This window comes from Schistocerca serialis, chromosome 10 (assembly GCF_023864345.2).
Source record: "Schistocerca serialis cubense isolate TAMUIC-IGC-003099 chromosome 10, iqSchSeri2.2, whole genome shotgun sequence".
Classification (NCBI taxonomy): Eukaryota; Metazoa; Arthropoda; class Insecta; order Orthoptera; family Acrididae; genus Schistocerca; species Schistocerca serialis.
The window spans coordinates 91,913,409-92,057,587 of record NC_064647.1 but is presented as its reverse complement, the minus strand read 5'-3'; the positions used below and the strand labels follow the sequence as shown (position 1 = coordinate 92,057,587).

Below are 144,179 nucleotides of genomic sequence, written 5' to 3'. Positions count from 1 at the left end.
CGAAAAGCCTTCCAGGAAAAAATAAGGGCGTTGCATACGGAAGACGCGTTGAGCGGCTTGTTTGACGTCAGAATTGCTGCCAAAACGCCTTCCGCCGAGAGTCTTCTTCAAAGCAGGAAACAGATGGAAGTCACTTGGTGCGAGATCCGGACTGCAAGGCGGATGGTGAAGGCGCTCCCAACCAAGACTTGCAATATAGTTTTGCGTTGCCGTCGCCGTGTGTGGTCTAGCATTGTGATCCAACAGCAGAACGCCAGATCTGAAGAGGCCCGGCCGCTTCTTCCGAATAACCTCTTTCAGTTTCGACAGAGGGACACAGTACTGCGCAGCACTCATAGTTGCATCCTGCAGAAAGTCCAGCAGCAAAACTCCTTTCGCGTCCCAGAAAACGGAGTGCTTTTGAACTTCTTTCGGACAGGTGATGACGGGTGTTTCCACTCCATGGGTGCGGCCTTCGATTCGGGTGTGTAATGGTGGACCCACGTTTCATCCCCCGTCGCAATCCGAAACAGATGGTCATTGCCAGATTCGTGGTAACGCACGAACTGTTCCAGGCTGAACACCATGCGTTGTTCCATGTGTGTCGGAGTCAGTTGGCGGGGCATCCATCGTGCCGACACCTTCCTGTATCGAAGAATTTCGTGGATGATCTTGTGAGCTCGCTCATGTCCGATTCCAAGTTCTGCCGCCACTCCATCGATGATGATACGCCGGTTCGCTTTAATGATGTCATCCACATTCCTGACATTTGCTTTTGTAGTGACTGTGCGCGTCCGTCCCAGTGTGTCCTGCACTTGCTGACGTCCATCACTGAATCGCTGGCACCATCTCTGCACCATTTGCCTCGACATCACACTTGACCCATACACCTCAACAAGGCGGTGATGAATTTCTGAGCCTGATACTCCAAGTGCCCATTCATAACGGATAACAGCTCTCACTTCCCCTTTTGACCACGACTCCAACGCACCTTCTCTCCATAGCTCCGGGAAAAAGCTGAGCGACTGGTCTCCGCTTTGCGAACGCCCTCTGCTTGATCGCGGTCGACCTGTACCCAATGGTGTACCGGTGTCTTGTACGTGCGCGTTCACCTGCCGTGACGTCTTTCGCCCATATCACACAACTCTGCCCACAGTCGACAGGGGAAACTTATTTTCCAACTCCCCCTCATACCATCGATCAAGTGTAGGATGCAGTGACCAGACGTATTGCACCACGTCTGCATACCGACGACCATCCAGCAGTCACCAGTCAGGCTGGTGGAGGGATGGAAGGACGTGTTACCAGGTACTTGCCGCCGACACGGGAGCACGCTGCAGAGCGTGCACTGCTCTACTCGGTGATCGTGTACGTTGCTAAAAACCATGTCCCTTGTTTTGTTATGTCCAGAGGACCATCTGAATCGCGGTGATGTCAGTATAATTACTGTCTTTGAATAAAAATATTATTTTTTTTCCAGAATGAGATTTTCGCTTTGCAGCGGAGTGTGCGCTGATATGAAACTTCCTGGCAGATTAAAACTGTGTGCCCGACCGAGACTCGAACTCGGGACCTTTGCCTTTCGCGGGCAAGTGCACTTGCCCGCGAAAGGCAAAGGTCCCGAGTTCGAGTTTCGGTCGGGCACACAGTTTTAATCTGCCAGGAAGTTTCATTATTTTTTTTCTTCTCATTCCTTATTTCTAACAGTTACACTCTGTACTCCAGCATTTCCGATACAAGTTTTATTGAGCTATGTTACTTGGGAGTGTCACATGATGCGAAAGTTACTTTCGTCCTTACGTTTTTCACATCAGTGTACGTAGGAGGAATAAATGTGTTTACTGACTTCCGGCAACGCACTCTATGGAAAATTCAACAATAAATTTCTCCGTGATACACATCGCCACTCATGTAGCGTTTACCAATACAGTTGAATATGCATCTCTTTTCGGCTTGCTAAACTAACCAGTGGCGAAACTCGCTGCTCATCTTTGTTTATTCTATATTTCCTCTATCAATACTCTCCAGTACTGATTGTACACCGACCAAAATGTTTGAAATATCAGCAGAACGAGACTCTTCCCTGAGAACGCTTGTAACTGTTTTTGTTTTATTATTGTTTCAGGTTGTTGTTGTGTGTGTAAAATGGTTTTCTGTTCTCATACTTTCGTTTATGTCTGTGTTGTAATGTGAACCTGAAAAAATGCAAGTGAAGTGTTTACACAAACTGTATCTGATAAAAAGAGTCTCCAATACCATTTGGAACAGTATAGCTGTATTGCGATTAACTTTTACCAGAAATAATTAGAATAGGTACAACCGTGCACTAAATAAGCTGTCCTTTGTAATTCAGCATTGCGCAGTGCAGCGAAAAATACTTCAACGTATGACGTCACAGTGCTTGTCTCACAGTTCCAACAGGAACCAACAGAACACGAATTACGAGTAGTATAAGTTAATTGACGTTTTCAGCAACTCTGATGAATGTCTTATTAAGAACAGACGCGATTCGCTTTATTTTAAAGCATGCTCAACGGTCACTGTAATAATATCATTTTTCTTTTACAGTTTTGTTTGTTTTGATCATTAACAGTTCACGTGCTTTACTCATTACTATGAACAGTTTTTATTATTTTCGTTACTCACTGATTTTTTGTTATTTATTCCATTCTTCTTCGTCTTCCGCGTGTATGCGTTGAGTATTTGCGTTTGCGCAATGAAATGAAAAGAATAAAAACTGTCTGTAGTAATAAGTAAAGCATGCGAATTGTTAATGATCGAAACAAACGAAAGTGTATGAGAAAAAAAACCATATCGTTACAGTGACCACTGAAAGTGCTTTAAAATAAAGCGAAACGTTTCTGGTCTTAATAAGCCTTTTATTACACTTGATGAAGGTTGCAGTTAACCTATAAAGCTTGTATATGTGCAACAGCGGAATAAAAGAGGCCAAGGAACAAAGAACACAATATGAACAAAAATTCTACATCGAATTACAAATCGAGTTTTGAAAAAAGTCCAACATGCTTTTATTAGAATTTTACGCATGCAAACTGACTAAATAAAATTCCATACATTAGGTGATGCACACGTGAATACGTAACACTATACTGTAAGAATAAGACTGTCTCACAAAGATATGAAATAGAAACTCAACTTCACCTGAAGTGACACTGATGATAATTTTAAAATGCAATGCTTAACTGTAAATCATCTTACTGTGTCCTTCTGTGTAACGTTAAACTGCCCCCTAGCATATTTTCATTACTTACCTTCTGCTACAGAAGAATGCTGAAGATTAGATGGGTAGATCACATAACTATGAAGGAAGTATTGAATAGGATTGGGGAGAAGAGAAGTATGTGGCACAACTTGACTAGAAGAAGGGATCGGTTGGTAGGACATGTTCTGAGGCATCAAGTGATAACCAATTTAGTATTGGAGGGCAGCGGTGAGGGTAAAAATCGTAGAGGGAGACCAAGAGATGAATACAATAAGCAGATTCAAAAGGATATAGGTTGCAGTAGGTACTGGCAGATGAAGAAGCTTGCACAGGATAGAGTAGCATGGAGAGCTGCATCAAACCAGTCTCAGGACTGAAGACCACAACAAACCTTCTGGTAACGGAAAGTCGGCGCTGCCCGGAAGTGGTGAAAATTAAAAACAGCGCAGCAGCAAACCATCCAAGGGAAAACCTTTCAAGTGGAATGGAAGGGAAAGAAGCTATAATACTAACGTCACGTTTTATGTTTTGAGCAACTGTGTTCCGCAAAGTGTAATGCGGCGACACACAATTAGAGAATTATACTCTCATGTTGGAAGAAACTGGACTTAGTAAACGATTGAAAAGAGACTAGCATTTAAAACTGTACTAAGAAACTCATTCCTTAGCAACTACAGACATCTTTACAATAATAACTTCTTATCAAAAATATGACTGACATGAAATTAGTTAACAAAGTGGTAAAGTTTTGGTGAATATAAATTTGAGTCCAAGTGATATGAGCAGATAACTTTATTTAATAATGTCTCGAAAATGAAAGTGACTGATCCTTTATCAAGCTTGTGATAAATTACGCTCCAACAAGCCATATAGCGACAGGAACACCGGAATATCTTCACATTTTTCGAATCAGTCTTTACAAAGTCATATTCCCATAAAGCAACAAACACCCTCTGCATTTGCGTCTCTTATTCCCAGACCGCTCCGCAGCGTGACCAATAACCGACTTACTCCCTTCCTTCTCAGTGAATGCCAAAATGGCAACGACAATGCTGGTGACAATCAAAATCCAAACTGCTTGTTCTCAGGACCTCTGTGGCATAACTCGTTGAATACTGAAGACATCCGTTTGAAAAAAATCCGGTTTAAGGATATGAAGTATGACACACCAGATAAAAAGAGAACTCACACCACTTTCATTGGATACTAAAAATAAGCTAGAAACCTTACACTCTTCATATGAATGTACGGTTACCTTCGGTTATTTTCAATTTTAAGCGCTCCGTAATCTTAGTCCTTCATGTTTAATGGATGTGACTGTTTCCATCGATTGTTCAGGAATCGCATGATCATACAATAACGGATCTTTTCTCTTATTTAAGCGCAATATATTTTGTGTCTAGGGTCAACTGGCATTTCGCGCACCTTGCGGGTCTTCCCGTATTTCGCTCCATTTAGTTACCTTTGGTGTTCCTTTACTTACAACAGCATCGTTCGCCAAGAACCAGTTTGAGTTTCTGTAATTGTCCACAAGGTTACAATGTGTCAACGCTGTCTGTTTCCTATATCGTCTACTATCAATAAAACGGCATAAAAATGTTTATCTCGCTGGCCTCATGGGGAGTCGTTCGCAAAACCGAAGGGTGCTCTGTCTTTTTCGTTTTGTCCTTTATATTTTTCTCTGTGTCTTTCCCTCTTTAAACGTGTTTCACTCTCTGTTTCTAACTAAATCCATGGAAGTCCGGTCAAAGTTGGCATCTGCGCGTGAAAAATGTAATTTTCTCGCTGCTCCTTGCTAGTCGTCGCGTTATAGGATAATTCGCTTACTCTTCAAAACAGGCTGCGACTTATGGCCAATAAAATAGCGTTTGCGTAACCACTCTACTTCATAAAGCTCCAGCTAGCGACTTGAGAGCATTTTCACGCCAAAGTAGCCTTCAGTGATCCGTCTAATATAGCCACGGAGGAGCGTGGAATTTTAGCCGTCCTATATCCGCACCGCTTTATTTTTGGCGACTCCACAGGTGGCTGTGTGTGCAGTACACAAAGAAACAGGGCCCCTCTTTAGTTATTTATGTGCCCTACAGGTCACCTTTACGAAATGTTGTAACACAGGGAATGAATGACTATATAATATACGTATATTCAGAAAGGTATAATACGAAAATAAATAAGGATAAAACGAAAAGCTGTGTATTTATGTGGTGAGGTTCCAGTAGCAACAAGTATACATCTTGTTGCATAGAATATGAAGCAAGTCACCAGAAACCTCGAAAATATTACTTTGACCACGTGGAAACAGTATGTAAAATCTTTCATTTAGAGTGTTACCCCATTTGGCTGAGAGACAAGCACAGTAGGGAAGCCGAAATGGAAAAGAATACAGGCTTTTGAAGCATGGCGACTCCCAAAGATTTCATGGACAGAGGGCCATAGGAGATGAAAGATAGTTACGGCGAACAGTGAAGGAACGGAGGAACCTACTATGTTGGACTCCTGTACTGACATTGCCCCGTCATTGACAAATCTCCCAGGCGTGCAGGGTCACCTGTGTACGTCTCTAACGACTAGCACCCAATAGACCCACAAAAAAAAAAAAATGGTTCAAATGGCTCTGATCACTATGAGAGTCAATTGCTGTGGTCATAAGTCCCCTAGAACTTAGAACTACTTAAACCTAACTAACCTAAGGACATCACACACACCCATGCCCGAGGCAGGATTCGAACCTGCGACCGTAGCGGTCGTGCGGTTCCAGCCTGTAGCGCCTTTAACCGCTCGGCCACTCCGGCCGGCATAGGCCCACAACCATTCGTTGTGAAATCTCAAAAACATTACGTCGTTCTCCCCTGTTGCGAGATGGTTGTAGATACCAGTAGCTTTGTTCCTTCAGTTTGTGGTGGTTTTCAGCTGGTTACTAGCTAATGTCAAAAACTAATTATATGAGAAAAAGAAAGCAATCGCTTGAATCTGAACGTTACATGTCTCACAGAGAAATAAAAATAAAGTAATTTGGCGATCATGCCCTATGTCACATTCCATAAGATGTCTTGAGGAGTATAGACGGAGATATGCAGGGGTTGAGCAAAAATATGAAAATACCATAAACACATTACCATGTTTAATACGGTTTAGACAACCCATTGTCATTCAAAACAACCCCCCCCTCGTCTCAGAATAGGTAGACACAGGTCCTGTATGGTTTTCCGGCGAACCCGATATTATTCTCCCTGGAAAATAGTGGCAAGACCAGGTAACGATGATGGGCATGCATGCCATCAGGTAGACTGCCCTCCAAAGCAGACCAGAAGGGCTCAATGATACAGAGATTTGGTGACTACGATGACCACGGGAGAAGTTACGCATCATCCCATCGTGGGCGATGTTCCTGGGGCCACTCTGTAGCAATTATGAACGTGTGGAGTGTTGCTTTGTCATGCTGGAATTGCCCAAGTCCGTTGGAATGCACAAGGGACATGAATGGATGCGGGTGAACAGACAGAATGCTTACATACGTGTCATCTGTCAGTCGTATGTAGACGTGTACGGGATGCCATATCACTTCAACTGCACACACCAGCTTGAACAGTCAGCTGCTGCCTTGCAGGGTCCATGGATTCATGTACGTATTCATCCGCTCGATACAATTTCAAACGAGACTCGTCGGACCAGGCAACATGTTTCCAGTCATCAACAATCCATTTGTCAGTGCCGACAAGCCCAGGCGAGGCATAAAGCTTCGTGTAGTCATCAAGAGTACAAGAGTGGGCTCTTGGCTCCGGAAGTCCATGTCGATGATATTTCATTGGATGTTCGCACGTTGACACTTGTTGATGACTCAGCATTGAAATCTGCAGATATTTGCGGGAGGGTTCCACTTCTGTTACGTTGTTCCCGTTCTTGCAGGATCTTTTTCCGGCCTCAGCGATGTAGGAGTTTGATGTTTTACCGGATTCCTGATATTCACGGAACACTCGTGAAATGGTCATAAGGGGAAATCCCAACTTCATAGCTACCTCGGAGATGCTGTGTCCCATCGCTCGTGCGCCAACTATAATACCATATTCAAACTCACGTAAATCTTGATAACCTGCTATTGTGGCAGCAGTGACCAATCTAACAACTGCGCCAGACGCTTGTTGTGTTATATAGACGTTGCCGACCGCAGCGCCGTATTATGCTTGTTTACATATCTCTGTATTTGAATACACATGCCTGTACCAGTTTCTTTGACGCTTCAGTGCACATCACCTGTTAAGCTGGTTGTGCGATAGTTTTTGCATTTGTCTGCCCGTGCTACCTTCGGTGTACTGTGGATGACATTTATGATTCTCCCAATGTCTGATGGTACGTCGAGAGTCTCATCTATGCCTTCTGCATTATTTGATCTTAACTCTTCCTGAGATCTTGTTAATTCTGACTTTAATACTAGATTTCGTACCTTTTTGCTGTTAACTCCTGTTTGTCCCTCTATCGCTTCATCAGACAAGTCTTCTCCCCCATAGTCCTTCAATGTGCCCTTCGCACCCATCTGATCTTTCTTGTGCATTCTACAGTGGAGTTTCCATTGCTATTAATGTTACCACTCTTGCTTTTAATTTAACCGATGGCTGTTTTGACTTTTCTAAATGCTGAAGCAGCCCTCTGGACGATCACTCTTTCTTTTATTTTTTCACATATTTTTAGCAGCCATTTCGCCTTTTCTGCTTTGCATCTGCTATTTGTTTTATTTCTAAGGAATTTATATTGCTGTATTCCTATCTTTCCTCGAATATTTTTGTACTTCCTTATTTCGTCGATCAATTGAAGTATTTCATTTGATACCCAAGGTTTTCTCGCTGTTACCCTCTTGTACCTATGTTGGTCTGTTCAATATCTGAGACTGCCTTTTTTTGGCACGTCTTCTTCAACTGATATGCCTTGTCTCCTATACCTTATCACAGTATTTACATCGTTAGCGAATTTCAAATGCATCCCAACATTCCTTAGCAGTTCAGTATCCCACTTCCTTCCACATTGATTCTTCCATAGTCCAAGTTTTAGGATTTCAGCACCACGTTTTCCTGTTAAGGGCATTTGTACCACTGGTGAATGGTTTTGGAATTCCAGCTCGCCCTGAAATTCTCTGCTTCTGGATCCCTCTTCTTATTGCTTAGGTGCTGACAGAGCTCGCGAGTGCGACATTCAGTTCTGCAGTGACTTTTGCTGCTTAGTTTTCGTCACAGTCTTCTTCAATGAGCTCCCGTCACGATCACTCAACACACACTTTCGTCCGCTTTTTGACTCAGCTTTGTGTCATACCGGATGATGGTTTTCCTCTTTTCTGTATGTGGTATAAATTCTCGTTAAGGTGCCTCTTCAAACAACAAATACTTCGGCTACCTTGGCTACGCAAACAATCACCGTACTGCCACCAATAATCTGCCCAAATTCAATTAGCTCCAGTATAATGCCCTTAAAAATACACAAACACCGATCTGGCTACGACTGACACTTGCAACGTATTCCGGGCACTGAGCAGGTGGGGTTCGTAATCCAGTAAAACACTGCAACCGGCAGGCTTGGCTAGCCTATGCATTTACGTTCAAGCATTCATTTCTCGCGGTGTTTCCATGTATTTGCTCAACCCCTATAGACGTATATGTAGATGTTCACTCAAGGGGGAAGAAAGAGAGGACAACCGACGCATCACAAAAGAATTATCCAAAACTCGTAAATCAGTATCTGTGATGTACATGTACAGACAAAATAATGATTATAATTTATGAAAAATTGGATGATTTATTCAAGAGAAGAGCTTCACCAATTCAGCGAGGCAATAACGCGTTGGTCTGCGAGGAGTTATTCGGCTTGCCATTGATTCATAGAGTTGTAAAATTTGAAATTTTCCCGGCGAATCAACTGGTCAAAAAGATTTCGGGTTTGCAGCCGGTCGTCGTAAACTTCATTGCACGATATTTCGGCTGGACAACTGCCAGCCAGCAATGAAGTTTACGACGACCAGCTGCAAACCCGAAATCTTTTTGACCGATTCATAGAGTTGTTGTATGTCCTCCTGAGTGATATCGTGCCACATCCTGCCCAATTGGAGCCCTAGGTCGTCAAAACCACAATCTGGAACGAGGACCCTACACATAATTGTCCAAATGATCTCTCCTGGTATGAAATGACATAGCAGACCATCACTCCTGGTTGTCGGGCTGTATGGTGGGCGACAGTGGGATTGTTATCCCACTGCTGTCTGGGGTGTCTCGGCCTGGAATCTCACTGACAGAAGGACAATTGTCTTCAGTGATAAGTTCGTCTCGAATTTACACCCGATGACTACATCATACGTGTGTGGATTCGCCCTGGAGTGTGTGGGGATACCAGCCTGCCTGTTACTCGTCATATGGCCCGAAAGGCAGGAGTGATGGTCAGGGGTTCCATTTCATTTCATCACAACGATATGTTGCCTTTCATGACAAGCCACCCTGGGCTTACATTTCGGCAAGGTATTGCCCGTCCGCAGAGTTTCTACTGCTTGTCTTGGTGCGTGCCGAACCCCACCTTGGTTATCAAGATCGCCAATTCTCTCTCCATCTGAGAAGGTTGAGAGCGTTATGGGCAGGGCCCCGTCATCCAACTCGGTATTTTGACAATCTAACGCGCTAATTGGACAGAATTTCTTGAGGAGGACGTTCAACAGCTCTGTGAATCAATACCAAACCTAATAAGTGCTTGCATAAGAGCCAGCAGTGGACCAACGCGTTATTGACTTTCTCAGTTAGCGAAGCTGTTTCTTAAATAATTCATCCATTTTTTTCCGAAATTGCAATCATTTGTTTGTCTGTACATTTTCTGCATGTACACCACATCTACCGATTTCAGCCCCATTCAGACAATTGCTTTCTGGTGACTCGTTTTAGTCGTCTTACATTGTATATACAGATGTGTGGAAGACGATGACACGGTGGTATCACGTGGACATCTGTCTTCTTTCGCATGCCACAAGACGACGTCGACGAGGTATTGGGTAAACACTCCGCTCCCCCCCCCCCCCCCCCCCCACACACACCCGTCTTCCCTCCTGCCTGCTTCCAAGGTCTTGGAACCACTATTTCTTACTCATGTTGCTCGTGAACTGCCATCTCGAGTCTGAATACTCCTTGTCCTTACCCGAAGGGGAAAAAAAAAATGTGAAGTACCTGAGATTGGGAAGGCAGACACTCAGACCACTAAGGTGTGGGGGCGACCTGATGTTCGTGGTGTTTGAAAAGTTGCTATGATATTACAGCATATATTGGAAATAATGTAAATATTGTTCACAAGTTTGAACACACAATTTTGTTCAAAAACAGTTTCTGCTGATTTGACTGTGATAGGTTTTCACGTACACAGTTATTTCAGTTTTTAAGCCACAATGCGCGCATGGCAACTGCAGTACACTAAACATTTTTTGGTGCCCCAAGGAAACAAATCTGGTCGAGTACGTCCCTGTGAGCGTGGGGGCCGTAGGTTTCTTTTTTAGATGATACTTCTCCCAATAACTTCTTCCGAAAGAAGCGTATTGTTGTTAGCTATGTACGCAGTAACGCCATCTTGTTTAAATTGTGAGCAGTTAATTTTGTTTTCCTTCAACTGGCCAAAGAATCATTGGATCATTAAACAATGGCGTTCTCTTTTGAGTGTTTCTTCAAAAAAATGATGTAGGGTTCTTTGTGGCCCACTCTCACTTTGCCACTGTGTCAGTGGCGAACGGCCGGCTGTTGGTAGAGCCGCTGCAAGAGCCTGAAACTCTCCAATTTTACCGGCGTGAGATACATGTGGAAGGAAGCAGTACATTGGTTTATTTTGCTAGGACGGTACACTTTCGGGATTTCAACAGTAAACCACACTGTGATGCAGAACAGCTCTCTTGCATCGTTTGCCACTGGAGATGACTGAGCATGTCCATGACGTTTTCGTGCCTAGTTAACGAACCTGTAACTAAATGTGCTGCCCTTCTTTGGATTTTCTGTATTTCCTTTATCAGTTCAACTGTTGGTCGACGTGGGTTTTGAAAACAGCTTGATTTGTAGGTGACTGAGGACTCTTCAAATGAATCTCCGTATGGTACCTCTCTTACTAGTGATTAGTTTTACGTCGTTGACCCATTTTACATTGCTCGGTATACACACTCTTACATAAATTGAGGTGGCAAAGGTCATGAGATGGGGATATGCGCGTGGTGTTATCGCGTACAAAAGGTACAAAAGGGCAGTGCACTTTCGGAGTCGTCATTTGTTCTCAGGTGATTCATGCGAAAAGGCTTCCGACTGATTATGGCCGCACAACTTGTGTTAACAGACTTTGAACGCAAAATGGTAGTTGGAGTTAGAGGCATGGAACATTACATTTGGAAAAGCGTTAGGGAATTCAGTATCCTGATACCCACAGTGTAGAAAGTGTGCCAACAACACAATATTTCAGGCATTGCCTCTCACCACGGTCGACGCAGTGGCGAACGGTCTCCACTTAGTGACCGCTACGAGCGCTGTTTGCGTCCAGTTGTTAGTGTTAACGGACGAGCGACAATGCGTGAAATAACCACAGAAATTAATATGCGACGTATGATAAACGTGTCCGCTAGCAAAGCGCGGCGAAATTTGGCATTACTGTGCTGTGACAGCAGACTACCGACGCGACTGCCTTTGCCAACAACATCGCCAGCAGTGCCTCTCCTGGGGTAGTGACCATGTCGGTTCGACGCTAGACGATTGGAAAAGCGAGGCGTCAGATGAGTTCCGATTTCAGTTGGTAAGAGCTGACAGTAGTGTTAGTGTGTGGCCCAGACCCCACGAAGCCAGGGACACAAGTTATCAACAAGGCAATGGGCAAGCCGGAGATGGCTCCATAATGGTGTGGGCTGTGTTTACATGGAATGAACTGTGTCCTCTGCTCCAACTGAACCTATCATTGACAAGATTATGACTGGAAACTATTTGCCGCCTTTCGTGAACTTCATGTTCCCAAACAACGATGGGGTTTTTATGGATGACAATGCGCCATGTCACCGGGCCACAATTGTTCACAGTTGGTTTGAGAAACATTATGGACGATTCTAGCAAATAGTTTGGTCATCCAGATCGTCCATCATGAATCTCATGCAATATTTATGAGACGTAATGGAGAGGTCAGTTGGTGCACAAAATCCTGCACCGGCAATACTTTCTCAAATATGGATGGCTATAGAGGCAGCGAAGATCAAATGGCAGACACGATACTGCGTGAAGAGTTTGACAGAGGCCCTTGGAGTAGACAACATCCCATTAGAACTACTGACGGCCTTGGGAGAGCCAGTCCTGACAAAACTCTACCATCTGGTGAGCAAGATGTATAGACAGGCGAAATATCCTTTGACTTCAAGGAGAATATAGTAATTCCAATCTCAAAGATAGCAGGTGTTGACAGATGTGAAAATTACCGAACTATCAGTTTAATAAGTCACAAGTGCAAAATACTAACGCGAATTCTTTACAGACGAATGGAGAAACTGGTAGAAGCCGACCTCGGGGAAGATCAATTTAGATTCCGTAGAAATAGTGGAACACGTGAGGCAATACTGACCTTACGTCTTATCTTAGAAGAAAGATCAAGGAAAGGCAAACCTACATTTCTAGCATTTGTAGACTTAGAGAAAGCTTTTGACAATGTTGACTGGAATACTGTCTTTCAAATTCTAAAGGTGGCAGGGGTAAAATACATGGAGCGAAAGGCTATTTACAATTTGTACAGAAACCAGATGGCAGTTATAAGACTCGAGGGGCATCAAAGGGAAGCAGTGGTTGGGAAGGGAGTGAGACAGAGTTGTAGCCTCTCCCCGATGCTCTTCAATCTGTATACTGAGCAAGCAGTAAAGGACACAAAAGAAAAATTCGGAGTAGGTATTAAAATCCATGGAGAAGAATTAAAAACTTTCTGAAAGTATTTGTATGGAGGGTAGCCATGTATGGAAGTGAAACATGGACGATAAATAGTTTGGACGAGAAAAGAATAGAAGCTTTCGAAATGTGGTGCTACAGAAGAATGCTGAAGATTAAATGGATAGATCACATAACTAATGAGGAGGTATTGAATAGAATTTGGGAGAGAGGAGTTTGTGGCACAACTTGACAAGAAGAAGGGATCGGTTGGTAGGACATGTTCTGAGGCATCAAGGGATCACAAATTTAGCATTGGAGGGCAGCGTGGAGGGTAAAAATCGTAGAGGGCGGCCAAGAGGTGAATAAACTAAGCAGATTCGGAAGGATGTAGGTTGCAGTAAGTACTGGGAGATGAAGAAGCTTGCACAGGATAGAGAAGCATGGAGAGCTGCATCAAACCAGTCCCAGGACTGAAGACAACAACAACAACAACAACAACAACAACATAGAGGCAGCATGGCTCACTATTTCTACAGGGGACTTCCAACGAGTTTTTGAGTCCACGCCACGTACAGCTGCTGCTCTACTCCTGGGGAAAGGAAATCTGACAGGGTATTACAAGGTATTCCATTAATTTGGTCACCTCCGTGTATTTTATGGATGTGACTACTTCCGGTGAGAGTTGTGCAATCATGTAGTAATACAATAATTGTTCTTTCTGCATATTTATGCTCAGTGTGTTACATTCGACGAGAGTCAATTGCAAATCTGTCCATCAAGCGTCGATCCTCTATACATGTTCCTCCTTGTCTTCTTAAGATATTGCATCACTTCCAGGGATCACACACAATGGATTTAATGGGGGAGCTTGAAATTTTCGTACAGTAGAAACACCAAGGAGAGAAAATTCTCAGTGACAGACTAGATAGTGAATGGATCAATTTCTTCAAATGTTTTTCTTTTGTATAATAACTACAGTAAATCCGTAAATACGTTCATCACTTCATACATTCCATTTGGTATTTGGTACAATAGCATGATAAAATAAAAAATAAAACACATAAAATCTTTAATCACATAAGCTTTTGTATAAAAATGTTATTCTTAACACCACATCGACTCACAACACACCCTTCAACAAGTGCTAAAATCGTGTCAATAAGACAAAGAAATCAACGATCTATTTTTCAGTACAAAGATGTTTGAAATCGATCTACTGCGACAGCCAAAAACAATTTTTCAAGAAACTTATAAGTTGGATAATTGATATTATAAATGCTCAAAATTTTTTAGAAATATTATTATTAATAATAATAATAATAATAATAATAATAATAATAATAATAATAATAATAATGATAATAATCATGTGAATGTTTTTCCTAGCTGTACGTGGACGCCTGTACCACAGAGTGTCTGGCCTTGTGCTAAATGTTTGTGACATTATATCTCCGGAACTATGTGCCATGCAATGATATAACGTGGCACTGACATTGCATGGTATACGTGCATACTATCTGTAAAAGTGTCTCGAATGCAATCAGTAGTAAAGAAGTAATAAATTATAATGTCATATAGTACTTTTACTGCGTGAACAGCAGAAAACTAGTAAGCGATAAGCTTCTTTCCTTTCATAATTTTGCAGGGGTTGTCAGTAAGAAAAAAATTTTGAAAGGTTGCATATTAGGAGTAAAGTTTTTTGGTAGACGCTAAGAGCTCTTATTCTCAGATACTGGATGAATAAAGTTTGGAAATTCACGAGTCGCGGACTACACCTCTGTTTCACACCCAATAAAAAAAAAAAAATGGTTCAAATGGCTCTGAGCACTATGGGACTCAACTGCTGTGGTCATAAGTCCCCTAGAACTTAGAACTACTTAAACCTAACTAACCTAAGGACAGCACACAACACCCAGCCATCACGAGGCAGAGAAAATCCCTGACCCCGCCGGGAATCGAACCCGGGAACCCGGGCGTGGGAAGCGAGAACGCTACCGCACGACCACGAGATGCGGGCCACACCCAATCCGCGCCTCTTTGATAGGTAGATACTTCGTACCCCCCGCCCACCTACAGTGGTTGTTGCTTGCCCGTGAGAGAGATGTGTACGTGATTTGGTTGGAGTGGGTCAAGTGATTTAGAAGGAGATGTGAAACACACACACACACACACACACACACACACACACACAACTAGAAACGTACATACATGTCGTACCCTGCCCACTCGTCTAATATAGGGTGCCTAGGAAGCTGTTTTCTCGGATAGCTAGACAACAATTCAAGCAAATCTTATTACTGGAGTTTATTACAGTAAGTCAAATTGACAACAGGTAACTTTTGCGTATGTATAAAGATGGGTCGCAAGCAAATAGCGAAGTGGAAAAAATCAATGTCCTTCGATATATACAATTTCTATGCAAGTAAATTCTACAGTTCACGAGTCACGGCTAAAGCGCTGGGATGACGGCTCGTCTTCTAGTGCGACGGTGGCTACGCGGAGCGGCGCTTCTGTTCTCTTCGTATAGGGGCGGCTCCTGTCATGGTGTCGTACTAGTCAGCATACTATTGGCTGACATCGTCTCACAGCCCTCTCTCCAGTAATGTCCCAGGACGTCGTGCTGGCGCTCGATGTCACGCCGGAACAATACATATTTATAATATATATGGATATTCGATAAATATTTTAGTACCACAATCTTGTATTTGAAAAATTATCCTTCATGTGGTTTTTGGCTTTAGATATCAACAAATTATACTGTTTGAACGTCTTACCGTCAATGCGTGAAAAACCCAGGTACTCGCGTTTACTCTCCCTGAGTTCAATGTCTCTATCCTAAACACAGCGTTGAAGCAGGCTGAGTACTTTCCACATCTTGAAAGCATCTTGTCTAAACGGTGCACCTGGGAACAAGACGATAAAAGAATTGGGGCTGTCCATACAGCAGTTGGACTGCTACTACACTGAGGCTTCATGAATAAAGACGTAAGGCTGCACGCCGGACTCATGATGTATAGGTCTGTCGTCATTTCTACATTCCTGTGTAGCTGTGAAACTTGCACACTTTCTCGCTGTGATGTCAAGAAACCTGAATGCTTCCACCAAGAAAAAGTCAGCGACATTTTCAACATTGAGTTGGAGGACCATGTGACTCACACTGTTGGTTCTCGAGGAAGCACATCTAAACAGGATTGAGGCAACCATCATCGCTCATCAACTGAGATGGTTAGCCCATGTTCATCGCATAAGTGGTACAAGGCTTCCCCACCAAATCCTTTGTGGTGAATTCTGGCCTGGCAGTAGACCTCACGGAGGCCCTCTCAAGCGCTTCAAGGGTCAGATAAAACACATCATGAAGACGACTGACATAACCAGACAAACATGGGAAGAATGTGCTGTGAACCGTCCACTGTGGAGGAACACTGCATCCTCCGCTGTCATCTTCTTAGAAGGAGAAGCCGCACACACGAAGATGCCAAGCGACAAGCAGGGAGGCTCCGTCCGTTACAACCCCGCTCTCCTCCAACCATTCTGTGTGTTTGTGTGCGCTCATGTTTGACGGCAGGATTCATCTGTTCATCCAGCGAAAACCACTTCCGGAAGTCGAGTTGAAATGCTAATTCTATCCAGGAAGAAGCTGTGCATACTCGGAATCAAGTTGCAGCCGACGACGAGCATAAATGGAAATCGAAATATTAGTGTCTTCAGAAAAATGTCATTGGATCGAGTGGTGACTTTACTGTATGTATCCTGTTGTACATAGATCAAAGAAAGTTTTGCATCACCTCGGTTCCGAGGGTTCCGGAACCTATACAGAAAATGGGGAATAGAGATCAACATAAACATCATTTCCGCCCTTTTTATTGCTCATGAAAACCACACTTTGCATGTTGTACTACCATACAGCGAGACCTTCAGAGGTGGTGGTCCACATTGGTGTACACACCGGTACCTCTAATACACAGTAGCACGTCCTCTTGCATTAATGCATGCCTGTATTCGTCGTGGCATACGATCCAATGTTGGTATAGGTTGTCCCACTCCTCAGTGGCGATTCAGAGTGGTAGGGGGGTCACATCGTCCATAAACAGCTCTTTTCAGTCTATCCCAGACATGGCGATAGGGTTCGTATCTGGAGAACATGCTGGCCACTCTAGTCAAGCGACGTCTTCATCGCGAAGGAAGTCATTCACAAGATTTGAACGATGGGGGCGCGAATTGTCATCCATGAAGACGAATGCCTCGCCAATACGATGCCGATGTGGTTGCACTATCGGTGGCAGGATGGTATTCACGTATATACAGCCGTTACGGGGCCTTCCATGACCACCAGCGGCGTACGTCGGCCCCACATAATGCCACCCCAAAACAGCAGGGAACCTCCACCTTGCTGCACTCGCTGGACAGTGTGGTTGAAGGTATATGCGACACTCACCGGTGAAGAGACCGTGATGCCAGTCCTGAGCGGTCCATTCGGCATCATGCTGTTGGGTCCATCTGTACCGCACTGCATGGTGTCATGGTTGCAAAGATGGACCTCTCGCCATGGACTTCGGGAGTGAAGCTGCGCAGCATGCAGCCTATTGCGCTCAGTTTAAGTCGGAACACGACGTCCTGTGTCTGCACAAAAAGCATTATTCAACCTGGTGGCGTTGCTGTCAGGGTTCCTCCGAGCCATAATGCCTAGGTAGTGGTCATCCACTGCAGTAGAAGCCCTCCATGTCCGAACAACATCGCTTTGGTTCACTCTGAGACGCCTGGACACGTGTAAGCCATGCGTGGCTCATGATCCCGCCATAATGTATTTTACACCCTTTTCTTAACGTACTTCCACCTCACTACGTTAATTTAAATTACTGGTCTCACTGATTTGCTGCTTTGCCTGACCATGAGCGGTGCTAGCAGCGCGTATCAATATGTCCCCTCTCGTAGTATCTTTGCTCGACTGATATTACTTCAAGATCGTTGTCTGTCGTAAGGCAGTTCGGGTCTCGAGTTCGGGCTGCTAGTCAGCTGGAACGCGTATGGAGCGCTGTCCGGACCTGCCAGTCGGGGAGTGGTAGTGCGGCACAAGTGCAGTCGGGTTGGAGCTGTGAGGTCAGCGTCGACATGGCTCGCCCGACCATTGCCGCCACGCATCACTTGAGCCAGGCCACGGTCTTGGTGAGTCGTCGGTCGGTCGTCCTACCAGACGACGCGTTTTGGCTCGCCGATCGTTCATGAGTCGGCTGTGTGTGTGTGTGCATCGACTCCCGATTTGTCACTCTGCGTGCTTAGTTACTATTGGGTATCGTTCAGGCCTTCGTGCAAGTGTTTGTCAGGTCGTGTGTGTAGTTGGCGTTATTACCAATGACGACTATTTTAGATGTCGTCGGCATTCTGAGGGCAGTCGGTCGGTTGGTGTGGACCAGGAAGGATATCTCTGTGTGGCACAGTGGGCTGGGTCTGCTGGCGGTCCCCTTGTTAAGAGCCCTTCCTGGCAGAAAGTAACAATGCGGACGCTATCGAACCGCGGTATTGACCGTCTAGGCGTGGTTGAAGTACAGGCAACACGAGCCGTGTACCTTCTTCCTAGAGTGGAACTGATCGTCTAATATTCTGTGTGGTGTCTGTTTGTTCTAAGTCGTGTCTCCCTACCACTTTCGCGGAACGACGCTCTGAGCGTGTTTTTTAGGGAATGGACTAGTTTGAGCCTGGGACCTGTTGGAGACGCCAGACCACACATGACATGCAGAGTTTAGAAGAGTTCAGTGAGACTAGCTCCACTGCACACCCTGTGAAAGAATCTTAATACTAACTAAATTTAGTGGAAGGGGTTCAACGCTTTCCTGTTTTTAGTTAGCTGGTAAAATAACGTCGAAAAAGCAGTTAAGTTTGCCATTGGAATTTTTATTCTACTCACAAATCATTGTTTATAAATTGCGCTATTAAATTGTGCTATTGATGAGAGGAAATATTTTATTACAGGATGATAAAAACCAACTACGTTCAAAAAAAAAAAAAGTGAACGAATATTCCCTGAATGGGAAGTTCTACAATGAATCGAAGGATGACCTATGCCGTATGACATCTATAATCTAGGTTTAAATTAAGTATCATAAAAGAGAAAACTATGATCTACAGTGACCCTCAATTATCTTTAATTACTTATTTAACTTGTCGTAAATTACAGTGGCTGATGTGGCTTCTCAATAATTATACGAGGGGCGTTCAGAAAGTAAGCTCCGATCGGTCGCGAAATGGAAACGACTATGAAAATCCGATAAAGCTTTGCACAGATGTGTTGGGTAGTGTCTCTAGTATAACCCCAGTTAGCATCACGTCGCTCTTCTCATTTCTGAGCTCGCAGTGAGTGCGTAAAGATGTCTAGAAAATAGTGTCTGCCGCCAAGTACGAGGGCCTGGTGAGCAATTTCGCCTGAAGCTATGCAGCTAACATTACATAACTGTCGTGCTGTTTCGTTTTCACGACAATTCTCAGCCGCATTCTGCAGGGGCAATGAAGATGCTCCTGCATCGTTTTCAAATGGAAATGTGAGATTACCCACAATACAGTCAGCAGTTGTCTCCCCCTGAGTTTCATCTCTGGTCACATGAACCGCTGTCTTTGAAGACAACATTTTGACACAGACAACGAGGTGTAGGCCAGCGTGGAAAATTGGCGGAAAGCACTGGCGGCTGCCTTCTATGATGAGGCTATTGAAAAGTTGGTACAACGCTATGACAAAAGTCTAAGTCCGAACGGCGACTACGTAGAGAAGTAGCTGAAAGGTGTAGCTAATTGTTACAAGTAAAACATTTCTGATGTTCACTGTGGTTTCAATTTGGCAATCAATCGGAGCTTACTTTCTGAACAGGCCTCGTATAACAGAAAAATCATCGCGTTTCAGATTTTAACTTCAAGTAGCAAATCTAAATACCATGAGCTTTAACTGACGATCGACACTAGTATTACGCAAAAAGGGGATGTAACAGATGAGACATCTGCAGTTCTGAGTGAAGCCTTATGCGCTCTTATGCGGCATCGCATGTGTTCATTACCTTTTTGGTGGTTAGGCAGCGTCAGGGGGCGGCGGGCGGCACAGCTCTACACACCTCGCCGTCTCGGAAGCAACTCCTTCTAACTTCTCCTTACTACGATTTACCGAAGTTGGTTTAAGAAAAGCTATCTAGCTGTGTTTTCAACTGACCAATCAGGGTGTCAATGTTAACCTTAAGCTCCGCCTACAAAAATTCTGTCTATCCAATGAGAAAAGTTATACTTTTCCGTGGTGGGGCAATGTTTTTAATGTTTGCAACGTAACAGAGACGCGTATAGTCTCACGCTAAAACTTTCAGCTGGTGTGGCCCTTTTAGTGTTATCGTAAGATCTATACTGTTCTTCTGGAGAGCTCTATCTTTTGACATTGGCTGGGGGGTGGTCCTGGCGGTCGGCGGGAGATGTGGGTGTCCCTTATCGTAGGGCCTCCTAGCTTACACGACTCTGCTCTAGGCTTCTGTTCTCGTTTCTCCCTTCGGAACTGCGTCTCTTTCACGGTGGGAAGGTATGACATGCATTTAGGCGTTCTTGTGTTAGTCTGTGGTATTCCATTTGCTCACTCGTTGGTCGTATTACTTTGGTTAATTTAATGTCAGGATTTATTCGGAGCTATGTGACATACTGCCGGATTTGCTATTATGTCAGGGTTTTCATGGAAGGTGTTGGATTTCCCTGACACCTTACAATCTGCTGTCGGACCCCCTCCGTCTAATAGGCGCTGCTCATGCATAGTTGTTTACATCTTTGGTCGGGTTTAGTGACATCTCTGAACAGTCAAAGGGACTGTGTCTGTGATACAATATCCACAGTCAACATCTATCTTCAGGAGTTATGGGAACTAGGGTGATGCGAAACTTTTCTTGATGTGTGTATATTAAACTAAACGTGTGTCACTGAACAATTACATTATAATCGGACGAACTTTTACTTCAGAGCGCTCTAGTATTGATGGGAAATCGCTAGCAGTTACTTTCAGGACTTCCTTAGTAAAACAGAAGAAAACAGAAAATAAAAAGCTTCCAGGCTTCAGTTGGCGACGTGGGAAGAAGAGAGGAAGATGCCGAGTGCTGCGGCGGAGGACCCCGACTGCCGACAGGAGCCGCAGCGAGGCGCGCCCACCCCGAGATAAATCTGCAGATAACGGCGGCACAACATCGGGCCCGCACAAAGGAGCGACAATTTAATCAGCGGAGCGCGCGCGCCCCGTACCGGCAGCAAGACGCAGCGCCGCGGCCGGGACCTCTTTCGCTAATTAAAGAGAAGCGAGCCCTTTATTTTCCTGTCTGTATTATTTACTTACGGCCGCACAGTGACGAATGGAGGAGCCTTTCTTTCCACTGCTCTGCCCTTCTCTTCTCGCAGGCGCGCTGTAATTGGAAACACTCGCCCACACAAGGTACGGAAAAATTATAGCGGCCGTATGGAGTGTTCTCAGCTGCGGAACGGATAATACCATCCCGCGCATAGGCGCTTCCTTGGAAAGACCGTCGAGAAATAAAGCGTGTCCGCAAATAACAATAGTAAAGAAAGCTCCAGGCCTCGTTGGTGACCCTGTCAGATTCTCTACACAATTTGCAATTTAGTTAGCCCCTCTTTTAAACACAATACACCGTAGATCCCTCAAATAAAATCTTGTGCACAGTAGTTCGAGTCCCACCCGTTTACAAGAAGGGTAGCGGAAATGATCCATATCACCTTCATCGCATTCTTTTTTTTTTTTATTTTTTATTTTATAGGCTCATCAGTCTTCTGACTGGTTTGATGGGCGCCGCCACGAATTTCTCTCCTCTGTCAACCTCATCTCAGAGCAGCACTTGCAACCTACCTCCGTCCTCAATTATTTGCTGGAAGTATTCCAATGTGTGTCTTCCTCTGCAGTTTTTGCTCTCTGCAGCTCTCTCTACTACCATGGAGGTCATTCCTTCATGTCTTAACAGATATCATATCATCCTTCTCCTTATCAGTGTTTTCCATATATTCATTTCCTCTCCGATTCTGCGCAGAACCTTCTCATCTTATCAGTCCATCTAAGCCGGCCGTTGTGGGCGAGCGGTTCTAGGCCCTTCAGTCTGGAACCGCGCTGCTGCTGCGGTCGCAAGTTCGAATCCTGCCACGGGCATGGATGTGGTCTAAGTAGGCTGTTTAGGTTTTTATGTTCGTAACGTCACTTAGCGCTCTGTATGAAAATCACTGACTGTGCTGTGTGCAGTCTGTGGCTGGTTTGCATTGTTGGAATTTGCTATTGTAGTGTTGGGCAGTTGGCTATTAACAGCGCGTAGCGTTGCGCAGTTGGAGGTGAGCTGCCAGCAGCGGTGGATGTGGGGAGAGAGATGGCGGAATTTTGAGAGCGGATGATCTGGACGTGTGTCCATCAGAGAGAGACTGGATGTCATGAACTGATATATATATAGGTAAGTGATTCATGAAAGGTATAGGTTATTGTTAGTCAGGGCCATGCTTTTGTAGAGATTATTGAAAGTCGGATTGCGTTGCGCTAAAAATATTGTCTGTCAGTTGAGTGATGATCAGAGTAAGTATAGATAGAAATGCCTGAGTACGTTCAGTTTTGCTCAGCTGTTTGAAAATAAAATAACGTAAGGGGTTTACCAGCACAGTAATTCACTAATTTTTCTAAGGGGGCGTTTCAGTGTGTGCTGTCCTTGGGTTAGTTAGGTTTAAGTAGTTCTAAGTTCTAGGGGACTGATGACCTGAGATGTTAAGTGCCATAGTGCTTAGAGCCATTTGACCCATTTGAAGTCCACCTAATTTTCAACATTCTTCTGTAGCACCACATGTCAAATGCTTCGATTCTCTTCTGCTCCGGTTTTCCCACAATCCATGTTTCACTACCATACAATGCTGTACCCCATACGTACATTCTCAGAAATTTCTTCCTCGTATTAAGGCCCATGTTTGGTACTAGTTGACTTCTCTTGGCAAGGAATGTCCTTTTTTCCATTGCTGTTCTGCCGCCGGTGTGGCCGAGTGGTTTTAGGCGCTACAGTCTGGAACTGCGCGACCGGTGCGGTCGCAGGTTCGAATCCTGCCTCGGGCATGGATGTGTGTGATGTCATTAGGTTACTTAGGTTTAAGTAGTTCTAAGTTCTAGGGGACTGATGACCTGAGATGTTAAGTGCCATAGTGCTTAGAGCCATTTGACCCATTTGAAGTCCACCTAATTTTCAACATTCTTCTGTAGCACCACATGTCAAATGCTTCTCTTCTGCTCCGGTTTTCCCACAATCCATGTTTCACTACCGTACAATGCTGTACTCCGTACATACATTTTCAGAAATTTCTTCCTCGTATTAAGGCCCATGTTTGGTACTAGCAAACTTCTCTTGGCAAAGGAATGTCCTTTTTCCCATTGCTGTTCTGCCTTTGATGTCCTCCTTGCTCTGGCCGTCTTTGGTTATTTTACTGTCTAGGTATCAGAATTCCTTAACTTCATCTGCTTCGTGACCATCAATCCTGATGTTAATTTTCTAGCTGTTCCCATTTCTGCTACTTCACATTACTTTCGTCTTTCTTAGATTTACTCTCAATCCATATTCTGTGCTCATTAGATGTTGCATAATCAGAGGAAATATTTCCGTTCGAAGGCTGTACAGTTCAGGATCGACATGTGAATCAGACAAAAGCGCTGTGGTTACCGAAGCAATCGTTCCCACGACGCACCAGCTTAATGATAACCTTTTGGTACAACACCGTGTTCTACTGCATGAAGAAGCCTGTAACTGCCTGCTGCAAGTCCTTGTCTGACATGGATCGTCGGCTCTTCAGGGCCTGTTTCAACAGACTGAAGACGTGATAATCGCGTGGCGAGAGATGCTGAACTGTCTCCCACTTGAGTGGCGCAACTTCCGCTTACAACGTTTGCCTCCCAGATCGACCGGCGTCCTGTGTCGAATCGCGACCGTCACAGGTACTTGGCGCACCATCCCACTAGGTTGGTTTTCGACAGACGTGCTGCCCCATACGCATTCCTCATTCGCCGACAGACGTCTACCGGTCTCTCTACTTCGGCAAACAAGAAAAGAATAACAGCACATTTGTCCTATTTGGAAGCATCTGGCATAATGTCGCCATAGCTCACGTTTCCCCATTTACCGCACGAAAGTCAGAAAGACGCGAGTGCCACATTAAGTCTCTACCTGCAAGTCGGTGCTTATACAGTGACTTTTTTCCACCGTTTACGAACTCTAGGGATTGATCGATGAGAGGATACGGAACAAAAAAAGTTCTAATGAACATACATCTGGAAATCCATGGTTGCCATACTAGAGACCAGTTATTGAATCATATGTTGTTACAGAGACTGCGGTCTAAAACGCGCCGTACCGTGCAGCCACAGTTACCGTATGTGTTGAAAATGGTTTCCATGTGTGTCAACGCATGCGTGTGTGCACCGTTTCATGTTCTGTCTACACGTTCACATCGGTCAGGCTGCATGAATACGCTGCTCAGTGTCTCCACATCTGGAATGGACTCTGCATACACGATACTTCTGAGATGGCCCCACAACCAGAAATCGCAGTGTTGAGATCGGGTGAACGAGCAGGTCACGCAACTTGACCACCTCATCCTATCCATCGACTAAGCAAGGCACGATTGAGGTGCGTCTGGACGTTAACGGCGAAGTGGCAGGAGTACTATCATGAAGCAGCCACATAACCCTTCGAATTATCAATGGCACTTCTTCCAGAAGGAGAGGCAAAGTCACCCGCAAGAGACGCCGTTAGTTCCGGCCTGTTAGGCGACGTGGAAGGAAGACTGGTCCCAAAGTATGGCCGCCAATTACCCACGCCCACACGTTGCGGTTGCACCGATGCAGATGATTCGCTGTCACGATACCATGGGGCATCTGCATACTACCCCACAGGTGACTATTTAGAAAGTTGAAGATAACCACTCCTTGTAAAGTTAACCTTATCTGTGAATAGGATGGATGACGGGGATGACACAAATCTCGAAATCGTGGTTGCCTGGTGAAGAAACCAGTGACCAAACTGCTCCCACTGTTGAAAATCTATCACTGGTAAGACCTTCACACGCTCTAAGTGATAAGGGTAGGAACAAATGTCATGAAGAGTGTTCCTCATATTCGTCTGGCTTACCCTGCACTGCCCAGTGCTCGAAGTGTGATTTCCTGCTTCCGGAAACAACCTTGTCTCAGAAAAACGGCGAACTACTGTTGCAAACATTTAATGCTGTGGTTGTTGGTCGGCGGGGACAGGCTTATAATACAATCTTGCTGCACACTACCCGTTGCCATTTGCCTTTCCATAAGAAAACACCATGTTGGCAAGGCTCTCGATCCGAATACGAAATCATTGTGTACAATGCTGTATCACATCCACCACAAGGTGAGTCAGCAAAAGAAATGAATCGGTCTCAATATTAGAAATTACTATGGCGGGAGTGGGCGCCAGGGCGTAATGTAAGAGGATCAGTATCATCGTCTAGGAGGAAACAATGCATATTGTAACTGTGGCTGTATGGTAGAGCGCGTGTTATACTGCAGTCTCTGTGACAAAGTGCGATTGAGTAAATGGTCTCTAGCATGGAAACCATGCATTCCCCGACGTAAGTTCTTGTTCTGTGTCCTCTCATCGATCAACCCCTAGAGTCTGTACATGGTAGAAAGAAATCACCGTCTATACCAGCACTGGGTCGTACTGCGCTGCCTATATGCCACAGCAACGCTCTCAATTGGACCTTTCCGATCTCCCGTGAACTACGAGGCCACACACAGTGAAGTATCTTGACTAGAATGGCCCCCTTCATGCAGTTGGCATAGATTCCAAAAACGTCGATCACGCAAACCCAAGTTCCCCTTTTCTCATATGTCATCCTCAAAGCGATGTTGTCAAGGCAGTGAGGCAGACGCAGTACCTCTCCACTTTGCCTTGGAGTCAGTACCACATCAATGAAAGTACCATCATGCGGAGTAACATATGAACATTTTGAATGGATTGAGGAATTCTTGGTAGAGAGGGGGCAAAATGCTATCTTGTGCGGTGGGTCGTCGACAGACCTAGAAGTAACTCCAGCTGTGCGTCAGGGAACTGAACTGAGACCGTCTGTGGTTCATTACGTAATGACCTGGCAGGCAAGGTTAATAACACCTAGCACTTTTTGCAGTTGATGCAGTTATACATAATAAAGTAATTCCTCCATTTCGTTGCAATATTCTGGAGTTTCAGCCTTCGTACAGACAACACCGTCATCTAAAAAAGACCTGATGTAGCTTCCGATATTTCAGTTACGTGGCATTACGTTCTTTTGCAGTTAAGCAAAATGTACACCTTCTCTCACCTTGTTTGACTTACGGATAATGTTTCCAGTTTTTTCTCGATGTTAGTAATTGAAAATTTATTCCTGAAACAGAAACAACTGCGCTACTCAAGATGCTAGCCGACCGAACTTTTGAAAATAGCAGAAAGGAGTTACGCTACATTGTTTCTTCGAGAACTATATTTATTCTCAATTGGGGAAAAAACAAATTTATGGCAAAACCTGTCTAAACGAAAATATCGGCTAGTAAACACATTCTGAGGCAAGAATGTGTGGTTTCTTACTCGACAAAGTCGGCAACGCACACTGATACTGCAGACATCAGCAATGTTTCGCTGCAATCCACATGGATACATCGCAGAAGCTGAAGAAGACACGCCCTCTCTCTCAATACAGCAGCGCCCCCACACGGAGGTCAATATAGAGCTGAGCATGGAAGTGATCCACCCCACTTCGTGATCTCAGCTGAAGCAGTCAACCTCAACAAGTAGCACGAATGAGATACTCAAGTCTCAGATGGAAATGTACTTTTGTAAATGTTGAACATTGTACTTCAAGATAACAGTTTGTAAAGTGACGATTTAACAGTCAATGATCGTTCTAAATTACGAAGTACTCCTGTGGCAAAGGATAATATCGATTTCAGTAAATCATTTTACCATTCATGTAATAAAGTGAACTAATGTTTTATATGTTGTAGCTCTAATGAGACATCTTTCTGAGCAATCAAAGTCCCCACAGTTATCGCTGAATGATTGTAGTTTACTCTAACAGAACACATCGGTATTTTAGTAATAGATGGAAGTGTGTGTGTGTGTGTGTGGGGGGGGGGGGGGGGTATGGGGGTAAGGGATGGCTTAAAAGTTTTAGAGACAGATAAAGCCTCGGATACAGTAAGAAAGCTGAAATGGATGAACGTTGCAGCAATAGAGGCGCTTGCTCAGGCTAGACTAGCATGGAGACCTGCATCAGCTCAGTCATTGGGCTCAAGACCACAACAACAACAGTTTATAAAAACGTTGCATTTGTAATTACAATGTGTTAGTGACAATCACAAGTTTTAGTTCTTCTACTATTGATAGAAAAAACAGCAGTAAGGTGACTCTTTATAATTTTTTCTAAATTTCCATTTTTTATAATATTTCTTTCTAATAATACAAAACTTTAAGATCTGATCATACCTTGTCATGAAAAATGGCGACTATTAGCTTAGCTTGGTATAAGAGCCATCTAATTTTACTGGAAATCTTGAGTTGCCAAATGAGGAACTTGTTATTTACGCTTCCCAAAGTTAACTATAGCAATAGTTTTTGTTGACTGGACAGTCCACAGTTGTGCTGCCAATCTATAATGTCCAAAGTGTCTGCTGTACAGTACAGGTCAGCAGCACATCTGTGGACTGTTCAGTCAACATATATCTTCTTCTTCTTTTCACTTCCTTCCTAGGCTAAAGCCTATTTCTTTCAGTACCCCTTGGCCATCATAAAATTGTCGCTCCTTCTTTTCCTCGGATGTGTTCTTCCTGTAATCCTTCGTAGAATTTTCATTTCCACGGTTTCCAAAAGTCTCTTTGTTTTTTATCTTTCTGGTCTTGTCTCAGCTGTGTACGTCATAATTGGTCTCACTGTTGTTGTGTATATTTCTGCCTGTGTATCTTTCGCTATAACCTTGTTTCCCAAAATAGTAGCTTTGAAACACCCTGCCACTTTGCTTCTGCTACTTGTTCTCTCACGTCCATTTCGACGTTTCCACTGCTGGACTGTTCAGTGTCAAGACACTTAAATGTCATTACCTGATGAATGATTTCTCCATCCATTTCCAGTTTCGTCTAAATATCCTCATACATATGGTTTTTTTGTGTGGATTTGATCATATTTAGGGTTTTGGCTGCATATATAATTCCTGTAGCTAACGGAACTGCATCGTGAGCGTTTCTTCATCCCTCCCTCCATAGCCACTACCAGCCAATACCTTCTTTAACACGTCGTCAACGACTATATTAAAAAGTAGTGAGCTCAAATAATCACCTTGTCTAATACTACTATTAACTACTATGCAGCTAGTTAACTTAAAACCAATTTTCGCCTGGCTGTAGTTGTTGGAATAAATTTCTTCAATTGTTGTTGTTGAACTGAATGGAATTTACCTCTTGTAGAGCCGGTTTACAAAAAATATGCTGGGAGAAACTGAATAATGTGCGGGAAGAACCTGAAGAATCTCATCACGTACAATAGTTTTACCAGCTGAGTGGTAACACGAAATGTAAGTAAAAAGTGTAGAGCAGTCAGAGAACTCTGGTGCATCACCATAGTACAAATGACCTACTAGTGGTTCTATCAAAAATATGTCTTGACATACATCCGTATGTCAAATTAATTTTATACAATATTCAGTATCATTACTTTACGTAGAGAACCTGAATGTTCCATGGTCGTGCACAAATTTTCAGTTTCGACAACATGTTTATTATTATCATTGTATTTCTGAGGAACATTTTATTACCACTGCTTAGTGTGACCAGTCGTAGGAAGGATATATACTCATTGTTGAGTGAACACTTCTAATTTTCCTTCCGTCTCTCTCTCTCTCTCTCTCTTTCTTTTTCCCCATCTTTTATCGGAACTTTGCAGAAGCCGAGCGGCAGTAGGAGCGTGGGCAGAGTCATTTGAATGCGAGCCGCGCAGCGCACCATTACTCTAAGACTGTTAAGGACGGCCTGTGAAGAGCGGCGTTGTCGCGGCCGCTCCGGCCTGGAGCTTCCAGCCTGGAGCCTCCAGCCACTTCCCGTTCGGACGCTCCAATTTCCTGCGCGGAGATCGATGGCGGCGCGATCTCCGGTCGGAGTGGCGGCAGCGCGGGTGTGGGCCGGGGAACCCCCGGGCTCGCCGCTTGCTGCAGTGTCACCAACCCTACCCAGTTAGGCGAGGCGTCACCGCTTACTATGGGTGAGAGCAAGACATCGGAAGACATAAGCACCACCACATTTCTCTGTAGTCGTAGTTTTGTGATCCATACGGTGGCAACCGTTATATCGCAGACAAAGCAACAGCCGCTCGTTTTATTTTCAAATGGTACTTTCGTTTCAAGTTTCAAACCTAATTGGGACTTTTCTGGTTTTGTAACTCAGAATCTACCAAGTTCATTATCGCAACTTACATGAGTTTTTTTGATAGAAATAAGTGACTCACAAGTATAGTACTGTAGGTGTACGTTATTTCATCAAGAGTATCTGTACACCCCTACATGATGCACAATTGACCGCCGGATGTAACGAGAGACAGACGCACCAGCGTAAAGAAGGCAGTGAGTGTTGTGTTGTCAGTAGACAAGCAATAACATCAGACTGGGACCTTCAGGAGGCTTCAGTACAATGGAAAATGATGCTGAAAGCATAAGATACGTGCTTGAAAATGACCCACGGCTGAAACTGGCCGATCACACAAATAAGAAAAATAGTACAGGCTAGTGGGATCATGTTTTCATTCTCAGAGCTCAGTGACTTCTCAGGTGGACTACTTGTTGGCTGTCACCTGGATAACAAATCCACCAGGGTCGCTTCAACCCTTCTAAAGCTGCCCAAGCCGACTGTTGGTGTTGTGACTATGAACTGGAAATGCGAAGATTCAACCTCAGCTTAATCAGGAGCAGGGCGGAGTGATGTACTGACGGACAGTGACCATCGAGTATTGCGAAGGGTGGAATCAGCTCAATGAATCACTCGTGAGTTCCAAAAATGCTACCAGGCATCTAGGTAGCACACTGACTGTGCGTGGGGAATTAAAAAGCGTGAATTATGAGGGCTGTTCGGAAAGTAGGGAACGATAGGACGCGAAATGGAAACCACAGTGAAAATTAAAATCTGTTTTATTTGCAACAGTTAGCTACAACTTCCAGCTACTTATCTCCATAGTCGCCGATCTGACTTAGACGTTTGTCGTAGCGTTGTACCAACCTTCCAATACCCTCATTATAGAAGGCAGCAACCAGTGCTTTCCGCCAGTTCTCCACGCCGGCCTACAGCTCGTCGTCTGTGCCAAAATGTTGTCTTGATAGCCAACGGTTGATGTGAGCAGAGATGAAACTCAGAGAGAGAAAATTACGGGCTGCATTGTGGCTAATCAAACATTTCCAATTGAAAACGATGCAGGAGCATCTTCATCGCCCCTGCAGAATACGGCTGAGAATTCTCTTGAAGAAGAAAACGCACGACAGCTATGTAATGTTGGCTGCATAGCTTCAGGCGAAATTTCTCACCAGGCCATCGTACTTGGCGGGAGACACTATTGTTCTAGGTATCTGGTGTGCTCCCTGTGTGCTCAGAATTAAAAAGAACGACATAACGCGATCGACGGGCATACTAGAGACACTGCCTAACACGCCTGTGCAAAACATAATCGGATTTTCACTGTGGTTTCCATTTCGCGACAGATCGTTCGTTACTTTCGGAATAGCCTTCGTGCAATGATCGAGCAGCTCCTTATAAGATACACAATTCTGTAATCATTGCTAAGCGACACTTGAGATGATGTAAAGAGCGGCACTACTGGATAGTGAATGACTGGAAAAGAATGATGTGGATGGTGATTCAACCTATACCCTGTGGAAATCCGTTGCAAGAGTTCAGGCCTGGTGAGCGTTACCTGTCACCAGTTTGTTTCTGAATGACAGTGACATAAAGCTGCATCTGTGATGAAGTGGTTTGTGGACAATAACGTTCCTGAAACGGGCTGGGCAGTCCAACGTCCCAACCTTAACCCAATGGAACACCTTTGGGATGACTTAGATCGTCGGCTTCGCTCCATACCCCAGCGTCAAACCTCACCACCTTATGTCGTCGCTGCTCTTGAGGAAGAAAGGGCTACCAGAGACATTCAGACGCCTCATTGGCAGTTGTCCTAGCAGAGTTCAAGCCGTCATGAAGGGAAGGGTGGACACATCCATTATCAATGTCCACTAATAGATGTCCCGATACTGTTGATCAAATAGTGTGTGATTAATTGTTATTGGCTACCATGTTTGGTGGCTTAGTTAGTAAATACGGGACTGCTGCTCTGTAGATTTGGGGTCTGTGTCGTTATTTAGAAGCTCCTGTCTTACAGTGAGAGGATTAGTGGAAAGGTTTCCCAAATGTACGACATTACTTTAACAATTTTCAAATTACAGAACTCAGTACATTATGACAGCCGTGACATGGAGGCAGCCCACATTGAGGATGGACAGTTTGTGCCTACCAGGATGAAATTCTCACTCTGCAGTGGAATGTGCGCTGATATGAAACTTCCTGGCAGGTTAAAACTGTGTGCCGGACTGAGACTCGAACTCGGGACAACACTACACTGCAGCACATTGAAATTTCAATCATTCTTATTGACAGATTGCCTTATTGTAGCCAATCCTCGGATTTTTTCACAATGATTTGCGTAGCATCTGGCCAGTGAGTACCCTGGCGGCGTCGTTGTTCGGAAACAGCAACCGAACAGACCTGCGTTATTCTCGCTATAAAATTGCGAACAGTAGAAAATGATCGGTTAATCCAGGGGGTTCTGACTGTTACTTGGAAGGCAGTTAACCGAAGAACGCCAATGGTCTCCGATCGTTCGTCTCTGAACAATCCGCCGACAATTTATTCTGTTTTTCCCTGAAACATATACAGTATCCGGACACCTGGCTGAAAATGACTTACAAGTTCGTGGCACCCTCCATCGGTAATGCTGGAATTCAATATGTTGTTGGCCCATTCTTAGCCTTGATGACTGCCTCCACTCTCGCAGGCATACACTCCATCAGGTGCTTGATGGTTTCTTGGCGAATGGCAGCCCATTCTTCACTCAGTGCTGCACTGAGGAGAGGCATCGATGTCGGTCGGTGAAGTCTAGCATCAACTCGGCGTTTGGAAACATCCCAAAGGTGTTCTATACGATTCAAGCCAGGAATCTGTGCAGTCTAGTCCATTACAGTGATGTTATTGTCGTGAACCACTCCGCCACAGGTCGTGCGTTATGAGCAGGTGCTAGATCGTGTTGAAAGATGCTGTCGCCATCTCCGAATCGCTCTTCAACAGTGAGAAGCAACAATGTACTGAAAACATTAATGTAGGCCTGTGCTGTGATAGCGGCACGCTAAACAAGGGCTGCAAGCCCCCTCCATCAAAAACACGACCACATCATAACACCATAGCCTCCGAATTTTACTGTTGGCACTATGCACGCTGGTAGATGACGTTCACCAGGTATTCGCCATGCCCACACCCTGCCATTGGATCACCACATCGTGTACCGTGATTCGTCACCCCACACAATGTTTTCCACTGTTCAATCGTCCAATGTTTGCGCTCCTTACACCTAAAGAGGCGTCGTTTGGCATTTACCGGCGTGATGTGTGGCTTATGAGCAGCCACTCGACTATGAAATCCAAGTTTTCTCACCTCCCGCCTAATTGTCATAGTACTTGCAGTGGATGCTGATGCTGTTTGGAATTCCTGTGTGATGGTCTGGGTAGATGTCTGCCTATTACACATTACGACGCTCTTCAACAGTCGGCGGGCTCGGTCAGTCAGCAGACGAGGTTGGCGTGTACGCTTTCGTGCTCTACGTGTCCCTTCAAGTTCCTACTTCATTATCACATCGTAAACAGTGGACCTAGGGATGTTTAGGAGTGTGGAAATCTCGCGTACAGGCGTTTGATACAAATTATATCCAGTCACCTGAGTACGTTCGAAGTCGGTGAGTTCCGCGGAGCGGCCTATTCTGCTCTCTCACGATGTCTAATGATTACTGAGGTCGCTGATATGGAGTACCTGGCAATAGGTGGCACCACAATGTTTTTGGGGGTGTCCAGATACTTTTGATCACACAGTGTAGATTGAGTAAATGATAAAGAGACAGGACTGTGGCTTGGATTAATGATGGACTCTTTAAAATATAGACAGCATTTATCCAACAGACATTTACGGGTCACACAACTTGCATTTGCTCTGATTGAGCTTCCAGGAATAAGAGACAAGGTAACAAGAAGTTGACAAATGACTACAGCAGTTTTAGCTTTTTCAGTGATTTTATATTCGCACATATACAGTTTTTGGATGTTTGGTGAATATTGTCTTTCGCTAGATGGTTACCCTTCTTAGAGATGAAATTATTGTCTGTTATTACACATCATCACTTCATCAGTTAAATCAGGAGAAATTAGAAAAGCAAGAAATAACAAGAAAAGCTTGGGATTCCATATCACATTGGTGTTAACGAATTTTTCTTTTTCGGTTATCGCTTCTTTTAACTCCGGAAATGATTTGTTAACCTGAAAAATGCCAAGCTGCACCACGTTATGGAGTTCGAGCTAAACTGGTTATTTCGTGTTAGTACTATTTGGTACTGGGTACTGCCTCTAAAACGTTAAGAAAATGGGATGCACAACTGCCCTCTTTGAAGGTGCTCTCTTTAACAGTTCTTCAAAAATGCTTCTTTATAAATTTGTAATTATTTTCATTTTAAATTTGTATTTTCCATTTTTTCGAAAGTTGCATTTTCTAATATCAAATTTTCTGTCCCATAGCAATCCCACGTTGCTGGCGATATCAAGAGGTGTTTATTTTATCTAATTTGCACCTTGAAACTGGGCACATTGCAGTTCTTTTACTGGCGTTGTCCTTTTAATTCACAAAGTGACGCATTGAATCAAAAGTATCACGGAAACTCTTACGACGACCGATGCTCTGATGGTAAGGGTAGCTTTTATGGATCCATTAAATCCTCTGAAAACTTTTGAAACCTTTTCAACAATTGGCTACGAATTCCACTTCGAATACTACTGCTAGGAAGCGTTACGGTAGTGACTAGAAGGAAAAGACTGCGGAACCTATCGGTTCGTGCTTAACGACCAAGCAGCCTTTACTTTTCATAACTCTTTAGCAGCTCGGAATTGTACGCTATCCCAATGGGACAGCAACAACTTCATTGTAATTCATCTCTAAATGTTTTATCAATTAATTCTGGGCACAGTTTCACCGAGCAGCTGCAGTGTAACTGTTTGAATGTCGCTGCTGGCAGAACTTGAGAACATCATAGTCAGGAAGATTAGTGACTTGGGCCGAAATATATCGAGCAGAACAACGGAGCAAAGGGACGCAGCTACGGGAATAGGTGATAGTATCTGTTGTTTAAATTGAATATTGTGGTTCTATTATTCGGGTTATAAGAAATTATGTTTTAAAAACCTGAATTGCAGAACAATATTCTGTAAAATATAACTTTCATTTGTTTATCATAAGTTTCCAGAAATCGAAACTTGTGATTTTTATTGCTGGGGGGGGGGGGGGGGGGAGGGTGGTTTGTGGTTGAAGAAGAGCGTTCTGGCCATAAAATTTTAGAAACTAAGATCACATATTGCACCTCCCATTCTCAGCCAGTAACTTCTTCAACAGTTCGTGACACAGTTGGCCGTCGGTCTCTCGCTGGAGCAGCTCCCAAATCACCAATTAATTTGAACTTCCGTATCGTGTTATCCAGCAGCAGTGCGGAAAGAGGACCTCTCCGTATTCCTTTAATGCGTCCTTCTCGCGAAGAACATCAGCACTATTGCTCTTGCTTGGATAAAACAGCTTTATTAGCAAAATCTTGCTCACCATGTCCTTGGCTGTCTGCAACTGTACTGCACACTGATGCTTGATTTTCAATCCTAAATCGCCGCACCAGTATCGGCGCCTAACGGCAAGTCATGACACACAACACTACTAACAACGCAAATCACGCAGCGCACAATCTGAACACCATTTTGTGAAGGTGGCTACCCGTACCGTAAATAGTAATGGTATTCCGTCTACACTGGCTCGGCCAGAGGAAGTTTAGTTATAACCAACCTGTATACCATAGAAAATGGCTACGAGCAAATGCTGAGTGCAACATTTTGTAGGGATGTGAAATGGAATGATCATATAGGCTCAGCTGTTGGTAAAGCAAGTGGTAGGCTTCGGTTTATTGGTAGAATACTGGGGAAGTACAATCATCTACAAAGGAGATCGCATACAGATCACTGCTGTGACACATTATAGTTATATTGCCCAGGTCTGTGGGACTCGTTCCGAACAGGACTAACAGGGGATTTAGAAAGTATACAGAGCAGGGCTGTACGAAAGGTCAGAGATTTGTTTGACCCTAGGAGTTACGATGTGCTGAAGAAACTGAACTGGTAGACTTTTCAAGATAAACGTAAACTAACTCGGGAAAGTCTGCTAACAAAGTTTGAAGAACTGGCTTTAAATGATGACGCTAGGAGTATACTACAACCCCTTTCGTACTGCTCACACATTGATCTGAGGAGATCAGATTAACTGCAGCATGCGCAGAGGCATTTAAACAATCACACTTGCTGCGCTCCATAAGTGAATGGAACGGGAAGAAACCCTAATAGTTGCTATAATGGAACGTACTCTCTGCCATACATTTCGTGGTGGTTTGTAGGGTATGGATGAGGTTGTAGGTGTAGAGAATCAGAGAAATTAGAGGACATACGTACGCTTACCGACAATGGTTCTGCTGGCACACGATTCGTAAATGGAACAAGGAAATTAGGAAGTACCCTTTCCCAGACGCCATGAGGTTTCTTATAGAGTGTACATGTACATGCAGATGTAAATGTTACTTACACAAGCCTTGTTTGGGATGGGGGATGGGAAGCAAAAGTTCTCCAGCCACAGGTGTGTTCCATGGAGATACATAGCATAGTGCAACGCCCGAGGACGAGGGACGTGAAAGCGAAGCGGTACATCTGGCGAAGCGAAACGGTGAGCAGCCTAAGCCGATTCTGCTTCCCCTCCCTCCGCCCCCCCCCCCCCCCCCTTCGAAAGTTTTTACAGAGAAGGAAGTGACCGCCATTGTTGTGTGGAGTGCTGCTATTAAGTGCTCTTTACAGCCCTGAAAAATTCTCTTTCCCTCTTTTCTTTGTCGCAGTGTCGTCGACTTGTGCTCGGAGCGGAAGATAAACAACGCAGAATTTGCTTAACCCGTGCAAACTTTTGAGTGTACTCGTAAAAGGCTTGATTTAACTTCTGTCCCAGAAGTCGCGCGTTCTGCCTTCCTTTTGTTCGTTTTATTTTCTTCTGAACTTCATAATAGGCTTTTCCTTCAGGCATAACACTGTAGTCCCTTTTCATAATGCAATAAAGCGACGCACATTTCTACCGACCAAGAAGAGACGGTGTTTTGACACAAGCAGTTCTTAACTGAGGGGAACGAGTTCCGTATGCTCGCCCACCGGTACCCTTCCTCTTTATTCGCAGATTTGTTAGACCACAGCAGGCGCAGAGCGCTATTGTTCTTACTACGTGGCACGAAACCAACGAGAAAAACTTATCTGCTAAAACTTGTGATACTGTCAAGTCGTAGCTTGATGTAACATCAGAACAATGAAAACGACTCACAACTACGTGCCAACGGAAAGTTTACCAGAATGTGTGTGTGTGTGTGTGTGTGTGTGTGTGTGTGTGTGGATTGGATTGTTTAGGAAGATTTTCAGGGGTGCTGTAGGAGGCATCCATAAAACTCAGAACTCTATCAATAAATTTTTGGAGGGGAATACAGGCGACTCGATTTTCTCACGCTCTGTTCTATTAGTTTGTTTCTTAGCCACTGGCACTTCCAGCTGCTCACGTCACATATCAGGTACCTATCATTATTAAAAAACTGCATTATGAGATCCAATAAGTCCAGCATCTTAGCCGTACCTTCGTGTAACATTAAATTTTCATCTGTTTCCTTCTCCAGTTCATCCAGACGACTGTGAAAAAAATATTCTCTTCATCTGCGTCTTGTACAAGCTGAGTCTGCATTCAAAAGGACATTAAAGTTTCATGTATTATCTGCATAGGTTTCCTCTGCATGTCCAAAGAATTTTCTTTCTGTCCAACAGAGAACCAGTGTTTCTGTTCACACTTTTCTAAACCATATTTATTCTCTGTACGTCCATCTTTTCGCAGGTGGTTGTGGGACTTCGTCTGTCCAGTAAAGGATGTCAAATCAAAACACCTTTCAGCCGTCTAAATTTCCAAATTGTTATTTTATTGAACAAGCTGTTTAGGCGATATTTTACGCCATCTTCATGCCACCTGATCTCGTAGGAAGATTCCCACATATGATCCAGTCAAAACATGGACCAGCACTCAATGACTGGTATTCATAGTTTTTTGAGACAATGGTCACTTCAATCGCGAGGGGCCCTGAAGATGTCGTACTAAATCGCCGAAACCTTTTGCTCAATAAAGTAACAATTTGGCAATTTAGACTGCTGAAAGATGTTTTGATTTGACGTTCCAGTCCCTATCTACTTCTGTTTAATTGTAACAGTTTTATTATTGGATGTTGTCGCATTTGTCTGCACAGTGATAACCGGTGTCAAACGTCTGCAGATCCGCTGTTGTTTAAGCCCAGAGTCTGAGTCTTACGTGCTGTGCACAGCTTCCACAAATTAAGCCAATAAAATATTCTATTGGTACATAAGTTCGAAGCGTTTTTGCATGATCTTAATTAACACAACAGATAAACATAACACAGACGTAAGTCGTGAATAATGTATTCCTCTTCATTTTTTACAACAATCTGACAATGCTGGGATAACTGTAGAAATCACGTGGTTTTGAGGCGAAGAAATCGTCCAGCGATGTTCGGAGCGGATTTTCACCCGAAAAGGAAGTTCCTTGAAGGTTGTTCCACAGAGAGCGGAAAAGGTGAAAATGTGAGGACGTAATATAAGGTGAATAAGGTGGGAGTGGAATGACTTCCCAACACAACTCTTGTATACTGTTTCTTGTCAGTCTAGCAGAATGGGGGCGGGCGTTATTGTGGAGTAGCATCTCTTCACGCAGTCTTGGTCGTTGTTCTTGGGCTGCGTCTGCAAGGCGTCTCACTTGTTGGCAATAAATGTCAGCCGTGATGGCGACACCTCGGGGCAGCAATTCCTAGTACACCACACCGTCACTGTTCCACCAGGCGCATCATATTATCTTTTGAGGACGCACGAAGGTCTTATTACGGGGAATTGGTGCTTTGTTTGAGCTCAGCCATTCCTTTCTTTTCCTTATGTTAGCAAAGGCACACTTTCTTGTTACCATTAAAGATACAGAATAGCAATGGTCGGTATTATTCACGAGCCAATTGATGTCAAGCAAGCACAGATGCACATATATGGTAACACACTAATTTTTGTGATTTTGGCTTAGAACGTGCGGTACCCATACATTCGATTTTTGAAACTTCCCCATTGCATGCAAATATCACACGATGTTGGAATAATCACAGTTCATCATATCTGCCAATCCTCGAAACCACTGACTTGGATCATTGTGGATTACTGCGTTTAAACGACCTTCATAAACCCCAGAAACTTTTCTTCCTGAATGTGGAGAGTGACTAGTGGAAAAAGAGTCAGTAATGTCAAGACTGTCCTCCTAAAAACGAGCAAACCGTTTTCTCCCCGTGCTCTGTCCAATAGCATTATCCCCATACACGGCGAAAATGTTTCTGGCCGCCTCCGCTGCTGCCACCCCTCTACTGAATTCAAACAGAAGAATATGTCGGAAATGTTCAGATTTCTCCACTCGGCACTACATTTTCTAGCGTCCATCGCTCCACTCACTATCTCCAGACGACAAAATGACGATATGTAAACTTAGTCAGCAACAGTGAACTACAAATAAAAAATGACGATCGAAAAATAAATCCATAGCAGCCGAAATACGAACATGCAAAACAAAAACTTACGCACTAACCTCATAATATGAAGATTCAAAACAAAGAAATCATACAGTTTTTGATGAATTCAGGGGAAAGGTTAAATGATAACGTGGGAAAAGTGTCTACTAATCTAAATAAGGAGGTAACTGGTAAATTGAATACAAAATTAGAAGAAACTAACAATATTGATAGTAACAAGTAAACCTGCATATTAAATCATAAATTGGGTGAATTAGAAGAGAAATTGAATAGAAGAAGAAAAATTGGAGCTCTTAGAATTCTTTAGAAGTGAAATCGATGATAAAATACACAGCTTTTTGTCAGAAATAGACGAAAAAGATGGCAAAGTGGAAAAGACAATGTGTAGAGTGGTGGGCTCCAAGGTTAAAACAAAAGATAAATACTGGGGAAGATAATACGCCAACTGGAAAAGAAAGTGGATGGAGAAAGTACTGGGAAAGTGAGTAGAGCAATAGGAGTATGGGAGAAAGTTGTAGCTTGGAATAATTTCCAGACTTTCTGCTCTTGTTGCCCTGTAAGAGAAGTTTAACAAATTTTCTTACTCCATTTCTTTAATGATGGCATTCAGTCTTTTTCTCAAATTTATGAAAAGTAAGGCTTTTTCAAATGTGAAAAAGTATTCCAAGGTCATGTACCTTGGAACTAATATTCTATTGCAGTTTAAAAGCGTTACAATTGAGAAAATGTTGCCTATACTATGTGTAATCATTTGTGTGTTACATTATTACTCTACCACATCGTCAGTAAGAAACGCCAAATTAAGTGGAATAATAATAATAATAATAATAATAATAAACCCCGTGGAGGCCCGGGAAAAGAATAGGCCTCCGGTATATTCTGCCAGTCGTAAAAGGCGACGATAAGAACAAACCCTTTTAGTGTGATTAGTTGGTTCAGAACAGAACTAACGAAGCCTCGGACAAGCGCCGTCATGGTCGGGGACAACACTTGAACCCTATGCCCGCCCACAATGGTAACGACACTGCTAGCCAACTGGAAAATGATTTCAATCCAAATAGAGGTATTTTGCAGGATATGCTTCCTGCATCCACCCTAGAAGGAAAAAAAAGACAGAGGATGAGATGGTCAGATGAAGTTAACCGACACCTCATGTTCTGTTATTACCAAGCAACAAATCTAGGAACCAACACAACTGGATACAGATCACAAGTATACACAACATTTATTACCAGATACCCAGAATTAAAATTTTTAACAGAACAACGACTAGCTGATCAGATCCGTGTAATAATCAAAAATAACAGGATACCCCAGTCAGAAAATATCAAACAACAAGTACAACAAATACTGGAACAAAATAATGTGCAATCAGAAGAAGAAGAAAATACATTAATGGACTCAAACATCCCAGAGCAAACAAACAAAGAACAACACGCATCAATTAAACAATCAGAGGAAAACGAAATCTTAAGACAGCCACCAAAACAAGCACAAATAGAACACGAAGTGACACATATGTTAGATATAGAAGAAAAATTTCAGCTGTCACATATAGAATACAAAGACACAAATACAGACATTAGATCATTCTTGCATAGACCGCCAAATAACCCACAAGTCGAAACAACAATAAAAACTATCAACACAGTCATACACAACAAAATAAATGAAAACACAACTATTGAAGAGTTACAACTACTGGTTTATATAGGAGCACTCACTACACTAAATATACACACTAGGCAGAGATCAGAACCAACCAACACCCAGAAGAAACCCACAAAACCAGCATGGCAACACAGGCTACAGATCAGAATAGAAAAACTGAGAAAAGACATCGGACAGCTAACACAATTTATAAGAAATGAAATATCAGACAAAAAACGAAAAAGGTTAGGTAACATCTCACAGCAAGAAGCGATAGAACAATTAGATGAAAAGAAGCAGAAATTACAAGCATTGGCCAAACGACTTAGAAGATACAAAAAAAGTGAAAATAGAAGGAAACAAAACGAAACATTCAACACAAACCAAAAGAAATTTTACCAGACAATGGATAAGACTCACATTAAAATAGACAACCCACCAAACATAACAGACATGGAAGCAGAAACAGACACATACAAGACGATACCACAAGTGCCTGAAGTGATAATTTTGCAACATGAAGTCACCCAAGCAATTAATTCTACGCACAATTGGAAAGCCTCTGGAAAAGATAAAATATCAAATTTCTAGCTAAAGAAGTTCACCTCAACACATTCACATCTAACTAAATTATTTAACAGTTACATTGCAGACCCATACACATTCCCTGATACACTTACACAAGGAATAACTTATCTGAAACCTAAAGATAAAGCAGACACACAAACCCAGCAAAATATCGCCCTATAACATGCCTACCAACAATATACAAAATATTAACTTCAGTCATTACACAGAAATTAATGACACATACAACACAGAACAAAATTATAAATGAAGAACAAAAAAGGTGCTGCAAAGGAGCACGAGGATGTACAGAGCAACTGATAATAGATGCAGAGGTGACATATCCAGCTAAAACTAAACAAAGGTCGCTGTACTATGCATACATTGATTACCAAAAAGCTTTTGATAGTGTACCCCACTCATGGTTACTACAGATAATGGAAATATACAAAGTAGATCCTAAATTAATACAGTTCCTAAACATAGTAATGAAAAATTGGAAAACCACACTTAATATTCAAACAAATTCAAATAATATCACATCATAGCCAATACAGATTAAGCGTGGAATATACCAAGGAGACTCATTAAGTCCTTTCTGGTTCTGCCTTGCTCTGAACCCACTATCCAACATGCTAAATAATACAAATTATGGATATAATATTACTGGAACATACCCACACAAAACCACACTTTTGCTATACATGGATGATCTAAAACTACTGGCAGCATCAAATCAACAACTCAACCAATTACTAAAGATAACAGAAGTATTCAGTAATGACATAAAAATGGCTTTTGGAACAGACAAATGTAAGAAAAATAGCATAGTCAAGGGAAAACACACTAAACAAGAAGATTACATATTGGAGAACCACAGCGACTGCATAGAAGCGATGGAAAAAACAGATGCCTATAAATATCTAGGATACAGACAAAAAATAGGAATAGATAATACAAATATTATAGAAGAACTAAAAGAAAAATATAGACAAAGACTAACAAAAATACTGAAAACAGAATAGTTTACGTGTTTGCGTGAGTTGTTAAATTTTTTTTGTTTAAAGTAATCTGGTGTGTTGCAGATTTGCACCAGAGTACTCTTTCAGATGTTGTTGTGAGCGCTCATGACTACGGCCGTGTTGAAAGGGAGCAGGCAAGTTTCTCAGCACGAAGGATCATATTGTTAATATTGTTCTTTCTGCCTCTAAATAAAATTGTAACTTGATATTTCGAGGGTGCATTTCTACCTATAATTTTAAATCTGTTTTTGAAAAAGCTTTTAGGAATAAAATTCACATTTGTAAAAAGTAATTTCATTTTCCATCAATTACTTCTTGGCAACTACTTCTACGCTCACCTAGTGTGATTAAATGTGTTAATGTTCTTGATGAATCGCTAGTAAATGAAGAAAATTCTTTAAGAAAAGATTTTGATAGTAAATTTATGGTTCAACATGTTTTTTGCTTCAGTAAATATTTCTTAGCATATGACCTCATGTCGCTCATGGCGTAATATCGAGCCCAGTGGTTTGCGTCTGTGGAGCAGTCCATGTTTCATATATCCGTTCACCTGGATGGCTGCCTAACCGCACACGACCATCGACCTGCAGTAAGAAGACGACTCATAGCAACAGGTGACACGTTTTGATTGATCCATGGTCAAGTGTCGATGTTCCCGTGTCCACCGTAATCATAACTGATGACGTTGTTGCGTCAAGATGCGAACACGTAGGGGTCGTCTCGACTCTGAACAATGGGCGCTGAACGGTGTGTTCCGAAACTCCTGTGCCTGTACTCTGCCGTCTAATTTGCCACAGATCGCTGTTATTTATTGTGGCAGCACTCTGCAGTCTCGGCGTATACCGTGCACTCCCCGCCCATTAGACACGGCCAAGTGCTGGGCTCAGTCGTCGACCTCAGTTGTGGAAACAACAGTAAATAAACAATGTCTTTATGGTTAAGTGACAGTATCGTTCAGTGCAGGTGGAGGTATATAAACTAGTACTGTAATCTTCTTGCAAATACCAATTCATTTTCTAAGATCGCTATGTTGACACAATTACTGGATTCCTGCTATCAGTAACACGTATTGCCATCTTCAGGTGCATGAAACCAGGCAGTGGTGCTCAAACCATTCCGTCACATTAGGATTATACAAATGCACAACAAAGTCGTGGCATTGCAGTGACATGTCAGGTGTGCTATCATTATGTATGTACAACTTGGAACCCTTACAGGATCAATTTCTTGTTCGTACGCCTGTCTTTCAGACTGTTTGAAACCCTTTTTCCTCAGGAACGGGTCAACATATAAAGTTTAAATTCATGTCACATATTAAGATCTACGGTCCCTTGGCGGTGTAAGAGAAATGAAACTTCTGTCAGTGCAGTCAAAAGATATGGCCATTTATGTCACATTTCTTGATATTTGCGAACTCACTCATTAAAACCTATATGATACATTCCTTTGGTCTGGAATCATGAAATTTGGCAAGAAGCAAGTTTTCACAGTACAATCAAGAAAAAAAATTCGAAAACTGTAAATTTGGAAACATATCACATGAAAACAAAATTTTTGTCATTTGTTAACGGACTGTGTCTCTCCATCTGTGAAGCCCCATTTTTTTTTCAGAGACAGGGAGATGTTTCAAGTTGAAATTCATGTTAAACACTAAGGTCTATAGTCACTTGGCGGTGTTCTAAATGTAATGTTATAAGTCAATGCAACCGAAAGATAAGATCATTTGACGATTTGATAATCATAATCACTCTCATCACGGTACTTCCCAGTGACCTAGAATCACGAAATTTGCCAGGAAGCAAGGTTTCACAGTACAATTATTCGAGAAAGTCAGAAATTTTTACATTTTAATTAAAAAATTTTTTTGTCATTTGTTCTCGGACCGTCTGTCTGTCCATCTCTTAAGGCCTCTTTTTCTGAGGAGTGGGTCGACGTGTGAAGTTGAAATTTATGTCACATAGTAAGGTTTGTGGTCCCTCAGTGGGACAATAAACGTTAGATTCTATGTCTGTGCTGGTGTAAGCTGTCGCCTGCACACCGGTCGGCAAAGAGGTTACTAGAAGATCGATAATAGGCGCTGAATCAAGTTCACCTTACAGGGGTGAGGCCAAAGACAGACTCACAAGTAATGTGCAGCCAACGCCCTCTAGACCGCCAGTATTTAGATCGCCGCAGCCGACTGGAGAGCCCAGTCAGTCACAGTCCAGTCATTTGTAGTCGCACACAATCGCAGTCACAACCAGAGTCCCAGTCTCAGGCAGCACTTAGCGACCAGAGTAGTGTACATAGCGGGAGTTGTACTTCACCAGCAGCGAGACTAACGTGGACTATTTCGGAAGAGCTTGTACCACAAGAACTTGCTTAAAGATAAGTATCTCCTTGTTCTTATGAATAGACAACCCTGTAACACATGTGTGCCGTTATTTTATAGGATGAGTATGTTGTTGTTGTTGTTGTGGTCTTCAGTCCTGAGACTGGTTTGATGCAGCTCTCCATGCTAGTCTATCCTGTGCAAGCTTCTTCATCTCCCAGTACCTACTGCAACCTACATCCTTCTGAATCTGCTTAGTGTATTCATCTCTTGGTCTCCTCCTATGATTTTTACCCTCCACGCTGCCCTCCAATACTAAATTGGTGATCCCTTGATGCCTCAGAACATGTCCTACCAACCGATCCCTTCTTCTGGTCAAGTTGTGCCACAAACTTCTCTTCTCCCCAATCCTATTCAATACTTCCTCATTAGTTATGTGATCTACCCATCTAATCTTCACCATTCTTCTGTAGCACCACATTTCAAAAGCTTCTATTCTCTTCTTGTCCAAACTATTTACAGTCCATGTTTCACTTCCATACATGGCTACACTCCATACGAATACTTTCAGAAATAACTTCCTGACACTTAAATCTATACTCGATGTTAACAAATTTCTCTTCTTCAGAAACGCTTTCCTTGCCATTGCCAGTCTACATTTTATATCCTCTCTACTTCGTCCATCATCAGTTATTTTGCTCCCCAAATAGCAAAACTCCTTTACCACTTTAAGTGTCTCATTTCCTAATCTAATACCCTCAGCAACATCCCGACTTAACTCGACTACATTCCATTATCCTCGTTTTGCTTTTGTTGATGTTCATCTTATATCCTCCCTTCAAGACACCATCCATTCCGTTCAACTGCTCTTCCAAGTCCTTTGCTGTCTCTGACAGAATTACAATGTCATCGGCGAACCTCAAAGTTTTTGTTTCTTCTCCATGGATTTTAATACCTACTCAAAATTTTTCTTTTGTTTCGTTTACTGCTTGCTCAATATAGAGATTGAATAACATCGGGGAGAGGCTACAACCCTGTCTTACTCCCTTCCCAACCAGTGCTTCCCTTTCATGTCCCTCAACTCTTATAACTGCCATCTGGTTTCTGTACAAGTTGTAAATAGCCTTTCGCTCCCTGTATTTTACCCCTGCCACCTTTAGAATTTGAAAGAGAGTATTCCAGTCAACATTGTCAAAAGCTTTCTCTAAGTCTACAAATGCTAGAAACGTAGGTTGGCCTTTCCTTAATCTTTCTTCTAAGATAAGTCGTAAGGTCAGTATTGCCTCACGTGTTCCAGTATTTCTACGGAATCCAAACTGATCTTCCCCGAGGTCGGCTTCTACTAGTTTTTCCATTCGTCTGTAAAGAATTCGTGTTAGTACTTTGCAGCTGTGGCTTATTAAACTGATTGTTCGGTAATTTTCACATCTGTCAACACCTGCTTTCTTTGGGATTGGAATTATTATATTCTTCTTGAAGTCTGAGGGTATTTCGCCTGTTTCATACATCTTGTTCACCAGATGGTAGAGTTTTGTCAGGACTGGCTCTCCCAAGGACGTCAGTAGATCCAATGGAATGTTGTCTACTCCGGGGGCCTTGTTTCGACTCAGGTCCTTCAGAGCTCTGTCAAACTCTTCACGCAGTATCGTATCTCCCATTTCATCTTCATCTACATCCTCTTCCATTTCCATAATATTGTCCTCAAATGCATCGCCCTTGTATAGACCCTCTATATACTCCTTCCACCTTTCTGCTTTCCCTTCTTTGCTTAGAACTGGGTTTCCATCTGAGCTCTTGATGTTCATACATGTGTTTCTCTTATCTCCAAAGGTCTCTTTAATTTTCCTGAAGGCAGTATATATCTTACCCCTAGTGAGATAAGCCTCTACATCATTACATTTGTCCTCTAGCCATCCCTGCTTAGCCATTTTGCACTTCCTGTCGATCTCAGTTTTGAGACGTTTGTATTTCTTTTTGCCTGCTTCATTTACTGCGTTTTTATATTTTCTCCTTTCATCAATTAAATTCAATATTTCTTCTGTTACCCAAGGATTTTTACTAACCCTCTTCTTTTTACCTACTTGATCGTCTGCTGCCTTCACTACTTCATCCCTCAGAGCTACCCATTCTTCTTCTACTGTATTTCTTTCCCCCCATTCCTTTCAATTGTTCCCTTATGCTCTCCCTGAAACTCTGTACAACCTCTGGTTCTTTCAGTTTATCCAGGTCCCATCCCCTTAAATTCCCACCTTCTTGCAGTTTCTTCAGTTTTAATCTACAGGGCATAACCATTAGATTGTGGTCAGAGTCCACATCTGCCCCTGGAAATGTCTTAGAATTTAAAACCTGGTTCCTAAATCTCTGTCTTACCATTATATAATCTATCTGATACCTTTTAGTACCTCCAGGGTTCTTCCATGTATACAACCTTCTATCATGATTCTTAAACCAAGTGTTAGCTATGATTAAGTTGTGCTCTGTGCAAAATTCTATCAGGCAGCTTCCTCTTTCATTTCTTAGCCCCAATCCATGTTCACCTACTACGTTTCCTTCTCTCCCTTTTCCTACACTCGAATTCCAGTCACCCATGACTATTAAATTTACATCTCCCTTCACTATCTGAATAATTTCTTTTATTTCATCATACATTTCTTCAATTTCTTCGTCATCTGCAGAGCTAGTTGGCATATAAACTTGTACTACTGTAGTAGGTGTGGGCTTCGTATCTATCTTGGCCACAATAATGCGTTCACTATGCTGATTGTAGTAGCTTACCCGCATTCCTATTTTCCTATTCATTATTAAACCTACTCCTGCATTACCCCAATTTGACTTTGTGTTTATAACCCTGTAGTCACCTGACCAGAAGTCTTGTTCCTCCTGCCACCGAACTTCACTAATTCCCACTATATCTAACTTTAATCTATCCATTTCCCTTTTTAAATTTTCTAACCTACCTGCCCGATTAAGGGATCTGACATTCCACGCTCCGATCCGTAGAACGCCAGTTTTCTTTCTCCTGATAACGACATCCTCTTGAGTAGTCCCCGCCCGGAGATCCGAATGGGGGACTATTTTACCTCCGGAATATTTTACCCAAGAGGACGCCATCATCATTTACTCATACAGTAAAGCTGCAGGCGCTCGGGAAAAATTACGGCCATAGTTTCCCCTTGCTTTCAGCCGTTCGCAGTACCAGCACAGCTAGGCCGTTTTGGTTATTGTTACAAGGCCAGATCAGTCAATCATCCAGACTGTTGCCCTTGCAACTACTGAAGAGGCTGCTGCCCCTCTTCAGGAACCATACGTTTGTCTGGTCTCTCAACAGATACCCCTCCGTTATGGTTGTACCTACGGTACGGCTATCTGTATCGCTGAGGCACGCAAGCCTCCCCACCAACGGCAAGGTCCATGGTTCATGGGAGGGGGGGGGGGAGGATGAGTATACCAGCCACCAAATGTCATCCTCTCCTTGCTTCCCATGGTACAAGACTCTATAATGGCAACGACGACACAAATATGTCAGTGTAATCTAAAGATACGGCCCTGTATGTCATACGATACTTGGAAACTCACTCATTAAAAGCTAGATGTTGTTTCCCCTTGATGTAGAATCATGAAATTTGCCAACAAATTTGCCAACAAGAATGGTTTCACAATGCAAGTAAAGTAAAAACTCAGAAAACTGTTAATTTTCAATCATATCATATGGAAACTGGCAGGGGGGCAGGGGTCTGGAAGAAGAGGAGGATATAATGATGTTAAAAGTGGAACTAGCTCTGAGACTATATAGACTAATAAGATGCATTTGGACCCAAAAATGTGTACCTGAAGAATGGGGAAAGGGAATAATAGTACCAGTTTTCAAGAAGGGCGACATGGAAGTATGTGACACCTACTGAGGGATCACACTCATATCCCAAGCAGCAAAAAATAATGGAGAGGATACTGGAAAGAAGAGTGACAGAAAAAGTGGAAGGGTAGTTAGAAGAGGAGCAGTATGGCTTTCGTCATAGAAGATCAACAGTCGATCCAATCTTTAGTATGAGACAGTTGTTGGAAATACATTGGGAGTATGAAAAAGATCTGCTGATGACATTTCTCGACCTAGTGAAAGCATATGACAGTGTTCCCAGGGAAAAAATATGGGCAACCTTGAAATGAAAGGGAGTTGGAAAGCAAACACTTGAAGTCATCCAGCCAACGTAAGAAAAAAGCACTAATTGTGTGCAGACACCTGTTCGAAGAACTGAATGGTTTAAGAATGTTACGGGACTGAGACAAGGAAGTGTGATATCACCACTACGATTTATCATGGTGACGGATGAAATAGTCAAAGAGACGAAAGAAGCCCATAGAGGAAGGGGGATGAAGCTGTTACTATTTGCTGATGATATTGCGGTGTAGGGAACAAGCAGTAAGGAGGTACAAAAACAGACATACTAAATGATAAGGTCGAAGAATATGGAACGAAATTTACTGTGGAGAAAAGAAAGACCATGGTGGTAACCAGAGGGGATAGAGAGGGCAAGGGACAAATTCATATTAAGGGACGGGATATTGAAGTAGTGGGCAACTTTAAATATTTGGGTAGTGTATTAATGGGGAAAGCTCTCGTTTGGAGACAGAAAATAGCAAAAGAATACAACAGAGTAGTACATTTTACCAGTGTTTGAGAGGCTTGGTGTGGGGAAGGGAAGTGCCAATAAGGTGCAAGCTGGTGTTATACAAGACTTAATTCACACCCATACTAATTTACGGCTCAGAGACTTGGACTATGTCTAGAAGAGAGGATAGTAGAATACAATCCAGTGAAATGAAGTTTGTGAGAAGTATGCTGGGGAAGATGAGGAGAGACAGAGTGAAAAATGAAGATGTTAGGAAGGAAATTGGAGGACTGAGAAAAGTGAAAAGAATAGATTAAAATGGAATGTGAAGAGGATGGGAGAGGGAAGAATACAAGACTGAGGGCAACAGGCCAGGAGGAAGACCGAGAACAAGATGGACTGATACAATAAAGGTGAGTTTAAGGAGGAGAAACCTGCTATGGAACCAAATAGTGGAAGAAGAATGGTGGAAAGACAGCGTAAAGTGGCTAAGTACCATTGATACCCTAAACCGACCAGATATTGGATAGAGGGAAACGAAGATAATGATCATATGGAAACCATATTTCTTTTTTCATTTGTTTCCAAGATAAAACTGAAAATATTCCCGAAATCATTGGGACCCCAGCGACTGATATCTTGCCAGTACCATTGTCTATAACAGGCAAAAATCGACGAAATCCTCTATTCCTGGAATGGATAAACTGTCTCTGGACATATAAAACTCTGTACGGGACACTCAGTGCGCTAGCCCTATTCGCAGAGGGACAATTTTTACATTATGTTCAGGATTTGAAGCGAGTGTGTATATCGTCTCTCTCTCTCTCTCTCTCTCTCTCTCTCTCTCTCTCTCTACCTTGGTTTATAGTGTTTTGATTACAATGTAAGATGTAATCGGGACTGTTTGGAAAAAAGTAAAGGATATTTAATTCACTGTTAGCGCCGCCTATATTCTGCATGTTTGTAAATGCAGCCTACATATACGCCGACGATAATCGAAGTTGTCACCCAGGCAAAATATTAGTAAAAATCTGTACTGTTTTGCTTGCAATGGTTTAATTATGTTATCCAAACTCGATGCTAGCTCAAAGATAATCAGAAGTAGCATGAAAAAATTACTGTTATTGCCCCATAAATTAATTGTTGCTAAGAGAGAGGCGATGTAAACACCTACGTAGAGTAAGTATTTGTCCTCAGGACAAATAATTTCATCTATATCACACTGGTTTCAGTTTGGTTAAGCATTTACTTGACAGAAACAAATTCAATTTCAAACTCAAAGATATCGTGAAGCAAACCTAAGCCTTGTTGCCTACTGTAGTTAAATGTATCTACGTATTTCAGTAAATATTAAAATGAACTTTGCAAATATAAATGCTCAAAAAGTGTTAGAAAGATTCAAATCATTTATTATATTAACTTGAGGATGAAGTCCAATACTTAATGTTTTAATTACACTACTGGTCATTAAAATTGCTACACCAAGAAGAAATGCAGATGATAAACGGTTATTCATTGGAAAAATAAATTATATTAGAAATGACATGTGATTACATTTTCACGCAATTTGGGTGCATAGATCCTGAGAAATCAGTACCCAGAACAACCACCTCTGGCCGTAATAACGGCCTTGATACGCCTGGGCATTGAGTCAAACAGAGCTTGGATGGCGTGTACAGGTACAGCTGCCCATACAGCTTCAACACGATACCACAGTTCATCAAGAGTAGTGACTGGCGTATTGTGACGAGCCAGTTGCTCGGCCACTATTGACCATACGTTTTAAATTGGTGAGAGATCTGGAGAATTTGCTGCCCAGGGCAGCAGTCAAACATTTTCTGTATCCAGAAAGGCCCGTACAGAACCTGCAACATGCAGTCGTGCATTATCCTGCTGAAATGTAGGGTTTCAAAGGGATCGAATGAAGGGTAGAGCCAGGGTCGTAACACATCTGAAATGCAACGTACACTTTCAAAGTGCCGTCAATGCGAACAAGAGGTGACCGAGACGTGTAACCAATGGCACCCCATACCATCACGCCGGGTGATACGCCAGTATGGCGATGACGAATACACTCTTCCAATGTGCGTTCACTGCGATGTCGCCAAACACGGATGCGACCATCATGATGCTGTAAACAGAACCTGGATTCAACCGAAAAATGACGTTTTGCTATTCGTGCACCCAGGTTCGTCGCAGGCGCTCCTGTCTGTGATGCAGCGTCAAGGGTAACAGCAGCCATGGTCTTCGAGCTGACAGTCAATGTTGCTGCAAACGTCTTCGAATTGTTCGTGTAGACGGTTGTTGCCTTGCAAACGTCCCCATCTGTTGACTCAGGGATCGAGACGTGGCTGCACGATCCGTTGCAGCCGTGCTGACAAGAGGCATGTCATCTCGACTGCTAGTGATACGAGGCCGTTGGGATCCAGCACGGCGTTCTGTATTATCCTCCTGAACCCACCGATTCCATATTCTGCTAACAGTCATTGTATCTCGAAAAACGCGAGCAGCAATGTCGTGATACGATAAACCACAATCGCGATAGGCTACAATACGACCTTTATCAAAGTCGGAAACGTGATGGTACGCATGTCTCCTCCTTACACGAGGCATCACAACAACGTTTCACCAGGCAATGCTGGTCAACTGCTGTTTGTGTATGAGAAATCGGTTGGAAACTTTCCTCATATCAGCTCGTTGTAGGTGTTGCCACCGGCGCCAACCTTGTGTGAATGCTCTGAAAAGCTAATCATCTGCATATCACAGCATGTCCTTCCCGTCGGTTAAATTTCACGTCTGTAGCACGTCATCTTCGTGGTGTAGCAATTTTAATGGCCAGTAGTGTAAATTCCACGTAATAGCCGCCTGTGTGCCATTGCGACAAAAGGAAGGCAGCTGCACAATCTTCTACAAACTCTCTTTAAATAATTATTTTCCTTTAAATATTTCCACAGGGAGGGAGAGGTCCTGAATAAGAACAGCGGAAATCCATATTTTGCCACATATTGCAACAAAAATACGTACAGCAAATACTTACTTCGTCAGAACAGCTAAGCGACTTAATTCTTCAACAGCAGAGACAAAAGGAAGTTTAGATCTTTTAACGAAGTGTTTTTAACATTAATGAGAGAGGAGTTGCATGGTTACAAAAGTATCTTTACATTGAATAGTTAGTCTTTGATGTGAAATACATATTTTATTAGCATTTTTAACGCAAGTAACATCATAATAACGAGTTGCAGTTTTTATAATTATCTGTCGTATTAGTTAGTGTTTTCATCGACGGAAATACACTCAGTTTTGCGCTTCCTTTATGCTTCACATTTTTACGAGGGTCGGAACTTTAATAGTGTAACTATTTATTTACAGCTCGTACAAATAGATGTGTGTTTCAAAGTTTTACTGACCTTCAGTGTAGTCACCAGGATTGTGTTTAACCCGTTGCCAGCGATGAGGAAGTCGCAGGATACTCTTAGCAATGCCAGTTACGTCGACAATTCGAGCGGCGCGGTCTATTGCCCGAGAAACTTTTAATAGTTCTGAAGCGAATGCCGTGAAGTGTTTCCTTCAGTTTAGAAATCGAGTTGAACTTACGAGGGCTTACGTGAGTGGAGTGCAGCAGGTGGTACAGCACTTAGCATACTGTGAGAGGTCGGTCGTCTCATCGGACGACGTGTAACTGGTTCTCTGAGCGCTTCTGGGCCCCCTCAATTACCATCTTGCGGAACTTGGGTCGGTCCTTTCCTGGTGCAGGGTTGTCAAATGTGTGTGAAATCTGGTGGGACTTAACTGCTGAGGTCATCAGTCCCTAAGCTTACACACTACTTAACCTAAATTATCCTAAGGACAAACACACACACCCATGCCCGAGGGAGGACTCGAACCTCCGCCGGGACCATCCATGGGATGTCATTTAGGCCGCTGGGCGTTTTTCCTCAGCATGGTTGGGTCCGAGCCAGTATTTCCACCGTCGTGTGTCTGGAAGTGAGTTTGAGAAGCACCAGCAGTGCAGTCGCGACCGAGCAGCAGTCGCGGACGGAGGAGTGGCAGTCGGTCGGTTGGTGCGGACCAGGAAAGACATCTCTGTGCTATATATGACGGTAGTATCTGTTCCCGAAAGAGCAGTTACCGTGGATGACCATGCAGCTTTGCTAGAAATGATATCATAATTAAATGGACACCCTAGCTGCAAACAGGCGTTGATGTACTTCATTGGGGACATGCTGAAAATGTGTGCCCCGACCGGGATTCGAACCCGGGATCTCCTGCTTACATGGCAGACTCTCTATCCATCTGAGCCACCGCGGGCGCAGAGGATAGTGCGTCTGCAGGGACTTACCCCTTGCACGTTCCCCGTGAGATCCACATCTATTAGGCGCACTACAAATGTAGTGGTGTGGACATGTTGGGAATGTGGATCTCACGGGGAGCGTACAAGGGATAAGTCCCTGCAGATGCACTATCCTCTGTGCCCGCGGTGGCTCAGATGGATAGAGAGTCTGCCATGTAAGCAGGAGATCCCGGGTTCGAGTCCCGGTGGGGGCACACATTTTCAACATGTCCCCAATGAAGTACATCAACGCCTGTTTGCAGCTGGGGTGTCCACTTAATTATCATTACATCTCTGTGCGGTGCAGTCGCCTGGGTCCGCTGCCGGGCCCTGCGCATTGTCGCAGCGGGTGTGCAGCTGTCCGATCGCTACGGGCTTTGTGGTTCACCCACACAGGACGCCGAAGTTGAGTGTAGTTTGACAGCGAATACATACTCCATTGTGGATTATCACGTTTGTAACATTGCCAGTTTGAGTTCTCATGTACTGATCGACGGGAACCAGGTGGTTGGGTCTGTCGGTCCGTGGCTGTCCCCTGGTTGGGTTCCGACGGATCAAGTGTAGTTGGGCTCACCACCTGTCTCACCTAAGTGAACGAGGGCAGACCGACCACCCTGGAGGCTTTCTGACCGCCACCGGTTTTAATTATCTGTTCTCAGCTGTTTTAAATTTTAGGCTTATGGTCATTTGTGTTCTTAAAATTTTGCAAAATTAATTTTTAAATTTATCTTTCAAGCTTAAACACTGCGGCGGTCTGCCTTTAAAGATTGTGGTAGTATATTTTAAAAATTTTGAACTTCAATTGTGGCCCTCAGCCATTTGTGTTGCACCTTGCCTATGTTGCTTTTTGTGTTTTAAATTATTTTATTGCTATCTTAATTGAATTTTTAATTTTTTAAGGATTTCTTGTTGGCCTTCTGCCTTTAAAGGTCTGTAGTAATATATTCTAAAATTTTGGAATTTAACTGTGGCCCCCAGCCATTTGTATTGCACTTTGCGTATGTTGTTTTTTGAATCGTTTTATTGAAATCTTAAATGGATTTTATCTTGTTCAGATTTTTGCATTCGGTAAAGATTCGGCTATATGCCGCTTTCATTGTAAAGATTATTAAATTACAATAAATGATAATTAGGAGGAGAAACTGGCCTCAACCTTTGGCCCCTTTCCACAATCCTGTTACCTATTCTGCCCAGTGGGTTTAGCGGGCGTTTCAACTCCTTTCGTTTACAAAATGTTGCATGTTACAACGAAAAGTTCTAGTACTGCTGCTATGGCTAGTTGATTTCTGTTCTTTTACTCGGTTATTAGTAAAAAATGAAAAATACGCGTTGTAGCAGAAACCAAACAGATAGCGGCAAATATCGGTTATTCAGAACTGAAATACCGGTATCGGTTGTAACCGGTCCGTTTTACATATCTCTAGTGGGCCCACTGTGCGACGGCAGTGGAAGTTCTGCTACCGGCTGAGCAGGAAACGTATTGCACACGCATCTGCTGTGCCTGGGTTTGTCGAGAGTCCTCTTCCCGTCACGGAGGCGGCTGCGGAAGCGTAGCATTGTTCCACGGCACGTAGCCATCCGGTCCACTGCTACGGTAGACCCTGCGTTGCGAAACGCTGCAGCAGCCTTGTTTTAGCTGCAGAAACACGTGGCTGGCTTGCCTGCACACGCCTGGGGTGGTTGCGACGACTTGCGTCGTTCTACTGCGTTTGTCTTTAGCGTGCCGTTCGGGGAGTGAGTAGAACATTTGCATTTGCAATTGGAAGACGGTTGAGATATGGCGAGGTTACTTAGCCACTGTAGCATAAGTACACTGCTTGACAGTTACTAAAGAATACAGACATTGTTGGACAGGATTAATCACAGGTAATAATGGACGACACCAAACACAGAACATAGAAAACACGAGTCGAGTGGTATATTTGTAACGAAAAATGGTACAGGTTTCACCACATGGTTAGGCTCTAAACATAAGGGTCAACATCAGACTCTCAGCAAGGAATATGTCCCACTCGGACACCAATGCACTTTTTACACCTCTTATCCATGCTGGCTACGTAACAGTTGTGGAGTCCTGGGGCGATATTGTCCCATTCCTCAAGGTGGTTTTCAGTCCCTGTAGGGTGCGGGGAGGGGATTTCGTTGAGAAAATGTCTGTCAAGAGCACCCCGGCATTCTCTACACGGATTAGGTCCGGTGAGTCCGCAGGTCATTCAGAATCTTCTCTTTCCAGTTTGTTCGACGCTTCAGTAATCTTGTGTCGGTGGGCGATGTCGCCGATAAACAGAGAGGCGGGATCTTTTTTTTTGAATCATCAGTCCTCCGGTTTCATGCAGCTCGCCTTGAATTCCTCTCCTCTGCCAACCTCTTCATCTCGGAGTAGCACTTACTCAAATCAAGGCCAATGTTTGTGACCAGTAGACTTCTCTTGGCCAGGAATAGCCTTTTTGCGAGTGCTAGTCTGCGTTCGATGTTTGCTGAATGTATCCCAATCTCTTTCTTCGTCTACAGTTTTTGCTCTCTAGCACCATGGATGTCTTTCCCTGAAGTCTAATAGATGTCCTCTCATCCAGTCCCTTTTCCACATGTTCCTTTCCTTTCCTCTCCGATTCTGTGCAGAACCCCCTCATTCCTTACCTTACCAGTCAAAATAATTTTCAACATTCGTCTGTAGCACCAAGTCTCAAATGGTTCGACTTTCTTCTGTTCCGGTCTTTCTACAGTTCGTGTTTCATTACCATACAATGACGTGTTTCAAAAGTACATTCATAGAAATTTCTTACTCAAATCAAGGCCAATGTTTGTGACCAGTAGACTTCTCTTGGCCAGGAATAGCCTTTTTGCGAGTGCTAGTCTGCGTTCGATGTCCTCCAAAAATGTTCAAATGTGTGTGAAATCTTATGGGATTTAACTGCTAAAGTCATCAGTCCCTAAGCTTACACACTACTTTACCTAAATTATCCTAATGACAGACACACACACCCATTCCCGAGGGAGGACTCGAACCTCCGCCGGGACCAGCCGCACAGTCCATGACTGCAGCGCCTCAGACCGCTCGGCTAATCCCGCGTGGCCAATGTCCTCCTTGCTCCGTCCCGTCACTGATTGTTTTGCTGCCTAGGTAACAGAATTCCTTAATTTCATCCAATTCCTGACCATTAATCCCGATGAAAAATCTCTCGCTGTTATTATATCTGCTACTTCTCGTTACTTCTGTCTTTCTTCCATTTACTCTCAGTCCATATTTTGCATTCATTAAACTGTTCATTCCATTTAGTAAATCAAGTAACTCTTCTTTACTTTCACTGAGGATAGCAATGTCATCAGCGAATCGTATCATCGATATTCTGTCACCTAGAATTTTAATTCCACTTCCTGCACCTTTATTTTATTTCCATCAATGGTTCCTCGATGTACAGATTGAACAGTAGGGCGAAAGACTACATCTCTGTCACGCATCCTTTTTAATCGCTCTTGGGCGTCGACTCCTATTATTCCCTCTTGGCTCTTGTACATACTGTATATTACACGACTCTCTCTGTTGGTTACCCCTATTTTTCTCAGAATTTCGGACATCTTGCACCAGTTTACATTGTTGAACGCTTCTTCCAAGTCGATAAATCCTATGAACGTGTCTTGATTCTTCTTTAGTCTTGCTTCCATTATCAACCGCAACGTCAGAATTGCCTCTCTCGTGCCTTTACCCTTTCTAAAGCCATACAGATAGCCATATACCACATCCTCAATTTTCTTTTCTATTCTTCTGTATATTATACTTGTCAGGAACCTCGATGCATGAGCTGTTAAGCTGATTCTCGCACTTGTCAGCTCTTGCAGTTTTCGGAATTCTGTGAATGATATTTTTACGAAAGTCAGATGGTATACTCATACTCATACATTCTACACACCAAATTGAATAGTCGTTTTGTTGCCACTTCCCCCCTAGTGATTTTAGAAATTCTGATGGAATGTTATCCATCCCTTCTGCCTTATTCGGTCTTAAGTCCTCCAAAGGTCTCTCAAATTCTGATTTTAATACTTAAATACTCTTCTTAATCGACCCTTGTCTCTTCTTCTATCACGTCAGACAAATCTGCCCTGTCATAGGGGCCCTCAATGTACGCTTTCCACCTACCCACTCTCTCTCCTGCATTTAACAGTGAAGCTCCGGTTACTACCCTTGTTTTTAATTTCACTGAAGGTTGTTTTGACTTTCCTATAGGCTAAGTCAGTCCTTCCGACAGTCATTGCATTTTCGATTTCTACCAATTTTTCTTGCGACCATTTCGTCTTAGCCTTCCTGCACTTCCTATTTATTTCATTCCTCAGCGACTTGTATTTCTGTATTCCTGAATTTCCTTGAACATTTTAGTACTTCCTTTTTTCATCGATCAACTGATGTTTTTCTTCTCTTACCCATGGTTTCTTCGGAGTCACCTTCTTTGTACCTATGATTTTCTTTCCAACTTCTGTGATGGCTCTTTTTAGAGATGTCCATGCCTCTTCAACTGCACTGCCTACTGAGCTATTCCTTATTGCTGATCTATAGCCTTACAGAACTCCAAGCGTATGTTGTAATTATTTAGCGTTTCCGTATCCCATTTCTTTTCGTATTGATTCTTCCTCACTAATCTCTTAAAGTTCAGCCTGTAACACCATAGCTCTAATGCCGTACGGATTTATTTTGCCTTTTGTTTTGGTTTGATATTATAACATTGAGTATCTGTAAAGGTTGTTGGATTTAATCGATAACATAAAATTGTATACTCCTTTCTTGGTAAAAACTTTGATGTCATGGTTTGATTCTCTGCAGTGAAATATATCTGTCATTTAAATTCTTTGTCTCAATTGGAGGGAGACAAAACTTACTGTATACATTTGGAATTTGAGTGAATAATTTTTTTGTAGAAATACTAACATGTGCAAATGTTCTGTTTTATTTAAAATATTTGTTTGCTGTTATGTAAACTGCTGACCTTCACTTAGGAATCTTAGTTATTTTGTGTGTAAGAGGCAGTGTGGTTCCCCTCGGGAACGGAACTTAGTAACGCGCGCAAATTGTGGTTGGCCTAGGTAGAAAAGGTGGAACAAGAGTCAGTCGGGAACGAGCTACCAAACTGTGCACTGCCCATGTAAAAGTTGTATATTGTGCTGGTTCCGAGAGAGGCTTTTCCTGCCTCTTACCAATGCCTCCCTGCAAATCCACCTACCAACATGCAATCGCCACCACATTGCGCAATCACTGTAACGGAACACTATAATAATGTACAGTGAAGGATCAGCTCATGGGATGTTTTAGTGGCTCAGATATAAGGTAATTTATAACTGAATTCATGTACCTACCTTGATTTTTTCCTTATCATAACACCTCTCAGGTTCCTCTCCGTTTGAACTAAAGTGATTACCGAGTGCCCCTACTGAAATAACATTAAAGACCAGTGTTTCGCTAATTAATGCTTCTTGAGCATAGTAAAAAGAAATTTAAAGTTAATGTGGCAAGAGAGTGGTTTAAAGTAAATGATGCTTACTGAAAATAATTTTCCTATTAAAACTGCTTATTAAAATGTTGTTGCCAACTTCAAAATTAAAAGTTCTTAAGACTGAGGCTTATAAAGTTTTGCTTAGTAAATAATCACATTGCTGCCTGTTGTAAATCGCAGAAGGTGAGTCAGTATCTTGTAAATTTGTCAACATTGTGTCTCACTGTAGTAATAGTCGTGAATTGCATTTATGGAAAGTTATATACTCGTTTGCTAAGTGTTTGTCTCTCTTGTGTATTGGAAGTGCCTATTAATAGTGTAATAAGATCCACAGGTTATCGCCGGCCGAAGTGGCCGTGCGGTTAAAGGCGCTGCAGTCTGGAACCGCAAGACCGCTACGGTCGCAGGTTCGAATCCTGCCTCGGGCATGGTTGTTTGTGATGTCCTTAGGTTAGTTAGGTTTAACTAGTTCTAAGTTCTAGGGGACTAATGACCTCAGCAGTTGAGTCCCATAGTGCTCAGAGCCATTTAGCCATCCACAGGTTATCCTTTACCATTGTTCATGAAAACAATAATTTCTTTATTCAAAAGACAGTGAGAAGTAACCCGTTAGTGAATTCCAGTTAATTTTCATTTTAAATATTAAAGTAATTAACTGAGAGAGACTTAACCTGTGACCAGTTCATTATCTTGCAGTGAACAACATTTATAATTCTATGTCAATTAGGAAAGTGTTTGAAGAATAATACTTAACCTATGTCCAATTTATGATTCAGCAGTGAATATTAATAGTAATATTATAAAGACCATTTAGTTTGAATAAGCCCTGAAAGTAATAGTGTGTTTCGTTATCTGTTATATTTACGCAAATAGTTTGTTCTGCTCTGTTAGCTTCCAATCTTAACCATGAGCATATGCAGGTATCAGATTTCATTGCACTCGCGTGTGGCAAAATATAGGTTGTGTTTGTCCGTTAAAGTTACTCATACCTACTTTCTTAAACAAGAACGTTAACCTTTCTCTTGCCTAATTAGGCTGGCGACCGTTTTCCTTATTCTTTAAACAGTGTAGCTAGGTAAAACATTATTTGTTACTGTTTGAATATTTACATAATTCTGACCTTCACTTCCGATAAGCCACCTCCGTTAGGTACAGGCGTGGACAAAACTAGCGAGACCCCTCGCCTTTTCGTTATGCTGATCCGCACAGCTTTAAAGTCTGCTACACAGCATAACAAGCAAGGCGACGAACTGCTACCAACATACTATGCAAAGGCATGAAATTGAAAACCATCCGAACTTTGTCAGACTGTTTTCAATCATGTGTAAGACTATATTAATGCTGATTAGTGTGTTAAACACAACACGTAAATATAAGATATAAATGAAAGAAGAAACGCTAATTAGTGTGAACTGTACTAATAAAAATAAATTTTAGCTTATCGAGATAATATAACTGTTTTAGTAAGACTAAGTACCCCAGATCGTTATGAATTTTTACACAGGAAGAAGTGACCATAGTGATAATATAAGTCAGGGCTCATAAGGAAAGATTTAAGTGGTCCTTTTCCCCGCACGCTCTTAAAGAATGGGACGGTAGAGAAGTAGTACGAAGGTGGTTCGATGAACCCTCTGCCAGGTACGTAAGTCTGAACTGCAAAGATATCCTGTAGATTTAGTCATGTATATGTAACAACGAAATTATGTTGTAATTGCGACATGTGAGCTACATTTGATTTGAACATCGAAGTTGTTTGCTGTTTATTTATTTCTTGTTCATTACTTTCAGCCATAGACGAACACCTAGGTGCGTTAAATTGATACTGAAATAAAGTGTCATGCATCTACCAATAACAATAAATTCTTAACTACTTGTTATGATACTGCAGTATCTGCCAGCGTCTTCAGAAGTGGATATCACATACGACGTTCCTAAGGTGTTTATAAGTGGATATTGCAGACGACTTCGAGCAGAATTTGAATGTAGCTTCGTAAAAGTTCCGTCACCAAACGATCTGAGTCTTATTCATGTCTGGGGTAATAATAGAGGGCTGTTTGCCTGGGTTGTCTGTTAGCGTAGTGAAAGGTGTTTGCTACTGCAAGGAAGGTCTGGTTTGTTTTCGGTTCTAATCTGAGTGGAGGCAGATAGACTATCAGTAAAGCAATTTTAAGAAATTCTCGCGCACCTAATACGTTTTATTGGTACCTTTATTCTGAACCGGCGCCCTGTGGATGTCAATATGAAACTCTTGTAGAATTTCATACTTGTTACTGCCTGGTCTTTCCGCTTCTGTCAATAACTGAATTGACATAAATGTGGCACTGCACGATTTTTAACTGAATTTCGTTATGAATCTCCACACATTGCTAAATTTGCTCACTTTCATGGTAGGTCAGCAACGGTAATCCAGTATGACTGGTCTGAACGTTGACACAGACCGTTTCGCAGCCGAATGCGCATAATATTTTACTATTTCATAATGATCAGGGGTACTTTGTCTTACTAAAACAGTTATGTTATCTCGATAATCTGAAATTAATTTTTATTGGTACAGTTCATACTAATTAGCGTTTCTTCTTTCATTTATATCTTATATTTACGTGTTGTGTTTAACACACTAATCAGCATTAATATAGTCTTACACATGACTGAAAACAGTCTGACAAAGTTCGGATGGTTCTCAATTTCACGCCTTTGCATAGTATGTTGGTAGCACTTCGTCCTCTTGCTTGTTATGCTGTGTAGCAGACTTTAAAGCTGTGTGGATCAGCATAACGAAAAGGCGAGGGGTCTCGCTAGTTTTGTCCACGACTGTACAACACGGTCAACATAACAAAACTCCTCTCAGAGGGTAACACTGTTCTGTTGCTTTATACCATAATTGCTTTCAGAAGATAGTTTTATTTCACAACCTGTCTCCAACTTTAAGGTTATGGTACAGCAGTAGCATACAGGAGTGTTATACGTGGCTTTTCCGTGACAGGACGACTTGTTCTGTTGGGGCATAGTAGGTAAACCAAATCTGGTATTTCATAGTACAAGCTACGTAAATGCTGCTGCAGTGTTATAAGCCGGCTCCTCATCACTATTACATTGTGATCTGAGTGTACACCTGCTCCCGGGTACGCCTCACAACCCAGTATCTGATTTCGGAATGTCAGTCTGATCATGATGTAATCTAACTTAAATGTTGCCCTATAACCCGGCCTCTTCGAAGGATACCTCCTCCTCTTGTGATTATTGAACAGAGTATTCTGTATTACTAGCTGAAATTTATTACAGAAATCAATTAGTCTTTTTCCTCTCTCATTCCTTGTCCTAAGCTCATATTCTCCTGCAACCTTTTCTTCTGCTTCTTCGCCTACACCTGAATTCCAGTCCCCCACTAGATTTTCATCTCCCTTTACGTACTGTATTACCCTTTACTTTTTCTACCTCTACGTCTTCAGCTTGCGGCGTCGGCGTGTACTCCTGATCTGTCGTTGTCGGTGTGGATCCTCTTGCCGAGTGCTGCTCGTCTTCGAGTACAGGCGTGGTTTCGCATAGCATTTCCTACTTCAGCGGCCCTTTTTTAATCTCGGAATGACACACTCATTACTGTAACATGAGTAATGAGACTTTGCCAGTCTTCGAGCCGTCCTACTGCTCATCCTCTATCGTAAGCACTCAAATGATGTCTTGTTGACATGCTGCCGTACCACACGGAATGTCGCACTGGTCGGTTCCACAACAGCCTTAATCAAAGACAGTACTGCATAAACTGTCGAAAGCATACAGAGAATTCGTCCACAGACTGCGCAGCAGTTAACACATACCGCCCTTTAAATTTCCTTTTACTGTTCATGGTCGGGTGTTCCGTAGAAATTGTCGGTTGTTCCGTAGCAATGTGCGGTTGTTCCTTAGCCAGTGTTAGTTGTACCTTAGCAATTGTAGAGGAGTGTGTTGTTAAGAAGCGACAGTGATAGTTTTTTAAATATATAATTGCATGTAGGGATTCATAGGGGGAGCGATAGAGATCGGACTAATTACGGGGGTAATAAGTATGCAGGCGTTGGTGAGCAGGCCCTTCAGTAGTAAAGTAAAAAAACTACTGGAAAAGATTGTGCATGTCGTTATGTCTCAGGAATAGTTGGATTTTGTCGCTGGGAAAAGCTGTGTTGGTAACACCTTTTGCCCAAGCCAGATGTGTCAGAAAATGATCGAAAAAATCAGTATTACCCTCTGGTGTTTATGTATGTTTGCAGATGGGGATATTCAGCAGCCGAATAATTGTTGAAATTAATGGTGAAACCTTCAGCTGTCATTTATTATGCACAATGCGCTGTTAGTTTCGGTCAGTGACCATTGTCAAGCTTAGTTGGCATAAACTGTATAACTTTCCTGCCGTTTATGCCAGATAAGCTTGACAATGGTCACTGACCGAAACTAGTAGGGAATTGTACAAAATAAATAATAGCTGAAGATTTTACAATGAATTTTAACAACCATCTGATGTTCGTTTATTTACAAAAGGCGTATGGTTATGTGGCAAGGTAGCTACAGTGGACAGGTCTGGAAAATGTTGGATGGATGGTACATTAACAGATTTGGTGAATATGATGTACCACCAATCCGAGACAGTTGTGAAAGTTGATTGTAAGGTATCGGGCAGTTCTAAAACAAGTAAAGGATTAAGGCAACTATGTTCTATGTCGCCAACGTTATTTAAGTTGTATTTAGGAGTTGTTCTTCAGGAACGGAATAGACAGGGCAGTAGTCTGGTTGTAGCAATGCAGCATCAACATTTACGTTCATTACTGTTTGACATCGATCAAGTGCTTATGGATTTGGATAAAAATGATGCCATGTATCAACTGAGGAAGTTAATGGATGCTTATAGTAACGGCTAACAGTCAATGTACATAAAACAGCCGCGCGGAATGGCCGCGCGGTTAGAGGCGCCATATCACAGATTGCGCAGCCCCCCCCCCCTCCCCCGCCAGAGGTTCAAGTCCTCCCTCGGGCATGGGTCTGCATGTTGTTCTTAGCATAAGTTAGTTTAAGTAGTGTGCAGATCTAGGGACCGATGACCTCAGCAGTTTGGTCCCATAGGAATTCACACACATTTGAACAATTTTGAGAATAAAACAGAATATCTTGTTGTTGGAAGTGGGTAAGGTGATGATTTGGGCTTTAAATTTGGACGAGTAGGAAAAGTGAAAGACTTCAAGTATCTGGGTCCTCTAATCGAGAAGACTACACACTGTGGACTTATTCCACAGGATAAGCCAGGGCAGCTATTACGTCATTAAATAGTGTGTTTTGGAGTTGGCTCATATCGAAACGAACAAAAAAAGTAGAGCTACGTGTCGTGACTGGAAGCGTTCCCACGTATGGCTCAGAGTATTGGACAGCGCACGAGAAACAAAGGGGGAAATTGAGGCTGTCGAAATGGACGGGCTATAGCGGAACATTGAACAGACCGCTTGAATCGACTGAGGAATGAGTATGTAAGAATGGAAATGGATTTTCTGGAACCAGTTGCCAAGAGGAGTGATGCTAGAGCACTGAGACGGTACGGACAAGTCCGACAGATGGAGCAACAACTATGGCTGCAGTGTTCGCTCAACTGGTCACAGCCAGGGTGAAGGAGCGAGGGAGGCCGAGGGCAATGCGGAGGGGAACTGTGGCAAACGCCGTGGAAAGGAGAGGGCTGTCGGAAGAAGATTGGTGGGACAGAAGTTTGTGGCATCTGAGAACAGCTAGGTGATGGTAAAGTGGGAATCCCAGGTAAAGTAACAAGAAAGTAGGGAGTCGAATGGAGGGACAGTGGCTCGTGCGACTCTCACTCCAGCGTAGCCAGTCACAAGGAGCACATGTTGCGTGGCAGACAGGGGCACAGAGCACTGTGGCCACGTCGCTCGGTGCTCTCTCTGTGTCTGTGCGGAACTAAAACTCGAGAATGAAAAGGAACTGCAGAAATTAAAAGGCATGTTTAACACAGTCTAACACCGCCTCACCGGCTTCACTGTACTTATTAGTCTGTGTGCACTGATTTTATACCTTTCTACTGAGCAGTTTTGAGATATCTATCAGGGTATTGATTATACAATGGAATTTTTAAAACGCTATTCCGTAAGGTGGTTGTGTCGCTTATAAATACTCCACTGGAGGAGATGTCTAGATCACAAGTTATTAAAAATATTAACTGTTGCTCAGTAACAGTATCTTGCAAATCTGACACATCCAGTGAATGGTTCCAATCAATGTGAGGATAAGAAACTTCCTGGCAGATTAAAGCTGTGTGCCGGACCGAGACTCGAACTCGGGACCTTTGCCTTTCGCGGGCAAGTGCTCTACCAACTGAGCTACCCAAGCGCGACTCACACCCCGTCCTCACAGCATTACTACTGCCAGTACCTCGTCTCCTACCTTCAAAACTTTACAGAAGCTCTCCTGCGAATCTTGCAGAACTAGCACTCCTGAAAGAAAGGATATTGCGGAGACATGGCTTAGCCACAGCCTGGGGGATGTTTCCAGAATGAGATTTTCACTCTGCAGCGGAGTGTGCGCTGATATGAAACTTCCTGGCAGATTAAAACTGTGTGCCACACCGAGACTCGAACTCGGAACCTTTGCCTTTCTCATTCTGGAAACATCTCCCAGGCTGTTGCTAAGCCATGTCTCCGCAATATCCTTTCTTTCAGGAGTGCTAGTTCTGCAAGGTTCGCAGGAGAGCTTCGGTAAAGTTTAGAAGGCAGGAGACGAGGTACTGGCAGTAGTAAAGCTGTGAGGACGGGGCGTGAGTCGTGCTTGGGTAGCTCAGTTGACAGAGCACTTGCCCGCGAAAGGCAAAGGTCCCGAGTTCGAGTCTCGGTCCGGCACACAGTTTTAATCTGCCAGGAAGTTTCATATCAGCGCACACTCCGCAGCAGAGTGAAAATCTCATTCTGGAATGTGAGGATAATCAAATATTGTCTCATGCCCTGATGACAAAGATCAAATACCAATATTTAATAAATTCAAAACATATAAAGAAATTAAACGGTGGAGGGTGAGGTATGTTTCTACTAAAAGGCTAAATCCTAGCCCTGGCAGGACAGTTTATTTGGAGTAAAACCCATATGATGAACAGGAACAATAAATACATTACAAAACCTCCAGGGGATGCATAGAAAAACGTGAAGTGACTGCAGTAAATTAATATCGACTATCTTCTGTCTAATTCTGAGTAGTTGAGAATATCGCTGTCTGAGATTCTCTGCGCGGAATGAATATCTTTACTCCCGTACTGGAAAACTAGAAGAATGTACTCCAATCAGCTGACGTGAAACAGTAATGGACAACCATTTTTTTCAAGTGCTCCCAGCAGTTTATAGTATCTGCCCTGAATGTCGGAGCGGATGGCGATGTACCGTGATTTGAGAGCTGAGGAAGCCTATGCAACTGGTTGGATGATTTTTACATATTTTTCAAATTTGTGTATACGGTTGCTGCAAACGTCAGCCATGTTCAAAGTCGAACGCAAAAAGAGATCTCCAGGATACATTTTACAGGTCACATCTGCACTGTCTACAAAATTTGGCGGCCGTCATTGTATGCCGCTTGCCTTCACATTCCGTTCTCGCCGATTCCCTGTGATAGCTAGCGCCAGAGGCGCCTCAGGGGTCGACGACCACTCGCTCAAAACAACCGGTGCCGGTGCCGCTGTTGCACCTCCAGACTCCCCGCCGCAGGAAGGGCCTCTGTGCGCCCAGCCGTCCACTAACTCCCCACTGTCTTTCCTGTTTGGCCCCTTCTGGCTGCCCTCTGGCCGAGGTGCCGCTTGTCCCATTCCACCACCGACTTTCTACCAGCAACGCTACGTTTAAGAACACATCTAAGACCGTTCACCCAACATGCAAGTGAGATGGTGTTAGTTAGTAGTGCCAAGAAGTATTACTCAATGTCAGATAAGTTCTTTATTCGTAATAACACGTAAAACATTCTCGGTATTCTTGCCGCGTCAGTTCTGGATAAAATCTCGAGCTTTCGACGATTACCTCCATCGTCATCGTCGGGAGCAATTGACTGCCTCCATTGCTACTGTGGTAGCCTTATTTATAGCCCGTGGACGGCTTATTATTGGTCGGCTTATTATTGGTTGGCTTATTATTGGTGGGCTTATTATTGGTGGGCTTATTATTGGTGGGCTTATTATTGGTGGGCTTATTATTGGTGGGCTTATTATTGGTGGGCTTATTATTGGTGGGCTTATTATTGGTGGGCTTATTGTTGGTGGGCTTATTGTTGGTCGGCTTATTATTGGTGGGCTTATTATTGGTGGGCTTATTATTGGTGGGCTTATTATTGGTGGGCTTATTATTAGTGGGCTTATTATTAGTGGACTTATTATTGGTGGGCTTATTATTGGTAGGCTTATTACTGGTGGGCTTATTATTAGTGGGCTTATTGTTGGTGGGCTTATTATTGGTGGGCTTATTGTTGGTGGGCTTATTGTTGGTCGGCTTATTATTGGTGGGCTTATTATTGGTGGGCTTATTATTGGTGGGCTTATTATTGGTGGGCTTATTATTAGTGGGCTTATTATTAGTGGACTTATTATTGGTGGGCTTATTATTGGTGGGCTTATTACTGGTGGGCTTATTATTAGTGGGCTTATTGTTGGTGGGCTTATTATTGGTGGGCTTATTATTGGTGGGCTTATTATTGGTGGGCTTATTATTGGTGGGCTTATTATTAGTGGGCTTATTATTAGTGGACTTATTGTTGGTCAGCTTATTATTGGTGGGCTTATTATTAGTGGGCTTATTGTTGGTCAGCTTATTGTTGGTCGGCTTATTGTTGGTCGGCTTATAGTTGGTCGGCTTATAGTTGGTCGGCTTATAGTTGGTCGGCTTATAGTTGGTCGGCTTATGATTGGTCGGCGATTACGTACTGCTGTCGCAGACGATGTCACTGTGTGCGTCGGTGGCGCCACCGCTTCTGTTCGAACGTAAACCTTGGAATGTACGAATTTTATGAAATGACAGACGGTATGGCGATGGGCTCTCCGTTGTCTCCATCACTGGCTGACTTTTTTATGGAGAATTTTGAAGAACGTGCATTAAATTCGGCTCCCCTCTGTCCATCCTTATTTTATCGTTACGTTGACGATACATTTATGATCCGGCCACACGGCGCTGAAGCTCTCGAACAATTCATGAACACTGAACAGCGTACATTCGCACATCCAGTTCACTGTCGAGATGGAGAAGGAAGGGGACTGCCTTTCTTAGACGTTCTAGTACAACGACAGGCGTACGGGCGTCTTGGCCACTCTGTATACCGTAAGCTGACGCATACCGATTTATACCTGAATGCACAGAGTTTCCATCATCCTGCTCAGAAGAGAGCCGATTTGAACACGTTGGTATGTAGAGCAAAAACTGTTTGTGATGAGGACCACTTAAGGACCGAGATTAACCGGCTGAAGTACGTGTTCCGAAAGAATGGCTATGGTGCACGCGATATAAAGGCAGAGTTCTCCAAAAGAAGGAAACGTTAAAATGCTGCACACTCACAGGATGAAACGCCGATTGTGGTTCTTCCTTTTTGTGCCACGATTTCCAGCAAAATAGGAAGAGTCCTGCGTAGACGAGGTATAAGACTGATTTTTCGTCCTCCGAAGAAAATTAAGATGATGCACCCTGTTAAGGACACTCTCGGCCTCAGGGTCCCTGGAGTTTATAATATACGCTGTGAATGTGGAAGTAATTATATAGGTCAGACGATTCGTACCGTTTCCGACCGCTGTGCAGAACACCAACGGCATATTAAAAATAGAGAACTGGAGAAATCAGCAAGTGCGAACAAACATAAAATTTTGTTGGATGAAACAAAAATTCTGTCCCATGCCTCCACGTACTGGGATTCTATTATTAAGGAGGCTGTTGGAATAAGAATGAGCCAAGAGAACTTTCACCACGATAGCGGATACCATCTGAGCTGTGCGTGGAAACGAGCGCTTGACGCAGAGAAGCAGCAGAGACGTTCCTTCCAAGGTTTACGTCCCAACGGAAGCGGTGGCGCCACCGGCGCACACAGTGACCCCGTCTGCGACAGCAGTACGTAATCGCCGACCAATCACAAGCCGTCCAAGGGCTATAAATATGGCTACCACAGCTGCAGTGAAGACAGTCGACTCCTGACGATGACGATAGAGGTATTCGTCGAAAGCTCGAGATTTTATCCAGAACTGACGCGGCAAGAATACCGAGAATGTTTTACATATAACTGCCGTCGCGAAAAACTTCGGTCCCGTAATGAAACGGTCGTGCTGCTATCAAATGATATCAAGACTCAATCTAATTCCACGCCATAACGTGCTTTGGAAGCACTGCCACCTTACAACAGGATGCTTTTCAGGTACAGGGCGAGGCAAATAAAAGTGGCCCGGAAGGTGGATACGATTGTACGTGAATGTATGCATACAATCACATCACGTGTACGACCACCACGTGATCCAAACCGGTTCAGAGCGTAGTGTCGGCTGTGACATTGTGAGTGGAACAGTGCAAGAGGCACGATGGTACTCGCAGAGAAGCAGCATTCTGAAACGTGCGCGCAGACCAGGGAATGTGGCTGCAGAAAATGCTGCAGAGTCCTGCAAATCAGCCCGACGCCTGCCCCAAGATACCGCCATATCACGTCGGTCAAGCGGACGAATACTCGATCTGAACCTGCATGTGCATCCCTATCGAGTGTCTGTCGTTCGTGCATTAAAACCAGCATATGCTCCTTAGCGCCTATAGTTTTGTGAGAGGCTCTTCATTGAGATAACAATGAATGGCTTGGATTCGGATCAATTGGACTGCCGGAATTGTTGCAATCCCATCTGAAACTTTCTGCTGCAGTTCTTGAAGACTATGAGAGCTCTTGCGATACACCTTACGCCCGACGGCTCCTCACATAAAGTAATCGCACACTCACGGATCAGGTGACGAGGGTGGCCAGCTATGACCGCGGCCAGAGTCATCTCTGCCAACAACTCCGTCAACCTTGAAGGTTGTGTACATGTGCTCCGAGGTTAGACCGGCGGTATGGCCAGCTGCTCCACTCTATTGGAACTAACTGTAGGTCTTTTCCCGCTCCTTTAATGCTGTTGGCAATGTAACGCGTTTGATGAAAGAAGATGGGTCCAATGATATGGCGTGCAGACACTGCATAACAACAACAACACTCTGATCATGCAATGCTGTCCCGTGGACGTTGGGCGGATTCTCCGCTGCCCAGTATCATCTGATTCTGTGAGTTGACATACCCACTCATACGGAACGAGGTTTCATTGGACATAAAGAACAGATGCCTGTAAGAGAGAGAGAGAGAGAGACAGCAACAGCCTTTGACCCTGTTACCCTACACAGGACCAAGGCATGAACCTGTGGCTGACCCCCGGTCGCATTTATCCAACACAGATGGTGGCGTCCTCGGTGCTCCTACTGCTGACAATCTCTGGCTACAGACGGCTGCAGAGTACGAAGTGGACGGTAACTAGAGGTTATTTCACTGTCAAGAACGAGTGTTCTGGAGTTGTGTGTGATCTCGAGACAGTAGGACGACAAGAATAGATGCATGGGAGACGAGGTCACTGGAGTTGGTTCGTTTCGAGCTCGTGCGGGAGTCTGCATGTGACTGGTTCCGAGATCTCCAATCTTGCAGGCATCTAATTTTGATCAGCATGCACCCCTAAAGTAAGGGCAGATACGGATACTACACACATCAAAAAATGTTTTGCATCACCCCTGTTCCCAGAACTCCTGAAGATAGACGTTGACTGCGGATATCGTATCACAGACAGAGTCCCTTTGACTGTTCAGAGGTGTCAGTAAACATGTCCTAAGATGTAAACAACCATGCATGAGCAGCGCCTATTAGGCGGTGGGGGTCAGACAGCCGATCAGTTCCAGTCATTTCACCAGGAAGGAAGTACACGGCTCGTGTTGTCTGTAGTTCAACCTTGCCTAGACGGTCAATACCGAGGTTCGATCGCGTCCGCATTGTTACTTTGTCAGGAAGGGCTCTCAACAAGGGAAGTGTCCAGGGGTCTCGGAGTGAACCAAAGCGATGTTGTTTGGACATGGAGGAGATACAGAGAGACAGGAACTGTCGATGACGTGCCTGGCTCAGGCCGTGCAAGTTCTATTACTGCAGTGGATTATGGCTCGGAGGAACTCTGACAGGATCGCCACCATGTCGAATAATTCTTTTTGTGCAGATACTGAACGTCATGTTACGGCTCCAACTGTGCTCAATAGGCTGCACGATGCGCAGCTTCACTCCCAACGTCCATGGCGAGGTCCATCTTTGCAACCACGACACCATGCAGCGCGGTACCGATGGGCCCAACAACATGCCCAATGGACCGCTCAGGATTGGCATGACGTTCTCTTCACACATGAGTGTCGCATATGACTTCAACCAGAGAACTGTCGGAGACCTGTTTGGAGGCAACCCGGTCAGGCTGAGCTTCTTAGACACACTGTCCAGCGAGTGCAGCAAGGTGGAGGTTCCGTGCTGTTTTGGGGTGGCATTATTTGGGGCCGTCGTACGCCGCTGGTGGTCATGGAAGGCACCGTAGCGGTTGTACGATATGTGAATGCCGTCCTTCGACCGATAGTCGTCGTGGACGGCAATTCGCGACCCCATCGTGCACATCTTGTGAATGACTGCCTTCAGGATAACGACCTCACTCGACTAGTCAGCGTGTTCTCCAGACACGAACCCTGTCGAACATGCCTGGAATAGATTGAAATGGGCTGTTTATGGACGACGTGACCGACCAACCATTCTGAGGGATCTACGCCGAATCGCCGTTGAGGTGTGGGACAATCTGGACCAACAGTGGTTTGATGAACTTGTGGATAGTATGCCACGACGAATACAGGCATGCATCAATGCTAGAAGACGTGCTAATGGGTATTAGAGGTAGTGGTATGTACAGAAATGTGGACCACCACCTCCGACGGTCTAGCTCTATGGTGGTACAATATGCAATGCGTGGTTTTCATGAGCAATAAAATGGGCGGAAGTGATGTTTATATTGATCTCTATTCCGATTTTCTTTACAGGTACCAGAACTCTCAGAACCGAGGAGATGCCAAACTTTATGTGATGTGTGGGTAATACACAGTGATGGTCACGTGCGTCTGGGTTGTCAGCCATGAAGTCATCGTGAACCCTTTTGCGACGTCGCACTGCATTCAAGCCTACAGGCACTCTTCGCACGAGTGTTTGACTCAAACGTAGATATGAATGTAATCGAGATTTTCTATGTTTTAGCGTATTATTACTGCTATTATTATTGAGCTGTGTATTGGAGTGTTTATTTCTGTGTGTGGCGACGAAATGCTATATAAAGTCTCCGAACGACGTCAGCCTCTTTCAACGTCCCGGAAAGCACCAATCTTCTTTCTGGGAAAGAGGCTCACATAGGCTTCAACCGCGGAAGACTTGTAGTATGGAGAAACCCCTTCTTATGTCATTTTAAACTCTTTAATTGTTTTAACAGGTTTTCTTTTTCGGTCCTGGAAGGTCATGTTATAACTTTTTTCATTTTTCTGTGTTTTCGTGTTTTGTTCGCGCTTAGTTCTGTTTCTACGATTGCAATTTTTCCCTTGTTGAGAGCTTTAATTCTGTTGCCAGTTCTTACGAAACACATTACAGTAAAATCCTGGTAAAAGATAACGCTTTATAAGATCGACACTGTGAAATCGCAACCTTTGCAATGTTTTCAGATGAGCAGCTAGTGCACCGTTTTTTCATAAGCACTAGAAATTGAGAGAAAAAAGCTCTGAATCACTTTATGTTTCAGTTCAGTAACTCAGCGCTACATCGAGAGAGGCGGTCCTGTTAATCGGTATTCATTTGCCTAAGGTCTTTTATTTCTGCTTCCATAATTTCTTATTCTTGGGACCAGGACGCAATGTCGCACTGACAGCACTGTTAGTTTCCACGGTTAACTTTTTGTCCAGTAACAATTTCTCCATTAATTCGTAATGTACGAGTATTTACCTGTAAACTATCTTCTTCTCTACGGGAGCTTCGTATTTGTGCTCTAATATTTCTCTCGTTAGGCGTGTTAGGCTCATTACTACGCCATAAATCAAGAGCCGGAGGATGATAGATTTATAGTTGGAACTTTCGTTTCGACAGTTTACTTTTCAAATCCCTTTCGTAATCCGTATCAGTAAAATATAATGAGCAGACACAAGTATTTTCAACTGAAAACGAATCTACATGTTTACAAGCATTGATCCATTTTAGTTTCGTCTCACTGTTTTCAGGAAATATATCAAAGTTAAAACCTAACACATTTATCTGTCTGCTGCGGTTAGAGCAACTGGCGGCCGTGCAGTTAATCATTATTTTTCGCTTAAAAACTTACTCTAAAAACCCCTGACTACATAAATAATTGCCAGCTGGAGTGGCCGAGCGGTTCTAGGCGCTACAGTCTGGAACCGCGTGACCGCTACGGTCGCAGGTTCGAATCCTGCCTCGGGCATGGATGAGTGTGATGTCCTTAGGTTAGTTAGGTTTAAGTAGTTCTAAGTTCTAGGGGACTGATGACCACAGCAGTTGAGTCCCATAGTGCTCAGAGCCATTTGAACCATTTTTGAGCACAAATAATTACGACGTAGCTCTGTACTCAATTGGCATTCGTTACTAAAAATAATTCACACCTCAGTAAACAGCCTTATATCCGCTCGTAAGCGTAATTGCTATAGAATGCCTTAATGGAAATTGCGGGCCGCTGAGTGCTGGTTGGGTTCACGCTGACGCCGGCGCCACGGCTTGTCCCTCGTGATCGCTAGCGTGTGTTCTAGTACCCTTGGGTCAGAGTGGCGACCACCCTGTCGGCTGGTCCGCGTGTCACATGCTGGGTGCCACAGTGGACATCGCCTTCTCGCCCCGTCTCGAACCCGGGTCTGCCAATTACTGGCCCAGGCACGAGACGCGCTCGCAAAGTGCGGTGCTATGAAAGCCTCGCTCCCGAAAAACAAATTAATCACGCGCCTCTGGCGCGCCGCTATTAATTATCGAGCGAGCAGCGCGCTATCCGTTTCCCTCTGCCTACCCCTCCACCCCCTATTTCCCCCAGAGAGAGCCCTCCCCTCCCCCTTGGATCGCTCGATTAAGCTACACTTCTCCGCATCGCCCTCCTTTGAGCCCTTCCTTCCATCTCTTTTTTTTGCGCTCTTTCCTCTAGTTTCGGAGGGTAGAGAACAAACGAATGGCGCGCGGCCATTTGTCTGCCAATGCCCCCTGACCTACCCCCCCACCCCATTCCCTACCGCCTCACCACCACCACCACCAGCTGAGCTGCATCCAGCGGCCTCTATCTGCTCCAGCGAGCAGTAGCAACAGTAGCGCGAGAACAAGTAGATTAATTATTTTTTATAATGGACAGCAGGGCGCAAAGCGAGGGCCCAGACAAAGGGCAGGCGGGCGCTTTAACGGCTTCGTTAGCGCAGGACCTGCCGACGACCCCGGGGTTCGCCAGCTGTCAGGTGGGAGAGACGCACTCTGCCCGCTCAGGTGGAGAGAGAAAAGCTGCCCGCAGGCGTGAAGACGACCCTACAGGAGTGTCACCAGCACAGTGGTGCACGCGGAAAGAGGGGGAAAATCGCAAAAATGAGAACAGCTGAAAGCCTTAATTCAGCGCAGTGAGTCTCCATCCAAATGCGTACCACATCATACAGTTTCAATAAAACATCGAACACTGTTGGAAATCAGGGCTTATTTTCCAACTTCGTTCGATACGGACCGACAGGAGTTACTTTGTTTTGTCAGCTTCTTCGCCTCGGAGTAGCACTTACGCCCAACATCATAGTTTTCAGCAGTTTTATAACGAAATTCTAGTTAACCTCCAATAGTTCAGTCAGCAAAGTTTCTTCTTTAGTACAAGGTTGTTTCGGCTACAGTGTCATTTTCAACTAAACCGATAGATGCTACATTTGGTGAGTCTACTTGTGTTTGCCGCGCGGGATTAGCCGAGCGGTTTGGGGCGCTGCAGTCATGGACTGTGCAGCTGACCCCGGCGGAGGTTCGATTCCTCCCTCGGGTATGGGTGTGTATGTTTGTCCTTAGGATAATTTAGGTTAAGTAGTGTGTAAGCTTAGGGACTGATGACCTTAGCAGTTAAGTCCCATAACATTTCACACAAATTTGAACGTTTTTTCTACTTGTGTTTACAAAAGTTGTACACAAAGGTCAGTTTACATGTGTGCTTACATTGAGTTGGAATAGACGTCTATATTGCATCAGTGAGTAACTGGCGACTGTATATGTAATAAAATCCCGACTGCTGCTGTAGTCACGTAGTCTTTACAATGCCATGTATCCATTTCACTGAAGCGCCAAAGAAACTGGTATAGGATTGCGTATTCAATTACAGACTATGTAAACAGGCAGAACGTGGCGCTGCCGTCAGCAATGTCTATACAAGACAACAAGTGTCGGGCGCAGTAGTGAGATTGGTTACTACTGCTAGAATGGCAAGTTACGAAGATTTAAGTAAGTTTGAACATGATGTTATAGTCGGCACACGAGCGATGGGACACAGCATCTCCAAGGTAGCGATGAAGTTGCGATTTTCCTGTACGACCATTTCACGAGTGTACCGTGAACATCAGGAATCCGGTAAAACATCAAATCTCCGACACCGTTGCGGCCGGAAAAAGATCCTGCAAGAACAGGAGCAGCGACGACAACGGAATCGTTCAAAGCGACAGGAGCGCAACCCTTCCAAACTGCTGCAGATTTCAATGCCGGTCCATCAACAAGTGTGAGCTTGCGAACACTCGACAAAACGTCATCGATATAGACTTTCGGAGCGGAAGGCCCACTCGTGTACCCTTGATGACTGCACGACACAAAGCTTTACGCCTCGCCTGGGCCCGTCAACAGGAACATTCGATTGTTGATGGCTGGAAACTAGTTGCCTGGTCGGACGAGTCTCGTTTCAAATTGTATGGAGCTTGTGCAGGTATAGAGACAAGCTCATGATTCCATGGAACCTGCATGTGAGCAGGGGACTGTTCAAACTGGTGGAGGCTCTGTAATCGTGTGGAGCGTGGACTGTTGAAGTGATGTGGGATCCCTGATACGTCTAGATACGACTCTAACAGGTGACACGTAGGTAAGCATCCTGATTGATCACCTGCATTCTTTCATGTTCATTGTCTATTCCGACGGACTTGGGCAATTCCAGCAGGACGATGCGATACCCACAAGTCCAGAATTGCTACAGTGTGGCTCCAGGAACACTCTTCCCAGTTTAAACACTTCCGCTGGCCCCGAAACTCCCCTGACGCGAACATTATTGAGCACATTTGGGATACCTTGCAACTTGCTGTTCAGAAGAGGTCTCACCCCCTCGTACGGATTTATTGACAGCCCTTGAGAATTCATGGTGTCAGTTCCTTCCAGCACTACTTCAGACATTATTCCAGTCCATGCAACGTCGTGTTGCCGCACTTCTGCGTCCTCGCACGGATCCTACACGATATTAGGCAGGTGTAGCAGTTTCTTTCGCTCTTCACTGTGTTGTGTAGATATAGGATTTTTATGCGATAAGCTATTTTGTGGTTTGCCGCTGTTCTTAATCGTCATTTCTCGTAGTTTTTATAATTTTATTTTTTTAATAGCTTAATATAAATACATCTCGATGCAGGAAGAGTAGCGTAAAAGAAAATCAGAAACAAGAGAACTAAAATACTGATAAATATCGGCAATAATTAAGAATATTAAATGAGATGAATTTCCCTCCTGTGGGAAACTGAAAATCCATGGAGGGAAATATTTTGATTGATAGCCATTTACAGTTCGATACCAGAATTTTGCGTGCGTAGACACACCTCAAACGTTGCATATTTTAAATAATTTTTTCATAATGTGGGGCCACAGGCGTAATATATTTCTTTAAAGTCAGTACCGTCATTAGACTGTTTTTTATTTGCAGTGATACATTTACACGATCACGATTTCGGCTTCAAAGTGACATTATCAAGTGTTTTAATGTTTTACAGTGCCTAAGATGGCATACTGTCGTATTTGAAATACACTATTACACGAATTGTCTAAGAGTCAGTATTTCAGTCAAGATGGTATACTCAGTGATAAAACAAAGCAGTAGGCTTTTACCAGAAATGTTGACCCTTAGACAGCGTGTCTAACAGTGAAGACGAAATTATGATCGTGTAAATGTAACACTGCAAATAAAAAACAGTCTAATGGCGGTACTAACATTAAAGAAATCACTTTTTCGATTGTAGTTTGCGAACAAGTTAATTTACTGCGAACTGTACCATGTGCTTAAAAAATACGCGATCGAGTCACATTAAAATGACCGCCACCTGCGTTCGACCTCAACGCGCAATAATCACTCACAGATGACAGATCCCAGCACTAACAGTGCAGAGTATGTGAACTGTATAAGACGGTGGTGGAGGGGGTGGGGGAGGTAGTGGGGAGGACACGGAAAACAGTGCAGACGTTGTCGTAATGCGGAAATGGGATGATTTATCTGACGTCCAAATGGGATGATCAGTCGCTTTTGGGCCTAGGGTGAAAGCATTTCAGAAAAGGGTAAGCTTGTAAACTGTTCGTGTGGCGCCATGGTTTAAGCTATCTAAAACTGGCACGGAGGCAACTGTGGTGCACCACGGGTCATAGATGAGATGACAGGGTAAGGATGGCTGTGGAGAAGTGTACATTCGAAAAGACGTGCAATTATTGACCAACTGTCCGTCCAGATGAACCAAGCGCATGCCAGCAGTGTCTCCTCAACGACCGTTCGGAGTTGCTGTGTATGGGTCTCTGCAGCAGGTGCCTGACGTCCAACGAGTGGGGACAGGTGGCCTTTTCAGGTGAATCGCATTTTACACTTCAGCGGACAGATGACTGTTGGCGTGAACTGCGTGAAATGTCTGAAAGCAAACACTGTTCAACTATCGTCGGAAGGAGAGGGCGTTATTGTCTGGAGGACGTCAACATGGCATTCAGTGGGTGATCTCGTCATTCTCGTAGCTACAATGGATCAACAGAATATTCTTGGACACCACGACCACCTTAGACGCATGTGGCGTTTCCTTGGTACGAAGGTTTCTACCGGCAGAATGGTGAGATGGGTCACACAGCTCGCAGCATACTTGTACGATACAAAGAGCATCAGGACGAGCTTACCTTACTCTACTGGCCACAAAATTCTCCTGGTTTAAACCCAATAACTATTCTGTAGGACCACCTCCATTGGGCTGTTCGCGCCGTGGATCAACCGTGTAACCTAGCGCAGCTGGCTACTATAAAGTTGAAACTTCCTGGCAGATTAAAACTGTGTGTCGGACTGGGACTCGAACTCGGGACCTTTGCCTTTCGCGGGCAAGTGCTCTACCAACTGAGCTACCCAAGCACGACTCATGCCCCGTCCTCACAGCTTCACTTCTAACCAGTATCTTATCTCCTACTTTCCAAACTTTACAGAAGCTCTCCTGCGAACCTTGCAGAACTAGCACTCCTGAAAGATACGATACTGTGTAGACATGGGTTAACCAAAGCCAGGGGGATGTTTCCAGAATTCTGGCACTATAAGGTTGTTGGATGTCATCATTACTGAGGGTAAATTCCGTACAGTTAGCGGGTTAGATCGTCCAAATCGCAAGATGGTTAGAGGGTCCTGCTCATTATGTTCCAAACGTTCTTACCTGGGAAGAGATGCGGTGACCTTTCTGGCCGAGGTAGGATTTGCAAGCACGAAGACATGTAATAGAAACTCTCGCCCATTATGGCTTGCCATGAAGGGCCACAAAACGAGCCGTAGAATATGGTCAGTCTACAGCTGTCCTGTAAGGATGTCACTGATGATAACCAAAGGAGTCCTGCTGTGAAAAGAAATGGCACCCTAGAGCATCACTCCTGGTTGTGGGGCAGTACGACCGGCGACTATCAGATTGGTATACCACCGCCGTCCAGGGCGCCGACGAATGCCTTCGGCCTGGAATCATTGACTGGAGTGGAACTGTCTTCAGTAAAGGGTCCCGCTTCAGTCTGAGCTCCAATAACGGCCCGACAGACAGGGGTGTGCTCTGGAGTGCCTTTTCTTTTCGTAGCAGAGATCCTTTGGCTTTCATCCACGGCGTCGACAATATTTTACGCCCCTTTTTTTCCCTTCGTGGTAAGCCATCCTCGGCTCATATTTCAGCACAATAGTGCCCACCCGCACGCCTTGAGAGTTTGCACTACTTTCCTTCGCCTTGGTCAGGAAGATCGCCGGTTGTTTCCTCAAGTGAGAACGTTTGGAGCATTATGGGCAGGGCCCTCCAACCAGTTTGGTACTTTGACAATCTAAACTGCCATTTGGACAGAATTTATATCCCTCAAGAGGACATTCAACAAGTCAGCAATCAATACCAAGCAGTATAATTGCTTGCGTAAGGGACAGAGATGGACCAATGCGTAGCTGATTTGTTCGGTTTGTGAAGTTCTTTCTCTCCAATAAATCTTCTGAAATTGCGACCTTTTGTTTTTCTGTACATGTACATCAAATCTGCCCATTTTCGTCCCATTTTGATAATTCTTTCGCGGTGCGTCGCTTTTTTTTATTTTGTCATATAGCAGTGCAAAATGGTTCAAATGGCTCTGAGCACTATGGGACTTAACTTCTGTGGTCATCAGTCCCCTAGAACAGAACTACTTAAACCGAACTAACCTAAGGACATCACACACATCCAAGCCCGTGGCAGGATTCGAACCTGCGACCGTAGCGGTCGCACGATTCTAGACTGAAGCGCCTAGAACCGCTCGGCCACACCGGCCGGCTATAACAGTGCAACAAGGATCCTAAAATCGGAAATAATTCAATCAATAATGGCTTCATTGTACGGTAGTGAAACATGGTCAGTGGGAAAGTCGGCACAGAAGAGAATCGAAGCATTTGAGATGTGGTGCTAAAGGCGAATGTAGAAAATTAGCTGGACCGATAAGGTAAGGAATGAGGAGGTTTTGCGCAGGCTCGGAGAGGAAAGGAACATGTGGAAAACACTGACAAAGAAAAGGGACAGGATGATAGGACATCTGTTAAAACATGAGGGAATGACTTCCATGGTACTAGAGGCAGCTGTAGAGGGAAAAGCTGTAGAGGAAGACAGAGATTGGAATACATCCAGTAAATAATTGAGGACGTAGGTTGCAAGTGCTTCTCTGAGATGAAGAGATTGGAACAAGAGAGGAATTCGTAGCGGGCCACATAAAGCCAGTCAGAAGACTGATTACCCTTCCCACTCCCCCCTCACACCCCTCCCACCACCACCACCAAAAAAAGGCTCCTAAGTGAGAAATCATGAAATGTTTGTTAGGAATCACTAAAATAGAGAGAGGTAAGTGTTGAGATTGTGATACCTCCTACGGGGGCCACTTTCACCGTCTCACACCGCCAGCGGCCCAGGAGAAAGCCCGCCGGACCACATCATGCGACGGTCAGCGGGTTAGAGACCATCGCATTTAGACGAATGCCTGACATTTGCCACGCCGGACACTTGCCACACTTGCCCCTTCGCCAGGTAACTTGAGTAGCGATCCTTCAGGTAAGGGACGCCCTTCCTCGTACTACTTATGTCCGCTTTCAAACCGCCGTCTCCACATCTTACTCGATACAACCAGTACGTAAGGGACCTTCTTCTTCGACATCTTGGCGAAATACAGAGCTTCTTTTCCGAAATCGAAATATTTATAACTTTTGGGGAACAAAAGCAATACGGACGATTATGTCAGTATGCAATTAGTTCTGCCAAGTATAAATATAGATCCATCTGTCTGTACGGTAGCTTCCTTTCACGCTTGTTGATTGCGATAGAAACAGTCCATCGCCATGGGAGCAACAAGGAAGGAACGATGTAAAGAGAATTCGAATATACGCTAGTCATTTGTAATTGATCACTGCATTTGTGCCTACTTTAATTCCTACAGCTGCATGCCCAAAAGACAATAAGGAAAAAAGAAATGGCTATGTGAATGTTTGAAAAGAAGAACGACATACTCCATATTAATTTATTCTCTAAAATGCGATATCCCTTGCTGCGAAACATTAGTTAGTAAAGTGTAGCGGGACAACATGACTGAAAATACGTTCAATAAATAGAGATAAGAACATCTATGATTGACATGTCATCTAAAGTGGACGTACAATTTTAAAATGTTAGAAATAAGGAAATGAAGTAATACAGAGTGTTATGCTTGTAACATACGTTGTTGTTCTATATTGTTTAGCTCTGGTATTTACAGGGTCACAGAGAAAGCATCCTAGGTTTTGGAGGAAAAATCCGTAATTGTAATGATCTGCACTACAACAGAAACAAGAAGCACAACTTAAGGAAAAAGAATGTAATGTGTGTTCCAGCTCACAAGCGACATTGAAGCAGATGGTTCCTGTGTATGAGCAGAGGTTACATTCGACAACCGGAATAAATTAATAACTGGCTCCTTTTACCGACCCCCGGTCTCAAAAGAAACAGTTGCTGAACAGTTCAAAGAAAACTTGAGTCTCATCACAAATGGGTACCCTACTCATACAATTATAGTTGGCAGTGACTTCAATCTACCTTCCGTATGTTGACAAAAATACATTTTCAGGCTCTATTGTAGATAGAAAACAAATTCCGTAATTGTTCTAAATGCTTTTTTAAAAATTATTTTGAACAATTAGTTCACGAGACCATTCAAATTGTAAATGGTTACGAAAATACGCTTGACCTTTTAGCCACAAATAATCCTGAGCATCACGACGGTTACAGGTATTACAGTCGTAGCGAGGCTCAATTCCGTAACAAAGAAATTCCCCAAAACTAAACGCGAAGTATATCTGTTTATAAAAGCGACTAAAAATTCGGTTGACGTCTTTGTAAGTACTAGAGGCAGCTGTAGAGGGAAAAGCTGTAGAGGAAGACAGAGATTGGAATACATCCAGTAAATAACTCAATAATTTCCAAAATATGTAAGTGAAGACCATATGTGGCTTAAGTTCAAAGAAATAGTATCAACAGTACTCGAGAGATTCATACCAAATAAATTAATAAGAGACGGAACTGATCCCCCATGGTACACAAAACACGACAGAAAGCTGTTGCAGGAGCACCGAAAAAGGCAAGTATAATTTAGACGAACGCAAAATCGCCAAGATTGGCGAAGTTTTACTGAGGCTCGAAATTTGGTGTGGATTTCAATGCGATATGCATTTAATAGCTCTAGAAATGTGACGGAAAAGAGATTCTGGTTCTATTTTAAGTAAACCAGCGGAAAGACTCAGTAAGCGACGAGGAGGAGGAGGAGGAGGAGGAGGAGGAGGATGAGACAAGGGATGCAACCCTTCGGAGCAGGTGAAATCGTGGCAAATGTCCGCACACTCATTTAGACAGCCAGAGGCCGTCAATGGGTACGCTCCCGTGACACCTGAAGCCGCCCATGTGAGCACGGAAGACACACTCCAAAAGGGACATAATAACATGGCGAGAGAGACCACACTGAAACGCCGTGGCGACAAGCGCGCCTAGACAGTGAAAATGGTTGATGACGAAGTCCGCACAGCAGCAGAGAGGCCCATGTGCAGACTGTGAAAGAGGTTGCAGAGTGACCGAGCAGCACTGTAAAGTTTGTAACGAACTAGAAGTGTACTGTATGCCCACTCGCCAGTAGTGGAAGACAATGTCGTTCCGGACACGGTCGAAAAATGTGAAAAATTCGGACGGTTTTTGGAGGACAAAAGGTTTTTCCAAGGGTCGAAGTGGCGAGAAAAAACTGACGTCGCTTTCGGAAGCAATTTCGATATCTTTACGCTATTTGTTACACCGAGAGCAAGGTTTGCGGTATTTAACGCCCGCATCCTCAGAGCAGAATGTGGCTCAAATAAAGTAGCGTATGGCGGCATTTGGGTAGAAAATTGTAGATAACTGGTAACAACACGTTGTACTTTATCAATACACTTTCTGTTGCAGTAATTGATATGCATATTTGTGCTCAGATTGTCATTTTTGTGTGTGCTTGGACCGTGGGACACTTGGTGTGAGTGTGTAGAGGGGGCATGGCGATCTTGTTTGTGTGCCTGAATCCGTGGACCGTTTTAAGGCACATGACAGGATGGTTCCCTCGAAAGGGCAAGGCCGATTTCCTTCTCCATGCTTTCTTAATCCGAACTCGTGCTCCGTCTCTGATGACCTGTTGTCGACGGGACGATAAACGCAAATCTCCTTCTAGTCCTCAACGCGAGGCTGTGAGGTCCCGCCGGCATTCCACTTCCGTACCGCGTGATTATCATGCAGCTCCCCACAAGAGCATTATCACTTCCACGTACGCCAGTTTTGTTTGTTTGTTTGTTGAGTATCATTAACTGTAATGGAGTGTAACGGATTCATGTTTTGTCGTATTACCATGCGATGTGTTCAGTGTAGGGTGAAGGATGAAAACCAACCAAGCACTAATATGTCATGATTTTTCTGTTTTAGCGTACAGAGACATGCCAGAACCACCTAGCAGTCGGCGCAGAAGACGTATCTTTGCAGAGTAGTGCATCAAACGTTGAGTGAAGCATGTTAGGATAATTTTACATGGTAGAATTTAAGGGTAGGTTAAAATCACTCAGAAACGTATCTTCTGGACAATCCTTAGGGAGACTATAGAAAACGTCCCGAGGAGGAAGGTACTGATTTTCAAGGGGAGATATGAACGGGAGAGAGAATCACGTACGATCGTGGGAACATGTGCAGAGACAGAAGTAATGAGAATCAGAACGACTGATTAAAATTTGTGAACGGTTTGATCTGAAAATTATCAACACAATTTTTAAAAACAAAGATATTCATAAATAAACTTGGCAACAGAATACCGGGGAACTTCGTTCAATAATATATTATATTATCATCAGCCAGACAAGTAGTTTCAAGACAGGAGATGTTCGGTCTTATAGAGGAGCCCAGTGTGTATCAGACCATTATCTAGTAAAAAGGAACAGTTTTTGGCCATGGAAGAATGCAAGGAATGATACTAACAACACTAAGACGAATTGTTCTGAGAAAGCTCAAAACCTACACTTCAACACTGACAGCCTATAAGGTGAAAGTGTACGAACATTCTTTGCAGCCAGAGTGGAAAGGACATTAGAAGAATCATTTGAAGGAAGAACCTTCAATATAATATATTAATATATTTGAAGGAAGTACAGGGAAAAGATTACTGGGGGGGGGGGGGGGGGGGAGTACAGGGGAAATATATGAATACATAAAAACCAATATTATAATTATAGCAACAAAGGTGCTGCGCATTAGAGGAAACAACAATAGCTGTAAATGAGAATGATGGTCCGAGGAAATACTTCACAACTAAGGAAAAGATGAACACATTCAATTAGTGGTTGAATGATACATCGGAAGCAAGAACAACAACTCACAAGGAAAAGAAGAATGAACTGGTGACGAAAATGATAGCAGAGAATGAAGCATGGGAAAGGATATGTGCCAATGTCAGTAGCAAACTAGGATTTGGGAGATCGAAAGAAGGGTGGTGAGTATCAAGAGGGCTTCGACAAGAGACGAAAGCTAAATTCAATCATCAACACCAAAGGAATGGGAAAAATATATCCGGAAATTATTAAATGAGGATAGTGAAGGATACCTAGAGGAAAGAACAATGGAATGAAAGGACCAGGAAGGGAAGAGATCCAAATTTTAGAAAGTGGGGTGAGTAATGTATTAAGAACAGGGAAGAAAATGTTCAAATGTGTGTGAATTCCTAAGGGACCAAACTGCTGAGGTCATCGGTCCCTAGACTTTCACACTACTTAAACTAACTTATGCTAAGAACAACACACACACCCAAGCCCGAAGGAGGACTCGAATCTCTGGCTGGAGGGACCTCGCAATCCGTGACATGGCGTGTCAAACTGCAAGGCCACTCAGCGTGGCAAGAGGAAAGAATGGTAAATCATCTGGACCAAGCAGTATCAGTCTGGAGTTCTCAAAACAAGATGGTGACAAAATTGTGACCCTATTAACACCGTTATTCAATAAAATGTTACATGGAGATTAAATACCCGAGGAAACGAAGCTAGGATATATTAAAGAAAGAGGATGGGGCTAGAAATGAAAGATGGAGTTTATTTACATCATCTGCTATTTGCTGATGATCAAGTAGTTATATCACAAGACTAGTAGAATGCAAATTATACGTATAATCAGTTAGCAATGGAATAGAGAAGATTAATAATCAGATGAGTTATACATAGAGGGAAAGAGAATTAAGGTGGTCAATACTTTCTGTTACCTGGGATCCATTTTAGAGATGGATGGAAAATAAGAGGTAGAAATTAGTAAAAGAATTAGCAATGGAAGGAAGGTCATTGAGATGCTCGACTCAATCTTACAGAGCAGATATGTAGCAAACCGAACTGAAAGAATCGTATATAAATCGATACTAGAGAGCATAGTTATGTGTGGAGTGGCAACATGGACTACTAATCTGAAACACATAAAAAAACTGCAAGCAGTAGAAATGGATATCTGTAGCAAATCACCAAGAATTTCTAGAAAAAGGAAAATAAGAACAGACGAAATAGTAGCGAATAGAAGTAAGAGAAAGAATACATGACATCGTGGATAGAAGGAAGTTACAATGACTCAGGCATGTAAGAAGAATGGAGGAAGGCAGAATACCGAAAATGATTCTGGAATGGGAACCAGTGGGAAAGTAGAGAAGAGGATGCCCTATGACGACCTGGTGCCAAAATGTGCAATTAACAATGAGAAGGCCTGGCTCAGAAGAAGAAGATGTACAAGATCGAAACATCTGGAGGGACATCCTGAGAAGACAAATTGAGATCTTACGCAGTAGATGTAATAATTTCCGGGTGTTTGCTATGTTGGAGAAAAACCTTTGCACAGAGGAAAATCTCAGGTGTACAAAGTTAGGTAAACACACTGTTTGTTACCATATTATTGACATTCGAGACTGTTTCCATGTATCGCACAGCTGGAACTATTAAACTTAGTGAACGAAAATACTTTGCAAAATTTGGGATACTAAGTTAGGTATATGAACAAATGTATTTTGTTAAAATTTGAGTCCGTTCACATGGCTTTCACAGCTGACACTATGCCATCTAGTAAATAAGGAAGAAGTCTCCCTAAGATCAGTGATTCGTACATTATACATAATGCTTGTAGGTTCTGTGGCAGAAAAGAAGGTACCAATCTTATTTGCGTATCTAACAATATTATGAGACGGTAAGTTGCCACTCACCATATAGCGGAGATGCTGAGTCGCATATAGGCACAACAAAAAGACTCTCACAATTATTGCTTTCGGCATTTAAGGCTTTCGTCAACAATAGACTGAAATATGCGCAACACAGACACGACTCACACACACGCCTGCAGTCTCAGGCAAATGAAACCACACTGCGATCAGCACCACCAGAGGAAGATGGGCGTGGCGACTGGGTGGGAGTAAGGAAGAGGCTGTAATGGGGAGGAGAAGGGATATTATGGTGCGGGTGGCGGACAGAAAAGTGCTGCAGGTTAGATTGAGGACAGGGGAAAGGTGGGGAGAGGGGCGGAAGTAACAGAAAAGAAGAGAAATAAGAAGACTGGGTGTGGTGGTGGAATATGGCTGCGTAGTGCTGGAATGGGAACAGGGAAGGGGCTGGATGGATGAGGACAGTGGCTAATGAAGGTTGAGGCCTGGAGAGTTACAGGAGCATAGGATGTATTGAAGGGAAAGTTCCCACCTGCGCAATTCAGAAAAGCTGGTGTAGGTGGGGGAGGATTCATGTGGCACAGGTTGTGAAGCAGTCATTGATATGAAGGATATCACGTTCGGCACCGTGCTCAGCAACAGGATGGACCAGTTGTTTCTTGGCGACAGTTTGTCGGTGGCCATTAATGTAGATAGACAGCTTGTTGGTTGTCATGCCGAAAGAGAATGCAGTACAGTTGTTGCAGCTTAGCTTGTAGACCACATGACTGGTTTCACAGGTAGCCCTGCCTTTGATGGGATAGGGGATGTTAGTGACCAGACTGGAGTAGGTGGTGGTGGAAGGATGTAAGGGACAGGTCTTGCATCTAGGTCTATTACAGGGGTATGAGCCATGAGGTATGGGATTGGGAGCAGGGGTTGTGTAAGAATGGACGATTGTATTGTGTCGGTTTGATGGACAGTGGAATACCACTGTGGCAGGGGGGTGAAGGATAGTGGGCAGGACATTTCTCATTTCATGGCATGACAAGGGGTAATCGAAACTCTAATGGAGAATTTAATTCAGTTACTCTAGTCCTGGGTGGTACTGAGTTTCGAGGGGAATGCTCCACTGTGTCATTACCTACATACAAATCTTTGGTACGTCTGTGGCACCCACATGGCACCATCCAATATATTCATGGGCCATCTATAGGAATCCTTCCTAAAAACCCAGAATCCTAAACTCCTCACCTGGTTCAGATTCACTGATGACATCTTTGCTATCTGGATCGAAGGTGAGGACACCCTGTTCACATTCCTCCTGGACATCAACAACTTCTCCCCCATTTGCTTCATACGGTCCTACTCAACAAGCCACCTTCCTAGATGTTGACCTCCACTTCAAAGATGGCTACATCAGTACCTCTGGACATAACAAAACTACTAACCACCAGCAATATGTCCACTTTGACAGCTGCCACACATTCCATACATAGAAGTCCCTTCTGTACAGCATGGCCAACCATGGTCATCGAATATGCGGTGATGAACACATCCTCTCGAAATATACTGAGGGTCTCACTGAAGTCTTCATTGACCATAATTATCGTTCGAACCTTCTACAAAAACAAATCTCCCATGCCTTATCTTTCCAGTCTCCCACCACCTCTCAAAGTCCCACCATCTGGCAGCAGTGGAACATTCCCTTGTAGCTCAGTACCACCCATGGCAAGTGCAACTGAACTACATTCTTAGCCAGGGTTTCTATTATCTCTCATTGTGCCCTGAAATGAGAAATGTTCTGCTCCTTCCGCCATTCACCAAACTGACACAATATACTCGTCCATCCTTACACAACCCCCCCAATCCCAGTCTCTTGCCTCATGGCTCATACCCCTGTAATAGACCTAGATGCAAGACCTGTCCCATACATCACCAGCTTTTCTGAATCGCGTGGGTGGGAACTTTCCCTGCAATACATCCTACATTCCTGTGACCCTCCTGGTCTGAGCTTTCATTAGTCACTGTCCTCACCCATCCAGCCTCTTCCCTGTTCCCATTCCAGTACTACACAGCTGTCATTGCACGACCACACCCAGTCTTTTTATTTCTCTCCGCACTCCAGTCTCCGCCTCGCTCCCACCCAGGCGCCACTCCCATCATGCAGTGATGCCACTGCTCCCAGTGCGGTTTCAGTTGCCTGAGACTGCAGGCCTTTGTGAGAGTTGTATTTGCGTGAGTGTCTGTGTATTTCTGTTTATTGTTGACGAAGGTCTTAACGGTTGAAAGCTATAATTGTGAGAGTCGTTTTGTTGTGTCTATATGCGACTCAGCATCTCCGCTATATGGTGAGTTCAAATGATCAAATGTGTGTGAAATATTATGGGACTTAACTGCTAAGGTAAACAGTCTCTAAGCTTACACACTACTTAACCTAAATGATCCTAAAGACAAACACGCACACCCATGCCCGAGGGAGGACTTGAACCTCCGCCGGGACCAGCCACAGAGTCCATGACTGCAGTGCCTTAGACCAATATGGTGAGTGGCAAGTTTCCTTCTCATAATATTGTTACATTCTCTCCTGGGTTTTCCATTGTTTTATTGTTGTATGTGTTATAAGTAAACATGTGCGCTGTTGGTAAAAACGTTAAGGCATTATCCATTCAATCCTATCTAGTTTTGCCCGCAGCAGTACAATATATCAGCAAAAAGTTTATTATTTTGCGTGACCAAATGTTTGAACTGACACTTATTTTGTATCCATTTTATAGAAATCTTTCATAAACACTATTGTGGTGTAAAGCTAAATTTTGTGCCACACGCCTTAATTCAAAGAGACTTGTGTGTTTTCCGTGTCAGCATTTCTGACGTATAGCCATTTCATAAATATTATTTCTGTCTAAAGGTAACTTTTCTGAAGCATGTCTCAATTATAAGTATTTTGTTTGTTTCATATGCCGACATCTGTGACATACATTTCTTTGGTATACATAATGGTGGTGCAAGATTCATTTTTCTTTCACTTGTTTTAACTCTGTATCCTGCACGGTATAGTATTTTTATTCCTGACATGCCAGCCGGAGCGGCCGAGCGGTTCTAGGCGCTACAGTCTGGAACAGCGCGACCGCTACGGTCGCAGGTTCGAATCCTGCCTCGGGTATGGATGTGTGTGATGTCCTTAGGTTAGTTAAGTTTAAGTAGTTCTAAGTTCTAGGGGACTGATGTCCTCAGAAGTTAAGTCCCATAGTGCTCAGTGCCATTTGAACCATTTTATTCCTGACATGTACTATGTTTGAGTTTCACACATGTTAACAGTTGTGTATATGTATTATGTACATGTGTAACATTATCACCAAGTTCAATGTAATTTGGGTTCCTGATGTACTGCTTACTGGTTATGATCTACAAGACTTGTTTCTATTTATCAAGGGCAACCATTTCAGAAAATAGTCGACTCGGCTTGACATGGTAGTGTAGTGTCACGGAATAGTAAAGAGTTGGAAATGTGGAATATTGTCAAAGTTTCGTTGCCTATGTCGAGAGCCAGAGCCAAGAGGTAAGAGGATTGCACATATATCGGAATGTGTCGTCACGCAGGGGCAATGGCCTGGTTACACACAACAGGCGAGAGACAATTGCTTAGCACGCGGGTTTGTGTTAGATGGAGACTTTATTAGAGTGCAAGACAGAGGTATAGCGTCAGCTGTACTGCATTTCACAACTTCGCGTAAGTCTGTCGCAATAACACGTAACTCTGTTGCAAGAACGCCTAAGGGGCGAGTACGACAGACGAATCAGCGGTATAAGTGGAACGAGTGCGTTCATTACGAACGAGCATGACGTCAGGACGTCGCTCGTGCTTCCTTTAAATACACCAGCTTTGATAGCAGCAAGACACTCGCACTCGCAGTTAGATTGGCAGTTAGATGTGTACTGGGTCGCTGCGTAGCGCTCAGCTCGGTGATCGACGTGTTAATCTTTATCAAGGAGATGTTGCAGTAAGGGCGGCCCACCCAGCAGCAGACGTGAGGGGACAGTACCGGCTCTGGTCCTCTCTGCTGCCAGTGTCAATCATCAACCCGGGATTAGCAGACATCGCGGTAGACTCGCTCGCCGCCAATGCTGACCACATCGTGCGGGACCTAGGCCCTGTGCATCCGCCATCACAACCGGGTGAGCCGACGACGCTGGGGGACTGCAGCCCGTCCACCGCGGACGAGCCACCAGTAGGAGTAGGGAAGAAGACGGGGTGGGATAGAGTACACTCCGCACTACGAGATCGCTTCTGGTGCCGACAGCGCCGCGGACTCCAACCCGGAGCCACCTGCTGTCCGTCGTGAGTCGGCCGGCCAGCCGGACGTCGCCAGCCACGCGCGGCCGAAGTAAGGGCATTCCTCCGCTACGTCACAGCACGCGGCGCTGCGCTAGCAAGACTGCACAGCCCGGATCTGGTGTCATCGCTACGAGTCAGCAAGGACTCGGGGAAGGTCGTTGATATCTCCAAGCCACATTGTACTCTGCAGGAATAAAGTTGTTGTGAATTAATAATGTTTCCTTGGCGTTTCTGACGCTTCTACAGCCATTCCCTAGCATCCTGACAACTTGTGAGGTCATCCAGCCCACCGTAGGCGACCGGGACCACGGGAGCGCCTTCAGTAGGGCACAACTGAAAATGTAATCCCACCTCAAAATTCCACATGAGTGAGAAAGAAGTTAATCTTACAACTAGCGAGTGAAGATATTTGTTTTCTTTTTGAAGTGTGTGTGTGTGTGTGTGTGTGTGTGTGTGTGTGTGTTCGCGCGCTAAATGGGCCAAGGGAACATTGAAGTACCACTTTACCTTGACTCCCAATATTCCGTATCAAAAGCTTATAGTCATCACAATATGTGTGCTACCTCCGCTGGGGGCCACATTCGCCGACTCACACGACCAGCAGCGCAGGTGGAAGCCCATCGGATTCCATGCGGCGAGCGTCCGGAAAGCGACCGCTGGAGCCATTCTGCAAGCACTCAAAAGGAAGCTGGGCGGACGCCCTCGCCTCACTTAAGGAAACGTTGTAAAGAGCCTGGCGGACAATATGAAGGGCGCCAAAAACTGATGGACCCCTGATGCCATTAGGATGGAAGGTCAAGAATGCAACGCGAAAGCATGTGAATTCTTCTGGCCCAGAAGCAGTCGTTTTACCTTCCTTAGAAAGCAAGAACGTGTCGACAATTCTAGCACTCCACACACTGGGAGGAGCGCATACAAAGTGCAAAGAGTTCGCATAGGGAGGCGTGTGGAAGAAGTCAACCTTGTTAAAAAAGATGTTTTCAGGACAGTAAGAACCTTATAAACCATGGATGTCAGCAGACTCTGAGGCGAAGCCCAAATACAAATGAGTCCGGAGCTCATACACAGGAAGCGGTTACAAAGAAGTGTTGTGCTGCCGCTCTTACAACAACTTCGGAATGCAGAAAAACATCAGAATAGTGTGCCACCAAAACTGGTGATATCTTTAGAAAGGAGCTGATTCCCGAATCACACAGCGGCCCACGCAAGATAGGGAATCTCCACGCAGCACGGAGAGGCGTCGTAATGAAATAAGGATCACTCACTGGACGGCATTTCAAACTGAGTCCGCCAATGACAACGCCGCGTGAAAATTTCGAAGAACCGTTGATCTGAGAAGTGGAGGGGGAGTGAAGTGGCAATCAGTGAGACAGCGTGGTAGCGGGAGGACCTGGGGGCTCTTCCATCCATCGCTAACTTCCGCCTTCCGACACCGAGGTATCGCGGCTTTGGCCACGCAGTCCACAACGGGCAGACGACGCAGAAACCGTGCCTGGGCCCCTCTACACAGCCGCAGGATACTGGGTACAGCGGCCGACCCGCGCCACACAGTTCCGAGGCGACGTGAAGTGCCGACGCAGCGCCCGCTGTCGTCATTACCGCGAGTCTAATCACGAAGAATGGCGAGGGGAGTCGTCCTCTCCCTCTTCTTCCCCTTAATAACTGAGTCGCACCCACGCCAGTCCATTCGGCCCTGAGATTTGTAATTTTCTCTTGGTTTGAATAAATGTTGCTGAAGTAAATACATTTCTTTCATGGTTTAATCATCTAAGAAATCTGTTCCATTCATACGTCAACCCCTTAATCCCACATCCTTTATATTACTTAATTATTAGCTCCCAGCAAGGGTGACCTCATTGGTAATTTTCGTGTTGTATGATGTCACAAACAATTTCTCGAATTCGCCAAAAACTGACTGCTGTGGGCGATGTATGACAGTAACGTGAATGGACTGGAGGTTGGTGCGACATGTAGCGTGGGGAATGGATGCAAATTGGACCTAAAGAGTTGTCTGCTGAATCCCAACTCATAGGACGATGCCCTAACGGAAGGTGTATTCATTCCATCAAAAGTACAGAGTAATCCATCGCATTGAAATGTAAGGTTGGTCGGATGCTTCAAAATGTAACAGCAGAGACTTAATATTACAGTGTTATTGGTGAACAATTGTTAATGCTTTTTAAATAAGATAAAGGACATAATATATAAAAATTTCTCTAAGGTTATAGATAATGGGATACTTAAGAATTGTTAAAGTGGTTCTATATGATATGTTTCTGCCTAGTTGAGGAGAATGTAATTTATGTAATGGAAATGTCCAAGAAAAAAAGAATGTGATGCAATAAGTGTGGTGAAAATAAGTTGCAATATGTAGAGGGAAGCGATATACTATATTTGGTTGTCTGAGTAGCTTGTTGGTTGATAATAGCCTATTTTTACCTATTTCAGATGAGAACGTCTCGCTAGAACCTAGAGCTATTCTCATCTGAAATGTTTTGTGTTTATGTATTTTGATCGTGTGTGTGTGTATTGATATATTACTTGGAGCGTTGCATGTCAGGGCACTACATGATATTCAGTAGTTGTTTGTTTGTCGTATTGTTGGTAGTTGTCGTATATTCCGTGTGATACCTTTTATACGTACACCTTAGATAAATACACCTAAAGGAAGGTGTGTAGGTGACATTAGAATTGTGAACCTGCCTTCCTAGCTGATTTCGCTAACGCACGCTTATGCAGCGGCGTTCGACTCGGAGGTAACCCAGTTCGAATCCTGTTGATGGATGAAATTTTCGCTGCCAGTATTTGGCCAGCAGAGGGACAAGTGATCACAGAATTTGTGCCAATGTCCTGGACTAATGTGCAAACGTGTCTGCAGAGTCTGATGTAGTGAGGGTGTGCGTCCATCGGATGGGGACATGTTGCTCGGCAGCACTGACTTTCACCCCTTCCCTTTCCTTACCGTCGTCATCACACTCCACAATCTCTACAGTGTACACGTAGCCGCTATACTCACCTACACTGTGCAAATACAAATACGAGCCAGCTCTCGCATGTCCATATGCACAGGGCCACTGTTGGCAGATGAAGAACATTCTCTCCGTCTAGCTGGCTGAACCCATGCTGTGGGATATTCCTGCCTACACAGTGCCACACGAAATTTACCTTCATTTAATTAAAAATGAGAATCTGTATTGATCAGGACTCTGATGCTCATTTTAATATTTATATAGCCTTTAATGTTTAATGGCAATTTTACACTTGCTCATTTTCGGGATTTTAGTTCTAATGATTTATAAGAGTCGAACCAATTCACTCAATGCGATCAAGGAGATTGCGAATAGTCTTTTTCAAAACAGATCGTGTGCTCCAGTTTAACAATGTCATATTTCATTTACTACCCAGAACTTATTTGGCACTACTGGATTTCTTTTGGTGAGGAATATTCGCTTTGTCTGTGCTAGTCTTTTTGTTATGAACTCGTTGGTTAGTCATTCACACTTATGTTTTGCTTCTGTAATAGGATAATTCTTTCATTTCCCATTTACACTCCCCATAACAATTTCGGAAACACGGAAACTAATCTTTAAACCGGAATATTTCTGAATTAATAGCATGTAAAATTTTTATGCACATCCTTGAGTATCACGTAAATTAACTTGTTCACATTCCCCCCCAAAAACGCCAGTTCACAAAACCATGATTTACTACTCATTGCTTCTTTGTTGAGTTTGATCATAAAGCATCGTATCATCTGCAAAAAAGACTGCTTCAAACGAGATTTTAAAATGTTGACACAGAGCAAGAACAGTAATGGCTCCAAAATCGAACCCTGTGGAACGCCCGTTGTTATTTCTCCCTACACAGACGCTGCGGCGTCCGTTTCCATGTTGTTCGAACTTACTACTGTAACAGTTCATTCTGTGTGTTTTTCCTAAGTTTGAAGCTAGCCGATTTGTAAGCTAAGCTGAGAGATTAACGACGACCCGCGGCGCAGTAGGTAGAGTAGCTACCGCGCTCAGAGAATTATCCTTCTGGGCGAGCGCAGCGGTAGATAACCCGGTGCGGGTTTCGGTCCACAGGTCGGGCTCCGCCCTGGAGCTTAGAGCGTCCTCGTTGGCCGCGGCTGGCTTATCGCGGATCTGCATAGCTGATCCCGTGCCGCGCGCCGCATCCTCAGCTTGTCGCGCCGAAGCCGGAGGAACAGCCAGGCGGCGGAGAACACGGCCGGATGGCTGGCTGGTTTCTGCCCGCCTTAAATGCGGCCACCTGCAATTAACTGCTACCGCTGAGCCGTTACGCCCTATGAATTTGCTACGGCTGTCACCACTCAAATACACAGCTGTCTGTTATAATTATCACTATCTTGTTAGTCCCTTTTTAAATTCCACCTGAATACATTCCTCATATGACTTCTGCTGTGACCATAATTTCAATCGTCCGACCACACCTGTGGGTTCATTGATTGCTCTGGGAGACGGCTCATCTTAACTACCACGTACAAAACATTAGTTTACTTTATTACACGAATGAATAAAAAAGTGTACTTGATACAGTTCTTTGCCACATTGATGCTGGATACTTTCCAGCTGTCATTGACTATTATAGCATCACCTGAAGCGCTATATAACAAACGCTTCTCTTTAAGTACAGTGATTTACAGAATTGCACTTCCGTCCGAGACTTTAAAATATTCAGTGATGTCTGCTTCAGCTGAGGAACGTACTGCGCCAGGGCGCTTCCATGCTCGGCTCTATATTGACCTCCGTGTGAGGGCACTGCTAGAGAGGAAGTGACTTCTTCAGCCTCTCCCATTCTTCGTTACAGACTGCAGCGAGATGCCGCTAATGTCTGTGGTTTTAGTGTGCACTGCTGACTCTGGTGTGCCAGTGCGGTCTCTGAATGGTACCATAACTTCAGTGCCAATGTTCTAAAAACTTTCCAATTTTACTCAAGATTTCGAGCCATGAATGAATATTAAAGCGGTCTGCCTTATTTTTATGAGATATTCGGAGACTGGAATGACTTTCATAGCTCAACAATCAAGATCGGAAATCTCGAACATACATTTCAGTAATACCTGATCAAGACCGACACACTCAAACCTGATAAAAGTACTTGAATATACACTGCATTCTCTCTTAGAGAGAGAGAGAGAGAGAGAGAGAGAGAGCATGCATTGGTGATGTGGTATAACCTCACACTAACTAATAAAAGACATGTCACAATAGTCACTCTCAACATATTCACGTTCAGTACATGCCATGAATTTCTCAGCAGATTAAGTATACCTTATACTGGGTGATCAAAAAGTCAGTATAAATTTGAAAACTGAATAATGTAGATAGAGGTACAAATTGACACATATGCTTGGAATGACATGAGGTTTTATTAGAACCAAAACAATACAAACATTCAAAACATGTCCGACAGATGGCGCTTCATCTGATCAGAATAGCAATAATTAGCGTAACAAAGTAAGACAAAGCAAAGATGATATTCCTTACAGGAAATGCTCAATATGTCCACCATCATTCCTCAACACTAGCTGTACTCGAGGAATAATGTTGTGAACAACACTGTAAAGCATGTCCGGAGTTATGGTGAGGCATTGGCGTCCGATGTTGTCTTTTAGCGTCCCTAGAGATGTCGGTCGATCACGATACACTTGCGACTTCAGGTAACCCCAAAGCCAATAATCGCACAGACTGAGGTCTGGGGACCTGGGAGGCCAAGCAGTGACGAAAGTGGCGGCTGAGCACACGATCATTACCAAACGACGCGCGAAAGAGATCTTTCACGCGTCTAGCAAAATGGGGTGTTTTTTATGGTTCTAATAAAACCTCATGTCATTCCAAACATGTGTGTCAATTTTTACCCCTCTATCTACATTATTCCGTGGTTTATTAAGTTTTCAAATTTATACTGACTTTTTGATCACCCGGTACTTCCTGTAATATGCTTGCACAGAAATAACCATACAATCTGCCTATGACAGAGACGTGCGTTTCATTCTCATTGACTATCCACGACTTTAATATTTTATTCGTTTTGCAATTCTTTCACCATCTTGCAATTGCAGTGGGATACCTTACGGCTTCACAGTTTTCTACACAATATTATGCTGGTTAGTGAGAGAGAACGTGCGCGGGATATCTTGGTTATTTGCGAACCCAATTTATGTCTCCCTGGAGCAGCCATGATGGCTTTTCTCTCGTTGCTGTAGGGAGCGTCTGGGGCCAGTTTGAATGCTATATAATTGTTGTCCCCCTTCCTAGTCTCACAAGTTGTGATGCCACCCCTGAAGCTTAACTTCTCACTCGCTTTTAACGTTCCAAAATAGACTCCATGACGAAACTCTGACCGTTTTCTGACGTATCACGAGCCATTTTCCAGTGTTCGGCATCGTGTTCCGCGGCAATCCCGTGGCCTCCGATTGGCTGGGTTAGGAGCGCGCCAATTCTAGCGACCCAACGCTCACAGGTATCCTTTAGAGACGTGAACCTCGGTCAGTTCAGTTCTATTCCTGCTCGCCGGTGGAGACCTGAGGTCGCGATGCTGATTTCGATAAGTATAGCTGTACTCAGTGAGTGCCAGCTTAGCGTTGGTTACAATGCACTTAGAGCACTAGAGGTTCGTTATCGAGAGAGCACTATTTTCTTTTCGTTTCTCATAAATTTTGTTTCGTAAATTCGATAATTCTTGAGTAATATTGAACTTGGCGTCCTTTGTCCTTTACGAGAGCGAGGTTAGCTATGGGCCATATTAGGGTAAACATTCTGGTCCTGCTTCAGCATCTATTCTTTAGCCTTTTTCTTGTGATACGCGTGTGGATTTACGTTTCTAGATTCTAATTTCGCAAAATGGACTGATGGTCCTGTTTGCTAGAACACGCGACCACGTGGCGAGCGGTTGGTACTGCGTACCGCTGATTCCTTAGCAACTTCTCAGCCTTGCAGGGATTCTATTTTCTTCGCTTAAATGAGTATTGTTGTGATGGATATTTCCATGAGTGACCTGGTTTTCGGTGGGGATGCCACTTATTCTTATCCTGGTATTTATCCCTTACTCCGTTCGGTCTACGAAAGTGGTGAGTGCATGATGACAAGTGAACTGTTTTGTAAAAATGGCAGCGTACTATTTTAGGCCTCTTCTCGCCACGCCATTGTGGAGAGAGCAGACTGTTGAATCAATCTTTCCTTCCTCCCGCAAAATTTTATGTTCAGTAGCATCTGTACGAGAGGAAATAACGACATTATTTTATTGTATTTATGTAAGTTCTTTTTTACGCCCTTTTTAAATAATGATGCCATACTAATTTCTATCTGGATTCATCAATTCAATGAAACTCTCCTCCCACACAAGAGCAGCTTCCAAGACCTTCGATCCTTATGGTCAGCAAATTAACTAACCAATAAATGCCTTGCTTAATCGGTCTCCGTAAGGTCGTGCGGATCTCACAATTTTCTTTGTTGGGGCAGAGTTTGTTCTCGCAGACCCGTTGCGAGCGTTGCACTTAGTGAACCGCTGATAATAAATCAAAGTCTTCCTTCCGAATAAGGGGAAAGTCATGGTTCACTGCGAGTCATGAACAAAATTCCACTTCATGTGGTGAAAGTTGGTTGCCTTATCCTGAATGGGCTATAGCGAGTTATAACTATCACCTCTTTACTAAATTTATTTGTTGAGGAGTCTTTGCCCAATTCCAATAGAAAGGTATTTAAAAAAAACAAGTCACTGCTTTTAACAGTCTGTCTAAATAACGATTCCAATGAAAGCAGAACTTTTCATTGAAATGTGCTCGCATCAGCTACGACTTTAGACAAAGAACAAATGAACACTTCGTAGCTGTCCACGAAAGGATGGCAAATTATGAGTGGCCTTAGGGTGAGAGATAAATAAAGAAAAATTGATATAATTATTGTATATTTACAATTACAAAAAGCGCTACTAAATCAGAGCGTTCTATTCGATGTAATAAACCTATTTCGGCAAATAGCTATAGTAATGTTATCTGTAATTAAATGGTATATACTTCTGAAACAATGTTTCTAACATCATAAGTAAAAAATAATTAGAAAATGTTATTATGAAATTTGTTACATACCTCATATGGATTTGATATCCATACGTTTTCGTGGTTCTCTCCCTGTCTTTTTGTTTTAGTTGCACTCGATTAGTGTTCTTCGAGTAACAATGGTTGGTTACACCAGATATAACTTGTTTCCTGATATAATTTTCTGATTGTCTGCCTTTCCTTCAGAGCAATAATCGTGTGACAATTTATTTCACAGGTGTACCAACGATGTTGTATGGTTAGAGTCAGTTCTGTTTATTATGCTGTAATGTCGGTACTCTTTATTATTGGTGTCTCTGGTGTAACCTACAATATCGCTGGTGTATCTGTGAAATAAGCTGTCACATGCTTATTACTCCAAATGGAAGGAAGACAATCTGAAAATTATATCAAATAACATTTGATATCTGGTATAGCTACTGCAAGAAACCTAATGGAGTGTAATTAAAACAAAGAGAATGTGACAGAGCCGCGGTGATGTATTGTCAATGTCAATGAAATTCACCAACAGCAGTGTAATTTAAAATGTTATTTTATTTTATTTTGAAGCCTACCAGTTTCAGGTGTTCACTGTGTTATCTTCAGGCCCCAAATAAACGAATATGTCATATAGAGCCATAAATCTCTAGATATCGTCAATTCAATCGTTACACTAGTGGTTCACTCGAAGACTCGATAGCAAGTCAAAGAAATAGTAATGAAATGCTGAAACTAGTAGCCTTCAAAATAAAAAAAATAATATCTTAAATTACACAGCTGTTGGTGAGTTTCATTGACACTGACAGTTACTTATCCAGCCGATGATAATGTATGGCTGTTAAACCCATCTGCTATAGGTAACAAATTGTATAATAATATTTTCAAATGAATACTTACATATAATCTTAGAAATACTCATCCAACATCGTATACCATTTAATCACACGCAACCTGACGGTGGATATTTGCGGAAGTAGATCTATTGTGTCGAATAAAACAATGTGACTTAGCAGCGTTTTAGGAATCGTAATCACATTGAAAGGTCTCTGTTGGATTCCTTTCATGTTAATTTCTTAAATCTGTTGTCATTTACGGTATAAATTCCTCTTCTAAATTTACTGTGGAGTTTCTGACTATCTGGGAGGAGACTGAGCAGTGGAACGTGTTACTTTTACACATAAACAAGAACGATCTGTCACACTACTCAAACACAGTTAATGTGTAATTTATGTCACACAGTCTCATACGGAACCTACATCTGCTTTCTTTTATATACTGTATGTGATAAGATACTGTCATCCCCCTTCCCTTCTGTGTGAAAGGATGAATGAGCAAATGTATTTCTAGTTGCATGCTTGATGGTAGCAGACAAGCCTGTCTGCTAGAGAACAGTAGGACCAACGTCGGAACAGATAGCTACGCTTTCTAAATGCAGAGAGGTTTCTATTCTTAGTATGGTCCTGTCCATCCCTTGTCATGTTGGTATAGGAAGCTGCCTCTCTGGTCACTTCCGTTTGTATCTGTTAAGCACCCTCGGTAGGGCCCAAGCAGTCGGTCTGCGGCGAGCGTCTGAAGTGGTAAGATCTCCGGCTAAGCTCGTCTCTGCTAAGTCCGTAGGACAATATATTTCTTAAGTTCAGCCTAACTGAAAATTTAATCACCTTTATTTCAGGTTTAGATCTAAAATATCTAATGTTATCTTAAATGGCAACGCAGTGTAATTAGAGTGTGAAGTTCAGAATATCTTCCAGTAGTTGCTTTGTCACTACTTTGTGAGTAAAGTGGAACCAAGTGTGGATGATCTGTAACTCTAACTAAGATCATCAATCTTAAATGCGAATGTGTGTGTGATTATAACGTCTCGTCTTGACAATATTTTTCAATATAGCAACTTTTCTTTATGTTCAACCCACGTGGGGTGTACTTTGTGAGACCAGTACCACGTGCTTATACAATTGTTTGACCCATCAGGTTAATAGTAAGACGATAGTAACCAGTTGGAGGTTTTTCTTTTGTAATTTGTGTTTCGATGTAATTTATTTTAATTATCAAAATTATTGCGGAGTTACACTCTTTGTGTAAACCAAGTTGACCACGTGGAGCCTGTAGTGTAACCAACAAAATAGCCCTCAGTTATTCTTTTCAGGAGGATTTCACAGAGAGTTAGTATGAATTTAATATACCAGTGTATGGTAATTTCCTGATGGACAGGATTGCACTACGAACGTAACTTCTTTGGGTGAAAATTGAATTGATTGGTTGTGGTTAATTTCCTCTTGCATATGTTTCAACGTTCTTTGTGTGTTATTTTATGAATGCAGTGTTGTATCCAGTCTCCCAAGCTTCGTTCCATATTTGATGTGTTCCGTAAGATTACAAACTCAAATTTTCACAATCCTATATAAGGCACCAGTTTAGTTATGAAACAAGTTTAATATGTTGAAATTTTAATGGAACAATGATCAATGTTAAAATAAATGTCCAAATATAAACTGATTTATTTCTTTTTATTTAAATTGTCTTTTATATGTATATATATATATCACCGGTTGTCGTGTCGTATGACGATTAAAAGATTATAATTAATGTTAGTCTGGTTGGGAATTTGGTAAGCTAGACTGGATACCTGGTGAAACAGTTGCTCAGTAATGCAAGGTTAACTTCCTCAAATAGCTCACGGCTTTTAGCCCGCTTTTATGGTCTTGAATATCGGCACCGCTTTCAGAACAAATTAATGCAACAACATTACAACATAATGTTCTTAAAAGGTACATACAATGGAGCAGGACCAAAAGACTAAAAATTGCTGTAATTATTGACCATTACTCCGAAAAGACACACGACACATAAGCAAAGAAATGAAAAATCTTGTTAGAGGCACCACGTGAAACTTCGGCACAAAGGAATCCTATCTATAAAGTTGAAATTTATGTGAATAGAATATAACATAAATCCTGCTTGAAAGTAACGTTCTCACCATCAATTTATGTGTTTTTCAGCCTAGAAAAATACATCGAAATGGAACATTAGACAAGGTCTTCGAATTTGAAATCATAGAGCCATAGGAAGTGCAGGCAGCGTCATTGCATGGGTCCTACCCTAGCAGTGGACAGAAACACAAGTGTATTTTGTCTCGGTCCATGTGGGCAAACTAAACTCAGAGCTTAGCTGCTCTGACACAGGACTGATCAGTCAGGTACACGTCCAGAATTAAGTGTATGGGTCTGCTTTCGTTATGGACTCAAAAACTGCGGCATTCCTTGGGCCGAAACACACGCAAAGTATGTCTGCATCTCCTCATCTACTTGGAACTCGTGTAAATGACATGAGAGACGTATTGCAATAGACGGATTTCTGCAAAAAAGGACTAATTTTATTCTTGAGCAGAATAAAATAATAAATGAGAGCGAAATCAGTTATGTTCCTCACACTGAACCCTGTGGAACACATATGACAGGGTGTCCATAAAGTCTATTAAAAATTAATAAAAAATACAGCACAGGTCTATCAAAAGAAATGTATGTGCAATTTGTTATTTTTCCTGTCCCAATTAATGCACCTCTACAGCATACCGGCGCTATTAATTGATAGACACAAATAAAGATGCTACTCGATTACTTGTCAACTGCGCTGTCGTATATCATCATCAAAGTTGATAACAGCATCAGCAATCATCTGATTGAGGTCAGTGATAGCCCATACTTTGTTCCTTACAGGATATATTTAACAACTCTATAAGAAGAAGTCGAGATACGTGACATCTGGTGAACAGGGTGGTCATGGAAATGGACCATTTCATCTGGCAAGTATAGCATGACCGTGCAGACCACTGTGCGGTGATGCATCATAGCTACTTTTCAAATAGTCAAGAATTTGTCACAATTATCACAATCTTGCGACTATGGACGTTACATTGTGGGTACACCCTATAGCGATAGACTCATTGCTTCTTTGTTCTGCTTGGCAATAAACCTTCAATCGTCTGCAAAAGAGGACTGATTTGGGTATTGATTGAAATAAAACAAAAGTCATCAACGTAGAGTAAGAACATAACGGATAATGATCTAAACTGTAAAATTCTTATGAAACGTGAGCTGTGTGAGAGTCTTTATCGATACAGGCCTCTCTAGCGCAACGTCTTTGGCTGGTTGCCTGGTAACTTCGGCTCGTGTATTTTGCTCGGGAACAGCGACGTAGTGCTCGTGCATTAGCTGCGGCCAGTTCGAGCGTTCACTACAATACTGCGACTTGTGGGGGGCGACAGTTTGCAGACGGATCTTTGTAACGACCGAGGAATTGGCTTCGGCGGTTGAGTCCTACCGGAGTATCCATGTGGACGTGTTGACTGTTAACGGAAGTGGCTGCTCGTTTCCTGCTTGGACAGTGGCGAGTCGAGGACTGGCATCCGAGTCCCAGAATGCGCTGCCCTAGTTGATGGACAGGGGGCTTGTGGCGATTTTAACAACATGGAAACTATGGTGTACATCTACTTTTCTGCTGTCAGGTGCCGGAGGGGGGAATTTCTGAAAAATCCCTGTGTTCTGCCTTAGGTTCCACCATCCTGATTACTGGGACTCATTTCCCTGTGTATATGTGACGTCACGACTTGTGTGGGCGCATTGGCCACTGGTGCTGTCCGGCAAGAAGCACTGCTAACACCCTTTTTGTAAATATTACTCATATATATATATATATATATATATATATATATATATATATAAATAAACATATTATAATATAATAATAATATAATATAATAATATATATAATATAATAATAAAATTGTAATTAGAAAGAGAAGGATGAAATTTTATGGACATATCAGCAGGATGAATAAAAGCAGGCTCACAAGACAAATCTTTAAGATAGTAAACAAGAGCAAAAACAAGACAAAGTGGATCACTGAAGCAGAAGAAGACATTATAAAGAACTGGGTATCACTCAAGACAACATAAACAATAGAGAACAGTTTAGAAACATCATACAGAAACAGACACTTAAACAAGAACATACGGAGAACAGAACGGGGAAAAGGTGGTCGGAAGAACGCAAGAGAGAACACAGTGAGCGTATGAAGAGAATTTGGGAAGAACTAAGAAAGAAGAAGAAATCATGACTACTTAAATTCAATCGCTCTCTCAAAAAGGAATAATCGTGGCTACTTGTAAATGTACGAGTTGTATTACCGGTCAATATTTAATGATGAAGGCGATGATTTGGCAATGGACCTCATGTCCCAAACTAGTCAGTGTAAATAAAGTATTTATCTCACCGCAACTTCGACAGACTGCATACAACAGGCTGCAGACACATTTTTCCTGCATCTTGCTGTAGGTTCACAAAATTCTTTTTCCTTTAATAAAGAAGTGTGCTGTTTCTTGTTAAGTTTGGTTCTAACTTTTTAATAAGCGAGTGTGTTATCCTTTTAATAAGCAAGTGTTTTACCCTAGTTAAATTTTTACAAAGTTGTCCCTCACATTTGGCTGAGCGTTGCTTTGTCAGCCTACTGGCTGGTGGGCGGACACTGTCCATATGTATTCAATATTTTTTATGTTTACAGTACTTATAAAATTGCGTGAGGCTGGTGGTACTGATAAATACAGCTGACGTTTTTTGTTACTTGCTTTCGACTTGTTCTGCGCCACTTCGGCGTTGATTGATATTTATATTTGATTCCTTCAGCCACTCAAGCTGGTGGCCACTTAATGTTTGCTCTAAACGTGTCTTGATTATTATTTGCTCTTACTGTCTGAAGACTAAATATTTGATCTACTTTGCGTCTTTTAAAATTCTGATTCAATCCTGTGTGCTTGTTTAAGTAGTATTTGAAACGTTAAAGACTTTCGATGTGTTTCACGCAGCCTGTTGTTGGATACAGGCCTCGAAGCAGTAAGTAATTAAAACTAACGCGATGGAGTGCCTTGTTTCCCGAAGGTTCAAGAACTGCCCTCTGCGTTTTGGTAACTCATGTGAAACATGGTTGGCTACCTGAGGTGCACGGTTAAATTATGATGTTCTTTGTTTTGAAAATTTAATCTGACTGCTGTCGTTAGCTACTTTCCTAATGCTGTTTATTGAATTTTACTTTCTTTGCTTGCCAACTAAAGCGATCTTCTAATTGCAACTGTTTTAAAATTGCGTTTAAACACATTGATCGCCTTGAAAGTTGTTGTTGTTGTTGTTGTGGTCTTCAGTCCTGAGACTGGTTTGATGCAGCTCTCCATGCTACTCTATCCTGTGCAAGCTTCTTCATCTCCCAGTAACTACTGCAACCTACATCCTTCTGAATCTGCTTAGTGTATTCATCTCTTGGTCTCCCTCTACGATTTTTACCCTCCACGCTGCCCTCCAATGCTAAATTTGTGATCCCTTGATGCCTCAAAACATGTCCTACCAACAGATCCCTTCTTCTAGTCAAGTTGTGCCACAAACTTCTCTTCTCCCCAATCCTATTCAATACCTCCTCATTAGTTATGTGATCTACCCACCTTACCTTCAGCATTCTTCTGTAGCACCACATTTCGAAAGCTTCTATTCTCTTCTTGTCCATACTAGTTATCGTCCATGTTTCACTTCCATATATGGCTACACTCCATACAAATACTTTCAGAAACGACTTCCTGACACTTAAATCTATACTCGATGTTAACAAATTTCTCTTCTTCAGAAACGATTTCCTTGCCATTGCCAGTCTACATTTTATATCCTCTCTACTTCGACCATCATTAGTTATTTTACTCCCTAAATAGCAAAACTCCTTTACTACTTTAAGTGTCTCATTTCCTAATCTAATTCCCTCAGCATCACCCGACTTAATTAGACTACATTCCATTATCCTCGTTTTGCTTTTGTTGATGATCATCTTATATCCTCCTTTCAAGACACTGTCCATTCCTTTCAACTGCTCTTCCAAGTCCTTTGCTGTCTCTGACAGAATTACAATTTCATCGGCGAACCTCAAAGTTTTTACTTCTTCTCCATGAATTTTAATACCTACTCCGAATTTTTCTTTTGTTTCCTTTACTGCTTGCTCAATATACAGATTGAATAACATCGGGGAGAGGCTACAACCCTGTCTCACTCCTTTCCCAACCACTGTTTCCCTTTCATGCCCCTCGACTCTTATAACTGCCATCTGGTTTCTGTACAAATTGTAAATAGCCTTTCGCTCCCTGTATTTTACCCCTGCCACCTTTAGAATGTGAAAGAGAGTATTCCAGTCAACATTGTCAAAAGCTTTCTCTAAGTCTACAAATGCTAGAAACGTAGGTTTGCCTTTTCTTAATCTTTCTTCTAAGATAAGTCGTAAGGTCAGTATTCCCTCACGTGTTCCAACATTTCTACGGAATCCAAACTGATCTTCCCCGAGGTCCGCTTCTACTAGTTTTTCCATTCGTCTGTAAAGAATTCCCGTTAGTATTTTGCAGCTGTGACTTATTAAAGTGATAGTTCGGTAATTCTCACATCTGTCAACACCGGCTTTCTTTGGGATTGGAATTATTATATTCTTCTTGAAGTCTGAGGGTATTTCACCTGTCTCATACATCTTGCTCACCAGATGGTAGAGTTTCGTCAGGACTGGCTCTCCCAAGGCCGTCAGTAGTTCTAATGGAATGTTGTCTACTCCCGGGGCCTTGTTTCGACTCAGATCTTTCAGTGCTCTGTCAGACTCTTCACGCAGTATCGTATCTCCCATTTCATCTTCATCTACATCCTCTTCCATTTCCATAATATTGTCCTCAAGTACATCGCCCTTGTATAAACCCTCTATATACTCCTTTCACCTTTCTGCCTTCCCTTCTTTGCTTAGAACTGGGTTGCCATCTGAGCTCTTGATATTCATACAAGTGGTTCTCTTCTCTCCAAAGGTCTCTTTAATTTTCCTGTAGGTAGTATCTATCTTACCCCTAGTGAGACAAGCCTCTACATCTTTACATTTGTCCTCTAGCCATCCCTGCTTAGCCATTTTGCACTTCCTGTCGATCTCATTTTTGAGACGTTTGTATTCCTTTTTGCCTGCTTCATTTACTGCATTTTTATACTTTCTCCTTTCATCAATTAAATTCTATATTTCTTCTGTTACCCAAGGATTTCTATTAGCCCTCGTCTTTTTACCTACTTGATCATCTGCTGCTTTCACTACTTCATCCCTCAGAGCTACCCATTCTTCTTCTACTGTATTTCTTTGCCCCATTCCTGTCAATTGTTCCCTTATGTTCTCCCTGAAACTCTCTACAACCTCTCGTTCTTTCAGTTTATGCAGGTCCCATCTCCTTAAATTCCCACCTTTTTGCAGTTTCTTCAGTTTCAATCTGCAGTTCATAACCAAGAGATTGTGGTCAGAATCCATATCTGCCCCTGCCCTGAAAGTAATAAGTCAATTACTGTGTTTTTTATTCTATTGCCTTTCAATGCAGCTAATAGTTGCATTTGTTTTTCATGTTCTATTACTCGTGCTCTAAGTATTCTGAGTGTTTACCAGATCAGAAAAGTTAATAGTGTCTACATTGTTTATCTAAAGTGTCTGCCTGAGACAATAAAAGAGCTAAAACTTCTTGTAACTTTTTATTTTGATCTTATTGTTAAATAAACTAATTGAAACTGTACAATTTATTTGGTCTTATTGCCAAATAAACTAATTGAAACTGTTACAATCTATTTGCGCCAGTGCCTTACCACTCACCAACCTTGCCCGCTACCGACTCATAAGGACTTCCACAAAGTCTCTTAACAAGTTCAGAAAATTTTTGTGCAGCCAGATGAGACAGATGTATTTAAATTTTGTACCCCACTTAACAGACCCTATTACATGCTGGAAGCTTGTTAAGACGGTACTCCATTTGCTGTCATGTGGCCTGTATTGGACGCTCATCAATTTGGCGAAGGGCTTGCAAATAGTTTCTGTGTTGGGTCCTTTTGGAACATTAAATCCTGTTTGAAAACTGCGCATTGTTGCCATAAGACTGTGTTCTAACCTGCGGTGCTCCAATAATAGAAAACTCTTTGTGTGATGGAAAACATGATTTCAACCTCTTCCTTCGGTATCCTTTCACGTTTCAGTGGTGGAAATTATCGCACGGTTTATATGCACTACGTATTGCGTTTACAAGGCCATCTGTTAACAGATTTTCCAACTACTTCGAAACTTCCGTATAACTTCCATATAATATTCTTATAGCTTTTATAATAAACATACCATTTGTTACACTTGCCTATCGATCTGAGTTTTCGACGTATTTAATTTTGGAATCATGGATTCCTTCACTGGACGCTCCCTGTGAACACCATGTTGGATCCACACTTAAAACTTTGAACACTTGTTCCTATTTCCATGACTAGACACAGAAATGTGATTTAAACTGATTTGCACATAGTCGCTTTAAATACAGCGGCTACATGGTACAAATATTATTGTCTATTTAGAAAACTGTAACTCATTGTTGTATTTAATGCCACCTTTAGAATGTGAAAGAGAGTATTCCAGTCAACATTGTCAAAAGCTTTCTCTAAGTCTACAAATGCTAGAAACGTAGGTTTGCCTTTTCTTAATCTTTCTTCTAAGATAAGTCGTAAGGTCAGTATTCCCTCACGTGTTCCAACATTTCTACGGAATCCAAACTGATCTTCCCCGAGGTCCGCTTCTACTAGTTTTTCCATTCGTCTGTAAAGAATTCCCGTTAGTATTTTGCAGCTGTGACTTATTAAAGTGATAGTTCGGTAATTCTCACATCTGTCAACACCGGCTTTCTTTGGGATTGGAATTATTATATTCTTCTTGAAGTCTGAGGGTATTTCACCTGTCTCATACATCTTGCTCACCAGATGGTAGAGTTTCGTCAGGACTGGCTCTCCCAAGGCCGTCAGTAGTTCTAATGGAATGTTGTCTACTCCCGGGGCCTTGTTTCGACTCAGATCTTTCAGTGCTCTGTCAGACTCTTCACGCAGTATCGTATCTCCCATTTCATCTTCATCTACATCCTCTTCCATTTCCATAATATTGTCCTCAAGTACATCGCCCTTGTATAAACCCTCTATATACTCCTTTCACCTTTCTGCCTTCCCTTCTTTGCTTAGAACTGGGTTGCCATCTGAGCTCTTGATATTCATACAAGTGGTTCTCTTCTCTCCAAAGGTCTCTTTAATTTTCCTGTAGGTAGTATCTATCTTACCCCTAGTGAGACAAGCCTCTACATCTTTACATTTGTCCTCTAGCCATCCCTGCTTAGCCATTTTGCACTTCCTGTCGATCTCATTTTTGAGACGTTTGTATTCCTTTTTGCCTGCTTCATTTACTGCATTTTTATACTTTCTCCTTTCATCAATTAAATTCTATATTTCTTCTGTTACCCAAGGATTTCTATTAGCCCTCGTCTTTTTACCTACTTGATCATCTGCTGCTTTCACTACTTCATCCCTCAGAGCTACCCATTCTTCTTCTACTGTATTTCTTTGCCCCATTCCTGTCAATTGTTCCCTTATGTTCTCCCTGAAACTCTCTACAACCTCTCGTTCTTTCAGTTTATGCAGGTCCCATCTCCTTAAATTCCCACCTTTTTGCAGTTTCTTCAGTTTCAATCTGCAGTTCATAACCAAGAGATTGTGGTCAGAATCCATATCTGCCCCTGCCCTGAAAGTAATAAGTCAATTACTGTGTTTTTTATTCTATTGCCTTTCAATGCAGCTAATAGTTGCATTTGTTTTTCATGTTCTATTACTCGTGCTCTAAGTATTCTGAGTGTTTACCAGATCAGAAAAGTTAATAGTGTCTACATTGTTTATCTAAAGTGTCTGCCTGAGACAATAAAAGAGCTAAAACTTCTTGTAACTTTTTATTTTGATCTTATTGTTAAATAAACTAATTGAAACTGTACAATTTATTTGGTCTTATTGCCAAATAAACTAATTGAAACTGTTACAATCTATTTGCGCCAGTGCCTTACCACTCACCAACCTTGCCCGCTACCGACTCATAAGGACTTCCACAAAGTCTCTTAACAAGTTCAGAAAATTTTTGTGCAGCCAGATGAGACAGATGTATTTAAATTTTGTACCCCACTTAACAGACCCTATTACATGCTGGAAGCTTGTTAAGACGGTACTCCATTTGCTGTCATGTGGCCTGTATTGGACGCTCATCAATTTGGCGAAGGGCTTGCAAATAGTTTCTGTGTCGGGTCCTTTTGGAACATTAAATCCTGTTTGAAAACTGCGCATTGTTGCCATAAGACTGTGTTCTAACCTGCGGTGCTCCAATAATAGAAAACTCTTTGTGTGATGGAAAACATGATTTCAACCTCTTCCTTCGGTATCCTTTCACGTTTCAGTGGTGGAAATTATCGCACGGTTTATATGCACTACGTATTGCGTTTACAAGGCCATCTGTTAACAGATTTTCCAACTACTTCGAAACTTCCGTATAACTTCCATATAATATTCTTATAGCTTTTATAATAAACATACCATTTGTTACACTTGCCTATCGATCTGAGTTTTCGACGTATTTAATTTTGGAATCATGGATTCCTTCACTGGACGCTCCCTGTGAACACCATGTTGGATCCACACTTAAAACTTTGAACACTTGTTCCTATTTCCATGACTAGACACAGAAATGTGATTTAAACTGATTTGCACATAGTCGCTTTAAATACAGCGGCTACATGGTACAAATATTATTGTCTATTTAGAAAACTGTAACTCATTGTTGTATTTAATGGAAAATAACCAAATAGACTACATTTGTATGATGCCATTACATTTTCCAGGAGACAAATGAATCCCAACTTTACCTGTGATAAGGATAGATGCTGAAACAATGAATAAAATTTGTGACACAAACGGAATATGTTCCGCACAATAACTTTGTACATACTGGAGATCCTGTCTGTAGGTAGGTTGTACTGGGCATGTCTGGTCATCACAGTGCTATGGTATGTAGTGATGAACAAATCTGTCTCAGAAGTATGTCAGAAGTAGAAGTCAACCATATTCATAACTCCACAGAACGAGTTTCTTTTGTATATCTAACTGAATAAATATTGCATTCACTTATTATGAGTTACAGGGAAAACAGATTATCTGAAACGCCCTGTAAGTACAGTGTCCAGATACATTAATGTGACCACCTGTCAAAAGCCTGAATATCCACATTCCGCAGTGCAAACCACTGTGAGATCAGGAAGAGAGCCAACGATGTTCTAGAAGGTATCGATAGGGTGTGGAGCCATTGCGGCCCCAATACCATGGCCAGCTGCACTAGGCCTCTCGGTTGAGGAGGATCCATGGTGTGTACAACCCAATCGGGGTGGTCACACAGATGTTGGATTGCGACTTAATTCTTGAAGTTCGGTGGCCTTTGAGTTATGTGACATGTTGCATTGTCCTGCTGGTAAATACTAACGTGCAAAGGAAAAACATGTGGGGTGGACATGGTCCCAAGCGCTAGATTGTGTTGATCCAGTGTGCCTTCCAGAATCACAAGATCACCAAGGAAATGCCACGCCGGCCGTTGTGACTGAGCGGTTCTAGGCGCTTCAGTCCGGAACTGCACTGCTGCCTACAGTCGCAGGTTCGAATCCTGCCTCGGGCATGGATGTGCGTGATGTCCTTAGGTTAGTTAGGTTTAAGTAGTTTCTAAGTCTAGGGGACTGATGACCTCAGATGTTAAGTCCCATAGTGCTTAGAGCCATTTTTTGAAATGCCACGAAAACATTCCCCAGAGCACAAAGCGCCCTTCTCTAGCTTGGACCATTCCAATGACTAGTATAGCGCATCTGCTTCCAGATGTATCAAGCCGTACAAACCAACACCTATCTGTCCAATGGAGCATTAAATGTGCTTCATCTGAAAACATCTACTCTTGCCACTCAGTGGACGTACAGTTATAATGTTGAAACTTTCTGGCAGATTAAAACTGTATGCCGGGCCGAGATTCGAACTCGGGACCTTTGCCTTTCGCGGGCAAGTCCTCTACCAACTGAGCTACCCAAGCACGACTCACGCCCCGTCCTCACAGCTTTAATTCTGCCAGTACCTCGTCTCCTACCTTCCTAACTTCGCATGAGCTCTCCTGCATACCTTGCAGAACTAGCACTCTTGGAAGAAAGAATGCGCCGTGAGTTGTGCGTGCTTAGGTAGTTCAGTTAGTAGACCATTTGCCCGCGATAGCAAAGGTCCCGAGTTCAAGTCTCGGCCCAGCACACAGTTTTAACCTGTCAGGAAGTTTCATATCAGCGCACACTTCGCTGCAGACTGGAAATTTCATTCAGTTATAATGTTGGTAAGGAAATTGTAAGCCTTCATTTTGACGATGAAAAGCAGTCAGTACCCAAGCATGAACTGAGTGCCTGCTACGGCGGAGGACCATTTATTAATGTGACAACCGAATTCTGTCAACAATGGATTGGTTAGTCGATTGTTTTTTGTTTTTTTTTTCGTTCAGTCGGTTTTTTCAGTCAAATGAAACAACCGGCTGAAACTAGTCTGCAGCTACATCGATCTCTCCAGGTTCGAGAGGTTTCACTTAATGTGAGACAGCCAAGTAACTCAAGTATCTGTCGGTATGTCAATTATATGAATGTTTTCAATCAGTGTCTGGGGTTTGACTGAGCTGTTTTACATTTTTTTATCACCATTTTCAGTGGGGAGCGGCGCGGTGTGTGTGGCACAGCCGCCATAGCCTGCTCCTGCTGCTGGCAGGGCCAGGGTAGCAGCCGGAGCGAGGAGGTGGCGCGGAATCGGTGTGTTGCGGCGCTGCCGAGACCAACCCCCATATGCCGTCGTGCCACCTCTTCGTGCCGGCTGCCACCCTAGCCTTGTCCGCAGTAGAACGCTGACGTGGAACGTGCGTGCAGTGCAGGACGCACGCTGCCCAGTATCGAATTTTTATTTAATTAAGTAATTAATTAATAATGGATATCATCACTCCTTTCCACTTAAACGAATGCAAACAGTCGAAAAACACTGACATTGTTGCTTTCTTCTTTACGTATCCCTAAGAAAATGTTTCCCAACCTGAGAAGTAAAGAACGAAAGACCATTCCTGTTTTATTATTTCGAAAAACTGTAATACTGATTGAATACGTGGCCAATATTACACTTTTTTTTTTTTTAAATTCTGGCAATAACGCAGACATAATGCGAAACGAATTTATAAACGCCTCACAAGGTCCACCCAACCACTACACACATATTCGTACTTTGTTCACGGCCATTAAAGCTAGCTAGCTAATCTATACGAGCAAAGTCTAGACAAAAATTTCAGTTTCAAATCTAAAAAGGAACTGTAATTTGTCGCTGCTGTTGGTTCCCTGAAACTATCCTCACATTGGCTATAAGAGCTGCCGCGATACCATCCGACGAGCAGTCCTGCCGGCGCTTGCTTGCGGATTGTAGGTGACAAAAAAGGATTCCAAACGAAAAAAAGAATGATAGCAAGAAAAATGAAAGTGAATAAAAGACTTGATACGACTTGGAAAATGACACGCAAAGTATTGGAAACATAAAGTTACATTTAAATCATTTAACTGAATAAAAGTATTGATGAAAGTATTTTGATTAAATTTAGAAAAAAAAAGTTGTGATATCATTGAGATTTGAACTCAGGACCTTTTTTTTTTCTTTTTTTTTTTTTTAAATGTCACGCTGACCATTTTTTTTTATATATAAGAAATTAATTTTTTTTACAAACACTAAATGAAATGCATCCTCTGCAAAAACAAAAAAATCATTGTAAAACAAATCACAAATGTAAAGGAACAGGGATACTGGGATGTTATTTTTATGTATTTATTTATTTATTTTTCATAAAGATCACTCTGTTAAAAGGAACATGTAGATCATTTCATGGTATAGTTTGTGCATTATATATGGAGCGGTGAGAGAAACGTGAGGTTCATTATCAGCTGTCAAATGTGCACACCGACTGCACCCGGCACCTCCCAACTGCGTGGGGGGTCGAGGAAGACTGCCTGAAGATAATTGGCAAAGGTTTTCCGATAGTGAGACCATCTATGAACCTCATTGTGGGCTTGCTGCAAGAAATACCAAAAGTCGAGTCGCGACTTGGCAGCATCCCCATAGAGGTACGCGATCGTCCAACCTTTGACCCAGATGATCGAGTGTGATTTAGTCGCCGGAAAGTAGTCACTCTCCGGATGTAAGAAGGAAGCAGGTGTAATATGTTGCGGGGTCACACGGAGGTAGCAAGCCACCATCTGTCTTCCTAGGAGCCAGACGTCCTCCACCGCGATACAAGTTAAGCGGTGATGGTCGTCATCCACTTGGCGACATTTCGGGCATAGTGGAGTGTCCACTAGTCCAATTGCATGGAGTCGTTGGTTGGTGTTGAACTTTCCACAGGTGACAGAGAACCACAGTGCCCGAACGAAGGTAGGAAGGAATTTTTGGTGCACATGTCTCCAAATCTTCGGCCAATGCAACTTGGGGTGTTTGAGTTCAATGACATTACGACTTATCCGTCGTAGCAGCCAAACATAAAAATCCTTCGCGCATGGTAGTCTCGTGCGCGGAAGCTTGTCTCTGATATAACTAAGTTCCACAATAAATGTTGATACATGCGCAAAATGTGACGTAATGTTGCCCACCGCCACCGGAGGTGTGAGGGACGCTGGAATTAGGAGATCCAGTAGGCGGGATGTAAGGGAATCACGCCCGCTACGCCATTGCTTGTACATCGTAGCTAGAAGGAGCGCCGTCGCTCGGCAGTGAACATTTGTAAGTCCGAGTCCCCCCTTGTCCGTAGGGAGCGTGAGCGTTGCGTATCGCACCTTGAGGGGCGATCCAATCATCACAAAATAGCCTAGTGCCGATTGAAGTCGACGTCCGAGCGTGAGTGGTAGGGGCAGGATCTGCGAAATATGCACCATTCGAGAAACCACATATGTGTTCAGATATTCGACTCGCTGCAAAGGATCAAGGCGCCGTAGGAGATGTTGTCGGACCATGGTACGTGTTGTCTGTAAAATACGTCGGTAGTTAACTGCCGCAGTATGTTTTACAGATGAGGTAAAGTCTATGCCGAGATAGCGGAATCGTTGCACATAAGGAAACGGACTGATTTCTTCCGGCTTAAGGCCCCTTCCAACCGGCATTGCTGCCGATTTGTTCATGTTCACTGCACTACCCGCCGTCACACTGTGGTCCAACAACAGGTCAAGGACCGTCTTCACCTCTTCCTCAGAACGAACGAGCAGCAGGAGGTCATCCGCATAGGCACGACATTTGAAGGTGTAGCCCCGCAGTTCCATCCCAGAAAGAGAATTTGTTAGCCTCCCAATTAATGGTTCCAACGCTATCGCGAACAGCAGCATCGAAAGAGGGCAGCCCTGGCGAATGGATCGTCGAATTTGAATGGGCCCTGCTATACGCCCATTAACCTGTACCAAGGATTGTGCGCCCCCATAAATCCTTCTAATGAGACAAGTAAAACGGTCTGGAAATCCCATTTGTTCCAGTACAGCGTACAGATAGTTGTGGCGCACCTTATCAAAAGCACTGTCAAAATCAACCGCCACCATCGCCGCTTCAAGCCGGCACTCCTCCGCTAGCGCTATCACATCACGGCATTCGGCAGTAGCTGTTTGCACATTCACCGATCCACCCGGTGTCGTCTGTTCTGGAGAGAGAACGCTACGAATTAACATACGACATCGGGACGCTAGCAACCGTGCAAAGATCTTATAGTCGGCATTAAGCAGGGTGATGGGGCGATAATGTGTGACCGTAATTCCTGGCTTCGGTTTATGTACTGGCACCAAGAGGCCTTCCATAAAAGCCGGTGGAATAGGCGCATCGGAATTTAACATCTCGTTGTACATTTCCGTCCATCTCGGTGCCATTTCGTTGCGAAATTCTCGATAAAATTCAGCAGGAAGTCCATCAATGCCTGGGGACCGATTCAACGCACCCTTTGCGATCGCATCATGTACTTCCTCACAGCTAATGGCTTCCAGTAAGGTTCCCGCGGCTTCCACCGTCAGTGTACGGGAGACGTACGTGGCTATACGGTCGAGGTCATCGACAGGGGCTGCTTCTTCCCGATAGATGTGTTGGTAATGGTCGACGAATGCAGAGACAATGTCCGCTTGACGCGTCACTCTTCGGTCTTCGCGGGTAATTAATTCCTGTACCAAAACGCGTCGTCGGTGTTTTCGTTCATTCACGACGTGGTGCATGGAAGGAATCTCGTGCATTATCGTATCGTGACATCTGGCGCGCACCATGGTTCCCTGAAGATGTTGCCGAGCTAAAGCCACTAGTTTAGCTTTTATCCTTTTGCGTTCGATCCAGACGTCCTGTCCCGGTGGACCATCGTCCAGGTCACGCAGTGCTGCAAAATAAAAGTCGGTCGTACGGCGGCGCCATTCTGCCATCTCCCTGCTATATGAGATGAACGTACGGCGAAGCGCCGGTTTAGCACAAGTCAGCCACCAATGAAGCTTCATCGCATACCTTCCAACCCTTCGCTCGCACATCGTCCATGTCTCAAGGATCCGGTGACGGCATTCAGGATCATGTAGATGTTGAATGTTTAATTTCCACGGGGCCTTACTGTTCCACACCTCTCTACGGGGAAGAAGCACCGTACAGATGTAAGCGCTGTGATCTGAAAATGCCAATGGCCAGCGTTCCGCGTCCTGGACATCATTTGCATGAGCCCGCGAGATATAAATGCGATCTAACCTGCTCGCCGAATGACTGGTCACATAGGTGTATCCCGGTGCATCTCCATGTCGTAATTCCCACGTGTCACTAAGTACAAGGCCGTTGACAACGATTCGCAACTCCTGGCTGATGTTTGCTTGCGGCCATTGGTCTTTCTGACTGAGAACACAGTTGAAATCTCCACCAATTATTACACATTCATAACGTCCATGGAAAAGTGGGGCAATGTCTTCTGCATAAAATCGTGCCCTTTCCCGCCGCCGATTGTTTCCCGACGGTGCATAAAGATTGATGATGCGTGTCCCAAACGTCGTGAAAGCCATTCCCCTGGCCGACGGAAGGTAACACACGTTTTCCACTGGGAAGCCATCTCGCACGTAAACTGCCACCCCACTCCCATTGTGATCTCCATGTGACGAATAGGATTGGTAGCCTGCGATGTATGGGAGTGCAGCTATGTGGACTTCCTGCAGCAAAGCAATATCCACATCAGATGCCCAAATCGTTTCCTTCAGTAGGTGTATTTTGGCCGGTGAACGCACGTCATTTATATTTAATGTCGCAATACGGTTCGCATGGCGTTGAATCCCACTCTGTCGACGCGCAAAAACATCTCCTTGCATCGGCGCTGGGGGCTGAGTTAGAAGACGTTCTCTCGCCTCTCTCCTTTCACCTTCAGCAATTATTAGGCTGTCTTCGTGAGTGCCGGCTGCCTGTGTATGACGTCCGGCGCCTCCTCAATATCCTCATACCACATCTTTGCAGGCAGCGATATATTCGTGTCCATTGCCACATCATCTGCGTCTGGAGCGCCAACTGGTTGTGCTTCCCCTTCAGCATCACCACGTCCCGGTACCGGCAATGTGACAGACCGCTGCGGGTCTGATCGAACAGTTTCCATTGCCTCATCCTGTTTCGTAGAGGCTGTTGTGTCGTCTTGGTCCACAGGCACATCGTCGTTGGGGCAAGGGGAGTCATCCCTAGGAGATGTCGTGCGACGACGCCGTTTCCTCCTTTTCGGGGAACGTTGTTTGCGTGATCTTCCTTCCGTGTCCTCAGATTGTAAGGAATCACGGCTGCCCGACAGAAAAGCATCCGTAGGAACAGGAAGTGTTTCGAGTCCCATCGTTGTACTCGGCGGGAGTTCGGTCGAAACTGATGCTGTCGTCTCAGAGTGCGTTCCAGACGGAACAGCATCCGTAGTGGCTGGAACTGCTTCGTTTACTATCAGTGTGCTTGGTGGGAGTTCGGTCTCATCTGATGTTGTCGTCGTAGAGTGTAAGCTCGATGGAGCAGCCTCCTCTGTCATCCCGACGTCTGCTACAAGGTTTCGGAGAGTGCCATCTTGATCTTCCACCGGGGCTGTGTCCTTTCGGTCATCAGCGGACGCAGTGAGGGCCTTGGCATAGGTGATCGGTAGTACTGTCATCGCTGGCGACGGCTCCCGCACACCTGAAGGCAGTTGCGTAATCCGCCGTTGCATACAGTTCGACCTGAGGTGTCCCTCCTGGCCACAGCCAGAACATGTACGTGGTTGACCATCGTAAATCACCACCGCCCGACAACCACCAATTGTCAGATAGGACGGTACATGTTTCTGAAGATCAATAGTGATCTGTCGCACTCCGTTAAAAACAGGGTACGTGGCAAATTGTGTCCAGCGTTCTGCTGTGTGACCATGTACCGTGCCGTATGGCTTAAAAGCCTCGATAACTTCGTCAGCCGGGAGCTCAAATGGCAGCTCAAACACACGTATTGTCCGTACACCCAGACCAGCATGTTCTACAGTGACCGTGCCGACATTCCCGTCACTATGGCAAAATCGGAGACCTGCTTTTGTCGCCTGTAGAATTCTCTCACACGCCGCGTCATTTACCATCTTAACATACACCGTGGGACTAACGATGGACAGGTGAATTCCAACAATATCGTTTGGCGGTATCTTGACGTCCTCTCGAATGAATCGTTCCACTGCTAAAGCCTTTGGTCGTTCGTAGTCTTTGCAGAAATTGAACCGTAATGTAGTTTTCCTGTACTTGTTCGCCATGATCGTTGTTACTAGCTCGCGCGCAGACTAAGTCCACAAGTAAACAAACACTCGCACGCGCCGCACAGGCGGAAGTATCGGACCTCCGCTTCGCACGGCCGCTAGCGCCGAACTGGACCTTCAACATAACAGCTTTTCGTGCTAACCATTGCACCATGACAGTAAAGCGGTATTCAGTGCTACATTTTTGACTCTAGTAATCCAGTAGCAACAGTTACTTGCAGCCTTCACCAATTCGGCTTTGTGCAATGTCGTGCAAAGCTTATTAAAGTAGGCCTACCTCTGTGACTGTAATAACTAAATATACAACGCTGAACCTGTCTTGTGCGGAAGCATCCAGTAGTGTGTATGTGTGTGTTGCTCTTGGCGTGATATGATGACCACCATGTGTGATGAAATCGGATCCAAACAAATCAAGAAAGAAAGCCAGACAAGAAGTCGGAATTGAAGTGAATAACTGTTGTGGTAGTCTGGCAACAGTGAATACTTTGGACGAGACGTTGAGCACTCTGACTGGAGGAAACCAGATACATTGTGTTAAGTGTCAACTATCAAGTAATTTTAGTCAGGTTATAGTTACATGTTCATTGTACCTGGAACGATTTAATGCAGAGCAATATATTTTTCTGTTTATATGGTCAGAAGGAGACTTAATCATTCAGTACATAGTTAAAGGAATGTGCATATTGCTTATTTTAACTTTAGCAAACCCATTCATGTCGATGTCTTCATGTACACCTGAGGTGTGTGTACCCCAGTTAATATTGTACACCACTACTTTGCTTTACCCAATTAAAGTGGTAAGAGTGGTTCCCTCAGATGAATCATTGAATAATGCGGCCAGTTAAAGCACTAAAACACTGCTTTCAGTTGAATGACGAATGAATACAAGCTTGAACTGACAGTTATCCGAGTGAAACCAGCCTTTAGATTTAAAAACTGGTTTCCCTTGCAAAGACAGATGAATAACTCAGTTAGTACTCAAAACACCACAGGATTATGTCGATTGTTTTCATTCGGTTGCTCCCAGAGACTGGTTTCACGAGAATGAATGAATAAAAATGCAACCAACGCGTAAAGCTACAACCGACTGACAGTTATCCAAGTGAAACCAGCCTTTAGATTTAAAGACTGGTTTCACTCGGAAAGACAGATGAATAACTCAGTCAGTACTCAAAACACCACAGGATTGTGTCGACTATATTCATTCAGTTTTTCCCAGAGACTGGTTTCACAAGAATGAATGAATAAAAATGCAAGCAACGCGTAAAACTTCATCAGACTGATGCGACTGTTTCCAATTGCTTGCTCCCATCAACAGGCCCATGCACAGTAAAGTTCGCTGAGTGGTAATGGAGGAGACACTGTTTGTAGCCCCTTGGTTAATATCGGTCACTAGTTGCTCAACAGTTGCACGACTATTCACCCGCACACACCGCCACAGTTCACTTCTATCATCTATGGCTCATGGAGCAGCCTCAGTGCTCGTTTTGAATAGCGCCATTTTGCCATGCACGGTATGCTTTAACCACAGCGGCAGGCATAGAGGCTATGCTTTCACCATTGGCCCGAAAGCCAATCCTCATGCCCTTTGGGACGTCACATAAATCGCTCTATTTGCGCATTACGACAAGCAGCGCACTGTCCCTGCGCCCCCTGACAATCTTTATACAGCCTGAACTGCTAGTGCTGCCACCCGTGAGTGGTTATTGCACTTTGACTTGGGAACATACGACTAGTTGGTGGTCACACTAATGTGACTGGACTGTGTAATTTCTGTAAGCAAAACCGGGACTGATTCAACTAATTTGGTTCACACTCCTTACATAAGTCTGTTCTGTGGTTTCCGCAACCAAGGCCCTAATTTTCCGCTTCTCCCTTCCCACTCTTTCCACAAGCTCATACCACATACTCATATACGACAGCTAACACAAGGCTCACCCCAAGAGTAGCTATAAACGTGTTCTCTTTTAGCGTATCAGCTAAGTTTGGTGCTGTATGAATCAACATATAAGGCACATAATGTCCATTGTGCATAATAGTACGTCAAGGTTTCAGTTACAAGGCATAATTCTGTCAGTACTGTCATATGAGTGTTGCAAAGAAAGTAATGCACCACACTTTTTTCTTCAAGAATTCTTTATTGGACATAATGAGATTTACACATATGAAAGAATGGTATTTTATCTACACACCCTATTTTTTCCACGTAATCTCCATCCAGTTTCTATGGCCTTCCTCCAGCACGAGACAAGAGCGTGTATGCCTTGTTGGTACCAATCCTTGTCCTGGTAAGGAAGCCAGTGTTTGAACAGACAGTTATCCAAGTGAAACCAACCTTTAGATTTAAAGACTGGCTTCTCTTCGAAAGACAGACGAATAACTCATTCAGTACTCAATACACCACAGGATTGTGATGACTGTTTTCATTTAGTTGCTCCCAGACACTGGTTTCACGAGAAAGAAATGAATGAATAAAAATGCAACCAACGCGTAAAACTACAATCGACTGATGTAACTGTTTCCGGTTGATTGCTCCCATCAACATTCCCATGCACAGTAAAGTTCGCTGAATGGTAGTAGAGGAGACACTGTAGCCCCTTGGTTAATATCGGTGACCAGTTGCTCAACAGTTGCACGACTATTCACCTGCACACACCGCCACAGTTAATCTTCACCTCTATCATCTATGGCCCACGGAGCAACCTCAGGGCTCGTTTTGAATAGCGCAATTTTGCCATGCACGGTTGCAACTGTTGAGCAACTGGTGACTGATATTAACGAAGGGGCTGCAAATAGTGTCTCCTCCACTACCATTCAGTGGACCTGTTCATCAACCTCAAAAGGTCTTCCACGAATGCCATCCTTTAATGGCCCAAACGAGTGGAAGTCCGAGGGGACTAGATCAGAGCTGCAGGTTGGATGGTGTAACATTGTCCAACCCTGTTTTGCGATGTGTTCAGCAGTCCTCAGACTTGTGTGGGGCCGAGGGTTATCGTGCTGCAGCAAAACATCTCCTGGATTGTTGCGGCGCCAAAATCGTCAGAAGCGTTTCTTGAGTTTTGTTAATGTATTGACACATGCTTCTGAGTTACTTATACCGCCTCTTGGCATCACATCAATGAGAATCACACCTTCACAGTCCCAGAACACGATGATTATGACCTTACCGGCGAACGCAGTTGCTTTGAATTTTTTCTTCTGTGGGGAGTGGGAAAGGCACCATTCCATCGACTGTCGTTTTGTTTCGGGCTCAAAATGGTGAACCTAGGTTTCATCACCTGTCACAATCCTGGACGAGAAGGCTTCGCCCTCAGCTTCAAAACACTGCAACAAATCAAGACAAGTGGTTTTTCTTGAGCGATTTGTGATCCGCCGTTAGACACCGCGGGACCCATCTTGCAAACACTTTTGAATATCCAAGAGAGCGGATAATTGCACCCACACTTCCTTTGCTTATTGACCGATGCATGCCAATTGCCGAGTCGTAATGCGTCTGTCCTCGCGAATGACAACTGCAGCTCGCTGCAACATGTCAGCCGTGGATGGTCCCCCCGACTGCTACAAATCGTGGAGCTCCGCCGAACCGCCTTCTGATGACTGCACCTTCCGTGCCCAGCGACTAACTGTACTGTCGATAGCAGATGCTCCGTAGACTTTGCACAAGCATTTGTGAATGAGCCACACAGTTTCTTTCTCTTCAGTGAGAAATTCAATGACGACACGTTGTTTGTAACGCACATCACCTACAGACGCCATTTTGAAACCGTCCTGCAGCTACGCTATCTGTCGGAAGTGACGGAAACTTGGCGCGCCCACTCAGGAGACTTGAAATATTATATACGTAATGTGTTGCACTCGTAACACTGTTTTCGCCTGAGAAAAATAAATGCGGTGCATTACTTTCTCGGCAACCCTAGTATTAAAGGAGACGTTAAGCCTTTTCATCAAGAAATGGGCTCATTGCATTCAGATGATACAAAGCTCAAGCCAGATGTCTACGTGTGTCTCACTGCTTTCAGGGACAACAAACATTTTATTTTCAGCATTTCATATGACTGTTGACCGAGTTAAAAAATTTAAATTACTGTCCTAATCTACTCATGAGGAGGAACAGTCTTACGTTAAAGACTGAACACAATAAGTGAGCTGTTCAAGTTAGAAACTGTGTTTGCATCTTGAGGCGGCTATGTCTGTCCAGTATTTGAGAACGGGAGCACTTAGCGACTACCAAACAACTTCACCTCAAGCAATAAATCTTCAGCATCACGCATGACGTTTCAGATGGTGATCCCAGGGGCCTCGACGCCACAGGTACAGCCGTGGAAGGTATACGGCTACCGATGTTGGAAGAACTTGTGAAAAGATTTTTCAGATCTAGTTGTTGGATGATTACAATGTCAGTCTCTGCTTGAGAAAGAATATAACCAAGCTGCAGTCACTAGTATATAATCAGTTCTCTTCACCAAAGTTTAACAATGTACTGAAATATGCCTGATACAAACAAGATATTTAGTGGACAGCACGCCACAATTTGAAATTCTGTTGAATTCTGTTGTACACTACTGGCCATTAAAATTGCTACACCATGCAGATGATAAACGGGTATTCAATGGACAAGTATATTATACTAGAACTGACATGTGATTACATTTTAATGCAATTTGGGTGCATAGATCCTGAGAAACCAGTACCCAGAACAACCACCTCTGGCCGTAATAACGGAATTGATACGCCTGGGCATTGAGTCAAACAGAGCTTGGATGGCGTGTACAGGTACAGCTGCCCATGCAGCTTCAACACGGTACCACAGTTCATGAAGAGTAGTGGCTGGCGTGTTGTGACGAGCCAGTTGCTCGGCCACCATTGAACAGACGTTATCAGTTGGTGAGAGATCTGGAGAATGTGCTGGCCAAGGCAGCAGTTGAACATTTTCTGTACCCAGAAAGGCCCGTACAGGACTCCCGTACAGGACCAGCAACATGCGGTCGTGCAATATCCTGCTGAAATGTAGGGTTTCGCAGGGATCAAATGAAGGGTAGAGCCACGGGTCGTAACACATCTGAAATGTAACGTCCACTGTTCAAAGAGCCGTCAATACGAACAAGAGGTGACCGAGACGTGTAACCAATGGCACCCCATACCATCACGCCGAGTGATACGCCAGTATGGCGATGACGAATGCACGCTTCCAATGTGCGTTCACCGCGATGTCGCCACACACGGATGCGACCATCATGATACTGTAAACAGAACCTGGATTCATCCGAAAAAATGACGTTTTGCCATTCGTGCACCAAGATTCGTCGTTGAGTACAACATCGCAGGGGCTCCTGTCTGTGATGCAGCGTCAAGGGTAACCGCAGCCATGGTCCCCGAGCTGATAGTCGATGCTACTGCAAACTTCGTCGAACTGTTCGTGCAGATGGTTGTTGTCTTGCAAACGTCCCCATCTGCTGACTCAAGGATCGAGACGTGGCTGCACGATACTTTACAGCCATGCGGATAAGATGCCTGTCATCTCGACTGCTAGTGATACGAGGCCGTTGGGATCCAGCACGGCGTTCCGTATTACCCTCCTGAACCCACCGATTACATATTCTGATAACAGTCATTGGATCTCGACCAATGCGAGCAGCAATGTCGCGATACGATAAACCGCAATCGCAATAGGCTACAATCCGATGTTCATCAAAGTCCGAAACGTGATGGTACGCATTTCTCCTCCTTACGCGATTCATCGCAACAACGTTTCACCAGGCAACTCCGGTCAACTGCTGTTTGTGTATGAGAAATCGGTTGGAAACTTTCTTCATGTCAGCATGTTGTAGGTGTCGCCACCGTCGCCAACCTTGTGTGAATGCTCTGAAAAGGTAACCATTTGCATATGACAGCATCTTCTTCCTGTCGGTTAAATTTTGCGTCTGTAGCACGTCATCTTCGTGGTGTAGCAGTTTTAATGGCCAGTATTGTATATTGTGTTCTTCGCGGTGTATATGATGTGAAGGAATTTTGTTCAGTTTATATGCATGGTGTATAAAAGTTATGTTTTAAGCATTTCTGTTCAAAATGGTTCAAATGGCTCTAAGCGCTATGGGACTTAACATCTGAGGTCATCAGTCCCCTAGCCTTAGAGCTACTTAAACCTAACTAACCTAAGGACATCACACACATCCATGCCCGAAGCAGATTGCTAACCTGTGACCGTAGCAGCAGCGCGATTCCGGACTGAAGCGCCTAGAACCGTTCGGCCGAAGGGGCCGGTCATTTCTGTTCATATTGTCATTATTGTAAACAAGGAAAAAAAAGATCAATGTAAAACGTAAAATAACACGTTAAAAGATAAAAGAAACATAGGTAAAATAAGTAATTAATGTTTGTCTAGATATTTTAATTAGGAATGTTGAAAATACTCTGACAGCGCGTTTTGTACTGCTTAGTTTCCCAAAATTCTATGTCAGAAGCGAAGTTTATTACATGTGGATAAATGTGGCTTGAAAGCTTCTATCACCTATGTCTTCATCTTCTAAAATTAATGGACGGAGTATTTTTCAAAATTTCAGACTATTGCAGAAGTTGAATATACAGTTCTCAAGATCTGTATATATCAACTTTTATATGACAAACATTTTTTATATGTCATCGTTTCGAAGATATTCTCTCTAAACCTAATATGCCGAATTACCTTTTGGTATGTGTTTCACCCCTTAAAAGTGAAAATGGACACAAACAAAATAATACATACTGCATTATTTTTCTCCGTTTAAACGCTCACCTAGTTCCATTACGCTTGGTTATTGGAATATGGGAATGTTCCTTTCCAAGCCATTCCAGCTAACATAATGAATCACGATCATACAGCCTGGAATATTCACCAGCAGCAAGACATGCAGCTGTGAAGCTTCCCTTCCATGATTACCAGCTATGATTTTGACTTTTTGTTTACTCTTTGGGTGAATAATCTGAAACTAGTAAAACCAACGTAATAAAACCAAAGTAATCTTTGGTCCCCTCCCCCAAAAAACAACCAACCAACTAGCCAACGTAATCAGGGTTCTTCGTCGTCGGCCATAAAGGTAGCACGTGAAAAGTCAAATATTTAACACATTAACCCATTTGTAAAATGATTAAATGGCCGAAGCTGATTTATACATGGGAGTTAAATTTTGTAAACAATCAAGATACGGCCTGACTTAGAGTATTCTGTTTATATTTAAGACAAACTTCTGATTTGTTTAAATTCTAGATTCATGCACAGTGAGTTGTTTTCAACCCAGGTTGTTGTGACACTAGTACATTTCATTCTACAAGCACTTTGTATGTTTCTTACACGGGTTGTTGGCGGATGATCTCCATACTATTTGTGTGAACAACTATAGCACTCTAGAACTTTAGCATGCCTACAGATTCCTGTCTCGGAATTACGTTTTTCATGGTGTAGTCAGGCAAAACGTTTCGATTAGTGTGTACATGGTTAAAGATTATTTATTACTCGTTATAGACGTTATGACGTTGTAATAGTTGAGCGAAGAACTGTCTGATCACATCGACATTAGTATAATTCACCAACCGACGGCTACATAACCTGAAAAATCATTTGCTTTTGTTTCTGCAAATCGTAAGAAAAAATTTAATGCTCCAGAAATATTTTGGCTGTTGCGTAACATCTATGTGAAATTTTATATAATAAGACCCCTTAACAACCTCTAGAGGGGTGAAACATAAACTATAAAAGCTAATCTCTACGAGCTAAGTCAAGACAGAAAAATTTCAGTTTCAGCTGCTATTGGTTCCCTGAAACCATCCTCACAGTAGCTATAAGACCTGCCGCGTTACCAAACGACGAGCAGTCCTGGGTGGCGCTTTCTTGCAGATTACAGGTAACAAAAAAGGATTCCAAACGAAAAACTGCTGTGCGAATGGATTTTTCGTAGTTACGTATATCATCTTCTTGCGTGAGTTATAGTATCAACTCGGCCTCCTCTAGAAGTTATCTAAGAACCCACCACAGTGACGACGAGTGTTTCAGCGTTCGACACAACGCAGTTTCTGGGGCTTAACACCCGACCCGCAGCCGCAACAGCACCTCGGTCCCCAAGTGCCCGCTTGAGATGTAGCAAAACTCTTTGCTATCGAAAGTATCCGGACACCCCAAAACATACGTTAGTGTGCATTGTGCTGCCACCTACTGCCAGGTACCCCATATCAGTGACCTCAGTAGTCATTAGACATCGTGAGAGAGTAGAATGAGGTGCTCCGCGGAACTCACGGACTTCGAACGTGGTCAGGTGATTGGTTGTCATTTGTTTCATACGTCTGTACGCGAGATTTCCACACTCCTAAACATCCCTAGGTCCACTGTTTCCGATGTGATAGAGACGTGGAAACGTGAAGCGACACATACAGCACGAAAGCGTACATGCCAATCTCGTCTGTTGATTGACAGAAACCACCGACTGTTGAAGAGGGTCGTAATGTGTAATAGGCAGACATATATCGAGAACATCACACAGGAATTCCAGACTGCATCAGGATCCACAGCAAGTACCATGGGAGTTAGGCGGGAGGGATATCATGGTCTAGCTGCTGCTCATAATCCACACATCACGTCGGTAAATGCCAAACGACCCCTCGCATGATGTAAGAAGTGTAAACATTGGACGGTTGAACAGTGGAATAACGTTGTATGGAGTTACGAATCACGGTAGAAAATGTGGTCATCCGCTGGCAGGTTGTGGGTATGGCGAATGCCCGGTGAACGTCATCTGCCAGCGTGTGTAGTGTCAAGAGTAAAATTCGGAGGCAATGGTGTTTCCGTGTGATCGTGTTTTCTACGAAGGGGGCTTGCACCACTTGTTGTTTTGCGTGGCACTATCACAGCCCAGGCCTGCATTGATGTTTTAAGCACCTTCTTGGTTCCCATTGTTGAAGAGCAATTCGGGGATGGCGATTGCATCTTTCAACACGATCGAGCACCTGTTCATAATGCTCGGCCTGTGGCGGAATCGTTACACGACAATAACATTCCTGTAATGGACTCTCCTGCACAGAGTCCTGACCTATAAAACTCCTTTGGGACATCGTGCCAGGCCTCACCGACCAACATCGATACCTCTCCTCAGTGCAGCACTCCGTGAAGAATGGGCTTCCATTCTCCAAGAAACCTTCCAACACTTGATTAAACGTATGCGAGAGTGGAAGCTGTGAACAAGGCTAAGGGTGGGCCAACACCATATTGAATATCAGCATTACCAATGGAGGGCGCCACGAACTTGTAGGTCTTTTTCAGCCAGGTATTCGGATCTTTTGATCACATAGTGTATCTTTTCAACATGGGTGTCAATGGGCATACTGCCTTTCTGTGTCCACAGAACGTGAGAAATATAGCTGTATTTCTGTCAAGCCAGTCCAGTGTATTACAGTCTCCTCTACACAATGTGTGCTACGTCCTCCGGCAATGGAAGACTATTCAAAATCGGTACGAAGCTGTAAATTGTCCGTGTGTGCCTGTACGCATTATCAGGAAAGCTTCTTCAGTTTTCTCCTCCATTTTGATGTTTCGAGGTAAACTGATTTGGTGCAATGGCTACAAGTTTGTTTCCTTCAAAGGGAGGTCTGATTGAGAACAGAGAACTTTGTATTTTTACCATTCTTTTCCTGGGAGGCATCCTATGCCGACTATCACTTGCTTCTTGGCTGTCTTGGCTGTGCTCTTTCAGATGTAAGTGTCGCTTTTGTTAACAGTAGTTTTATATTTCTGATTGCATATTCCGAACAGCTTGCATGTACCTGGTAGTTTGTGCGTCTTGGATGAAGAGTACGTTGTGTTATTTCTCTTGTAAATTAAAAATGCCAGCTGGGCACACGAGGAATTCTGACTTCTTCTTTCAATATTCCCGACGATGTCCATCAAAGTCCAACATTATTAGCTTCAGTTTTTCATGTGGACTTTGTGTTTTATTTTCAGAGTATAACACTGTAGTAAGAGTCCGTGTAGTTTGTAAATATGAATAAAAATTTAGTAGGTCATAAAATCGACTTTCGTTTAGTAACCTTGCTTTCCTAGAGCTTCTCCCATGAAAAGATGAACCTTATTTAACAAATATAATTAGGAATAAACGAACCGTTGTATCACTGTAATGACGTTTGTTTTGTGCATAAGGGCCAGATTACCAATGGAATATTGCATAACATGCAAAGATATTTTTTGCTGTGACGAATGGGTAGTTATCGCAAAGTTATTACTTCGAAGCTCAAATTATTACTATCGCAAACTAGTTTCACTTTTCTTCATGTTTTTCTCGAGAAATCGGAAATATTCTATGTAATAGATTTAAAGAGAGCTATAGGCTCACAAAATTATCGGCACCACCTGATACATGTAACCGCCAATCCGCTGTATGTACAAGGCGTATCGCCAGTTTCATTATATTCTGAAGAGCAAAAGTAACTGGTACACCTCCTTGAAATCGTGTGAGACCCTCGCAAGCACGCAGAAGTGCCGCAACACGACGTGGCATGGACTTGACTAATGTCTGCAGTAGTCCTGGAGGGAACTGACACCATGAATCCTGCAGAGCTGTCCATAAATCCGTAAGAGTACGAGGGGCTGGAGACCTCTCCTGAACAGCACCTTGAAAGGCATCCCAGATATGCTTAATAATGTTCGTATCTGGGTACCTGGAGACCAGCGGAAGTGTTTAAACTCAGAAGAGTGTTCCTGGAACCACTCTGTAGCAATTCTGGACGTGAGGAGTTTCGCATTGTCCTGCTGGAATTGCCCAAATCCGTCGGACCGCACAATGGATACGAATAGATAGTATGCTTATGTACGTGTCACCTGTCAGAGTCGTATCTAGACGTATCAAGAGTCCCACATCACTCCAACTGCATAGGCCCCACACCATTACAGAGCCTGCACCAGCTTGAAGTTCGGTACACAGAGAACACAGAGTTGGCGTTTGGTTAGTTATACAGTAGGTAACAAATATGGAGTAGAGGAAATATCTGTTGACATGCAAGGTCCATGGATTTACAAGGTTGCCTCCATACCCTTACACGTCCATCCGCTCGACAGAATTTGAAACGAGACTCGTCTGACCGGTCATCAACAGTCCAATGTCGGTGTTGACGGACCCAGGCGAGGCGTAAAGCTTTGTGTCGTGCAGTCATCAAGGGTACACGAGTGGGCCTTCGGTTCCGGAAGCGCATATCGATGATGTTTCGCACGCTGACACTTGTTGATGACCCAGCAGAAAAATCTGCAGAAATTTGCGGAAGGGCTTTACTTTTGTCACTTTGAACGATTCTTTCAGTCGTCGTTGGTCCTGTTCTTGTAGGATCTTTTTCCGGCAGCAGCGATGTCGAAGATTTGATGTTTCACAGGATTCCTGATATTCGCGGTACATTCGTGAAACAGCCGTACGGGAAAATCCCCGATTCATCGCTACGTGGGAGATTCTGTGTCCCAACGCTCGTGCGCCGACTGTAACGCCACGTTCAAACTGACTCACATCAAACTAACTCACATTATTAAGCATATCTGGGATGCCTTGCAAGGTGCTGTTCAGAAGAGGTCTCCAGCCCCTCGTACTCTTACGGATTTATGGACTGCTCTGCAGGATTCATGGTGTCAGTTCCCTCCAGCGCTACTGCAGACATTAGTCGAGTCCATGCCAAGCCGTCTTGCTAACCGCAACGCCGTAACCTGCCTGTTTACATATCTCTGAATATGCATGCTTATACCAGTTTCTTTGGCTCTTCAGTGTATGTTTAAATCTTTTCGTTTCTTATGTGACTATAAAAAACCCGTTTTTCTCTTTTCATGTAACGGAAAATCCCGCGGAGAATACGTAACTCCTCTGAAGACAGGCCGCAGTGTTGAATATCATCACCCCTGAGAACAGCGGTCACATTTTGTGTCTATCTGCTCCATGGAATTGTTATCTTGAATTCGCAACTTTATGTTAATGGAATAGGATAATTTTAGTTCAGTATTTACACAGATTTTGTTGAGACGTTGAGTCATCTATAATGGGAGAATTGTTTGAAAATGATGTAAGGGTCGTGAGAGTTGACAGTTTGTATGGTATGTTTGCCATTTGACGTATCTTTGTTGCTAATATCAAGCGAAATCACAGTTATTCGGAATGTTTATCACTTCGAACATCTTAGCATGCCTAACAGGTGAATGATTACGTCTTGTTTGGCTCCCAGAGGTTGCAGTATTACTGAGCAGAGCTCGGTCGAGCGAAAGAGTCGGTGGCAGTTGTCGGCCAGAGAGGGTCAGAGTGTTGTGGCGCGATCGAGTGAGGAGCTTGGATGGTGGATGTGCCACACACAGACTTTTATGTTCCACAACGCATACTTGAGGACAGCGGATGATTTTATCTGATTGTATAGATTTGCAATGAGTTTATTTTGCTTGAAGTACTGGTTTAATAATGACTGTAGAGTGAATCTTTCTTTGTGTTTAGCAATATCAACGTGTTGGTATCCAGAGAGAATGGTAGTCATGTGTTCAGTATTCCCCACTAATATTAAGTTAAAGATATTTCATCAGGAATCTAAAATAGTAAATTTTAAGTGATTTAAAAAAGTGTTAAACGAGTTCAATATGGTACAAGTCAGTGCTGGAAAGATTATGCTGAGAAAGAATAATTGTTCATGTTATTTCGAGTTTTCTTTTGTGTTACTAAAAAGGCAGAAATACTTCCAGGCCTCTTCATTTACATATATTTCATTGAAATTTATCCTCACCAGTTGCATGAAAAATGTGGTCGGTGAAAGGCTGTACTGTCACACCTTTGCACCACCGCGTGAGCGGTGATTACCATTTTCGAAAAAGGAAGAAAGTTTAATTTGCTAATGCAGCCTGGTAAAATAATTGAAAAGGCAGACTGCGGGCGCAGTGGTTTATTTCAGTTCATCAGTTTTGCAGTGCAGACAGAGCAAAGCCGGGTTACCCGTTACATGGTAAGAAACAATTTTAGGGCCTAAACGAACCTCTTGTGAGAATATTAGTAATAGGTTTCAGTACAAAAATTTTATAGAAATTCAACAGATGCGTTTATATAACAGAGCATGGTTCTCGTTACGTAACAGTTTACCATTTCCTGCAATTGTTTCATGTCAGGTACCGTCGTAAGAGTGGAACTGTCAAACTACTGTCACATCGTAATTAACATTTTACTTTCAACATACTGACATCATCTTATTAAGACAGTCCTTTAACGACGGAATATGGACGTCACATCAGTCTAAACGTACTTGACATTGGCGATAAAACCGAAACTGCCGTAAATGAAGATTACTGATTATAAGCAGCTATTTGGTGCATCTACTGTACTAGCCGTGACAAAATGTTTCTGAGAGTCATTGATAATCGTTCTGTACATTCATTTACAGGTAGTTAGATGCAGTTTGGATTAACTGGTGTCTCATATATCAAAATTAATTCCCTTAGTTATGTTTATATTTGAAAGCAGCGGAACAAAGGCGATTCTACATCAAAAATCGTAATCGGAATTTAAAAATATTCTCTTTCACATTACTAGCCAGAGGTTTTGTCACACGCAGGTTCCATTAATAAAAGTAAAAGCATATTACTTTCAACGTCGTCAACTTAAATTCAAAGGGAATGAAAATGTTTCTTCACATTAAGGTACATAGGCCTGTTAATGTATAGTAATGAAACATGACGAACTGACGTATTTTATTTTTAGCAGGTGAGAAGGCAGAACAAGTAGTTACAGAACATTTTAAACAAAATAATGTTGTTTTTTCTGTGAGTTGAAATATATTTTACATGAAAGGAGAATTTTTGACGGCAGATAGACATGAAGTTCTAAACAGTCTTCATTCTATTGTATGCACCGTATTATCTTTTTCCTCTCACGCTGCAGAAAGCCGAACCTGTAAACGGAACTATATTAATGTAGTCAGTTAAAGAAGGATTTTGGTACACAGAAACCATAAAGTTGGTGTTGGATTAGTTATACAGTATCCAACAAATATGGAGTGTATAAAATATAATAAGCAAAAAACTACATCGGAAAACATTTTATTTCACATTACAATGGCCTCATCCGACGCCGAACAAATGTGACAATTAGATGTTGACGCCGAGACGTCGGTTACTTCGTCTTTCAAAGAGGATGTATGATATTCCACCTTTACGAAATGGTATTGTGTTATTTCGCGTATACAGCCTGAAACCTTGGCCTCATCTCGAATTATAAATTGATTCATAGCGAATATTAGCAAATCCCCCATGACACGACGTGTTTCCTCAAAGCAGTGGTCTCGTTCTCCACACACACACACACACACACACACACACACACACACACACACACACACACACACACACGCACTCTAATCCTCGAAGCACACGCCTGGAGATTAGAGCAGTGGAGCGCTACAGTTATTGCCTGAGACCAACAGTGCATGGCTGAAAAACAGATATTTTGAGTACAGGCTACACTGTGATACTGTAATTAGCTCATGCTTCAGTGCTATTTGGACGAAGATCTAGACTTCAGGCAGGTAATGATTTGTATTACAAGTATCTTTTCCTGAATTTACACAGTAGGCAGATATACACTCTTCCGAATAAAGTGGTCATTTTTCTGACTGATACATATATTTTTTGGCGTGACCTACCAACAAATTTCCAGATTTTGAGTCCTAGCAATTTCACTCATTTCAAGATTAGGCGCGACTCGACTAACATTTCCCAGATCAAGTTTGTGTGTTGATGAGATTGAAAAAAAGTATATATACACCTATGTTGTTCTGTTTGTGCTAGAATTTTTTTAAATTTTTCAATCCCATCAACACACACACACACACACACACACACACACACACACACACACACACACACTTGGTCTGTCAGTAGCGCCAAATCTGGAAATGGATAAAAGGGGCAGGACAATATAATATAAAATTTTCAGTCCCATGAACACACCACACTCGATCTGCAAAATGTTAGTCAACTCAAGCCAAATGTGGAAATTGTGGTGATAACGGTGTATATATGAATTTACAACAGAAAATTACAATAATAGCCACTCATTGTTATGGTATGTTCCTCCTGATTGTTGGGCAGTCCAAATAAACTCAGTGTAGGAGACTGTTGCTGTGGCTCATGGAACATTACTGTGTCCTGGTCGCGGACCTCTGCAAGCATTGGATTAGCTGCCCTTCGGGGGTGCGGCTGGTTGATGTGGTTGTACTATGACGTAGTCGAAGGACAGCGGGTCCAATAAGTCAGGCAAGCATCTTGAGGCACTATCACATTGCGTATCCTCGTGTGTAATAATGACAACGAAAACCTAAGAATAAACATTATTAATTTATCCCTTTAGGTCAGTACATTGTAAAATACACATTTAATAGTGATGGCTCTCGATCTTCCACATAATCGAGTCCATCAAGATGAGGTGGCAAATATGAGGTATCCAAGGAGGTGGAAACGTGGGTTCTACTATGCCAAGAGTGCTTGGTAGCTGCAACAGGAAAATACAATTATTTGCAGGAGTACAAACAAGAAAATATTTATTACTTAACTTTGCAGTAGTCCATGATCAGTTGGTTGACAATTATAGAAGACGCGACTAGACTAAGCGCCTGTAGAATGACATAACTTACGAGTCACAAATCTTGCAGTGATGAATTAATGTCTCATAATCTTGAATGTTGAATCCGGTGAATTTGAAGACTAACTTGGAACGGAGCTACAAAGACTTTATGGCCGCAATGGCTGAGCTGCAGACGAGGACTAACATCGGCGCTGGCTGACCACTGAGCGTGACTACGAACTGTAGACTGGCTCAACTGCACTACTCTCCTACTGCACATGAAGTGGCCTAGCGGCGAGCATAAATACCTTTGCCGAGCTCAGTCGTTCTTCTGTTCCGTGAATCTAGAGAATCGCATCCGGCGGATCGATTTCTCAGGCGGCGGTGTGATCGTATGACTGACGACATCACAAATAGTTCTCTATGGAAGCAGTGTGTGTGAAATCTTATGGGACTTAACTACGAAGGTCATCAGTCCTAAGCTTACACACTACTTAACCTAAATTATCCTAAGGACAAACACACACACACACCCATGCCCGAGGGAGGACTCGAACCTTTGCCGGGACCAGCCGCACAGTCCATGACTGCAGCGCCTCAGACCGCTCGACTAATACCGCGCGGCTATAGAAGCAGTATAATACTAACAGCTGCGCTGGAGTGCTGTAGCGTCCACACGCAAATTGGTGGTTTTTTTTATAACGGTTAGCATACTGTTATAACAAATATTTGGCTCTTCCCAGCTGACCGCTGCTGCTGCTATCGAAATTTCATACTGGGTGTCCTTCCAGACAGTTAATGAGTGTACATGCAATCTAAATACACTCCCGGAAATTGAAATAAGAACACCGTGAATTCATTGTCCCAGGAAGGGGAAACTTTATTGACACATTCCTGGGGTCAGATACATCACATGATCACACTGACAGAACCACAGGCACATAGACACAGGCAACAGAGCATGCACAATGTCGGCACTAGTACAGTGTATATCCACCTTTCGCAGCAATGCAGGCTGCTATTCTCCCATGGAGACGATCGTAGAGATGCTGGATGTAGTCCTGTGGAACGGCTTGCCATGCCATTTCCACCTGGCGCCTCAGTTGGACCAGCGTTCGTGCTGGACGTGCAGACCGCGTGAGACGACGCTTCATCCAGTCCCAAACATGCTCAATGGGGGACAGATCCGGAGATCTTGCTGGCCAGGGTAGTTGACTTACACCTTCTAGAGCACGTTGGGTGGCACGGGATACATGCGGACGTGCATTGTCCTGTTGGAACAGCAAGTTCCCTTGCCGGTCTAGGAATGGTAGAACGATGGGTTCGATGACGGTTTGGATGTACCGTGCACTATTCAGTGTCCCCTCGACGATTACCAGTGGTGTACGGCCAGTGTAGGAGATCGCTCCCCACACCATGATGCCGGGTGTTGGCCCTGTGTGCCTCGGTCATATGCAGTCCTGATTGTGGCGCTCACCTGCACGGCGCCAAACACGCATACGACCATCATTGGCACCAAGGCAGAAGCGACTCTCATCGCTGAAGACGACACGTCTCCATTCGTCCCTCCATTCACGCCTGTCACGACACCACTGGAGGCGGGCTGCACGATGTTGGGGCGTGAGCGGAAGACGGCCTAACGGTGTGCGGGACCGTAGCCCAGCTTCATGGAGACGGTTGCGAATGGTCCTCGCCGATACCCCAGGAGCAACAGTGTCCCTAATTTGCTGGGAAGTGGCGGTGCGGTCCCCTACGGCACTGTGTAGGATCCTACGGTCTTGGCGTGCATCCGTGCGTCGCTGCGGTCCGGTCCCAAGTCGACGGGCATGTGCACCTTCCACCGACCACTGGCGACAACATCGATGTACTGTGGAGACCTCAAGCCCCACGTGTTGAGCAATTCGGCGGTACGTCCACCCGGCCTCCCGCATGCCCACTATACGCCCTCGCTCAAAGTCCGTCAACTGCACATACGGTTCACGTCCACGCTGTCGCGGCATGCTACCAGTGTTAAAGACTGCGATGGAGCTCCGTATGCCACGGCAAACTGGCTGACACTGACGGCGGCGGTGCACAAATGCTGCGCAGCTAGCGCCATTCGACGGCCAACACCGCGGTTCCTGGTGTGTCCGCTGTGCCGTGCGTGTGATCATTGCTTGTACAGCCCTCTCGCAGTGTCCGGAGCAAGTATGGTGGGTCTGACACACCGGTGTCAATGTGTTCTTTTTTCCATTTCCAGGAGTGTATAAAAATTGAAACTGTCCGAAGGGCAGGAGGCCAAGCATGTTCTCTATTGGTGGTCCGGTGCCTCTCGGTGAAAGGCCAGTGACCGCAGGGAAGAGAGGGAGGGATTATATCATTGCACGACCAGTGGATGGTGATGTCACCAGTTCTGGAAAACCTGATGTTAATGTTATCAGTTCCAGCAACGCTGATGCCGACATCAGCCATCTTTGGGCTCGTTCTCCCACTGATCTTGTACTTATATTGACTCCTAGGTATGTCTTCCAATCCGATCTCTGATTTCGGAATATTTGTCTTTGGCAACTTCGCGTGACTCCTGCTGTTTTAAAAGTATACCTCCTCCTCTCATGATTTTTGAAAAGACTATTCGATATTACCATCCGAAATTTATTGTAGAAATCAACAAGCAACTCTTTTTTCCATCGTAAACCCCCTCCCTCATGCCCCTCCTTGGCAGTTCTTTCTCGGAGATCTGAATGGGGTCTAATCCGGAATCTTTTGCCAATGGACAGATTATCATGACACTTTTTTGACTACAGGCCACTTGGCCTATGGGTACACTTTATGTTTCTTAAATGCAGTGATGTCTGGTGTCTTTTGAATCCTCATGCTGCTGATATTTATTGATTGTTCCACCTTTCTTGCGACAGTTTCTCAACGGAAGAGCAAGAGATTGCTCTGAACTTTTGTTCATTTCTACGCCATCTTTGGCAAGGGTGTGGACAGAATAACGGGAGTTATTGCTGACGACTTTTTCTCAAAGATTTAAGCACAGGGTGGGTTCGAATCCGGGAACCCATGCCTTTTTATTAATAATTTAAGACGCTACCCCTAGATCACAGGTTCATCTTTCCACAGCACCATATTTCAGAAGCTTTTACCTTCTTTTTGTCTAGATTGCTTATCATTTACTTTCCTGTTCTTTACAAGGCTACAGACCAAACAAATACATTCAAAGAATACTTCCTAACACTTAAATTTATCTTAGAAGATAAATTCCTCTTTTTCAAAATGCTTTCCTCGCTATGGCCTGTGTGCATTTTTATGTCCTTTCTATTTAAGCCATCAGTTATTTTGCTGCCTAAATAGCTAAATTCATGCAGTACTTTTCATGTCTCGTTGCCTAATCCCATTCCATCACAATCCCCTTATCAATCGACTACATTTCATTATCCTCGTTTTACTTTTGTTGATGTCCATCTTATAATCTCTTTTCGAGACACTCTTCATTCCATTCAACTGCTTTCGTTCAAGTTGTTTGCCGTCTGTGATAGAACTACAATGTCGTCACCAAACGTGAAAGTTTTTATTCTTTTTGCAATTTTTTTTGTTTCCTTTGCTGCTGGCTCAATAATATCGTGAACAGGCTACAACCCTGCTTGACTCTCTTCTCAACTATTGCTTCCTTTTCATGTACTTCGATTCTTGTAACTCAACCTGGTACAAGCTGCATATAACGTATCGCTCTCAGCTTTTTGTCCCAGCTACAATCAGAATTTCTAGAAATGTATTCCAGTCAATATTGTCAAAAGCTTTCTCTAAATCTACTAATGCTACAAACGTAGTTTTGCTTTCCATTCAACTGTCTTCCAGGAGATGCCGTAGGGTCATTATTGCCTCGTGTGTTCGTACATTTCAAGAGAAGCATTTGACTCAGTACGAGAGCTACGCTTATTATGAAAAGTACGATCATATGAGGATGTGAGGCGAGATGTGTGACTGAATTGAGGATATCTTGGTAGGAGGACGCAGCATGTCACCTTGGATGGAGAGTCATCAACGGATGTAGAAGTAACTTTGGGTGATCCCAGGGAATTTTGTTGGGTCCTTTGCAGTTTATACTGTATATTAATGATCTTGCTGACAATATTGATAGTAACCTCAGACTTATCGCAGATAATAGAGTTACCTGCAACTAAGTACAGTCTGAATTAAGTTGTACAAAAATTGTCAGACCTTTCAAAGTGGTGCAAAGATTGACAGCTTGCTTAAAATGTACGAAAATGTAAATCTGTGAACATCACAAAACGAAAAAGACCTAGTATCCTATGAATATTATGTTATTAAGTCACTGTTGAAATCTGTAAACTCATACCACTAGTTGGGTGTAACACTCGATAAGAACACGAAGTGGAACGATCACATAGGCTGAGTAGCGGACTTCAGTTTACTGGTAGAATACAGAGGAAATGCAGTCTACGAAGGAGACTGCTTACAAATCACTCGTGCGATCCATCCTAGAATTTTGCTAATGTATGTGGGAGCTGAACCAAATGGGACTAGCAGTGGATATAGGCCGTAAAAACTGAACGGCAGCATTGATGGTCACAGGTTTGTTTGACCCGCGGTAGAGTGTCACTGAGATGTTGAGGACACCGATCTGGCAGGCTCCTGAAGGTAGGCGGAAATTATTCCGAGAAAGTCTGCTAACAAAGTTTCGAGAACTGGCTTTAACTGATGATTCTAGGAATGTACGACAATTCCGTCACTGAAAACGAGGGAACTGGTTTTGATTTCACCCGGCGAAGTCATCTTGATCTAGAACCTCGTAGAACTGTGTTGTGAAGCTGATTTTCTAAGAAGGGGAGAAATATGGCAACGAATATGTTGATCTGGTTTAGAGGAAATGACCCACGAACAATAACCTGCTGTACTGGTCGAGAAGGAACCGTTGTTCGGGTAGTCATGCCTGAGAAGTTTGGTACGAGTAGCACAAAGACACGACCAGTCTAACGGGTGGGCAGGTGTTAAGTAATTTTAAGTAAGGTTAGTCTGAACACTTTACTTTGATAAAAGGTTATCTTTTCTGCTACTGTAACATCTCACTATCTAGGTTTATATAATTCACCGTAAATTTCTTTTTTGCAGACTGTGTGTATTGACACAGTGTAATAATTACCCGGAATAGTGGATGCTCTCAGGTTAATATGTTGGCAGCTGTTCTTGGTAAATTGAATTTTATAAATTGTATTTCCTTTGGTCAACTAACTGTAAATGATTGCGTGAGAACTGAAGCTGATCATTTTCTGCGTCTGCTTTGGTTAAATTATTTGTTATCAAGAGCTCTCGTAAATGTTCTTAGTAGACTAATTTAACTTGTGGAAATTTAATGGCAAGTTTCCTCTGGAGCCGGCCGGAGTGGCCCAGCGGTTCTAGACGCTACAGTCTGGATCTGCGAGACTGCTACGGTCGCAGGTTCGAATCCTCGCTCGGGCGTGAATGTGTGTGATGTCCTTAGGTTAGTTAGGTTTAAGTAGTTCTAAGTTCTGGGGGACTGATGACCACAGCAGTTAAGTCCCATAGTGCTCAGAGCCATTTGAACCATTTTTCCTCTGGAACTGTTAGTTAATAGATGGTTCTAAAAGAACTTTCTTCTGGTATTGTCTGAGTTTTTTTTATTTCCACTTAAGGGATTGAAATGCAGCTTCGTTCAATGGAGGTTGTTTTAGAAAAGCGTTTTAATATTGTTTAAACTTTTTTGGGCATTGTGTTTGCACAATCTTTTCTAAGTGAGTGTTAGAAAACAAAAGGATTTCAGTCTATGGAGAAACTGATTAACTAATCATTGTTGGATCTTAAATAAGGGAAGAGACTAACGCTTCCCTTTAGCGAAATAAATGAAATGGTAGGGCACGGTGTTAACTGTTCAGCAAATGTAAAAAAAGAATGTTGGGCTACTGAAAATTAATAAACGTTCGTAATAAGGAGTGATCGAAATTCAGTGTACAAGCAGTCTTCTCCACTTCCCCACTAAATCCGTGTCTCTGCCTTTCACATGTAAACAGTCATTTTCCCGCGCACTATACGAGAATGATGGAATGGCTCTGAGCACTATGGGACTGAACATTTGAGGTCATCAATCCCCTAGAACTTAGAACTACGTAAACCTAATCAACCTAAGGACACCACACACATCCATGCCCGAGGCAGGATTCTAACCTGCGACCGTAGTGGTCGCGCGGTTCCAGACTGAAGTGCCTAGAACAGCTCGGCCATACGAGAATGAAACGGAAAAAATCCCTAATAACTGGTACATTGGAAAGTACCATCTGTAATGCACTTCAGTGTTTTGCAGAGTGTAGATAAAGATGTAGAAACCCGAGTTGATCTTCCCCAAAGTAGGTCTCCACGAGTGTTTTTTCATCCATGGGTACATTTCCATTTTTATGTATTTCCATTCTTCGGTATAATCATTCTTCGACAAGTGTGTGTACTGACTGCATCTGTGCCGACGGTATTCAGAAATGAACTGAGAAAATTTGTTGCTACGTTTGCCCGTCTGGACGCCACAGCGGCCTGGGCTGGTCCGACCAGATGAGGCCTCGTGTAGGGCGCCAGCCCCTCTCTCTATAGGCAGCCCGCTAGCACGCGGTCTGGCGAACCTCTGCCCCTTTGCCTGTCCGCTTCCCCCCCCCCCCCCCCTCCCACCCACTGCGCTGCGTTCCGCAGATTTATGGCTACCCTCGGCGCCCGCAACTTGGCCACCCGCGCCACAGTAACTTGAGACAAAAGACGGCCGCCGCCGCTGTTACTCGTTCCTCGCGAGCCGCGCAGCCCCACCCGCTGGCCCCCACACCACCCACACCGCCCAGCCAGCCAGACACTTCGCCTGCGCCCAACTCGGAGGAGACTTGCAGAATTTCTCCCGCCCCGCAAGGCGAAGCTGGTGCTGTGTATAGATCCGCCGAGCAGCTGTGGTGTAGCGCCGTCACCTGCTGCCACTGAGGTCAGATGGACCGATAAATAAAGGCTTATTCGTAAACATCTACTGGGATTCAGGAGACTTCTGTGCGCCATTTGTAAGCAATACAGTAGAGAGATACAAATCAATGGATAAATCATCTCTGAAAATTTTGATCAGTAAAGCACGCTGTGACGTATTTACAGAGAGCGCACCACTAGGGCTGTGTGTGTTACACCATGATAATTTTACCACGGTTTAGGGCCACAGTCGTGTAATACTATTTAAGTGAAAGGTCTACCGTTTGACTGTATGACTGTTTATTCTATTGTACAATCATAATTTCAGAATTTGGTCATTCTCAAGTACCGTAATATTGATCGTGATCAGACTTCCAAAACGAATTCATCGTCAAAGAATTTACACTAAGGAGCCAAAGAAACTGGTACACCTGCCTAATATCATGTAGGGCCTCCGCGAGTACTCAGAACTTCCGCAGCACGACATGGCGTGAATTCGACTAATGTCAGAAGTAGTACCAGAGGGAATTGACGCCATGAATCCTGCAGGGCTGTCAATACATCCGTAAGAGTACGACGAGGCTGAGACCTCTTCTGAACAGCACGTTGTAAGGCATCCCAGATATGCTCAATAACGTTCATATCTGGGTGTTTGGTGGACAGCGAAAGTGTTTAAACTCAGAAGAGTGTTCCTAGAACCACTCTGTAGCAATTGGGGACATGTGAGGTGTCGCATTGTCCTGCTGGAATTATCCAAGTACACTGTAATGCACAGTGGACATGAATGGATACAGATGATCATACAGGATGCTTACGTACGTATCATCTATCAGAGTCGTATCTAGACGTATAACGTGTCCCGTATCACTCCAAACGCACACGCCCCAAAGGCTTACCGAGACTCCACTAGCTTGAACAGTCCCCTACTGAGATGCAGGGCCCATGCATTCATGAGGTTGTCTCCATACCCATACACGTCCATCCGCTCGATACAACACACAACAATGGTAACGAGACATGTCCTACCAGGCAACATGTTTCTAGTCATCAACAGTCCAATGTCGGTGCTGACGGGCACAAGCGAGGTGTAAAGTTTAGTGTGTTGCTCCATTCATTTTTGGAACACAACCTACGACCAGCAAGACAGAAGTGATGACACTTTCTGCAGGACCTGACCATCATTTTGCAGGACAATGCTCAAGCACGTACAGTGCAAGCTGTTACTGATTTGTTTGACTGATGGGGCTGCTAAGTGCTATACCATCTACTGCCCTCCCCTGAATTAAGCCCTCGTCAATTCAACTCGGTTTCTATAGTGAAGGTAACACTTCATGGCATTTGCTTCAGATCTGCTACAAATTCGTCGGGCAACAGACCGCGCCACTCGATCTGTCAACACAACGGGCACTGCTATGAGTATTCTATGAGTTACACATCGCTGGCAACAGGTTATACACAATGCTGGTGACTACTTTGAAGGTCAGTAAAACTTTGAAACACCTATCTGTTTTGTACGAGCTGTAAATAAATAGTTGCCACTATTAAAGTTCCAACCCTCGTATTTGTGTGTGTGTGTGTGTGTGTGTGTGTACGTTGTTTTTCTTCACTTGCTACTAGTCTCCACAACTCATATGCTCTATATACACTACTGGCCATTAAAATTGCTACACCAAGAAGAAATGCAGATGATAAACGGGTATTCATTGGACTAATATATTATACTAGAACTGACATGAGATTACATTTTCACGCAATTTGGGTGCATAGATCCTGAGAAATCAATACCCAGAACAACCACCTCTGGCTGTAATAACGGCCTTGATACGCCTGGGCATTGAGTCACACAGAGCTAGGATGGCGTGTACAGGTACAGCTGCCCATGCAGCTTCAACACGATACGACAGTTCATCAAAAGTAGTGACTGGCGTATTGCGACGAGCCAGTTTCTCGGGCACCATTGACCAGACGTTTTCATTTGGTGAAAGATCTGGAGAATGTGCTGGCTAGGGCAGCAGTTGAACATTTTCTGTATCCAGAAAGGCCCATACGGGACCTGCAACATGCGGTCGTGCATTATACTGCTGAAATGTAGGGTTTTGCAGGGATCGAATGAAGGGTAGAGCCAGGGGTCGTAATATATCTGAAATGTAACGTCCACTGTTCAAAGTGTCGTCAATGCGAACAAGAAATGACCGAGACGTGCAACCAATGGCACCCCATACCATCACGCCGGGTGACACGCCAGTATGGCGATGACGAATACACGCTTCCAATGTGCGTTCACCGCGATGTCGCCAAACACGGATGCGACCATCATGATACTGTAAACAGAACCTGGATTCATCCGAAAAAATGACGTTTTGCCATTCGTGCACTCACGTTCGTCGTTGAGTATACCATAGCAGGCGCTCCTGTCTGTGATGCAGCGTCAAGGGTAACCGCAGCCATGGTCTCCGAGCTGATAGTCCATGCTGCTGCAAACGTCGTCGAACTTTTCGTGCAGATGGTTGTTGTCTTGCAGACGTCCCCATCTATTGACTCAGGGATCGAGATGTGGCTGCACGATCCGTTACAGCCGTGCGGACAAGAGGCATGTCATCTCAACCGCTAGTGATACGAGGTCGTTGGTATCCAGCACGGCGTTCAGTATTACCTTCCTGAACCCACCGATTCCATATACTGCTAACAGTCATTGGATCTCGACCAACGCGAGCAGCAATGTCTCGATACGACAAACCGCAATCGCGATAGGCTACAATCCGATCTTCATCAAAGTCGGAAACGTGATGGGACGCATTTCCCCTCCTTATTCGAGGCATCACAACAACGTTTCACCAGGCAACTCCGGTCAACTGCTGATTGTGTTATGAGAAATCAGTTGGAAACTTTCTTCATGTCAGCACGTTGTAGGTGTCGCCACCGGCGCCAACCTTGTGTGAATGCTCTGAAAAGCTAATCGTTTGCATATCACAGCATCTCCTTCCTGTCGGTTAAATTTCGCGTCTGTAGCACGTCATCTTCGTGGTGTAGCAATTTTAATGGCCAGTAGTGTATAAGAAAATGATAAGAAAGTAAATGTAAACGTCGCCTGTGGAAACAAAAGGGGAAACGTAGTATTTAACTTATACTGGCTTCAGTGTAATGTCCCTGACTCTTGAGTCGAGATTGCCCTAGTGAGTATCCTTATCAGTGACCTTGAGATA

At 43.5% G+C, this 144,179-nt stretch overlaps 1 protein-coding gene across 1 annotated transcript; it reads right to left on the bottom strand.

Moving 5' to 3' along the window:
• Nucleotides 1-28,981: 28,981 nt before the first annotated feature.
• Nucleotides 28,982-94,807, bottom strand: LOC126424566 (salivary glue protein Sgs-3-like). The gene is made up of 3 exons (XM_050087310.1): nt 94,673-94,807; nt 67,184-67,965; nt 28,982-29,330 (listed from the first exon to the last, which is right to left on the bottom strand). The coding sequence occupies exons 1-3, from the start codon at nt 94,805-94,807 to the stop codon at nt 28,982-28,984; spliced, it is 1,266 nt and encodes a 421-aa protein (XP_049943267.1).
• Between the last annotated feature and the right edge of the window lie 49,372 nt (nt 94,808-144,179).

Coding starts and splice junctions, on each gene's coding strand:
- LOC126424566 (XM_050087310.1), bottom strand. CDS start 94,807: ATGCAGATCCGCGATAAGCCAGCCGCGGCCAACGAGGACGCTCTAAGC. Junction 67,966..94,672: donor AGGATAATTCTCTGAGCGCG/GTAGCTACTCTA, acceptor ACCAACTATAAG/CCGACCAACTATAAGCCGAC. Junction 29,331..67,183: donor AAGCCGACCAATAATAAGCC/GTCCACGGGCTA, acceptor CTAACTGGGTAG/GGTTGGTGACACTGCAGCAA.